General features: G+C 42.6%; 1 protein-coding gene across 2 annotated transcripts; it reads right to left on the bottom strand.

The window, feature by feature from the left end:
• Window positions 1-85,407: 85,407 nt before the first annotated feature.
• On the bottom strand, window positions 85,408-137,760 carry f3a (coagulation factor IIIa). 2 transcript variants are annotated; one of them, XM_061669835.1, is made up of 7 exons: window positions 137,563-137,760; window positions 135,971-136,027; window positions 135,755-135,863; window positions 135,420-135,613; window positions 112,132-112,313; window positions 111,865-112,033; window positions 85,408-90,707 (listed from the first exon to the last, which is right to left on the bottom strand). In XM_061669835.1, the coding sequence occupies exons 1-7, from the start codon at window positions 137,636-137,638 to the stop codon at window positions 90,562-90,564; spliced, it is 933 nt and encodes a 310-aa protein (XP_061525819.1). In that variant the 5' UTR covers window positions 137,639-137,760; the 3' UTR covers window positions 85,408-90,561. The 2 variants fall into 2 exon arrangements, with proteins under 2 accessions (XP_061525819.1, XP_061525820.1); XM_061669836.1 differs by lacking the exon at window positions 135,971-136,027.
• Between the last annotated feature and the right edge of the window lie 6,419 nt (window positions 137,761-144,179).

Below are 144,179 nucleotides of genomic sequence, written 5' to 3'. Positions count from 1 at the left end.
ACCAACAAAGATTTCTCTTTCCTGCTGTGTGCACTAATTAAGGCAGGAGTGCCCGGAGAAAACCCACGCAGGCACGGTGTTGGATTTATCTTACCCAATATTATAAAAAATAGACACAAAAAGGAATGAAGACGCTGGTTTATTTTTCTCATGAGGAGGGCGTATGGGAGATTGTTCAGATTACAGCCTCTCAACACGCTCTAAACAATCTCTCCCGTCGCTCCTGCATTTATTTGAAAATATGGAGGTTTCTAAGTTTACAAGACGTAACGTACTAAGCTACAAGACACAACACACTAAGGGTAGGGTTTCAAGGTGAAAACATGGGACCAACACCTGCCACGTCCCGGCCACGTCCTTCTCTCTGATGATTCCTGCTGAGCAATCATCTTGAAGGCGAGACATCTTCCTTGATCAAAATCGTCCATAATACTAATGCAAGCTAAGCAAATAAATGATAACTTCTACAATATATTGAACATTTCCCTCCTGTTTATCATGTATTTGCACAAATTCTCATATCATTTTACAGTCACTTCATTTCGATTTTTTAACTGTAGAATAATTTTTATGAAACAAATACATTTACACTCAGAGTAAACTTGTCATACATGAATGTTGTAGTTTAAACATCGTAATCACATCTGCTCCATACGGTTCCATGTGGGTAATTGCTGTGGTGATTAATCTACTGATTAAAGCCCAAATGCATGGGATACAACAACATCCACGCAATGTCAGAATGACTGCAAAAATAGCAATTTATATCAATATTGGTGAGATTAGGGTTTTGTATTTACCAAAAAACGTCCATCCAGATGTCCCACAAGGATTGTTGATTGAGGGTCCGTCGACCATCGATGGCTCTGGTCAAGCTGCCATCTGAAGCAGTATTGTTTGTTCTCCAAACATACCGCAAACACCTCCCTCTCTTGCGAGGAGCATGTCGACAGCTATGCGGTTTTGGAACGTCCTTGAACTGCTGATGCGCAGCTTCCAACCCACTCTGAATCCAATTTCCTTATCTCTGTAAATTGAAGTGGATATAGTTTATCCCATCAACATTTTTATTCATCGTACACCACCAGCATATGAAGTATTCAAATCCTCCTGCAACTTGGTCAGCTAATTTGCATTGATTAGGAACCCCACGAGGAACACCTATGGCGTCGATGTATGTTTTATGTTGGATAATTTTGCCTCTGCCAGGATAAATCTCTTTTTTGTCTATGTTCTAGATTGGACAAAAACATTGGTGCCCTTTCCATTAAATCTTGAACAGGCATAGGGTATACTAACGCATGCAATATCAAAGTGATAATAGCGCACAATCCAGATATATCTTTAGGTAATCTATCAAACAGTCTATCATCTCCGCACCACCACCAGATGTCGCTCCGTGATACTGGCATAAAATTTGGTCTGACTTTTAAGGTTACTGTTAGATATATTTTAGTAGTTATCATTTATTTGCTTAGCTTGCATTAGTATTTTGCATTAGTAGCTTGCATTAGTATTTTGCATTAGTAGCTTGCATTAGTATTATGGACAATATTTAGATAAAAAGATGTCTCGCCTTCAAGAAGATGACTCAGCAACATTTGATGGAAGGGCGCCTTGACCAAGGATGTGATCGGATGTGGTCGGGGACGGGACAGGTGTCGTCTGGTCCTATGTTTTGTGTTGTGTCTTAATGCTTTGAACATTATGTCTTGTAGAACCCTCCTATTTTCAAATAAATGTAGGAGCGACGGGGGAGATTGTTTAGAGCGTGTTGAGAGGCTGTAACCTGAACAATCTCCCATGCGCCCTCCTCATGAGTAAAATGACCAACGTCTTCATTCCTTTTGTGTTTATTCATTATAATGTTTGGTAAGATAAATCCAACATTAAATTGGTCCTTCGAGCCGGATGTCAACATACCCGAGGATTCCAGTTGTGGAGCCGACACCCAGTTAAGAGACCGTGGCCACGGCAATTGAGACCCTTTCCGGGACTGGTCTTCGTTCTTCTCAACTGGGATCTGAAGGTTGACGACAATCCACAGGATTGAAGACGACTTTGGTGAGTTAAATTTAAAAAAATGTTTTAGGGAATTTTTTTAAAGAATGAATGTATTGCGCGACAAAGAAGTCTGCGGCGAAATAAACCTTGTGTAATACTAGTCACTGGCAAGTAACTGATGGACGGCGGAGTCCGACAAATTCCGCATGGACGGCGGAGTCCTATACGTGCTAAAATTCCGTGTTAAAATAAAAAAAAAACTAAATAAAAAAAAATAAAGGACGGCGGAGTCCTAGACGTACTTAAAATTCCGTGCCTTTGTGTTTCCGTGTTTCCATGTTTTCGTGTGTTTGTTAAAACGTTACTAATATCGTGTGTGTGTGTGTAAAGGTATGGATGTAAGAGACTGGATTGTAAGTGACAACTGAGTTTGGAAGCAGAGGCAAGAATCCTCCGCCCCATTTGGGGTAGAAGGTTGAGGGTTACCATAACTCAGACATTCATTGTCACCCAGTCATTTTTTGAATAAAGTCAGTATTAGGTCACTCTAGGTGCAAATAAACTGACTTCCAAATTCACAAAAATGGGAAACAATAACAATAAAACGAATCCAACAGAAAGCCTGACGTGTAAAGATTGGAAATATGTACAACTTCAAAACCCTTCCAAAATAAAACATTTAAACACGTGGATAACCAAATACAGTTTCGCTGGCCAGCTGAATTCGAAAAAATTTGTTCAACTGCGAAACAAAATAAAGGAACGGCACAATAATAATATATCACAAATGGGAAAAGATGGATTTGACGACTTACTTTTTTGGCTAAATATGGCGTCTAAAAGAGAAAAAGGAGAGGAGAAAAAGAAAAACTTAACAGATGAACTAAAAGAGCAAACAGACAAGGATAAAAATATATTGTTCCAAAGACAGGAAGATGATGAGACAGGACCAATGATAAGAAATGTTAAAACAAAGATAGTTGAAAAACGAAGTGAGAAAAAGGATGAGACACAAGCATCAGCGCCCTTGTACCCGGTTTTGCCACCTCATGAGCATCCTCCAACTTGTGAATCAGAAACTCATCGAGTTTTACGATCAGGAGGAGTACAAATGCATTGGTCTAAAAATATGGGGGAAACATTTTCTCCCGTTCCCAAAATGGCAAATACAACCTCAAACGAGGGGGACATGGATTTATATCCGATGATTGAGGTGGCAAATCCAAATGTACAAGAGGATCGCAAAGAAACTATTTTGGTCTATAGAACTTGGACTAATGAGGATGTGAAAAAGGCCGTAGCCGGCCTCATTCCCTACAAAGTAGACATTGTCCAGTTTGTTGAGGACATGGAAAATCTTAGACATTCCTACCATTTAAACGGTGCAGAAACACAACAAATTTGGATGACTGCAATGGGGCCTGATTGGCATCTTTGCCGGGGAGATTGGGATCCAAAACACCACGGTGTTATAATGCCACATGATGACAGAGAATTACACCATCGAGTTAGAGCCTTGATAGAAAGAACCACAACCAGGTTCCGCAAAAGGGCGAATTACACGGAAATTGCAAGGATAAAACAAAAAGACGATGAACTATTTAAAGAATACAGGGTTAGAATGACCGCTTGTTTTAAAGCAAACAACGGATTGTCTGAGGATGCAAATCCTCAGGGCCCTTATCAACAACAGTTGAAAAATGCTTTACATGCGAATTCGAGAGAGCACATTAACAAATGGGTCGATAAACATTGGATAAACCTAGCAACTGGCTCTCTGGAGGAATATGTTAATCATGCCCTCCATGCAGAAAGACTGTTAAGACAGAAGAAAAATAATAATAATAATGTAGATGTCTTCCTCAACGGAGGAGCAGAAATTTACTATCAAGGCAAAAAGAGAGATAATTTTAGAGGACGCGGCAGAGGCCGTGGGATGGTAAGATATGGTCGAAAATATTATGATAATAACATATGTTGGTGCTGTGGAGATAAAGGCCACATCGCACGTAACTGCCCGAAGAAAGATAACAAAGAAGACGGTCAAACAACCGCATGACTAAGCCAGCCTGCTTCCCAACACAACAAATCCTCTTCTGTAAACATTACGGAAAATGACGAAGTGGATTTCAATTTACAGGACATTCTAAGTTTGGACACTGAGAAACCTGAAATAACCTTATCAGTAAATGGGAAAGAAATGAACTTTCTTTGCGACACAGGAGCATGTAGAACTGCATGTCAAGAAAAGATTCCAGGTTCCAAACTATCGGGACATAAAGCAATAGTTAGATCAGCAAATGGACAAATTAATTTTGCCATGGAACTTGAGCCTGTGTGGATTAGAGACCCACAGGGGAAAACATGTAGAATGCCAATTTTCGAAGTCCCGGAATGCCCTGTGAATTTGTTGGGAAGAGATGGCTTATTCCAACTAGGACTTGTACTCATTCCATCATCAAATGGAAATATTTTAGTGAAACGAAAACATGAATTAAAAAGGGAAGATCTCTATATGACACTGGAAAGCAGACAGAATACATTCTATTACACAATCGATATCCCTGACAAACCACCGTTAAACATGGGAGAGGCCCTGTTGTCTGCAGCCTTGCAGCTTATCACACAAATAGAAGATAAAAAAAACAGTGATGAGCTGCATATAACGCTGTGGTACAAAAACACACCGGGTCCAGACTCAGTATATGAAAACAAGTTACGACATGCGACACATGATAACATTACTGTGGAGTATCTGTACTCAGACAATAAAGCAAAAGTCGCGGCAGGAATTATTTTATCAGACAAATTAAAGGAACTGTATAAAAATACAAGTGTCCCACATATTTCATTGTGCAAAGATTATGAGTCACAGTGGAAATGTGTGGGAACATTAGTAAAACAAGGACAGGAGGCAGATGATTGGCAGTAAATAGAAAACAACCTAGAATACAGTGCATCAACTGGTCTAATCAGGAAGGCAATATTTTGGACAATGCAGGGTGATGAAGGGAGACACATGCATCCTGTATGATTTAGACTAGATGATCCTCACTGAAATTGATGAAGAGATGTTGACAACAGTTCCACAAAAGTTATGGTCCGCAGGACCATTCGATGTAGGCCTTATTAAAGGGGCTTTACCAGTACAAATTAGACCAAAAACGGAATATAGGCCAGGGATTCGTCAATATCCATTAAAACCGGATGCACATGAAGAAATCAAACCGGTAATTGAAGCACTAATTAAAGCAGGAGTTATAGTGGCGTGTCCAGATTCACCATGTAACACACCAATTTTTCCCGTGAAAAAGGCCCCACCTTCAGTCGGTTGGAGGATGGTACAAGATTTGCAAGCTGTAAATTCTGCAGTGATACAGAGAGCAGCATGCGTACCAGATCCACACACATTGTTAAATTCATTAAGAGCAGACGCTACTGTGTTTACAGTAGTGGACATAAGCAATGCTTTCTTTTCTATACCAATAGAAGAGAACAGTCCATTTTGGTTTGCATTCACATTTGAGGGAAAGAAATATACATTTACTAGATTACCACAAGGTTACTGTGAAAGTCCAACCATTTATTCACAAATAATGACAATAAGCATGTCTACATTCACTCCCCCAGGAGGGAGCCAAATCTTATTATATGTCGATGATGTGCTTTTGGCATCTCCAGATGGAAAGACATGCATCAAAGATTCATTAGCCTTACTGCGTCATCTAGCAGAGGAGGGACATAAAGTTAACAAAAATAAATTGCAATGGTGTAAAAAGCAAGTCAAATATCTAGGACATAATCTGAGTGTAGGAGGAAGGACTATATTAGAAGACAGAAAAACTATAGTTTTAAAAGACCCTAAACCGCAAACAAAGAAACATATGATGTCATTTTTAGGCCTGACAAATTATTGTAGAGCATGGATTCCAAACTATGCAGAAATTATTGCACCATTGTCAAAATTGATGTATGAAGCAGACCTTAAAATGACATCACCTGTTCAATGGAATACAGAGGCAGAAAAGGCCTTCTGTGACATTAAACAACATTTGGTGTCCAGTACTGCGCTGGCCCTTCCGGATTATGATAAACCATTCATTCAGATGGTAGATTGTAAGCACTATTACATGACCTCCGTACTTACACAACAATATGGTGATAAGCTGAGACCAATAGCTTATTTTTCAACTAGACTAGACAACGTGACGTGTGCATTACCGCATTGTGTCAGAGCAGTTGTGGCAGCTTCAATGGCAATAGAGAGCAGTTCCACAATTGTGTTATTTCATCCATTAACTCTTAAAGTGCCACATACAGTGTCTGCTCTCCTATTGCAAACCAATATGGCGTTTTTATCACCTGCAAGACATTTATCTTGCATGGCCATCTTGCTGTCACAACCACATTTGACTGTTGAGCGATGCACAACCTTAAATCCAGCCACACTAACACCCTTACCTGATGAGGGCACGCAGCATGAGTGTCAGGAATTGGCTGAAAAAACTGCTAAATGTAGAAATGATTTGAAAGATCAACCTTTGAATAATGGACAGGTTCTGTATGTAGATGGTTCTTCGAAAATAAATGAACTAGGAAAGATAAAAACAGGTTACGCAGTAGTAACTGATACTGTTGTGCTAAAAGCTGAGTCGCTACCGTCACACTACTCTGCCCAAGCTGCTGAATTAGTAGAATTAACCGAAGCATGAAAAATTATGATAAACAAGGATGTTACAATCTATACTGATAGCCAATATGCGTATTCCACAGTTCATGTTTTTGCACAATATTGGGATAACAGAGGAATGATTACATCAACAGGGAAACCAGTAACGCATGCTGAATTACTTAAACAATTGTTGCAGGCAGTGCAGCATCCACGAAAAGTGGCGATTTGCAAATGTGTTGCAAATACATCTGGCACTGACAAAATTTCTCGAGGGAATGCATTTGCAGACAAAACCGCGAAAAAGGCAGCCTATAAACCATTTTTGGGTTTAATAAAAAATATTGAGCAACAGACCTTAGATGACCAAACACTAAAAGATATGCAACACCAGAGTCCACAACAAGAACGCAATTATTGGGAAAAACGAGGTTCAAGGCTACAAAATGATATTTATATTAGCACAGAAGGGAAACAAATACTTCCAAAGAACCTATTTAAATGGGCTGCTATATTGAGCCATGGTGTGTCACATGTCTCAACAGGAGGGATGGTGGCACAGATATATCGACACTTTACAACCTATGGTTTCAATTTATATTCAAAGAATTATTATAGAGCATGCATGATCTGTGCACGACATAATCCTCAAGGGCAATTGCGACCTACTAGAGGTCAATTTCCAGTGCCTACATACCCCTTCCAATGCATTCACATGGATTATATAGAATTAAATCAAAGTGAAGGAAAGAAATACTGTTTGGTTATCATAGATGCATTTTCTAAATGGATCGAATTATTCCCAACAAAATCACCTGATGCTCTGACGGTGGCAAAAGCACTATGTAAAGACATCATTCCAAGATATGGCATACCTGAAACCATTCACAGCGATAATGGGACTCATTTTGTAAATCAAATAATCAATAAAATAGGAACCATGTTCCACATTAATTTGAAAAACCATTGTGCTTACCACCCTCAGAGTGTAGGTCGAGTGGAAAGAATGAATGGGACAATAAAAAATAGCAGAAAGAAACACGTGGGTTCATTTAACACACTGTAAAAGAGTCATTTCAGCTGAGTACTCAAATAGGGAAGGTGAGCAAAAGTCTGATAACGGAGCGGGAGCAGATGTGTAGATTCTGAAAACGGTTGCTGGTCAGTGAAGAAAAAAGACACCAACCCGTTTAGTGAGAACTCAGCAGAATGGCACACCCACGTTGGTTACGAGAGTCGATGAGTTGTTACTTAGCAACTTTGGTTACTATAGTGTTGATTTTGTTTTTGTGGTACGTGGGACGTCCCACCCTAAACGATACAACGCATTTTTTAGATAGGAAATCACCTACCAACTGGACCAATATGACCAACCCAATAAAAAAAAATGTTGAATCATTAACTCGTACCAAAAGGAGTACAGTTGATGATCAGAACTGTGGGAATAGCTTCCAAATGCGGCAAAACAGGTTAATATTTTATGCCCCCCGAAATCAAGATACTTTAATCATAATTCCATATGCGGCTCTCACCAATGAAGCTCAAGAGAATGGGCAGAATTGGGGAGATAAATATGACTGGTATGCATCTATAGGCTTTGGATGGGAATACCTCATTGGTGAAACAGGTTATGATTGGTCCAGTTGGTCATTAAAAGCAGCAAAAGAACATAGAAAGAAGTGTAACCTAAGCAAAACGACCCATAATTTAATATTTACATACAAATCGAGTCACCCAATGTGTTTGATGGTGAGTTTGTGGGCATATACTGGCGGAAAAGATCCCCACTTCCAAGTAGCATTGTGTTATGGGAACCGTGTTAAACCAGAAATGCCATTAAAAACTTCAAAGAAAGGTGGACACATTTTAATGGTTAACAAAATAACTACTGATGATTGGTTCCTTGTAGTCACAGGAGTTTCAGGACAAAATAACAATTGGTTACTATTGGTGGAACAAGCAGCAAATGTAGCAAGAAAAGATTGTGTGGTTTGCATGGGTCCCAGGCCTTTGTTGCGAATAGTTCCGGCACAATTATCACAAAATTGTATTATTCCATTAATGAACGCTACTGTACCAACTAAGGGATGTAAATCATGGGATCCTATATATCCCGTAACAGAAGCAGATAAAAACAAACCGATGTTTTCTACTCTAGTAGCACCAAATAATTTCACTTGTATAAACATGATTGGTAAAGGCAAGAAATTAGGACCACTGAATGACACACAGTGTAAAGTAACCTTAAAAGTCGGACCAAATTTTATGCCAGTATCACGGAGCGACATCTGGTGGTGGTGCGGAGATGATAGACTGTTTGATAGATTACCTAAAGATATATCTGGATTGTGTGCTATTGTCACTTTGATATTGCATGTGTCAGTATACCCTATGCCTGTTCAAGATTTAATGAAAAGGGCACCAATGTTTTTGTCTAATCTAGAACATAGACAAAAAAGAGATTTGTCCTGGCAGGGGCAAAATAATCCGACGTACATCGACGCCATAGGTGTTCCTCGTGGGGTTCCAAATCAATACAAATTGGCTGACCAAGTTGCAGGAGGATTTGAGTCTTTCATATGCTGGTGGTGTACGATTAATAAAAATGTTGATAGGATAAACTATATCCACTTCAATGTACAGAGATTAGGAAATTGGACTCAGAGTGGGTTGGAAGCTGTGCATGAGCAGCTCAAAGCTACCTCTTCAAGGACGTTCCAAAACCGCATAGCTGTCGACACGCTCCTCGCAAGAGAGGGAGGTGTTTGTGGTATGTTAGGAGAACAATGTTGTACATACATTCCAAACAATACTGCTGCGGATGGCAGCTTGACCAGAGCCATCGATGGTCTACGGACCCTCAATCACAAGATGAAGAGCCACTCTGGGGTAGACACTTCTTTGTGGGACAGCTGGATGGACGTTTTTGGTAAATATAAAACCCTAATTTCACCAATATTGATATCAATTGCTGTTTTTGCAGCCATTCTGACATTTTGTGGATGTTGTTGTATCCCATGCATTCGGGCTTTAATCCGTAAATTAATCACCACAGCCATAACCCCCATGGAGAACCGTATGGAGCTGATGTATCCATTACTGTTTGATAATAAAGATAATGATGATGATAATGATGATGATGATGATTATGCTTTAACTGATTTGTTTCCTGATCCAGATGATTACGATGTTTAAACTATAACATTCATGTATGACAAATTTACTCTGGGTGTAAATGTATTTGTTTCATGAAAATGATTCTACAGTTAAAAATCGAAATGAAGTGACTGTAAGATGATATGAGAATTTGTGCAAATACATGATAAACAGGAGGGAAATGTTAGATATATTTTAGTAGTTATCATTTATTTGCTTAGCTTGCATTAGTATTTTGCATTAGTAGCTTGCATTAGTATTTTGCATTAGTAGCTTGCATTAGTATTATGGACAATATTTAGATAGAAAGATGTCTCGCCTTCAAGAAGATGACTCAGCAACATTTGATGGAAGGGCGCCTTGACCAAGGATGTGATCGGATGTGGTCGGGGACGGGACAGGTGTCGTCTGGTCCTATGTTTTGTGTTGTGTCTTAATGCTTTGAACATTATGTCTTGTAGAACCCTCCTATTTTCAAATAAATGTAGGAGCGACGGGGGAGATTGTTTAGAGCGTGTTGAGAGGCTGTAACCTGAACAATCTCCCATGCGCCCTCCTCATGAGTAAAATGACCAACGTCTTCATTCCTTTTGTGTTTATTCATTATGATGTTTGGTAAGATAAATCCAACAGTTACTTTACACTGTGTGTAGTTCAGTGGTCCTAATTTTTATTATTTTTTTTTTTCCTTTACTAATCATGTTTATAAAGTAAAAGTAAAATTATTCGGTGCTACTAAAATAGAAAACATTGGTTTGTGTTTATCTGCTTTTGTTACGGGATATATAGGATCCCATGATTTACACCTCTCAGTTGGTACAGTAGCGTTCATTAATGGAATAATACAATCTTGTGATAATTGTGCCGGAACTATGCGCAACAAAGGCCTGGGACCCATGCAAACCACACAATCTTTTCTCGTTACATTTGCTGCTTGTTCCACCTATAGTAACCAATTGTTATTTTGTCCTGAAACTCCTGTGACAACAAGGAACCAATCATCAGTAGTTATGTTGTTAACCATTAAAATTTGTCCACCTTTCTTTGAAGTTTTCAATGGCATTTCTGGTTTAACACGGTTCCCATAACACAATGCTACTCGGAAGTGGGGATCTTTTCCGCCAGAATATGCCCACAAGCTCATCATCAAACACACTGGGTGACTTGATTTGTATTTCAATATTAAACTATGGGCTGTTTTGCTTATGTTAAAGTTCTTTCTATGTTCTTTTGCTGTTTTTTGTGACCAACTGGACCAATCATAATCTGTTTCACCAATGAGGTGTTCCCATCCAAAGCCTATAGTTGTATACCAGTCATATCCAAATCCCCAATTCTGCCCATTCTCTTGAGCATCATTGGTGAGAGCCGCATATGGAATTATGAGGAAAGCAGTTTGATTTTGGGGGGCACAAAATATTAAACCATTTTGCCGAGTTTGGAGGCCATGCCCACAGTTCTGATCATCAGCTGTACTCCTTTTGATACGAGTTAATGATTCAAAATGTTTTATTATTGGGTTCGTCATATTGGTCCAGTTGGTAGGTGATTTTCTATCTAAAAAATGGGTTGTATCATTTAGGGTGGGACGTCCCATGTTCCACAAAAACAAAACCAACACCATAGTAACCAAAGTTGCTACGTAACAACCTATCGAATCTCGTAACCAACGTGGGTGTGCCATTCTGCTGAGTTCTCACTAAATGGGTTGGTGTCTTTTTTCTTCACTGACCAGCAAGCGTTTTCAGAATCTACACATCTGCTCCCGCTCCGTTATCAAACTTTTGCTCACCTTCCCTATTTGAGTACTCAGCTGAAATGACTCTTTTACAGTGTGTTAAATGAACCCACGTATTTCTTTCTGCTATTTTTAGGGCTGTTAAGTGTCGATCTACCTGTGCCACCATCCCTCCGGTTGAGACATGTGACACAGCATGGCTCAATATAGCAGCCCATTTGAATATGTTTTTTTTTTGTTTTGTTTTTTTCTGTGCTAATGTAAATTTCATTTTGTAGTTTTGCAATTTGTTTTTCATTTGCAATAGGAGAGCAGACACTGTATGTGGGACCTTAAGAGTTAATGGATTAAATAACACAATTGTGGAACTGCTCTTCTACTGCCATCAAGGCTGCCACAACTGCTCTGACACAATGCGGTAATGCACACGTCACGCTGTCCAATTTAGTCGAAAAATAAGCCCATGGTCTTAGCTTATCACCGTATTGTTGTGTAAGTACGGAGGTCATGTAATAGTTTTTAAAATCTACCATTTGAATGAATGTTTTATCATTAAATTTGGAAGGCCCAGCGCAGTACTGGACACCAAATGTTGTTTAATGTCACAGAAGGTCTTTTCTGCCTCTGTACTCCATTAAACAGGTGATGTCATTTTAAGGTTGTCTTCATACTTTAATTTTGACAATGGTGCAACAATTTCTGCATAGTTTGGAATCCATGCTCTACAATAATTTGTCAGACCTAAAAATTATTATATATTATTATATGTTTCAGCACGGTGGGCGACTGGTTAGAGCGTCAGCCTCACAGTTCTGAGGACCCGGTTTCAATCCCAGGCCCCGACTGTGTGGAGTTTGCATGTTCTCCCCGTGCCTGCGTGGGTTTTCTCCGGGCACTCCGGTTTCCTCCCACATCCCAAAAAACATGCATAAATTGGAGACTCTAAATTGCCCGTAGGTGTGCATGTGAGTGCGAATGGTTGTCTGTTTGTATGTGCCCTGCGATTGGCTGGCAACCAGTTCAGGGTGTACCCCGCCTCCTGCCCGATGACAGCTGGGATAGGCTCCAGCCCGCCCGCGACCCTAGTGAGGAGAAGCGGCTCAGAAAATGGATGGATGGATGGATTATATGTTTCTTCGTCTGTGGTTTAGGATTTTTCAAGACTATAGCTTTCCTGTCTTCTAATATATTCCTTCCTCCTACACTTAAATTATGGCCTAGATATTTGACTTGCCTTTTACATCATTGCAATTTATTTTGTTAACTTTATGTCCCTCTTCTGCTAAATGATGCAGTAAGGCCAATGAATCTTTGCATGTCTCTCCATCTGGAGATGCCAGAAGACATGCGTGTTGTCATAACTTGTGAATAAATGGTTGGATTTTCACAGTAACCTTGCGGTAATCTCGTAAATGTATATTTTTTGCCCTCAAATGTAAATGCAAACCAAAATTGACTGTTATTTTCTATTGGTACAGAAAATAATACATTACTTATGTCCACTACTGTAAACACAGTCGCGTCTGGTCTTAATGAATTTAACAATGTGTGTGGATCTGGTACGCATGCTGCTCTCTGTATTAATGCAGAATTTACTGCTTGTAAATCTCCAACCCACTGAAGGTGGGGCCTTTTTTACGGGAAAAATGGGTGTGTTACATGGTGATTCTGGACACTCCACTATAACTCCTGCCTTAATTAGTGCTTCAATTACCGGTTTGTTTCCTTCATGTGCATCTGGTTTTAATGGATATTGACGAATCCCTGGTCTATATTCTGTTTTGGGTCAAATTTGTACTGGTAAAGCCCATTTAATAAGGCCTACATCAAATCGTGATTGTATTTCTGCAAAATTGCAAAATTGAATGACTGATGTCAAATCTGTTTGTCAACTGAACTGGATGAAACGTTTCACCACCACAACACAAATGCCACATTGCAAATATTACAGTGTTCTCAACAACCACATACAATTGAAACATTCGTTACAGGGATTAAAGAGGATGTGCGCGTGGCAATGCAAAACTGGAAACTGGTCTCGATATCTTGAATCCAATAATTAATATTTTATTCCACTGGGTTTAAACCTCAAAATAAGCCTAAAATGGAAATGTAATGCTCAGAGGCAGTCCAGCTTCCCTTTTGGTCTCGGAGGTGGGGGGAAAAGGGCGGGGGGAGGAACCGCCCCCTTGGCGGCTGGCTATAAAGGCCCGAGCCCCTTTTGTTTGCGCTCTCGTTTGACCAACTTCCCGAAGACTGGCCCAGCCAGGACGCCCCACCTCGCACCACAATATGACGAGGACACATCGGACCCTTACCCACCGCAGGGCATCCTGGGCAAACTCCATGGGGACGGAATCGGGCAGCACACGTCCGCTCCGAACGTCTTGCGAGCAGCGACATACGGGCCATCCTGCCTGGGAACTTTTTGTTTTCCTGCTTCCTTTTTTTTCTTCTTCTTCCTTTCCGACAAATTGTTTATGTGTCCCCTGCGATTGGCTGGCAACCAGTTCAGGGTGTAGCCCGCCTCCTGCCCGGTGATAGCTGGGAGAGGCTCCAGCACGACCGTGTGAGGAGAAGCGGCTCAGAAAATGGATGGATGGATAATGCGCTCTATTGACTTTTGACAGTTTTCTTTGTGTGTGGAGGGGGGGGGGAGGGTGAGCATGAGTCGCTGATACGAAATGTCTTGTTCTCTGCTATCAGTCAATAATCTCTCCATCTCCGTAGTTAAAAACACAAGCACGCACACATGCACACACACACACACAATATAAATAGTTATAGATCGATCGATTGCTCGATCAATAGATCATTTTACTTGAGTGAGTTTGGGATGCACATCTCATGGAAACACAGTCCAGACCTGCGAACAATGAGTCCTTGCGACTTAGCATCGCGGAGAAAACCCACCCAGGCACGGGGAGAACATGCAATCTCAACAGGCGGGGCCGGGATTTGAACCCCAGTCCCCAGAACTGTGAGACAGATGTGCTAACCAGTTTAACACCGTGCCGGCTAAATAAAAGATCTTAGATAATTTAAAAAATCAATAAAACAGACTCAGGCTCTCTTCACAAAAATTGCACATCTACAAATATTAAAATTTGTCACAGAGGTATAAAATGTCATTAATTCCTTAACAGGCCATATTCTGCTAAACTAGTTTCCATTTGGTTAAGAAAAAGTGCCAAGTTATTAAAATTAATGACAACACAAGTAGATCAAAGCAACCTGTTTTGATTCAAGATGTGTACTACTTTTTAAAAGTTCTTTAAACGCTGTCAACATATTCAATGGCTACATCGCTTACAAAAGTGAGTACGCCATAATGTGAGCAAACATGCGCCATATTCACATTTGTATTTGTATTGCTTGGCAAAGGGTTTCATAATTGCAAGCTGATGGGAAACAGGAAATGTCCGATCGTGTTTTTTGTTCCCAGCTAAAGAAATTGGGTGGGATGGTTTTTGTTTAAAATGGGTTTTGTCACATTGAAGTTTTAAGTTGCGTTGTCTTTGTCGCGACTTCATACAAATACAACATACCTGCTTGTTGGTGTTAGCGTTCATCTGGCTTGAATCCAAAATGTTCCCACATCGTCGCTGTGGCGCTAGGCTTTGGAACTAATTCTATTAACTGTGCAGCTACCGGCTCGCCATCAGAAAACTTATCTTAGTGTATGCGAGCACCCGCATTTCTAACGCACAAGCGCGCGCCCACACGCACACAGACACGCTCATGGGCAATCAGATGGAGGGTCCACGCTTTTCATTGTCGCTGATTGGTTTAGAGACCACGATGAAACCCATCATGTGTCTCCTTTCAAATCATGGATATGTTTTTTTCTTCCTCAAATGACTGGGCACGGGTACACACCCTCTGTTTTTTTTTGGGGGGGGTTTCCGCACCATTCAGAAATTTGAGTATCAATCGTGCTGTATGTGGTCATTAGAAGAAACGGAAATGTAAACCTAAGTGTCATCAGCATAACTATGAAAACTTATTCCATTGTCTCCTGTCGACATCACCAAGTGGCAACATTACAGTGTTAATTAAAAAGTGTTGGAAAATTAGCACGCACCTTTACAGCCTATGCAGTATGCTCCCATCATGTAGATGCCGCATATGTGGAATCTGATTATGCCGGAGCTGCATAGACGAGGACAGAGAGTTTTCTCATGTCCATATAATTTCGAATATCATTTAAAACTTTGATCAGTGTTGTCTCGGTACAGTTATTTCCTTGAAACATTGATTGAAATGTTTTGTGCAAACCATTTGTATTCAGGAAATCATTAACTGGTTACAACAATCTCTGAAATTTTACTTACTACAGATTGGACACTGGTCTGTAAATGCAGTGTCTAAATTATTTTTCTCCAGAACAGGCATGACAATGGCCATCTTAAAAGCGAATGGAAAGACCTCTGTCTGTAGAGAACAATTAAAAATATCAGGACATCCTTAGGCAGAAAGTCAAAAAACGATTTTAAAAATAGTGTTGGGATTGGATCTAAAAGGAAGGTTATTGTCTTTAATTGGGACACCCACATTAACCAGGGCAAAATTATCCAGTGTTTCCTCACATAAAAAACTACTCGGTTGTGATCGTGGTCAATGGTAGATAATAATCTTTTTATTATTGTGGTTATTTTTATCAGGGTAGAAAAATGTTTTTTTTCATCCGTTTTGGAGTTTGAGGAATGTTTTTTGTTTATTTGCTTGTTTGTTTTAGTGGAGCTATTGTGTTGAGTGCTGATTTAAGTTTTCTGTTAAAACCATCCACATTAAAATTGTAAGAAGAGTGTAAAATATCTGTGGGTGTTTCTGTTAAAAGGGTGATAAAATTAGGAGTCATTTCAGCATTTAGATGGCCATGCTAAAGGTGCATTGCAGAATGTCCCTTTGTTTAAAACAATTTGTGGTGCAAAAAATAATAAATAATGAGAAAATATTAAAATGCTAAGTCAAGAACAGAGGAGTTTAAGTGGCAACTGATTGGGGGTCACCTCTAAAGAACGGAGGCGTTTTCAGGAGATGATAGTAGATTATGTAGATTACCAAATGTTTATTTGTAGTAAGGCAGTTATTTGAAACGAGGTCCCAGTTTGCTTTGCAGTGCAGTACAGTATACTACTGCAAACCACATTAATATTGATCCAAGGTGAGCAAAATCTGGCTGTCCTAGTCAGCAGAAACCCAAAATAGATAGTGCAGGGGTTACCAAAGTGAGGCAGGGAGCCCAAAATGTGTCCATTTTTACTGTGTTGCTAATCACCTGAGTAAAATTCTGTACTGACCCTCACGCAGGCACTTTGTGGGGCTTTATGATCAGGAGTGCACATAAAAAAATTGGGTCTAGTGTTTAACGGAGCACCAAAGGTGCTCATTTCCCCTCCCCCCCCCAACCCACTCACCTCACTGGCAGTGGTGAATGTGATTCGAGCAGAGGTGGGTAGAGTAGCCCAATAATGCAAAAACAAACATGAATATGGAAAATGTATGCTCACATTATACACAGTATAGCATTACTATTGTAAGAGATGTAGCAATTGAACATGTTAACAAAGCAGCATTTAAAGAAAGGCTGCACACTTAAAAAGTAGGACCAATCTTGAATTAAAACAGGTTTATTTGATCTACTTGTTGTCATTAATGTTGGTAATTGGCACTTTTTCTTAATCAACTGGAAACATTATTGGCAGTATATTGCTTGTTAAAGCATAAATGACTGTTTATACCCCTGTTCCAAATTTTAATATTTGAAGAAGTGCAATTTTTGGGAACAGAGCCTGAGTCTGTTTTATTTTTTATTCTTTTATCCAAGATATTTTATTTATTGTTCGACATTACAATGTCAATGTTCATTATTCTTAGAATTAGAATTAAAAATGAATTGTTCTTAAAAACATTGTACTTGAATTATTATGTTCTAATATCATTATATCACTGGCATAAAAATGATATGATAGTTTTTAGGAAAATATATCATCCAAAATCATTTGGTATAATAACATGCTAAACACATAATTTACTGAGAGAGAACAAGAGCAATGGACAATACAAAATTACTGTACAAACAGTATGAAAAATAGAGTATTGTAATTTCTCGTGTATAATGCACATTTTTTCCCCAAATAAATTATCAAAAGTCAATAGTGTGCATTATACATAGGTGTAGGGCAAAATAAGAAAACACCTTTCACATTTTATAAAGCTATACTGCCATCTACAGGTTATGAAAAAGATGTACACTTCCATTCCAATATGTATATAACACCTGTAAGAAAAATCTTTAATACAGCGGGACCGCAAAGCAAGAGCTGTGATATATTGTAGGATTACTGTATCTGTATTCCGTCATGATAAATTGCGGGGACTCATTGTTTCCATGACATGTGCATCCTGGGACTCACAGTCTCAAGTCTAAAATGATCTATGCTAATCTAGCAAAAATGTTCTTTTTTTAGATGTATAGATTAATGCAGTATTTTTTTCCATATATCTAACAAAACAAAGGTGCTATGGAAAAGATTTATGTTCGGAATGAACTTGCACATAATGGAAAGTACAATAATTGCTACTTAGAAAAGCTTTCCATCACACTGAAATTGATTCACAATCAAGGATTTATTGGCCACTGATGTTACCAAAGGCAGAGTTTTATGTACAGAAATAGAACACAGGTATTTTAAGGTTATGATACCTTTTCAATAAAAAAGGGGAACAGGCCTATCTAAAAGTGACACAGTTCTGGATATTATTGTTTATCTTTGTTCATATTTACACATCTTTACAATTTGCATCAATTACAATAGCCTAGTCTCTCATCCCCCTCTTGAGCTGTAATGGTGGAGGGGTTCGTGTGTCCCAATGATACTAGGAGCTAAGTTGTCTAGGGCTTTATGCCCCTGGTAGGGTCACCCATGCCAAACAGGTCCTAGGTGAGGGACCAGACAAAGCATGGCTCCAAAAACACCTATGATAAATACAATAAATGGAAATACATTTCCCTTGCCCGGAGGCGGGTCACCAGGGCCCACCTCTGGAGCCAGGCCTGGAGGTGGGACTCGGAGGTGAGCACCTGGTGGCCGGGCCTGCACCCACGGGGCCCGTCCAGGCACAGCCCGAAAGGGTAACGTGGGTCTCCCTTTCTATGGGCTCACCACCTGTGGGAGGGGCCATAGGGGACGAGTGCAGTGTGAGCTGTAGCCGGTGATCGGATCGCCGGCTACAGAAGCTGGCTCTAGGGACGTGGGACGAAGCTCTAAATTTACCTGTCAATCTACGTTCCTACCCTCACCTATGGTCACAAGCTGTGGGTCGTGACCGAAAGAACAAGATCCCGGATCCAAGCGGCCGAAATGAGTTTCCTCCGCAGGCTCTCCCTTAGAGTGAGAAGCTCAGTCATTCGGGAGGGGCTCAGAATAGAGCCGCTGTTCCTCCACATTGAGAGGAGCCAGATGAGGTGGCTTGAGCATCTGCTTAGGATGCCTCCTGGACGACCCAGGGCACGCTAGAGAGACTAGGTCTCTCGGCTGGTGGGGGAACACCTCAAGACGCGATTAGCAGCACAGCAGCACTATGTCGTCACTAGATGCAACAGTGTGGGGGCATGCTGGGTTTGCAATGAGGTACTGTTGAGCAGCCCAAAGTAGCTGAATAGTGGCTAGTGCTGGACATGTGCAGAGATGTAATTTTAAAAAATAATGTGCAAATGGATCTACAAATATTCAGAAGAATATAACATGCACATTTCTACTGGAGCAAGGCTTCGAAAATATGAAATGTGGTTCCTTGTTATCTGCTTTGTCTGAATCTTATGTAATGTCCTTGGGGATCTTCCGCATTACATATAGGTGACTGGCAGCGTTGGTGGAATTGTCTATTCTCTCCAGGGTCATGAAGGTCATCAGCGGATGTCATTCCACATTCGTTTGGCTCTGCGTAAAACTCCCTCATTCAAGATGATGTCCATGTTTGTCATGTGTCTACAGTTATGGCAGACACCAATCCATTGATCAGGGGCTGAAGAGTCAGAGGAGCTTCTCCAAATGTCCAATGGTGGACGCCAAAATATGGAACTGGGGTCACGTTGCCGAAATTTCTTTATCACAATATGTGAAATATAGTCTGTCAACTCTCTCCTGTGAAGCAAGACATTATGGTGATTAGATTTTTTTAGTTGTGCTATTGACTGTCCATTGTTACACATATTGCATCTTTTTATACATTCACACGCAGGGGTGTTAAACTAATTTTTGTCACAGGCCACATTGTTACGATTTCCCTCAGATGGCCATCATGACTGGAAATAAATGTTTAATTGGCTCATCATATCACCTATACATACACAAAAAATTTACAAGTCATTTTGAAATCAGAAGTCAAAGGATAACTCTTTGTTCAGCTAGTTTCTAGCAAGAATCATGGTCGTTGACACAATTTGCTTGACCTGTGATTTACAATTTCTAAAAACGTGTTCGTGTGTAAATGCGCGTGTACAAATCATGTGACTATTATACAGTGCATAGCATGGCTGCACAATTAATTGAATTTTAATCTTGATCGTGATTTTGGCTGCCACGATTAAATGAGCCTGAGTGTCGGTGATTTTTTTACATTTAAAATGTGGGCACTGCTGCATTTCAAAAGTGCTTCATTTGTAGCAGTGCCTGCAACCTAGTCAGCCAGCCACGAGGGGATGAACGTATGGGTAAGGCTTCATTAAGGGACGTCAACACGCTCCGTGGCCAACTTCAAAATAAAAGCTTAGAATGACATTTATGTCCAATGTAGTAATAGATGAAGATTTTACTTTGACGTTGTCCCTCCGTTGGCACGGTAAGACACTTAAAATTCATTGCAGTGGCTCCCTTGACTTAAACTTTTTGGGTTGCCTGACCGCAGTAAAAAAATGGCAGAAGTAAATAGACACAACTGTCAAGTTCTTTGGAGTTTGTGACCATGCATGACTGACCAATGGTCAAGCAGAACCGGGAGACATTCCCATTCTTGACAATTCACTGTATTGACGGGGCTTTTCAAATGAAAAGTCTGTGCTTACATCCATCCATCCATCATCCATCCATCCATTCCACTTATCCGAGGTCGGCTCGCGGGGGCAGTAGCTTTAGCAGGGAAGCCCAGACTTCCTCGCCCCAGACACTTCATCCAGCTCTTCCGAGGGGGATCCCAGGGCGTTCCCAGGCAAGCTGAGAGACATAGTCTCTCCAGCGTGTCCTGGGTCGTCCCCGGGGTCTCCTCCTGGTGGGACGTGCCTGGAACACCTCACCAGGGAGGTGTCCAGAAGGCATCCTAAGCAGATGTCCGAGCCACCTCATCTGGCTCCTCTCAATGCGTAGGAGCAGCGGCTCTACTCTGAGCCCCTCCCAGACGACCGAGCTTCTCACCCTATCTCTAAGGGAGAGCCCAGACACCCCGCGGAGGAAACTCATTTCGGCCGCTTGTATCCGGGGTCTTGTACTTTTGTGAGGGTAGGAACGTAGATCAACCGGTAAATTGAGAGCTTCGCCTTTCGGCTTAGCTTCTTCTTCACAACGGACCGATACAAAGTCTGCATCACTGCAGACGCTGCACCAATCCGCCTGTCGATCTTCCGTTCGATTCTTCCCTAACTCGTGAACAAGACCCCAAGATATTTGAACTCCTCCACTTGGGGCAGGATCCCATCCCCGACCTGGAGAGGGCAATCCATCCTTTTCCAACCGAGTACTTAGATTTGGAAGTGCTGATTCTCATCCCAGCCGCTTCACACTCGACTGCAAACCACTCCAGTGAGAGTTGAAGATCACGGCTTGATGAAGCCAAAAGAACCACATCTGCAAAAAGCAGATACACAATGCTGAGCCCACCAAACCAGACCCCTATACGCCTCAGCTGCACCTAGAAATTCTGTCCATAAAAGTTATGAACAGAATCGGCGACAAAGGGCAGCCGTGGCGGAGTCCAACCATCACCGGAAAACGAGTCCAACTTACTGCTGGCAATCCAGACCAAACTCTGACACTGGTCGTACAGGGACCGAGCAGTCCGTATCAAGGGGTTAAGTACCCCATACTCCCGAAGCACCCCCCACAGGACTCCCCGAGGGACACGGTCGAACACCTTCTCCAAGTCCACAAAACACATGTAGACTGCTTGGGCAAACTCCCATGCACCCTCGAGGACCCAGCTGAGGGTGTAGAGGTGGTCCACTGTTCCACGGCCAGGACGAAAACCACACTGCTCCTCCTGAATCAGAGATTCGACTTCCTGACGGATCCTCCTCTCCAGCACCCCTGAATAGAACCTTATCAGGGAGGCTGAGGACCCTACAGCCCTACAACATGCAGAGCCTTTAGGAACTCCGGATGAATCTCATCCACCCTTGGGGCCTTGTCACCTTTTTAACCACCTTGGTGACCTCAACCCCAGAGATAGGCGAGCCCGCCTCAGAGACCCCAGACTCTGCTTCCTCATGGGAAGGCGTGTCAGTGGAATTGAGGAGGTCTTCGAAGTATTCTCCCCACCGCCTCACAACGTTCCGAGTTGAGGTCAACAGTGCCCCATCCTCACTTTACACAGTGTTGATGGTGCACTGCTTCCCCCTCCTCATCACTAGATGGTGGACCAGAATTTCCTTGAAGCTGTTCGGAAAGCGTTCTCCATGGCCTCACCAAACTCCTCCCATGTCCAAGTTTTTGCCTCAGTGACCACCATAGCTGCATTCCGCTTGGCCAGCTCACTAGCCCCCCAATTTTTTTTAACTTACTGGTGAAGAAGACATGCTGAAAATGGTAGTTGCTTCTATAATGTGACCATGGTAAAGCCAGCTGATGACTTGCGATTTCACGCCTGCAAGGGGCGTGGATTTGGCCAGAGGGGAGGGGGAGGAGGAGAGAGTCGTGAAGTGAGGCTCCATTCAAATCTTGCTAGCAGATTCAGAACTTCACACTGCACCTTTAAGTGCACATCTAAACTTCTTTCACAGGAGGCACTACTAACGGTAGTAACTAATGCAATTTTTGTAAACCTACATACATATAATGGGTGAAAGTTAAAACATCATTAACTTGTGTTAAACCTACAGCACGTTTGAATTGCGTCCCAATCTTCGAGTCTTGTAGTGTTGTGTCGTTCAAGAATGACTCGTTCAAACAAACAATATTGAATGGAAACTCTTCATGAACATTTGTTGCTTTCATAGTTCAGTTGAGCTCAGCCGTGAGCTTGCCTCATCCCACACAGGAAGCTCCCTGGTGAACAGTTCCAGCCCACCTCGGAGAAATAATGTCTTGTCATTGGTCAGTAGCTAGGAGCAGTAGCTGGTTTTTACAGCGCAGCTCTATGAGCCGGGGTGAGGGGGGAACCGTACTGTGGTTGTGTTTAAATGGGAGAGGATGCAAAATACACACCTCTCACTTCCACTCAGGCAACAGTATATTGTCCACAGCTCTCCTAAAAAACAAAAACAAAAGCAAAAAAGCCATGGCAAAATGCTCGGTGCGCATATGCACAGTGATACAATGGAATTTAGTGTACATTTAATACTTTCAGTATGTTTGCGCACCTGCGCACTGCTTCTGTGGACCCCTGTTTATGATTCATGTTTGCTGGAGGAAATGATAATTGTCTTTACCCTATTACAGCAGTGTCTAAGATCAAGCCCATGGCCAACCAGTAAGTATTGCCCGGCAGCAGATTCTATAAACAGAATGAAATACTACTTGCGTGGGTCACTTCCTGGTTTTCCCCCATTCACCAGCCACTCTTTCATCCACAGGGTTAGTCATTAAAAGTTAGAGGTTAAGGTTAGGGGTTATGGATTTTTAGTAAAGTTTTAAGGATAGGGTTAGGATTTATGATCAGGGTTTATGGTTAGGGGTTATGGTTAGAGTTTAGGAATTATGGTTAAGAGCTAGGGTTTGGGGTGGAGTTGGTGTTTATGGTTTGGTTTTAAAATTGAGATTTAAGGTTCAAATAAGGATTTATGGTTCGGGTTTAGGGTTAAAATAAGGGTAAGGGGTTAGGGTTTGGGACTATGGTAAGGGCTAGGATTCATGATTAGTGTTTAGGATTAAGGTGAAACATTAGTATTAGATCTTCTCGTTATGGTTTAGGTTTAAGTGTAAGGGACTACACTTAGTGTTTAAGGTTAGGTCTTAGAGTTTAGGGATAGTTCAGGTTTTGACTTAGTTAACGTATGTTAATGTTAACCTTAGTCCTCGGAATTTTAGGATTAAGTGTTATAAGGGTTATCCCCTGTGCAGCTCTTGGCTTGTCTCATCACTGCTTAATTCACTTAATTAATAACAACATATAGGCACAATCTTAAATGTGCAAAGCCTAGGGTGAAAACAGTGAAGAAGTGGACCAATGAAGCAAAGATACAGTAGAACTTCAAAGCTGTTTTGACTGCACAGACTGAAGTGTCTTTGAAACTTCAACTGGCAGCCTGGATAAATATACAGACAGTGTCAGATCCTATATCAGTTTCTGTGAAGATGTGTGTGTACCAACAAAGACATTTCGCATGTTCAATAACAACAAGCCGTGGATCACTGACAATCTTCAGCAACTTCGCCGGGCTAACGAGGACGCCTATCGAAGTAGGGACAAAGCCCTGTATAATCGCACAAGAAACCAGCTGACAAAAGACATTAAAATTGCAAAGAGAAATTATGCAGAAATGCTGCAAAACAGTTTACTGCTCACGACTCTAAATCAGTCTGGAGGATTGAAATCGCTAACCAACTGCAAGCGACCATCCCTCCAAGCGGAGAACAATAAAGGACTAACTGACAAATTTAAAACCATCTGCAGATTTACATAGGACACTTTCACACCCCACACCCATTCAGCCGCACCATCGACCACCATCTACCTCTGACTTCTGCATTGACCATCCATCAACAGGATGTGAGACATATCTTCAAACTACAAAAGACCAACATAGCGGCAGGTCCAAACCTTGTGTCCCCGTCCTGCCTCAAAGTCTGCGTGGACCAGCTTGCTCCATTCTTCACACAGATCTTCAATAGTTTTCTGGAACTGTGTGAAGTACCATCCTGTTTCAAATGCTCCACCATCCCACCGGTCCCCAAGAAACCTCCAATCTCAGGTCTGAATGACTACAGGCCTCTCGCCTGACATATGTGGTCATGAAATCCTTTGAACACTTCGTGGTGGACAACCTCAAGAGTGTCACAGGACCCCTGCTGGATCCTCTGCAGTTTGCCTACCGAGCAAACAGGTCTTTGGATGAAGCAGTCAACATGGGACTGCACTTCATCCTAGAACAACTAAAACATTATATGGTGCAAGGTAATACACTTTCTTCTGGCCCCCATAGTAGAAAAGTCTCAAGACTCTCATGGTTATTTTGTGATGATGATGACCCAATTGAAGAATTTGATTTTCAGCCCACACAAGCAGAAGGTAGTGGAGCTAGTGAACTTTGAGAGTCACATGGACAACAATTATGTGTAAAACAGCATAGAGCAGTGGTTCTCAAAGTGTGGTATGGTGCGGGCTCCCTCTAGTGGTACCTGAAAGAATAAAAATTACAGGTTCAAACTGCATGTTGTTACAGCAGTTTCAACTTTTTAATTATTTTATTTTTTTAAATACAGTTGAGTACTTTTGTGAAGTACACCTCAGTTGTCTAACTTTGAAGTATAATACATTTTTATTTAATCATTTAGGATTTTTTTTTCAAACATTTAGGTAAATTGTTTGCTTAACTTTATGTGCAATACGTTTCATTTGAAAAAGTACAGTACAGTACAGTTTTTTAAATGATCTATATTTAAGCACCGTGTTAATGTTCCAATTGTGCATAATATTAAATACACTTTTTTTTTTACGACAACGCTACTGTACTTTAATGTTGATCCTTATGGTGGTACTTAGAAGTTACATACTTGTTTTTGAGGTGGTATCGGGGTAAAATGTTTGAAAAGCCTTGCCCTCGAGGCTTTTAAATACAAAGAGGTCATAACCAGTTATTTCAAAGAAACCTAATTTAATTTGTTGCTTTTCCGTGCACTGGTCCTTGTATCCTATCAACATTATCAACTCATCCATTTTTGGAGTCCTTGGAGGGGGTGCTGGAGAGTGCTCCCTCTGTGGACTCCATCGTTCTGCTGGGGGACTTCAATGCTCACGTGGGCAATGACAGTGAGACCTGGAAGGGCGTGATTGGGACGAACGGCCCCCCCGATCAGAACCCGAGCGGTGTTCTGTTATTGGACTTCTGTGCTCATCAAGGATTGTCCATAACAAACACCATGTTCAAGCATAAGGGTGTCCACACGTGCACTTGGCACCAGGACACCCGAGGTCGCAGTTCAATGATCGACTTTGTGGTCGTGTCATCTGACTTGGGGCCGCATGTCTTGGACACTTGGGTAAAGAGAGGGGCGGAGCTGTCAACTGATCACCACCTGGTGGTGAGTTGGCTCCGATGGTGGGGGAAGATGCCAGTCCGACGTGGCAGGCCCAAACGTATTGTGAGGGTCTGCTGGGAACGTCTGGTGGAATCCCCTGTCAGAAGGAGTTTCAACTCCAGAGAACAGAACTTTGCTCATGTTCCGTTATCCGGCAGTAAGTCGGACTCGTTTCCGGTGAGAGTTGGACTCCGCCAAGGCTGTCCTTTGTCACCGATTCTGTTCATATATTTTATGGACAGAATTTCAAGGCGCAGCCGAGGCATAGAGGGGGTCCGGTTTGGTGGCCTCAGTATTGCATCTCTGCTTTTTGCAGATGATGTGCCACAAACTGTGAATGCTGAGACAGTTGATGAAATGTTGGATAATTTCACCTGTAAAATCTCAAATGTCATGAATGTTGTCGCTCCTGTTAAAACTAAAACAATCTTGAGGCGACCTAGAACAGCGTGGAGGAGCACAATGATGATAAAGACCTCAAAATCAAAGTGTAGGAAAGCAGAAAGTAAGTGGAGGAAAACTAAACTCCAAATTGACTATGACCTCTACAGACAAAGTCTTCGTAATTTTAACCGAGTTAGTCGGGCTAGACAGCAACACTTTTTTGAAATCATCAGTAAGAACTTCAACAATACTCGCACTCTGTTTGCTGGGGTTGACAAGCTCACAGCTGCCCCCACCCCCGAATCAGATAGCTCCAGAACTCCATCTGACTTTTTCAAAGCTATTGCGAAGTCTGTGCTAGCTGATTTGCAGCAAATAATCAATTACTCACTTAAGTCAGGCGAGTTTACTAAAGCTCTTAAAGTAGCTGCCATTAAGCCTCTGCTAAAAAAAAATAGAACGCTGGATGCTTCCATGTTAGCAAGATATAGACCCATCTCAAATCTCCCTTTAATAGCCAAGATTGTTGAGAAAGTTATTTTTAATCAACTCAGCAATTTCTTGAAACTTAAATGGACTTGTTGACAAATTTCAATCAGGGATCCGAACTCATCACACTACAGAATCTTCTATTATCAAAGTGCTAAATGATATAAGGTTGAATACTGACTCGGGAAAGGTGTCAATTCTGGTCTTGTTGGACCTCAGTGCGGCTTTAGATACGATAGATCATAATATACTGCTGAACAGGTTGGAAATGTGGGTAGGACTAAATGGAACTGTCCTTAAATAGCTCAGGTCCGACCTGGAGGAAAGGAGTTATTTTATAATCATTGGAAGTGTTCAGTGGCATGGTGGACGACTGGTTAGAGCGTCTGCCTCACAGTTCTGAGGTCCAGGGTTCAATCCCCAGCCCCGCCTGTGTGGAGTTTGCATGTTCTCTCCGTGCCTGCGTGGGTTTTCTCCGGGCACTCCGGTTTCCTCCCACATCCCAAAAGCATGCATGGTAGGTTAATTGACAACTCTAAATTGCCCATAGGTGTGAATGTGAGTGCGAATGGTTGTTTGTTTGTATGTGCCCTGCGATTAGCTGGCAACCAGTTCAGTGTGTACCCCGCCTCCTGCCCGATGATAGCTGGGATAGGCTGCAGCACACCCGCGACCCGAGTGAGGAGAAGCGGCTCAGAAAATGGATGGATGGAAGTGTTCAATCTCATCGAATGGCAATGACCTATGGGGTCCCTCAAGGATTAGTTCTTGGACCCCTCCTGTTCAGCCTGTATATGCTACCCTTGGGTCAAATTCTGCAGAACTTTAATTTTGACTATCATAGCTATGCAGATGACACACAGTTATATCTAGCAGTGTCTCCAGATGACGACAGTTCAATTGAGGTTTTGTGTCACTGTCTAAAACAGATAAATATCTGGATGAGCCAAACCTTTCTTCAATTAAACCACAACAAAACTGAGATAATTGTTTTTGGAAATAAAGAAAAGAGAATTCGTGTTAGTAAATACCTGGAGTCACTCTCTTTTAAAACCAAAGACCAAGTTCGAAACCTTGGTGTTCTGATAGATTGAATAGATTGATAGATTGATAGATTTCTAGACTGACCTGACTTTCAACAGTCATATCAAATCAATTATTAAAACTGCCTTTTACCATCTGAAGAACATATCCATATTAAAGAATTGCATGTGTCAAGCAGACCAGGAGAAGCTTATCCATGCTTTTATCTCAATTAGACTTGACGATAGTAATGGTCTTCTGACTGGACTCCCTAAAAAGAGCATGAAACAGCTGCAGCTCATTCAGAATGCAACGGCTAGGGTTCTGACCAGAACAAAGAGGTCAGAGCATATTACTCCAATTCTAAAGTCTTTACATTGGCTTCCAGTCAGCTTTAGAATAGATTTTAAACTTCTGCTACTGCTCGATAAATCACTAAACAGTTTAGGTCCTGAATACATGAATGAAATGCTCATGGAATATAAACCCAGTAGGGCTCTGAGATCGACAGACTCAGGTCAAATAGTGGAGCACAGAGTCCATAGCAAACATGGTGAAGCAGCATTTAGCTAATATGCTGCACACAAACGGAATAAGTTGCCAGCAGAAGTGACATCAGCCCCAAGTGTGCATGTTTTTAAGTCCAGGTAAAAAACTTTTTTTTCCCCATGCTTTTTAGAGCATTTCCACTTATGAATGATATTTCTTGCACTGTATGCTGTTTTAATTGTATTTGTAATTTATTTTATTTTATTTCTATTTGTTTTAAATGTGTATAAGCTGTTTTGTTCTTTGTTTTTAAATGGTTTTAATCATGTAAAGCACATTGAGTTACCTTGTGTATGTAATGCGCGCTATAAATAAATTTGCTTTGCTTTGCTTTTGCTTATTAATGTTACGAAATCACTATAATCTTCAAACGTAGAATTAATATAATTACAAATTCAAAAACAAACAAAATGAAATAAATAAATTCGAAAAGAAATAATTAGTGTTGGTGGCACGGTGATCGACTGGTTAGAGAGTCTGCCTCACAGTTCTGAGGACCGGGGTTCAATGCCCGGCCCCGCCTGTGTGGAGTTTGCATGTTCTTCCCGTGCCTGCGTGGGTTTTCTCCGGGCACTCCGGTTTCCTCCCACATCCCAAAAAACATGCATGGTAGGTTAATTGACAACTATAAATTGCCCGTAGGTGTGAATGTGAGTGTGAATGGTTGTTTGTTTGTATGTGCCCTGCGATTGGCTGGCAACCAGTTCAGGGTGTACCCGCCTCCTGCCCGATGATAGCTGGGATAGGCTCCAGCATGCCCGCGACCCTAGTAAGGAGAAGCGGCACAGATAATGGATGGATGGCTGGATAATTAGTGTTGTTGTGACGCTGAAGCCACGTGGTTCCCAGCATAGCTAGCAGGTTAGGTATGCTCAATTCTGACTTTCTATGGGTCTCCTCTCACCTGAAGCAAACACGGCTTGTCTGTTTCTCCACAATCCCACTGATATTGAGGCACAACTAAAATCTAAAATTATGGTATTCCCAGACTAATTTCTGATCAAAAACTATCATAAAACTTTCATACTGAGTCAACAAAACGGGTTTGTGCTGACGTTGGTGCAAATTTTGTGCAACAACGTGTCCACCGGTGAGGAAAGTCACTGTTGCAGTGAAACAGTCATTACAGTGTAAGAAAAATAGTTCCACGGGATTCCAAGTGATTGATTTAGAAATCATTTATCGAAACATATCATGACCCGATGAGCATTTATCAAAAGTCACAAATATTTTTTGCATTAAGTTGATTTTCCTAAAAATGGGATTAAATGTATTTTTTCATTTGATCTATTTTGTAGTCATTTCTCCGAGAATTGGTTGATTGATTGAATATTAATACAATTAAATACATATACATTTAACAATTATTTATTTTTAATAATTGGTTATTGAAGTTAATTTATCTTAATTCTAAATAATTACATTTTAAAATAAGAATAAATTATTTTATTTGTTAAATAAACCATTTTACATTTTTTTTCATTATTTACAGTACTTTTTATTCATAGAACTAATTAACTCATTGGTTAATTGATTTATTGTCAATAAAATATTTAAAGTAGTAGTAGTAGTCGTATTTTATTTGTTGTATTTTATGAACATAAATAAAATAATTTAACATATTCATCCATCCATCCATTTTTTATCGCTTAGCCGAGGTCGGGTCGCGGGGGCAGTAGCTTTAGCTGCGACGCCCAGACTTCCCTAGGGTTAGGGTTAGGGTTAACCCAGCCACTTCATCCGGCTCTTCCGGGGGGATCCCGAGGCGTTCCTAGGCCAGCCGAAAGACGTAGCCGAGCTTCTCACCCTATCTCTAAGGGAGAGCCCGGAGACCCTGCGGAGGAAACTCATTTCGGCTGCTTGTATCCGGGATCTTGTTCTTTCGGTCAGCTCGTGACCATAGATGAGTGTAGGAACGTAGATCGACCGGTAAATTGAGAGCTTCGCCTTTTGGCTTACCACCTCTTTTACCACAACAGACCGATACAAAGTCCACATCACTGCAGACGCTGCACCGATCCGCCTGTCGATCTCCCGTTCCATTCTTCCCTCACTCGTGAACAAGACCCCAAGATGAACTCCTCCACTTGGGGCAGGATCTCATCCCCGACTTGGAGAGGGCACGCCACACTTCTCCGACTGAGGACCACGGTCTCAGATTTGGAGGTGCTATTCTCATCCCAGCCGCTTCACTGCTGCTGAAGCCTATCCCAGCTATCTTCGGGCAGGGAGGCGGGGTACACCCTGAACTGGTCGCCAGCCAATCGCAGGGCACATAGAAACAAATAACCATTCACACTCAGATTCACACCTACGGGCAATTTAGAGTCGTCAATCAACCTACACCTTTAATTATATATGTCATAATTATTAATCAATCATATTAATCGATCGAAGGCCGCTGTACATGATTATGATTTCTCACAATGATTATCAACAAGTGGTATGGTGGACGAGTACGACTGATTTTTTCTGTATATGTGCCTTACGATTGGCTGGGGACCAGTTCAGGGTGTACCCTGTCTCTCACCCAAAGATAGCTGGGATAGGCTCCAGCACGCCTGCAACCCTAATGAGGATAAGCAGTACGAAAAATGTAAGGATGGATAGATTATCAAAAATCACCACTTATACCACATTGTCCACAACGTCCCATCACTGGTGAGCTATCTTGAGGAAGGCACACAGACTACTCGTGTTTCATGCCCCAGGGCACTATGTTGGTGACCTCCCCTATAAAGATTGGGAAACACTAAGTCTCCGTTGATGGATGGATAGATATTCTTACCTTAGGTAGATATCCGTGGAGCATCAGTACAAGGAGCATCAGTAAACTGTCCATCCTGGTCCAAGATCAACAGTTGTCTTCTTAAAGGTCTTGGTCTTCTAAAGGTGTTTTTTTTTTTTTTTTTTTTTACTGCAGTGTGGTACATTTTCTGCCACACTGTCATTCAGAATTATACGCTTTTGGTGTGAGCGCTCCTCCAGCTGTGCAGTCACTCGGCTGACCTCCTCCTCCTCCCTCGCTTCTCTTCCTCTTCATCATTCACAAGTCTAGGCTGAGTGCAGACGCAGATCCCCTCTCGAGGAATGCTATTATGTTCAACAATGCATTGACATGATGAGGCGCTGTGTCTCGTCTGTAACAGAGCCTGCCACTCATCAACCGCGAACTGACACCACATGACTGTTTATTAATTTATTTATATTTGTACACTATCTGTATTTTATTTTCTGTATTTGTATATTCTCCCATTATAAGTCACACCTGCTAATAACTAACTTGAAAAAAAGATAGAAGAAGATAGACCAACAATAGATAAGGGTCACTGTGACAAGGAATTTATTTTTGTTTGATTTGATCAATTTGATGTAATGCAATTTTACAGCACTGAAAAAAATTAAATTATAAACCAAACCCGAATAATAATAAAAATAATAATAATAATAATAAATAATAATGGATGGAACAGTGGGCGACTGGTTAGCACATCTGCCTCACTGTTCTGAGGACCTGGGTTCAAATCCGGCCTTATCTGTGTGAAATTTGCATGTTCTTAAACATTAAGTACTGAAAGTATTCAGACCCCCTTAAATTTTTCACTCTTCTGATTTCATTATTTGTTTTGTATATGTAATACTATGATGAGGCGATAAAAATTTATGTTTTCACAATCATAATGTCCCTCAAAGGGAAACTGTCCCAACAATGAGGTCTGCTACAAAAATGAGTTTGACACCCTTGCTTTAGCTCTTGCTTTAGCTCTAGCCCCAAAAAGTTGCATTCATGGCAGTGCCACAACTGAAGCCGATAAACAGCCATTGCCGAGGTGGACAGTGAATTGGAAAAAGTTTATCCAACACAGCGTGGCAGACAGCCAGCCTGCTGCCAGGGCTAGCTAGCCCTGCTAGCCCTGGGTAGGTACCTAGCTGGCTAGCTAGGAAAGCACCTAGTCCAAGGCAGCGAAGAGTTACGACAACGGCAGGTGCAAAATCAATGTGGGCTTCTACCTTTGGCCAAGGTACGATGAGGGATCCTGGTTAAAGTAAGTCATTTTACACTTAGGAGGGAGATGCAGCATGTTGGATTTTTCATTTGTTGGACTATTATTTTGAAATAGTACAAGGAGTAACGATTCCTTTCTGATTCGGAAGTCTTTAGTTACTGTCAATACGAACAGCGAATGGAGATTTAAAGGCTGAGTCTGAGCCCGTAGCCATATTTCTCAATCTTGCACACACACCAAAAAAAGGTGGCGCCCACTTGTGAACACAAGTGGAGAGCGCTATCGCTTTTTTTTTCAATACTGCCTCAATGTTGGCATAGATGTATTTTATTGTTTCCCTCACCCAATTTGACTTCACTAAAGTTCCGCATGGTGTAGGCTAAGGCTCGGAGCGGAAGGGAGCACATCAGACTTCTCCACATTGTGAAAGTCTTGCTTGCACAATATAATCTTATTACAAGTGTTGCACTGAGACGAGTGGTCATTAATTAAAAAAAGGTTAAGACACACCTTTGTTCACTGCTGCACATCTTCGTTCTTCATTGGTTTTCGCCACTTTCTTCTTCGGGGTCGGAGGACTGTAGACATGGTAACTGGGAACCAACATTTTTTAATTTGACGATTCCGGGAGAACCGGAACGTTAGTCCCGGTTCCCATCGGTTTTAGATGCCCAACCCTAATTATGACTATGATGATGATGATTATTATTATTGAAGTTTTATTATTCTCTCCTTTGTTTGAACTGACATCTGTCGTGTTGGAGCCATGATTCATGTCAATCCACTTGCTGCAACATCTCTCCGAGGTGTGAAAACTCTTACCTTAACTGCTGACTTATTAGCACATTCAATCTGATGTACAGTAGGTGTTTGTTTAGAACTGAAAATTACAAGCCGATTCCATATTTTTATTTATTTATTAATTTATTTGCATTGACATGACGTTATCAAATCTAAGGAAGGTTGCAGGCTGATATGCCTGCGTTTTGGGTCGATGCAAAGACATGCCACATTGTGAACGTCTTTAATATGGCAACACAATGGGACATAATGAGCGGGCCACAAGGGCTGCAAAGAGAGTGGACTGCTTTTGAGCAGAATAGACTGTCTACTGACACTAAAATGGAATGTCACAAATTAAGTTAACAGCGTGATGAAATTAACCACAGCTGCATCTAAGGTGTTTTTGAGCTAAATCCCATCCTGCTTGCCAATGCGTCATGCCCTGCCACATCTTGAATATACTGTGACCACTTGCATCGCTATTTGTTCTCATGCCAATGTGGAAGATGAAAGCCAGAGGAGGAAAGCAGAGAGACAACAATCACTCCCCCGGAACTTAATCACATCGATCATCTCTCAGCTTTGTTGCATGCAGTTTTTTTCTCTTTTTTAAACAAAAAAGTGTGATCATTTTCAATGACTGCTTGCTGTTTATCAACAAAATATGTCGGTAGTTGTCACGCAATAAAAAAATAAAATAAAAATCTATTTCACGCAGACATAGCATCTGTAAAGCTGAAGTTTACGTAAGGGATTGATACCACTGTACGTCACAGAACCACAACACAAGCTGCCTTGGTAGTAGAAGTGGCATCTGTTCAGTGAAAGTTATTAAATAATTAACTGCTGAGTGCAGGGTGGCATGGTATAGGGACTAAAAAAGTACGATCTTGTCATTAAAAATGAAGCCATACCATGTGTTTTGAGTACAGTGTTTTTTTTTTTAACGTTTTACACATGAATACACACAAATGTTATCCTCTCACACTCATACGAAACAACAAATACAAGGCAGGGATTACATTTGATGTCCGTCCCGTGTCCTAGAAGCACAACATTGCTTACCTACATATGTGTGCAAGCTTACCTACATATGTGTGTTAAGCGGTCTCACAACGCAGTTTGCGGGTCAACATTTTAATGTTACGCATCAAAAAAACACATTGAAAAGCAAACCTGCAAGTCAGGTTTACCGCAGAGACGGTCGCGAAGACGGAAGCAGGCAGTGGCGTATACGACACAACGTGCTTACGTCACTGATGCACGGATGCAGAATGAAGCGTTAGATTGATGAGCGGGAAGACCGCAAAATGTGACGACAAATTGAGAAGAGATAGAGAGAGAAAAATACATGGTGAAGGTGTGGTAGCATTTCATAGTGAAATGCAAGGCAAGCATCCATTCGTTGTAACACGGACCTTTCTCTCCGCCGAGTATGACGCCACTTGGCGAGATAGAGGTGAAGTTGACATAGTGCTAATCGGTGATCTTAACGTTCGTCTGCTTTACTAACATAACGTTAGCGCTGCGAAGTCCATCCATCCATTTTCTACTGAGCTGCTTCTCCTCACTCGGGTCACGGGCGTGCTGGAGCCTATCCCAGCTATTATCGGGCAGGAGACAGTGTACACCCTGAACTGGTTGCCAGCCAATCACAGGGCACACCTAAGCAAACAATCATTCGGACTCACATTCACACCTACGGCAATTTAGAGTCTCCAATTCATGCATGTTTTTGGGATGTGGGATGAAACCGGAGTGCCCGGAGAAAACGCACGCATGCACGGGGAGATCATGCAAACGCCACACAGGTGGGGCCAGGGATTGAATCCCGGTCCTCAGAACTGTGAGGCTGATGCTCTAACCAGTCATCCACTGTGCCGCCGCGCTGCGAAGTGTCTCTTTTAATTATGAGTAACGTCGATTGTGTGACTTTTTTTGTTTTTTTTTTTAAGGACCGTATAATGCAACCATAACGGTACATACAGTGTGCTTTTTGCTCAATGTAATTACTGTGTGACATGGCCAATCTGATGATCTGTAAGTGGTAAAACTTTGAGTCAAGTAGGTGGAAAATATGGCAAATGTGGCCAGAGAGGAATAAGAGTAAAATGGATCATCATGTACGCAAACAGAGGAGAAGGGAGATGAAGGAAATATTTTTCTCTCTCGAGGTTTCTTCATTTTAGTTTGAACAAATTGAACACTTCCAATATCCATTTTCTGAGCCGCTTATCCTCACAAGGATCGCAGGAGTGCTGGAGCCTATCCCAGCTGTCATTAGAAGGTGGGGTATACTTCCAATATGTATTTATTATATTTATATTTGTCAGCTGGACTAAGCTCATAAATGCACAGCCATGAACCTAGTCTATTAATATGTCACAAAATGCTAAAATGCTAGCTGTTTAAGTGACGATGCACAAAGGCTGTTAATGCTTAAAAATAAAAAAAAAAAAAAAAAGCCTTATCTTTTAAGCACAATGTGAATTCAAGAACTCAAAACGGCTGGTTATATAAAAAAAGCCAACTAAATAGTTGAACGTTAGTGAAAGTTCTTATTTTCTGTTTTGTATTCAAAATTGCTATAACCCAAATAGTTTATCCAAATAATTGATTGATAGAATTTCCAGTAGAATACTCGACTACTAAAATATTCATCCGCTGCAGCCCTACATTCAACTCAACCATTATAGTCATACAAGTATTTTTGTTTCATAAAATCCTTGCTTTGCATCGCTGTGTGATTAAGTGGCAAAAAATTGCTCCTCAAAATTAGACAGTTGCTCCTCCAATGAAGAAATGATGAGCAAAACTGCTCCTCAAAGAAGAAAAATATTTTGAACCGCGCGTGCGTGTGTGTATGTGTGTTGCTGAAGGGCATCACCAAATCATTATTAACTAACAGTACGAGTCTCGTCTTCGTGCTAGCCAATTCGAAGAACAGTAGAGCGGGTTATCGTTTCTTAAATACAATGGACACAAGACTTTTTTTTCCGGACTCGATAAATTTTCATTGTTGTAGTAACAGCCAGCGTACCACTCACGACGCCGGGAGCTGCTAGCGGAACGGCTTTGGCTTCGTAGATGCAAACAACTGGGACATTTTAACTATTTATTGCGTTCGCCAGCTTGGGAGCTAACTAGCTAGTGTGCTCCGGAGGTAAACAGCTCACTCTGCCTCACTCGATTGTTGCGACATTGTTCAAAACAGAGGTCACTAACTCGCGGCCCGCTTCCGGACCCAGAAGCAGTCCCAAACTGACCCACACCATAATCAAAAAAAGAAAGGTTATGATTTAAGACATACGAAGTGCTTCTATTTGAAGTGGCACAACATATTTCAGGCTTTACGGTAGTGATGAATTCTACCGACCAATCTCATGCAAGTTCCGCCACCCATTCAGATAATCTAATCTGCATCATTGGCAGTAATTACTGAAATCGCTGACTGTGCACAGACCAGACAGAGACAAGGAAAGCGAGAAAGCGTGTAAGTTGAGTTAAAGACAGAAAAAAATTAGACAATGACCAACACAGGAAGAGAAAATTTCGAACAAATGGCGCTTAAAATGGAACAGGCAGAGTCATTTTGGTTTGTACTTCTAAGTGGGACGTTCCCACTGGGAGTTCTTATTAAAAGTGTATATATGTGAAACGCCTTTATGAACTAAAACAAAGATTTTGAACAAACATAACCTCTAAAACGGTTCAGTTACGATTTGTTTATTTAAAATATGTAAAATTGTTTGTGACTTGGCAGCACGGTGGACAACTGGTTAGAGCGTCTGCCTCACAGTTCTGAGGACCGGAGTTCCGGCCACGCCTGTGTGGAGTTTGCATGTTCTCCCCGTGCCTGCGTGGGATTTCTCCAGGCACGCCGGTTTCCTCCCAAAGACATGCATGGTAGGTTGATTGAAGACTCTAAATTGCCCCAAGGTGTGAATGTGAATGCGAATGGTTGTTTGTTTCTATGTGCCCTGCGATTGGCTGGCAACCAGTTCAGGGTGTACCCCGCCTCCTGCCTGATGACAGCTGGGATAGGCTCAAGCCCTCCTGCGACCCTTGTGAGGATAAGCGGCTTGGAAAAGGGATGGATGGATGTTTCAGACTTGAGAGAACATTACACAGTTGTGCTCGTATGTTTAATTACCAGGGCAGAATTTCTAAGATGTGTAGAATTCTATTTTATGCTCTAATATCATTATCAGTGGCATAAAAAAAAAACATTACCGATACTATCGTTTATCTTGAAGCCTTTTGGGAAAATATATTGTTTTAAAAAAATGCTATCGTGGCTGGCCTAAACGCATAAAATATTGATAGAGAGAAAGAGCAGTGGATAACATAAATATTGTACAAATAGTATAGATGATTAAAGATTAAAACGTAACAACTGAAATACTCTGCAATATAGCCCGACCGTGAAGCAAGAGCCGCAATGGAGCGGAGGATTCGTGTATCTGTATTCCGTGATAAATTGCTGGGACTCATTGTTTCCATGTCATGTGCATCCTGGGACTCACATGGTCTCAAGTGTAAAATGATGTATGCAAGGCAGGATCTATTAACATGTATCATACAGAACATTTGCTACATGGTCAGTGTGTTGCTTATTTTTTGCATGGTTTAATGTTTAAGATCATCAAACAAATGTAAATATCAGACGAATATAACCCAAGTCTGTCATGGTCTGTGTTTTAGTTTAGATTATATTTAGTTTTGTTTCATGATTTCCTGTGGTCTCATGTTGTTCATGTCTTGTATGCTCATTTAGTTATTGTGTCCACCTGTTCATTTCTACCCTCTACCTTGTTTTCCAATCAGCTCCCTCCAGCCACTCGTGTCTTGTCCAGGTGTTCCTCGTCTCGTGAATTTGTTTGTATTTAGTTCCCTGGTTTCTTTCAGTGCTTGTTGGTTCATTGTCGAACGTCATTTGTCGAATGTCATGAAGTGTATATCGTCTGTTTCTGTAAGCCATGTTTCCCAAGTTATGTTATGTTTTGAGTTTATCCCTTGTTTCTTTGTTACTTTGAACATTGCTTTTGGACTTTGCTAATTTATCATTTTCTGCCTCCATGACCCTTGTTTGCCTTTCATTTTAGAAATTAAACATAATTTTGAGATTCTTGCACTCCTGCCTTACCTCCCTGCTTCCCCGCTCTTGGGTCTTCCGCATTTACTGAGTGTGTTTAGTTACAGTCTCTATACCGCTCTGAGTTCACTCTGTCCGTCCCCTCTCTTTTTATTTCCTTTTGGGAAGTTCCTAGTTACACAGCTGTTGTTGCTATTAAGTTGGGGGAGCACATAGCATCATCGTAAACAATCACATATATGACTCTCTGTGGAGATATGTTCTTCCTCAAGGTTATTGCTCCAACCTTTGACTTCTGACCGCAAAATGCTCCAGCCGCCATCTTTGGAATGAGGGAACACATGTTTGTTGTAACTCATGTGTTCAGCACATAACACTCTTTGTTGTGGTCCAGATAGCAGAAGAGTTATAGCCTATTTATCAAGAAAGAGTAAACTCCTCAGCTCAAGTATGTCCTTGCACCAGCAAGCACATGTCCCATCCTGTAAGAAAAAACTAAACACACAGTAATAAAACATTTCTCTAACCAGACGTAAGCAGAAAGGCACAACACATGATAACTTATTTACATTTTTCCATAATTTCCCTCCTGTTTATCATGTTTTTGCTCATGTTTCACATCACTTATTTAGCAGCCGCTTCTTCTGATTTTTGGCTGTAAGGTCATTATCATGAACACAACACATGAAATGTTTTATTTAATCTCCTCAGATGAATCAAATAATCTCTTGATCTCTATTTCTCTATCCTCATCATCATCATCATCATCATCAGAACTATCCTGGTCCTTTTTTGTTAGAAGGGGGTACATTCGTTCTGTACGATTGCTCATAGGTTGGATTGCGGTGGTGATTAATCTATTCAGAAGTGCTCGTAAACACGGAATACAGCAACATCCACACAATGTAAGTATTGCAGCAAATACTGCTATTGATATTAAAATTGATGAGACCAACATCTTGTACTTGCCAAACACTATCATCCATTCGTCCCACATGGATGTGTCCACGCCAGAATGCTCTTTCATCTTGCGGTTGAGGGTGCGCAGGCCATCAATGGCCCTGGTCAGGCTGCCATCTGCTGCAGTATTATTTGGAATAAACGTACAGCACAGTTCTCCAAACATGGCACACACTCCTCCTTTCTCCGCAAGCAACATATCTAGTGCAATTCTGTTCTGGAATGACATTAAAGATGTGGCTGTCAATTGCTCATGTACGGCCTCAAAACCGTCCTGTGTCCAATTTCCTAACCGCTGTACATTGTAGTGGATGTAGTTTATTCGGTCTACGTTTTTATTGGTTGTACACCACCAACAGATTATAGATTTGAACCCTGCTGCTACTTGATCTACTAATTTGTATTCATCAGGTACCCCTCTTAGAATTCCAATTGCATCTATGTAAATTGGATCTGCCTGGGATTGTCAGGTGATTGATCTCTTATTTTTGTGCCAGGCCCGAGGTATCATTTTTTCTATTCGTATAGACATTTCTTCTGCTGCCATCTGATAGACTGATATAGGTATTATTAGGGTAACCAGTGCACACAATCCAGATACATTCTTGGGTAGTCTGTCAAATAATCTGTTATCACCTCACCACCACCATACGTCTGCTCTAATTACAGATACAAAGTCTTTTTTTTTACCTGTATTTGTTTAGAACAATGTTCAGCCGAAAGATTCCCTAATAATTTTCCCTGTCCAGTTATATTAATACACGTAAAGTTTCCTGTCGCCACCTTTTTTGAGAATATTGGTTTCTTCTTCTGTGGTTTAGTTACAGGAAACACTAAATCCCAGTGGCTACAATTTGGGTTTAAATTTGTTTGGTTCATAACTTCTATTACGCATTTGTCTTGGATTGATGCAGGTATTATTTGTAAAACTGGTTTGGGACCCATACACACCATACAGTCGTTTTTTGTTACATTAGCGGCTTGTTCTACCATCAGAAGCCAATTGTTAGTCTGTCCTGAAATTCCAGTAGTGACTTAGAACCATTTTATTGAGGAAGGTTTAGATATTGCGACTATTCCCCACTGCGTTTCAACGCTGGACATCTGTGGTGTGGCGTTATCCCTAGGTGTAAATTCACAAAGTTTTATTAAGTAACTAGGATCCTTCCCATTACTCCATGCCCAAAACATGAAGAGCCAACATGTTCCCTTTTCTCTCCCAGTGAAGAAGCTCTTTCCTTCTGTAAGATTTACTGTTAGGATAAACCCGTTTTTATCTGTTTCCAATCGTAGCAATGGTCTTTGTCGTCGCGCATCTTCTGTTTTGGTATAGCTTGACCAGTCTTTTCCCGGTGGGTCAGCCACTAGAGTGGCCCACACTGTGTTTTTCTGGTCATTTGTCATATACCATGAGTATCCTTTACCAATTTTTGATGCTGATTCACCCCGACGAGTTATGCTGGCCCATGGGATTTTTATTATTGTGGTTGTGTTAGTTGCCAAGCATATAGTCGGTATGGACTGGTGAGCCGTTGCATTATCACATTGTTTTCCGGTAACATCCATACTGATTTCTTTTTTAAGGTCGCGATTTGCTCTTTGTAGATATGTGACGTTTTGGTGTGCTTTTTAAAAATCCGATGGGTCCCATAGATACCATACAAACAGAAATATTACAATGGTAAAGAACGTACATCCCCAACATCCCACAGCAGTACTTAACCATTTTGGTGTTGTCATTTTTGCTGAACCTCCTCTATCAGGGTCAGTGTCCTTTTAAATTTCTTCACTGACCTTCAGGTATTTTCACATTCTATATATCTGCACCCACCTTATTGTCAGGCTTTGGCTCACCTTCCCTATCGGAGGTTTCAGCAGAAAGTACCTTTTTACAATGTGACAAATGAATCCAAGTTGACCTTTCTGCTATTTTCACTGCAGTGGGTGTTGTCAACAGCACCTGGTATGGCCCTTCCCACTTGGGAGAGTGCCAATGTTTCTTCTTGATGCTGCGTGTTAGTACCCAGTCTCCTGGTTCCACTAATTGTTGTGCCTGCCGGGAATCAAAGGGTACATCATCAGAATGCCCTTCCTTCTGTTTCTCCAACATCTTTCTCATGTAATCAGCTAGATTTATTTCTACATCTGTTTCCCATTGATTTTTAAATTGCGGTATTCTGTACATTCTTCCAAACAGTGTTTCGTACGGAGTCAAGCCTGTTGTGCTTGTAATATTTATGTACATTTTTACTAATTCTAAACATTTTATCCATGATCGTCCTGTTTCTTCCATACATTTCTTTAGTCTGTTCTTAATTGTTCCGTTTGTTCTTTCTACCAATCTACCACTTTGAGGATGGTATGAACAGTGGTTTTTTAAATCTATGTGGAACATGTCGCTTATTCTTTTTATTAATTGATTCACAAAATGTGCTCCATTATCACTGTATATTTTTTCTGGTATTCCATATCGCGGTATAATGTCTTTACATAACGCCTTCGCTACTGTTAATGCGTCAGGATGTTTTGTGGGGAACAGCTCTATCCATTTAGAGAATGCATCAACAATGACCAAACAATACAGATACGAAGTATACCTCTACTTTGGTTTAATTCAATAAAGTCCATGTGAATTATTTGAAAAGGGTATTGAGGTGCAGGAAATGTTCCTCTCCTGGGCCTCAAATTGCCTTGTGGATTATGCCTAGCACAAACCATACATGCTCTACAAATGTTTTTTGAATAAGAATTAAAGCCATAGGTTGTATAATATTGATTTATCTGTCTTACCATCCCTCCTGTTGAGACATGTGTTGAACCATGGCTCAATACTGCTGCCCATTTATATACGTTTTTTGGTAAGACAGGTTTACCTTCAGGTCCTATATAAATGTTGTTTTCAATTCTTACATTATTTTTAAGCCACTGTTCTTTTTCTTTCAGTGGGCTTTGTTCTTGCATATCTTTCAAAGTGTCCTTGTCTAGTTCCTTATTATTTTCCAGATTTAGTATTTGCTCTTCCCCTTGTGCTGCTGCTTTTGCAGTTTTGTCAGCTAATGCATTCCCCAAAGAGATACTGTCTGTTCCGGCTGTATGTGCAGCGCATTTGCATATTGCTAGTTTTTGCGGTAGTTGTACTGCTTTTATTAATTCTGTTAACAGCTCTGCATGTGTCACTGGTTTTCCCGTCGAGGTTATCATGCCTCTATTTTGCCAGTACTGTGCAAAGCTGTGAACAGTAGCATATGCATATTGGCTGTCGGTGTATATGGTAACAATCTCATTTTTCATTAATTTACATGCTTCAGTCAATGCAATTAATTCTGCTGCTTGTGCTGAATAGTGAGATGATATCCTTTTTGCTTTTAAAATAGTCGTTTGTGTTACTACTGCATATCCTGTCAATGTTTTCCCTTTTTCATTTTTACGCGATGACCCATCTACATATAGAATTTGTCCTTCTTTTAAAGGTTGATCTGATAAGTCACTTCTGCTTTTTGCTTTTTCCTCTGCCAACTCTTGACAATCATGTTCAGTGCCTTCATCTGGTAGTGGCAGCAGGGTGGCTGGATTTAAAACTGTGCATCTCTCTATTGTCAAATGTGGTTGTGAGAGAAATATGGACATGCATGATAAGTGTCTTGCTGGAGACAAAAATGTCATATTTGTCTGTAGCAAGAGTGCCGATACTGCATGTGGAACCCTAAGGGTTAATGAGTGAAATAGTACTATAACAGCGCTTGTTTCCACGGCCATTGATGCTGCTATTACTGCTCTGACACAGTGTGGCAATGGAGAGGCCATGCTGTCCAATTTGGCTAAGAAATATGCTATGGGCTTCATTTTTTCTCCATGTTGTTGTGCCAATACTGATGTCATAAACTGGCCCTTACAATCCACCATTTGTATAAAGGGTTTGTCGTAATTTGGTAATGCCAATGCTGTGCTTGATACTAGAATTTGTTTTATTTTTATAAACGCTTTTTCTGCTTCCTCATTCCACTGTAATGGTGATGTCATCTTTAGGTCTTCACTGTACATTGTTTAAAGGTGCAGTTATTTCTGCATAATTGGGCACCCATGTCCTACAGTAATTTGTTAGTCCCAAAAATGACATCATCTGTTTTTCTGTTAGTGGTTTGGGAGCTTGTAAGATAGCTTTCTTTCTATCTTCTATTATTGTTCGTCCTCCTTTACTCAAATTATGCCCTAAATATTTAACTTGTTCCTTGCAGAATTGGAGCTTATTTTTGCTCACTTTATGTCCCTCATCTGCCAAGTGTTTTAGGAGAGCCAAAGTATCACTTTCACAGGTACGTTTGTCTGGGGAGGCCAGTAATATGTCATCTACGTAGAGTAGGATTTGACTTTCCCTAGGGGTTTGGAATTTTGCCATACTGGCACTCATAACCTGTGAATAGATAGTTGGGCTTTCACAATATCCCTGTGGTAACCTTGTGTAAGTATATCTTTTTCCTTCAAATGTAAATGCAAACCAGAATTGGCTATCTTTGTGTATTGGTACCGAAAAGAAAGCGTTACTAAGGTCTATGACTGAAAATACCTTTGCGTCTGATCTTAACGAATTTAGCAGCGTATAAGGATCAGGCACACATGCTGCCCTTTGTATTACAGCATTGTTTATTGCCTGCAGGTCCTGCACCATACGCCATCCTGTTGACGGAGCCTGTTTTTTGACCGGGAATATTGGCGTATTACACGGCGAGTCTGCACATTCACTTATTACTCCTGCTTTTATTAAATCTTCAATCACTGGTTTAATACCTTCTTTAGCATCTGGTTTTAATGGATATTGTCTTACACAAGGTCTATATTCTGTTTTTGGTCGTATTTGTACAGGTAATGTTCCTTTCACTCGCCCTACATCAGTGGCGCCTTTTGACCACAATGTTATAGGCAAATCTTTAAGTATTATCTCTTCCTCCTCGGTCAGGAGAATATGTCATTCTGGGCTTTTATGTAGGTGTACTCCAATTTTGATTCTTACGCACCAGAAGAGTGCTTTTCTGGTGAGACCTGTGTTTGCACTGGTCCACGTATTTACTGATGTAGCTACCCAATCTGTAGCTCTTTCGCCCTCTTCCACAATTTTTGAAAGATCTTTCCACTCACTGTGGTAGTCTTTGTAAAGTGATACATGTGGTGGTGTCCATTCTTTATGTAATGCCTTTGCTTCCGGACTTAGCGTTACTCCGGCTACAGAGGTGCTTTCCGCGTCTGAATAGACATATGTAATTGTGATTTTCTGTGGTGTTTTCCTAAGTTTGTCTTCATACTTAGCGTCTGGTCCTGGTCTGGTCTTGTACCACATTGTCACATGTAAGTTGTCGGGTGTCATTCTATCTTGTGCGTCTGTGATGGCTTTTCGCCCCTCTGTTAGGAGGGCTGACCCTGTCTCACACGGAAGTGCATTCAACACATCCAGTGAGTAATAGTACAATGGCAACACTATTCCTTGTATCACATACGTCTCTTCATTATGTATTTTGAATTGTCTTTTTACTACTATACTTCCATCTTGAGTGGGTATCAAAGCTAATTTTAAAACCAATAGGGTGTCTCGTCCCAGCAGGTTTACTGGACATTCTGGAAACACTAGTATACTCAATTTGCATGATATGCCATCAGGGTCTCTTATCCATACTGGTAATGACTGTGGGACTGCTTTTACTTCCCCACTTGCTGCGCAGATCATTATTGATTTTGGTGACATTTGTATTCCAGGAATTTTATCTTTACATGTTGTTCTACACGCCCCTGTATCACACAGAAAGGTTATAGGTTTGCCATTTACTAATAACGTTACTTCTGGTCTGTCTGTCTGCATAGTCAGTATTTCTTGAAGATTTAAAATTTTTTCAGTACCGTCATATTCTAAAGTCAGTTCCATTTCTCCTCCGTCTTGGTCTAGTCATGCATCTATAGTTTTTCTGTCTGGACAGTCTCTTGATATGTGCCCTTCTTTTCCACAACACCAACACTCCATTCTGTTCTGTCTGAATCCTACTCTGTCCTTTCCTCTAAAACCCCCTCTCTGCATTCCTCTACCTCTTTGTTCTCTTCCTCTCCCTCTGTTGCTTTGATAAAACACTTCCTCATTACTGTCTATATGGAAAGCATCAATTCTTCCCCCTTTCAACTTTATTTTTTCCTTTATAACTTTTTCAGGATGGAGAGCATGGTTTACGTACTCTTCCATGGTTCCTGTAGACAAACCAATGTAATGTCTGTCAACCCACGTGCGAATTTCTTCTCTGCTCCCTGCATGGAGTGCATTTTTTAGTTGTTGTCTGAAAGGTCCTTGATCATCGTTATTGTCCAATAATCCACTATGTGTTTTGAATGTTGTAGTCATTCTTGTTCTATATATTTCAAAAGTTTCATCTTCTCCTTGTTTTACTCTGCCTATTTCAGTGTAATTTGCTCTTTTTCTAAATTTCAGTGTAGCTCTGTGCGCCATTTGACCTGTTCGAGTAGTCAATTCATGACTGTCATGTCCTAAGATCTGATTATTATCACCCACTGTTGGGCTCCAGTTTCCTTTTACATAATGCCAGTCTGAGCCCAGCGCTTGCATCCAAACTTGCTGGAATTCATATCCATTTAAGTGATATGATCGTGTTAAATTGTCAATTTCTTCAACAAATTTCGTCACATCCTCTTTGTGAGGAGTGATTCCTTCTATGACCTTTTTCACATCTCCTAGTGTCCAAGTACGGTACACTAGGATGTTTTGGCTCTGTCCTTCATCTATGTTTGGATTTGCGACTTCAATCATGGGGTATTGTTCCACCATGGAGTATTGTTCTGCTTCTTCTGGTTTAACAGATGAGAGGACCGGAGTCTTTAGACTGAACAGTCCTCCCATTTTGCTCGACCAATTTGGCATTCCAGCAGTGGTGGATCTGGTCTGTCTCAGTGGTGTTTTTGCCTGTTCCTCATATAACGGAGGTCGTTCAGCGAGGTCTGGATACAGACATGCTGTTTGATTCTGTCTCCTATGGTTTGCCACAGGTCCAGTTTCATCGTCTTCTTCTTCTTCTTTTCCTTTCGGCTTGTCCCGTTAGGGGTCGCCACAGCGCGTCATCCTTTTCCATGTAAGCCTATCTCCTGCATCCTCCTCTCGAATACCAACTGCCATCATGTCTTCCCTCACGACATCCATCAACCTTCTCTTTGGTCTTCCTCGAGCTCTCCTGCCTGGCAGCTCCATCTTCATCATCCTTCTTCCAATATACTCACTATTTCTCCTCTGGACGTGTCCAAACCATTGAAGTCTGCGCTCTCTAACTTTGTCTCCAAAACATCGAACCTTGGCTGTCCCTCTGATGAGCTCATTTCTAATTTTATCCAACCTGGTCACTCCAAGAGCGAACCTCAACATCTTCATTTCCGCCACCTCCAGCTCTGCTTCCTGTTGTCTCTTCAGTGCCACTGTCTCTAATCCAGACATCATGGCTGGCCTCACTACTGTTTTATAAACTTTGCCCTTCATCCTAGCAGAGACTCTTCTGTCACATAACACACCTGACACCTTCCTCCACCCGTTCCAACCTGCTTTGACCCGTTTCTTCACTTCCTGACCACACTCACCATTGCTCTGGACGGTTGACCCCAAGTATTTAAAGTCCTCCACCCTTGCTATCACTTCTCCCTGTAGCCTCATTCTTCCCCCACCAGCCCTCTCATTCATGCACATATATTCTGTTTTACTTCGGCTAATCTTCATTCCTCTTCTTTCCAGTACATGCCTCCATCTTTCTAACTGTTCCTTCAGCTGCTCCCTGCTTTCACTGCAGATCACAATGTCATCTGCAAACATCATGGTCCACGGGGATTCCAGTCTAACCTCATCTGTCAGCCTATCCATCACCACTGCAAAAAGGAAGGGGCTCAGGGCTGATCCCTGATGCAGTCCCACGTCCACCTTAAATTCTTCTGTCACACCTACAGCACACCTCACCGCTGTTCTGCTGCCCTCGTACATGTCCTGTATTATTCTAACATACTTCTCTGCCACTCCAGACGTCCGCATACAGTGCCACAGTTCCTCTCTGGGTACTCTGTCATAGGCTTTCTCTTGATCTACAAAGTTTCATCGTCTTCTTGACGGTGTACTATCATTTGTTCACTTTTAGGTTCTTCTTCATTTTTTATTTTCTCTGACTCGTTTTTAGATTGTTCTCGTACTTTTCGTTCTCCTTGTTCTCTTTTCCCGGCTACTTCTATCCAATATTGAACATCTTCGATACCTTCTTTAGTACATTTTTTTTTGTTGTTTTTATTTTTCGTTTTTATTGAGTCTTTTAACGCTGTGAGGTTTTGAGTATTTAACCTTCCGCTGTTTTTATGTTTTTTTTACCCATTTATCAAGGTGTTTTATTTTGTCAGGATTCTTTGTTTCAATTATTTTCCAATCTTTACACTGCAATGTCCATCCATCCATCCATTTTCTGAACCGCTTCTCCTCACAAGGGTCGCGGGCGTGCTGGAGCCTATCTCAGCTATCATCGGGCAGGAGGCGGGGTACACCCTGAACTGGTTGCCAGCCAATCGCAGGGCACATACAAACAAACAAACAACCATTCACACTCACATTCACACCTACGGGCAATTTAGAGTCCCCAATCAACGCATGTTTTTGGGATGTGGGAGGAAACCGGAGTGCCCGGAGAAAACCCACGCAGACACGGGGAGAACATGCAAACTCCACACAGGCGGGGCCGGGGATTGAATTTGGTCCAGTTTGTCAACACCTAGGATGTTCTAAAAACTGGTTTCTTATCAGTGGGACAGCAACTCAAATTTTCTGTTGTGGTAATTCTCACTTCAACCTTTTCAGGTGGAGAATTCTTGCCTTCGCATCCACAAAAGTCTGCTGTTTACAACCCCACTGTTTTGGTATAGAATGAAAAACCTAGTGGTTTTCCATTTCCCGTTTACACTCTCATTCAAACAGTTTTCATTCACACTGGCTCGTTAGAGGACTCCGCCATCCTATACGGAATTTAACTACGTCTGTCAGCAGCTCGTTAGAGGACTCCGCCGTCCTATACGGAATTTAACTACGACACCACGAAACTTTCCTAGTTTCTTTTCTGACCTGCCATTGACTAGTATTCACAGGGTTTTTCCCAGGTTTCGCAAACCTTTTCCTTTATTCATTCACCTTTTCCTTATTCATTCATACCTTTTTAAATGAAAACTCAACTCACCCCCGTATGTCTTCTCAGAGTACCGTCAACCTTTGGATTCCAGCTGGCGGGCCGATTTCAGTCCCGGAAAGGGTTTTTTGGACTCACTTTAAATGGAGTCCGCCATGGCCATGGTCTTTATACTGCAATCCACCCGCCCGCTGGATTCGTCGGGTATGTTGGCATCCGGCTCGAAGAACCATTTAAATGTCAGGTTCAAGACACCTAAAACACTTGTAAACAAAACAAGACAGACACCGAGGTAGTTCAGTTTTCAGACTTGCAAGGAGAAACGGACGAGAGTGTGTTTAAAAACTAAACACACAGTAATAAAACATTTCTCTAACCAGAAGTAAGCAGAAAGGCACAACACATAGCCTATTTACATTTTTCCATCAATACATATCTTTTGCATCAATGGGATCGATTTTCTGATCATTTGTGACAGACAATTTACCAGATTTCCCCCCAAAAAAGTCCCCTTCTGATGGCACCGTAACAAAAGTATCAGAAATATTCAGGGAATTTATGATTGTCCTTAACAGGTGTTATGTAAACTCGCATTAGCAATTTAAATCTTGCGTTAATTGTATGCTTCTCGGCTTTTAAACGTGTCATTTTCCAGTCTTCCTTACTTATATCTAGAGGTGGGTAGGAACGCGTTGCATTTACTCTGTTACATTTATTATATCAATTATTTAAGTAAAATTTTTTATAAATTGTACTTGTTAGAGGAGTTTTAATGCATCATATGTTTTACTTGAGTATTTATGTTGAGAATAAAACAATATTTTTAGACTTGTGTTTTCGGCTTCTGCATCGGGCGCCGTTACTTCAATCCAATGTTACCACAGTGACGTTTGACTAAAGTTCACTAATCAAAGGGCACAAGAAAGTCGCATGTATGCATACAAACTCTTCTATTGGGCTTCGCAGGACCAATCACAGTGACTCGTGGCAGCTCTCTCTCTTCTCTCGCTTGCTCGCTCGCACACACACGCACACAAACACACGCACACTTTATCAATAAGTCTTGTCAGCAAACAGCTTCTTCATTCAGTTACTGTGTTAGTGGATAAAGCAAATATTGTTACTGTAAGGCCCTATGCATGTGTTGTTGCTTTTGGGCACTTCAAAATTGAAATGGTAGCAGGTGTGTGTGGATTTCCATTGACCATGAGTTTGACTGTGATCTGTTATTTCTGAACACAGGCACATGTCAGTTACTGTATAAGAAGGAGTGCATCCTTGTGCAAACAGATTTATTTTTATTCATTTTATTTCAACTTTATTTAACCAGGTAAAAGACCAGTTAAAACAAAAAATGTCTTTTGCAATGGTGACCTGCCCAAGAAGTCCAAGTCAATCAGCTTTATTTCAGTTATTTATTTTCACCACCCCTCTCAAAAAGATATAACAATAAATCTGTTGAGTTATACAAATTGTAGGTCAAGTTAATGGCTTGAAAACTTATAAAACTATCTTGTTAAAAATTATTTTACATCACAAAAACCTGGCATTTGAACAGGGGTGTGTATACTTTTTATAACCACTGTAGCCTTGTTTGTAATTAACGTCTCAGAAAACAAATATTTTTTTTTTTTTACATTTCAAACTTGATACATTCGCTACCTTCAATCCTCCCGATGGTTCCAATTAGTGTCTGCGGCAAGCAACGCCATATCCTCCTGTTGCGCAGCAGGTATCCATAATCCACCACCTCCGGAGTGCTCTGGCACAAGAACTCCCAGGATTTTCTGACCTAGTTGTTTAAGGTGCTCAAAATTCCTTTTTGGGATTTCTTCCCAGTGCCACTATATTTGTTCTTCAAGAAGTACTGATGTCTGATAGATTTGATATGAACTTCCTGAGATATTTAACCATCCCTTTGAACCTCTGCACTTACTGTTTGTTCTGTGGCACTGGGATTTGTCACAGCTCTCACTTTTCCCTCATCAAATCTCAGTCCACTGGCACTGTTCTCCTGTTGATGCGTTTGTTTTTGTTAAGTTTAAAATTCTTCTTCTTTGCTACAACTTCAGTTTGTTTGTGCTCTTCCACAGAGTCTCCCCACAGAAAGAAGTCATATATGATATTTATGACACCTTCCAGACCTTCAAGCATCTACCAATAGCCCTCTAGAGTACCTCTGATGCTGATGTAATCCCAAAAGTAAAAAAAAAAAAAACGATAAACACAGTCTTACCCCTTCATCTAAGATAATGCCCCTAAGGAATTAGGACAACATTCCAATACTACCACATCATCATACTATGCTCCTGCTGGCTGTGTCGTAGGCAGATGCGACAATTGTTTACATTTTCAAGATGCCATCTTGTGTTAAATGAATGTTACTATCATAAATTGATTTTTTTTTTTTTAAATCTGTGTGGTAGTTTATGGGTATATGCAGTTTCTGGTATTTTGAGTTGTTTATAGTAAATGTTTCCTATCACATGGTAAGGTGCATACATTGCTATATTTTATTTTTATCGACTCTTGGAACACATTTTTATAGAAGGAACACATTTTGACAAATTGACTTTTATGGCCTAACATCGGCCAATAAATGGAACACACAAAAGCAATACATATACCCAAACATTTGTATAAATAAATAAATACATAATTAAATTTAAAAAAAGGAAAATCTCAGAATATAATAGAAAACAAATGTATTGTCACTGTCACAGGACAAATAAAAATCAGTTAGGCATATCACAATTTGCAGCCTTGTGGTAAAACATATAAGCAAGCAATTATATATATATATATATATATATATATATATATATATATATATATAAAGAGGACACTTATTTACAGAACATACAGTTATTATTATTATTATTATTAACATTTGGGAGAATTTCCATATGTTATGGCAGCAGTGTGATTATTTACATTCAGGTATCTTTTCTATCTGAAAAATTTAAAACATGTATTAACAAATAGGAAATGTATCAAACATATAAATGGAATAGAAATAATAAAATGTTAAGAACATAATAAATTAATAAATAAAATAATAATAATAATAATAATAGGCAGAACGGTGGACCACTTATTAGAACATCCACCTTACAGTTCTAAGGACACCGGTTCAAATCTGGCCTCGCTTGTGTGGAGTTTGCATGTTCTCCCCATGTGTGGGTTTTCTCCGGGTACTCCGGTTTCCTTCCACATACCAAAAACATGGATGTTAGGTTAGTTAAAGACTCCAAATTGCCCGTAGGTGTGAATGTGAGTGGAAACGACCAGTTCAGGGTGTACCCCACCTCTCGCACAAAAATAGCTGGGCTACGCTCCGGCACGCACTCAACGCTAGTGAGGATAAGTGATAAAGAAAATGGATGGATGGATTAATAAAAAGAATACAGCATCAATATCGGAGCTGGAAAACTATATGGAAATTGAGCTGGAAAACTAGAGAAAGTGAACGTCATAGTACTGTACTCAGAAGCGACATTATTGGCGATGCTATAATTCTGTCTAGTCATTCGGAAAATGCAGTACATTGTAGTGAAGTACGTTTCCTGTTAATGTGTTAGTGTAGTCTGACGCTAGACTAGCGATGCGCGAGCTCATTATAACAAGCCATTTACAACAATTTAAAAAATGTTTAGTATTTATGTTGATAAAAAACATGACTATCATTAGTATGAATATCAATAATTATGCTTACGTACATTTACAGTATATACAGTGGAACCTCGATTTAACTGGACAAATGGGGGGAGAGTGGTCATCCATTAAATCAGCTTGTCTGGTAAATTGAAGCACTATTTTTGTGGCAGTACAGTAAAAAAATATTGTTTTGTACTTTTTTTGTGGGCTAAAAACATCCAGTGCAGTACAAAATTATTGTAAATAAATATAAAAGTTTGAAATGTTTGAAAAGTTTTAAAGTTTATCCAAACTTACCTCACTGGTTCATGAAGGGGAAGAAATTTTCTGTCCGTGAAATTCGAAGTCCGATAATCAGTGTCTGTTAAATTGAGGTACTGCTGTACTTTCTTCTTTGTTCATTCTGTCGTGTTGTGAGCAACCTCTTTGTCAGTCAGTGGGGGTGGAGTCTCATCCCCCTCGCTTTCTTTTTCTTTTTTTTGTCCTGTTCGGCTGTTAGGTCAACCAGAATTGAAGATCTGTATCACTTTTATGCCGGAACAGTTTTACTGTGTCACAGTGGAGTTTTTAAGCTTCCGCTGTGGTTTCTTAGTGTTATAATTGAAGTTTATTGAGAATCAGAGTTGATCAGTCGAACAGAACAAAGTTTCTAGAGGGGAGAGAGAAACAAAGACAAAAGACAAAGCACTAATTGTAAACAGGATGAGAAAAGTAAGTCATTACGTTATCTACAACAATGAAACATTAAATATGAGTGTTGCATGGGGCTGTAGTGCTACACCCTGTGAGGGAAGGACAGGACAAGATACAACAGGACAGGGACAGGAGAAGAAGCATGCAGGAGAAGGGTTGTAAACCTGGCTGTACAATTGAAGTGTGGTGGGATTAACTATGTAAATTATAAAAGTGCACAAAGACTGACAGAGGTGTCCTGTAATTGCTGTGCCCGGATTGTCAAATTATCTTTGTCTCGTAAAGGGCACCACGTCTCTTTTCATATTCATAAAATTTAGGGAAAATGACGAAAAACCAAGCTCAATCTCAATAATTTAGAAGTCTGCTACATGAATGAAATATGAGTTCTCGATTACAATGGTTTCAATGTTTCACTCAAACACACAAAAACGACACAGGAAGTGGAATTTTATAGAAAATGTAATTATATCTAAGGGGGGAAACAACAGGGAAACAATGCAGAGGAACTGGACTAAAAAATTAACAAGCAAACGTGCATAAAGAACAAAATGTAAGGTGAATGACTGAACTCGTGGTGTGAGGGTGGAATGAGAATGTGCTGTGACAATGCGAGAGCTGAGAACTTCTGTGACTGTGAGTTAAGCCCAATTCTGCACCAATTTGTACCTAGGAACAGCACACTGTACTCATGTTGTGTAGAACAGAATTTAGGCAGGCGGGTCGCTCCTCCTGCTGGATGGGCAAGGGCGCCGACAGGTGGATTTGAAGAAAAAGGAAGCTTGGGGTAGCGTTGGTCCGCCACGGGCTCAGGGAAAACTTGCGACGCAATTCCTTCCTGTCAGATCTTTTATTCATAAACTGCCCCACACACACAAAAGTGTAGTTTCAGGGCGCATGCAAATTGCTTCTGCAGTCCGTGCTCCTCTGCGTGGCGAGGAAGGTGCAGTGAATCTCCGCCACCTCGTGGTGAATGGTGGGGCTCCCAGTGTCTTCGGCAGGCAGGAGAAACAAAGAGCATCCGAGGACAAAGTGCTCTGGCTTTTTGTACTAAGGAGCAAAGGGCTGCCCTTGAGGGTTTCTCGCAGAAGGAGCGACTGTGCCTGTGATTTTTAAAATTAATTCTCGAATTTTCCTGCGGTTTTAATACCACTGGAATAGGAAGTTAATTATTGTATCTAAGATAAAGAAATCGGTTCCCAGGTTTTGCATTGTCACGCACACACCCTGGTTAATCTATGCAATGAACGTTATGTAGGTGGCTAAGAGCACTTAATATTTGTAGTGTAACATTCGTTGTGTGAGGTAAACCATCTCATCTGATTCAGTTGACAAACAGATTTAAAGAGCAGACCTTTGGGGAGACAATTCTTGGTGGCATTGGCGTCATAATCTGCACTGGCAGGATTCATGCAAACTTTGTAAAATATAAAAATAGACATTTCAGTTTGGTTAAATCTCGGCACAGTTCGCGGCTTGCAGTAACTCTCCACTTCCAGCGGGTGTCGCCCGTGTTTCAGCAATTGTCCCAGAGCGCTTGGTCACTTTTGAAGAGAAAACATCAAATGGTCCATTGAACTTTATTTCGAGTTCCTTGTCACATTCGGAAAGAGGGTCTCCCAACCTGTTGGTCGGCATCTCAGTTCTGCTCAACAAAGGGTATTTGATCAATGGAAACCCAGATTTCTAGGGGAGCTGTTAATTAGTTTAAGGTCCGGGTGACATAAACCAGGCTTTCTGTGTCCGTCTGGCTCAGCGGGGCAGCAGGGAGGAAGGCAGAGTTGATCAGTTGTGGGAGTTGCTGTACCTAGCACCTTGTTCCGTCAGGGTGTACTCGCTACACCACCATCCACACACAGATTTAATTTCTTAATATTACTCCGCGGCAGACTAATATGCAAGCGCATCGGCCTGAGGTTCCACCTGTGGGCTCGGACCTGCTTTAGGATAAGTCACAGGAGTTGACGAGACCAGAAAAAGATGCTGCTTCTGCTGTTAAGAAGTAACAGTACTTTTACTCCGTGATCTAAATGTCACTCGCTACTTTTATTTGTCAATTATTGCTTATTTATCAACTATTTTGTGCGCGAGACTACGACTTTGACTTCTGTATTGGGCGCAGTTTGCTCCAATCCAATTTAAGCGCTAGTAACGTTTCACCAATCAAAGAACACAAGAAAGTCACATGACCTCAGACAACGTCTTCTATTGGGCTTCCCAGGCATAGGTATTAACACTAGATAAGCCAGCCCGGCTGATTGTCGTGCCTACGTGGCCACCATGTTGGGAAGGTCGTCGTTACCCTGAAGGCAACCGCGCGCTACTCGTGTTTACATTTAGACTGAACAAAAACAACAGCTTTCATATTTGTCCGGCACTTTCTGCCCAAACATGGACATTTCAGTCCACTTTTAACTTGAGAAAACACCTTTCAGTAAATTGCAGATGTTTTGTTGTAGTTTTGGCTGTGCATACACACATACACACACACGCACAGACACAACAATATCAGAATTTGCATATTCACGTTTTATTTTTGTTATTTTTATTTTATTGACGTTCATGCTGTGATTAAAAAAATCAAGTTACTCACTTTTTACTCAGTACTTGAGTAATGATTTAACTGTGTACTTTTTACTCTAGTAATTTTTTGGAGGACTACTTTTTACTTTTACTTAACTCACATTATTATCATGTAACAGTACTCTTACTTGAGTACAATATTTGACTACTCTACCCACCTCTGGAGCGGACATCCTCTATTGCTACTCTTACGTTTAAAGGTCAGAGGACAAAAATATTAAAAAATTGATTGATAACTCTAGAACCCCTTTACACACCACATCTGCCATTTCGAAGTGATTATATAACAGATATACAGCAGTTAAATTGATATGATTCAGAATGTGCCTTCTGTGTTTTTGTATCTAGGGCCTTCTAGTCTTCACGTCTATCTGGTGCTGTGACATCACACGAGCCAAACATCCTGTTCATTCGGCATTGTGTGCTATTGTTCCATGCTGTTGTTCCCGTCCTTGTATGTCGTTGTATGATTTAGCAATGTCACAATGGTTTATTGTGTTTGGTTGTACAAATGGTTCAGGCAGTGGTAAGAGTTTTTGTTGGCTTTCCAAGTGAAAAAGGAATATGTGACCAGTGGATAGGGAAAGGTAATCGACAGATGAAGAAATGTGGTCAGCTATGGGTGCCAAGCAACCATTCCAAACTTTGTGCTGATTATTACCGGCGTGTTTTGAGAAAGACTTAGCAGAAAGCATTGAATACACAGGTGTAAGTAGGCAGAGGCTGAAACCAGCTGCGGTGCGAACTATTTTTCCTACGGCCATCGGGACCTCAACCCCCAGCAAGAGAACTAAATCTCGCAGCCGCCGCGCTGCAGCGTCGAAGTGGCGCAGATAAGAAGTGAGATCTTTCCTTATATATACCTATGACCCTATTATGGTTATAATGCACTGGGCCAACAAGAGCCACGCAGTACTTTACATTACTGCCCCACAAGCCCGCAGGGGACCACCCGCCCGCCCCCCGCCCCCCCACCCCCTCCGTGAGAAGAGGAAAAGGCAACTGCAGCGGGACACAAGGAACGGAGAGAAGAGGAGAAAGCAGGCCTGAGGAGCGACAGGGGGGCCCCACTGCCCCCACCAGTTACCAGCGCAGGGGACCCAGGCGGGCACCCATGGAACATGGACGAGTCACCATCACACCATCAATGCTCTCCGGGAGGTCACTCAAGTGGTCCCCACCCGTGATCAGGAAGGAGTGAAGAAAGTCCCGCCCCCACAGACGCTGGAACCGCAAACACAGGGACAAGACTGTCTCCTCTCACCATGCAAATCGGTCTAAAATGTGAGAAATGCAAAAATAATAATAATAATAATAAATAAATAAAAATAATAACAAAAAACAAGTACATGAAGAGAATGACAAATATAATAATAATAAAACAACAACAACAACCTCTACAACAAAGAATACAGAAGTCAAAAGTTTACTTTTACACTTACAAAATAGTCATGTTATTGTCAGATGGCACACTACCCAGGCAAAGGAATCAAGAGTCTAGATTGAGCATGTTGAGGAAGGATGACCACCTATCTACGTATACATGCAATTGATTTTTTCGTTCTGGTGATATTTTTTCTAACGCAATATATTCTATGATGAGCCAGTGATTGATGCTAATAGCTTGTTAGTTTTTCCAGTTTAATAGAATTGTTTTCTTAGCGGTAGCTAATGCGACGAGTAATGATGGTGAATATTTATTTGGGAGGTACATTATGCTTAAGTCGCCAAGTATGCACAATCTTGGGGAAAGCTGAATCCTGAAATTCAAAATATAAGAGAGTTTTTGTGTAACCGAAGACCAAAAGCTTTGAATTGGTGTGCATTCCCATATAGCATGAAAATAGATGTATGGGGTATTTTTGGTGCATTGTGCGCATATATTAGATGGCGAGAAGCCCCTTTTATGCATAGTGTACTGAGTAAAGTGTGTTCTATGGAGGACTTTATATTGTATAAGATGTAAATTTGTGTTTTTTGTCATTCTAAACGTATTGTTACATATCTGTATCCAGTAGTTATGGTCAGCGGACATGGTAATGTCTTCTTCCCATTTAGTGATTGGTAAGTGCATTGATTTGGTGCATGAAATTAATTTGTAAACTTTTGAGAGATTTCTTTTACTTTGCGGGAGAAGCTTCACTATTTGCTTGACAAACTCTGGCAGTTCGACGGTGTTTTGGAGTGTTGGTATTCTTTTTTGTTGTTGCTGCTTTTAATTTATTGTATTGAAGAAAGTTTCCCCGTTATTTGGAATTCTTGGAACAATTCATCACGTCCTAAAAATATTATCGTTAAATAGTTGTTGTCGGTGGTCAATTTCATGTTGTTCCCATGTACTAAAATGAAGGGGTATATTATTCATTTCGAAATCTGGATTATACCAAATTGGGGAGAGTATACTGGAAGCTAATTGAAATCCTGTAGATTCTAAACTTTGCCACCAAACCGTGAAGGTGGATGCGATAATTGGGTTCTTGAAGCATTGATGGCGTTTAAGACTTGTGGAAATAAATGGGAGTTTTGGGAGTTTGATGTTGTTGAAGTCTATTTGTTCCAATTCTAGCCAAGAATAATACTCCTCATTGTGGTGCAACCATTTGATGAGGTATTGTAATTGGTTAGCTAAATAATGGTGTTTAATGTGGGGAGCATTTTGGCCTCCCTCCTGTTTACTCTTCTGAAGAGTGGATAGACTAATTCTATTTGTTTTATTTTTTGAATAAAAATGTATTACAGCAGAATAATTGATTTGAGGTAAGGTTTTCATTTTTATTGTGGCTAGGGTTAGGGTTATTCCAGCGTTTTAAATCATCTAGGATTTTTTCCAGAAGTGGTGTGTAATTTAGATTAGTTAGCGCTGTGAGTTTTGGCAAAATATTAATAAGTAAATAATTCATGTTTCCTATAGGAATGTGGTAATCTGGGATTTGATCTGCAAGAGTCAATGAGTTTGCTGTTATTGGGAGTATTGTTAATTTTGTCCAGTTAATAGAGTAATCTGATATTTGTGAAAATGTTTAAATGAGATTGAAGACTGCCTGAAGAGAATACTTGGGTTCCTGTAAATAAAGAAGAATATCATCAGTATACAGATTGATTTTGTGTTCTGTCACTAGCGAGCAGATACCTTTAATATTAGCATTTTGACGTATAGCGGCAGCAAGAGTTTCAATGAATATTGTAATTAGCTTTGGTGAGGGTGGACGTCCTTGTCAAGTTCCTCTTTGTAAAGTAAAACTTTGTGAAGTAATCCTATTTGTGGTGACTGTCGCTTTCGGCGAGTTGTATAATGCCATCCATCCATCCATTTTTTGAGCCGCTTCCCCTCACTAGGGTCGCAGGCATGCTGGAGCCTATCCCAGCTATCATCGGGCAGGAGGCGGGGTACACCCTGAACTGGTTGCCAGCCAATCGCAGGGCACATACAAACAAACAACCATTCACACCTACAGGCAATTTAGAGTTGTCAATTAACCTACCATGCATGTTTTTGGGATGTGGGAGGAAACCGGAGTGCCCGGAGAAAACACACGCAGGCACGGGGAGAACATGCAAAATACACACAGGCGGGGCCGGAGATTGAACTGTCCTCAGAACTCTGAGGCAGACGCTCTAACCAGGCACCGCCCGAGTTGTATAATGTTGCTATCTCATGTATAAATGAATCTCCAAAGCCAAATTTGTAAAGTACTGCAAACAGGAAAGCCCAGTTAACTTTATCAAAAGCTTTCTCTGCGTCAAGTGACATGATTGCGTTTAGATTTTTATGCTGTGACATGCTTATTCAATTTAACAGACAGTCTGACATTATTTGTGGAGCTCCTACCTTTAATAAAGCCTGTCTGGTCATAGTGGATTATTGACGGGAGTACCTTTTCAAGTCTCGCTGCGAGGGCTTTCGAGATGATCGTGATATCTACATTAATCAGTGATAAGGACTGATAATTAGCTGGGAGAGTGGGGTCTTTACCTGACTTTAGTAATAATTAAATTGAAGCTGTGTTCATATGGCTACTAATTTGACCTTTATCATTTATCTCCTTGACTGTTCTGAAAAATAGAGGTGCTAGTATTTACAGTACTCTCGTCTGTACTTTAGCCTATATGACAAGCCAACAGACACAGCAAAGACTTTCTGTGCGGCGTGTTATAAAGCTACTTGAGTGAGGGGTACACAATATATAGGAATACTGCATAGTATGTAAAAGCTTGTGTCATGGGTGTGTGTTCTGGTTGTTGTCTTCCCCCCGTCTCGTACACACCTGCTCCTGAGAGCATCTTCACCACCTGTGCCTCGTTCACCCTAATTACCCCTTGCATTTAACTTCGTGTCTCATTCTTTCTAGTCACCAGTTCATTGTACCTTGTCGCGTTCCAGCATTCCTTGTTTCCACATCACCGTCTCACAGTAAGACTAGACCCTGTTCCGATTATCGACCTTGCCTTTTTGCCTCACGTTTTTGGATACTGTTGCCTTTTCGGATTGCCTGCCTGTGTACCGACCTCTGCCCGTATATTCAAGATGGCGCCTACCAGTGTGGTCGCCTCGGTAACGCGCTCTCAAGTATTGTTTTTGTTTTTGTGTTTTTCGTCCGTCTTTGGAGAACTTACACGACTCACTTACACAAGGGGAGACCTGCTAACCATCAAGAAGGCTACTCCAGACTTTCTTTCACCAACTTTCGCAAATCCGCTCAGTGTTTTCCCCGAGTTACTCACCGGAGCGGCGTCCGCAGTTTTCGGCGCATGGAGACGGAAACGGCGCCACAGAGGGAAGCTCCGCAAGAGAGGATACAGATTGGTGTTCCCGTCGATTCACTTCTCAGTTTTTGCAGAAAAAAAGAAAGAAATTAGGGTCACATTAATGATTAGAAAGTGCGTAAAAGCCACTGATTGGGTCCAGACCGTCATCCCCGATGTCGAGTTTTCATTATCTATCTTTGAGTATGGCAATTTGGTACATGTTACAAATTCCTTATTCTACCTCATGGTAGATAGCGGACAGATCACCCTCAGGTTCTGGCGCAGTTGCCTGACACACTCTGGACTCAGGGTCCAACTGATGTTGGCATCTGCTCCACGGTACCTCCCATTATTTTTTTCTGACTTTTTTCCCCAAACCCCAACTGGCAGAACCAGTATTGATGCACTCCAGAGGCTGATTAGGGCATCCGGGACACCATTGTAAGTTTGAAGGAATCTGGGGTCTTGGAGCCCTTGTCATCTTCCTGGAACACTCTAACTTTGCCCGTGGAAAAGGTGGTGGGAAGTATTGCATGACATACGATCTCAGACGCATTAACTCTATTTTTACAACACCCACTATTCGGGTCCCAAATCCATTTACTGCTCTGAGTGCAATACAGTACAGTATTGATGACACATGGTGGAATGACATACGTGACTTCATCGGCTTTCATAATGTCATCTTTAAGGCAGACCCGCTTAGAGAACATCTTGAATGCACCACACATCGCATATATACATGAAGGCATTAATATGGCAGATACTATTCTGGAGCGCGAACCCCATGAATGTGCTTGTTGGATCTATCTCACCCAACACCTATAAAAAATAGACACAAAGGAATGAAGACACTGGTTTCTTTTTGCTCATGAGGAGAACATGTGGGAGATTGTTCAATTAGTCTCCTATCACGCTCTAAGCAATCTCCCCCGTTGCTCCTGTATTTATTTGAAATAGGGAGGTATCTAAGTTACAAGACATAACATACTAAGTTACAAGGCATAACACACTAAGGGGAAGGTTTCAAAGTGAAGACATGAGACCAACACCCGACCACGTGTCCTCGGTCAAGGCGGCCCTCTCTGACGATTCCCGCTGAGTCATCTTTCAGAAGGCGAGACATCTTCCTTTCCCCCAAGGTCAGCAAGCAACCATCAAAATTATCCATAATACTAATGCAAGCTAAGCAAATAAATTATAACTTCTTCAATTTATTTAACATTTCCCTCCTGTTTATCATGTATTTGCACAAATTCTCATATCATCTTACAGTCACTTCATTTCAATTTTTAACTGGAGAATCATTTTTTATGAAACAAATACATTTATACTCAGAGTAAACTTGTCATACATGAATGTTGTAGTTTAAACATTGTAATCACCTGGATCAGGAAACAAATCAGGTAAAGCGAAATCATCATCAACAACCAGTAAAGGATATCAACAACCAGTAAAGGACATCAACAACCAGTAAAGGATACATCTGCTCCATACAGTTCTCCATGGGGGTAATTGCTGTGGTGATTAATCTACTGATTAAAGCCCGAATGCATGGGATACAACAACATCCACACAATGTCAGAATGGCTGCAAAAACAGCAATTGATATCAATATTGATGAAATTAGGGTTTTGTATTTATCAAAAATGTCCATCCAGCTGTCCCACAAGGAGGTGTCTCCACCAGAGTGGTTCTTCATAGGGTCCGTAGACCATCGATGCCTCTGGGCAAGCTGTCATCTGAAGCAGTATTGTTTGGAATGTATGTACAACATTGTTCTCCAAACATACCGCAAACACCTCCCTCTCTTGCGAGGAGCAGGTCGACAGCTATGTGATTTTGGAACGTCATTAAAGAGGTAGCCTGGAGCTGATCTTGCACAGCTTCCAACCCACTCTGAGTCCAATTTCCTAATTTCTGTACATTGAAGTGGATATAGTTTATCCTATCAACATTATTAATAATCGTACACCACCAGCATGTGAGGGACTCAAATCCTCCTGCAACTTGGTCAGCTAATTTGTATTGACTAGGAACCCCACAAGGAACCCATGGCGTCGATGTATGTTTTATGTTGGATCATTTTGCCTCTGCCAGGATCAATCTATTTTTTTGTATATGTGCTAGATTTGACAACAACATTGGTGCTCTTTTTTTTTTGTCTTATGGGATATATAGGATCCCATGATTTACACCTCTCAGTTGTTATCATTCAGGGTGGGACGTCCCATACACCACATAAACAAAACCAACACCATAGTAGCCAAAGTTGCTACGTAACAACCTATCGAATCTCGTAACCAACGCGGGTGTGCCATTCTGCTGAGTTCTCACTAAACGGGTTGGTGTCTTTTTTCTTTACTGACCAGCAAGCGTTTTCAGAATCTACACATCTGCTCACGCTCCGTTATCAGACTTTTGCTCACCTTCCATATTTGAGTACTCAGCTGAAATGACTCTTTTACAGTGTGTTAAATGAACCCACGTGTTTCTTTCTGCTATTTTTTAAGGCTGTTAAGTGTCGATGTATCTGTGCCACCATCCCTCCGGTTGAGACATGTGACACACCATGGCTCAATATAGCAGCCCATTTGAATAGTTTTCTTTTTTTTTTTTTGAAGTGTTTATTTCCCTTCTGTGCTAATGTAAATTTTATTTTGTAGTTTTGCACCTTGTTTTTCCCAATAATTGCATTCTTGTTGTGGAATACGCATATTGGCTATCAGTATAGATTGTAACATCTTTACTTATCATTAGTTTGCATGCCTCGGTTAATGCTACTAATTCAGCAGCTTGTTCAGCCAATTCCTGACAATCATGCTACGTGCCTTCATCAGGTAAGGGTATTAGTGTGGCTGGCTGTGCACCGCTCAACAGTCAAATGTGGTTGTGACAGCAAGATGGCCATGCAAGACAAATGTCTTGCAGGTGATAAAAACGCCATATTCGTTTGCAATAGGAGAGCAGACACTGTATGTGAGACCTTTAGAGTTAATGGATGAAATAATACAATTGTGGAACTGTTCTCTGGCGGCACGGTGGCCGACTGGTTAGAGCGTCAGCCTCACAGTTCTGAGGACCCGGGTTCAATCCCCGGCCCCGACTGTGTGGAGTTTGCATGTTCTCCCCGTGCCTGCGTGGGTTTTCTCCGGGCACTCCGGTTTCCTCCCACATCCCAAAAACATGCATTAATTGGAGACTCTAAATTGCCTGTAGGCATGACTGTGAGTGCGAATGGTTGTCTGTTTGTATGTGCCCTGCGATTGGCTGGCAACCAGTTCAGGGTGTACCCCGCCTCCTGCCCGATGGTAGCTGGGATAGGCTCCAGCACGCCTGCGACCCTAGTGAGGATAAGCGGCTCAGAAAATGGATGGATGGATGGAACTGTTCTCCACTGCCATTGAGGCTGCCACAACTGCTCTGACACAATGCGGTAATGCACACCGCATTGACAATTATCATAATTTGGAAGGGCCAGCGCCGAACTGGACACCAAATGTTGTTTAATGTCACAGAAGGCCTTTTCTGCCTCTGTATTCCATTGAACAGGTGATGTCATTTTAAGGTTGTCATAAAATTGACAATGGTGCAACAACTTCTGCATAGTTTGGAATCCATGCTCGACAATAATTTGTCAGACCTAAAAATTACATCATCTGTTTCTTCGTCTGTGGTTTAGGGGCTTTTAAGACAATAGCTTTCCTGTATTCTAATATAGTCCTTCTTCCTAGACTTAAATTATGGCCGAGATATTTGACTTGCCTTTTACACAATTGTAATTTATTTTTGCTAACTTTATGTCCCTCTTCTGCTAGATGATGCAGTAAGGCCAATGAAACTTTGATGCATGTCTCTCCACCTGGAGATGCCAGGAGAACATCATCGACATACAGTAAAATTTGGCTCCCTCCTGGGGGAGTGACTTTAGACATGCTTGTTGTCGTTACTTGTGAATAAATGGTTGGACTTTCACAGTAACTTTGTTTTACTAATGTTCCCATATGTTTCCACTGTGACTCATAATCTTTGCACAATGAAATGTGTGGGACACTTGTATTTTTATACAGTTATTTTGTCTGGTAAAATGATTCCTGCCGCGACTTTTGCTTATTGTCTGAGTCCAGATAATCTACAGTAATTTAAGCAGGTGTCGCATGTCGTGACGTTTTCTCATATCAATGTCTACTGTGTAGGGTGTGATGCCGGCTACGGCCTTTTTCACATCCTCATTAGTCCAGGTCCCATAGACCAAAATAGTTTCTTTTTGGTCCTCTTGGACGTTTGGATTTGCCACCTCAATCATTGGATATAAATCCATGTCTCCCTCGTCTGTGGTTATATTTGTTATTTTGGGAATGGGAGACAATGTTCCTCCCATAGTTTTAGACCAATTCATTTTTGACCCTCCTGATCGTAAAACTCATTCAGGTTCTGACTCATGAGTTGGAGGAAGTTCATGAGGTGGCAAAAACGGGTACAAGGGTGCTGATGCCTTTGTTTCCTCATTCTTTTCACATTTTTTTTAACCATCTTTTTCTCGCTTACTCTTACTACTGGTCCTGTCTCCTCATCTTCCTTTCTTTGAAACAACATATGTTTGTCCCTATTTGTCTGCCTTTTCTGTTCACTTTCTAAGTCCTTCTTTTTCTTACTTCATTTTTCTCTTTTGGACGCCATGTTTAGCCAGAAGAATAAGTTGTCATATCCCTCTTTTTCTATTTTTGATATATTATTTTTGTGTCGACATTTTATTTCGTCTCGAAGTTGAACCGACTTTTGCAAATTTAGCTGGCCAGTGAAACCGTATTTGGTTATCCACGTGTTTAAATGTTTTATTTTGGAAGGGTTGTGGAGTTGAACATATTTCCAGTCTTTACACGTTAAGCGTTCTTTTGGATCCGTTTTACTGTTATTTTTTCCAATTTTGTGAATTTGGAAGTCAGTTTATTTGCACCTAGAGTGACCTAAATACTGACTTTATTCAAAATGACAGGGTGACAATGAACGTCTGGGTTTTGGTAATCCTCAAACTTCTACCCAACACGGGGCGGAGGATTCTTGCATCTGCTTCCAAACCCAGTTGTCACTTACAATCCTGTCTTATACATTCATACCTTTACACATTCACACGACACTAGTCATGTTTTTCCAAACACGGAATTTAAGTATGTACAGGACTCCGCCGTCCTCGCGGAATTTCTCGGACTCCGCCGTCCCTCGTTTACTGGCCAGTGACTAGTATTACACAAGGTTTATTCTGCCGCAGACTTCTTTGTCGCACAATTCACTCTTTAATCCTTTTAAAAAAATGTTAACTCACCAAAGTCGTCTTCAATCCTGTTGATTGTCGTCAACCTTCAGATCCCAGTTGAGGAGAACGAAGACCAGTCCCGTAAAGGGTCTTACTTGCCGTGGCCACGGTCTCTTAACTGGAAGTCGGCTCCACAACTGGAATCCTCAGGTGTTTTGACATCCGTCTTGAAGGACCAATTCAATGTTGGATCTATCACACCCAACGATCGATAAAAAATATACACAAAGGAATGAAGACTGTTTGCAGTGGTGATGGATAGGATGAGAGATGAGTTTAGACTCGAATCCCCATGGACCATGATGTTTGCAGATGACATTGTGATTAGAGTGAAAGCAGGGAGCAGGTGGAGGAACAGTTAGAAACATGGAGGCATGCATTGGAAAGCAGAGGAATGAAGATTAGCCAAAGTAAGACAGAATATATGTGCATGAATGAGAGGGGTGGTGGGGGAAGAGTGAGGCTACAGGGAGAAGAGATAGCAAGTGTGGAGAACTTGAAATACTTGGGGTCAACGGTCCAGAGCAATGGTGAGTGTGGTCAGGAAGGAAGAAACGGGTCCAAGCAGGTTGGTGTCAGGTGTGTTATGTGACAGAAGAGTCTCCACTAGGATGAAGGGCAAAGTTTATAAAACAGTGGTGAGGCCAGCCATGATGTACGGATTAGAGACAGTGGCACTGAAAAGACAACAGGAAGCAGAGCTGGAGGTGGCAGAAATGTAGATGTTGAGGTTGGCTCTCAGATTGACCAGGTTGGATAAAATTAGAAATGAGCTCATCAGAGGTACAGCCGAGGTTCGATGTTTTGGAGACAAAGTTAGAGAGAGCAGACTTGGATGGTTTGGACACGTCCAGAGGAGCAATAGTGAGTATTGGTAGAAGGATGATGAGGATGGAGCTGCCAGGCAAGAGAGCTACAGGAAGATGGGTTGATGGATGTCGTGAGGGAAGACACGAGGGCAGTTGGTGTTCGAGAAGAGGATGCAGGAGATAGGCTTACATGGGAAAGGATGACGCGCTGTGGCGACTCCTAAAGGGACAAGCCTAAGGAAAAGAAGAAGAACCAGCTTCTCTTGACCTTTTTTCCATTCACGAAATGTCTGTAAAAATGGTGGTGATGGCAACTTCTCCCATCTTCTCTTTTGCGAAACTGAAAGTCTGATGATACCTGGTATGGCCCTCTGGTGACGAACTCCACTCTTACATTGTCAGAAAGAGATGGCCAGTCAGCAAGGTCTAAAGGGGTTGTGTTTTGGCAAATCTTTTTCTGATAGAATAGGTAAGGAAGCAATCTTGTCTTTGTGGGTTTTTAATTACAAAAAAGAAAGAAAAGGCTTTACAAGAGAAGAAAAGGTACAGGTTTTACGAGTTGTCACCCCTTACCGAAGGCCAGACAAAAAACCCATTCGTTATATCGAAGTGAGAGAGACAGAGAAAGAAAACAAAACAATTATCTTTGTCCAGCTACACACAACTTATCTTTATCAAAAAACAGCAAGTAGTCATAGTTGTAGTAATCGTAGTCAACAGAGCTAGGAACAATTAGTACGCAGAACATGGCCAGAAAAGATCTTGTAGTCACAATGTAACAATAAAGCATGTGATGGTTGTATAAAACTAATAGAATTAATATTTGGTATATATAAAACATACATTTTCCAACTCAGTTGTCTTTGAAGTTCCTTGCTGTTCAGGAGGGCTGTCAGACAGGGGCTCTTCAGGCTGTGGAGACAGGATAATGCCCACTGTGCTTGGGCCTTTACCTGCAAGCAAATTAAACATACATGCAAATGCTCACAATGATTTACAAACTACCTCAGGCAGTAAACACGTTTGAAGCACAAAATATATATAATAGTAATATTGTTCTGTTACATGAGGAAGAGATTAAGAATGCAGTTGTATTGTTTTATTGTCATATATCATTTTGATGGGGAAATAATTATTCGACCTTTAATGTGTCTTGTAGACTAGTTGATTAAGCAGTCTAATCTGAATAGTATTTCAGTTAGCTACATTCCCTTGTATACTCAATTTATCATCAAATATATGCTTCCATGGTAGCAAGCTATCGACCCATCTCAAATCTCCCTTTCATAGCCAAGATTGTTGAGAAATGTATTTTTAATCAACTCAGCAATTTATTGAACTTAAATGGACTATTTGACAAATTTCAATCAGGGTTCTGAACTCATCACAGTACAGAATCTGCTCTTATCAAAGTGCAAAATGATATAAGGTTGAATACTCGGGAAAGGTGTCAATTCTGGTCTTCTTGGACCTCAGTGTGGCTTTTGATACGGTGGATCATAATATACTGCTGAATCAGAATCAGAATCATCTTTATTTGCCAAGTTATGTCCAAAAAACACACAAGGAATTTGTCTCCGGTAGTTGGAGCCGCTCTAGTGCGAAAACAGACAATCAATTGACAGAGAACACTTTTGAGACATAAAGACATTGACAAAAAATAAATAAAACAGTCACTGAGCAGTAAAGGGTTGATAGTTATCTGGTAATGACGGTACATTTTTTATTTTATTTTTTTTGACAACTGTGCAAAAAGATGCAGAGTCCTCTAGCACTTAGAGCAGTTCGAATGACTAATATTGCAATAGTCCGGTGCAATGACCATTGTGCAAAGGGCGCCAGGTCTTCAAGGAGTATATGCGGTTTAAAGTGACGAGTCGTGCGATAATCTGGGACAATGTTGGTTGTGCAAATGTTGCAGATACTCCTCAATCAGTGTGCAAATGGAGCAGATGCTACTTTGGCATGAGTGGCCAGTATTGGTCAACAACAGATATGCAAATAGTGCAGCGTGGCGAGACAACTACAGTGAGTGCACGAGTAATGTATAATTGGCCCCACAGAAATGTGACAATGAACTCAAGTCAAAAAATTACCAGCATGTTGTAATGGAATTGTAGGTTAGGTGTTTAAGAAGTTGATCGCAAGAGGGAAGAAGCTGTTGGAATGTCTGCTAGTTCTAGTTTGCATTGATCGGTAGCGCCTGCCTGAGGGAAGGAGCTGGAAGAGCTGGTGACCGGGATGCGGAGGGTCCGAGAGGATTTTGCACGCTCTTGTCTTAGTTCTGGCAGCGTGCATTTCCTCAAGGGTGGGTAGGGGGGTACCGACAATCCTTTCAGCAGTTTTGATTTTGTGTTCTAGGATGAAGTGCAGTCCCATGTAGACTGCATCATCCGCAGACATGTTCGCTTGTTAGGCAAACTGCAGGGGGTCCCGCAGGGGACCTGTGACACTCTTGAGGTGGTCCAGCACGAGACGTTCAAAGAACTTTATGACCACAGATGTCAAGGCGACAGGTCTGTAGTCATTTAGACCCGAGATTGCAGGTTTCTTGGGGACTGGAATGATGGTGGAGCATTTGAAACAGGATGGTACTTCACACAGTTCCAGAGATCTATTGTAAGATCTGTGTGAAGACTGGAGCGAGCTGGTCCGTGCAGACTTTGAGGCAGGATGGGGACACATGGTCTGGGCCTGCCGCTTTGTTAATCTTTTGTTGTTTGAAGATGCGTCTCACATCCTGTTCATGGATGGTTAACGCAGAAGTCAGAGGTGTGATTGTGGTCGGGGGTGCGGCCGGGTGGGTGTGGGGTGTGAAAGTGTCCTTTTCAAATCTGCAGTAGAATGTATTCAAGTCGTTGGCTAGTGTGCTAGTGTTCTCAGCTTGGGGTGATCGTCGCTTGTAATCAGTCAGCGATTGGAATGCATGCCAGACTAATTTAGAGTCTTTAGCGCTAAACTGTTTTTCCAATTTTGCTGCATAGATCCTCTTTGCAATGTTAATTTCTTTAGTAAACTGGTTTCTAGCTCGATTATACAGGGCCCTGTCCCCGCTCTGAGCTGCAGCTCATTCAGAATGCTGCGGTTCAGGTTCTGACGAGAACAAAGAGGTCAGAGCATATTATTCCAATTCTAAAGTCTTTACACTGGCTTCCAGTCAGCTTTAGAATATATTTTAAAGTTCTGCTACTGGTTTATAAATCACTAAACAGTTTAAAACCTGAAGACATGAATGAAATGCTAATGGGATATAAACCCAGTTGGGCTCTGAGATTGACAGACTCAGGTCAACTAGTGGAGCACAGAGTCCAAAGCAAACATGGTGAAGCAGCATTTACCTATTATGCTGCACACAAATGGAATAAGTTGCCAACAGAAGTGACGTCAGCCCCAAGTGTGAATGTTTTTAAGTTTTTTTTGTTTTTAAAACTCTTTTTTTCCCCCGTGCTTTTCCACTTTTCAATGATATTTCTTGCACTGTATGCTGTTTTAATTGTATTTTTATTTTATTTGTTTCCTCTTTGTTTTAAATGTTTATAAGATGTTTTTCTTTGTTTTTAAATGCTTTAATCGTGTAAAGCACATTGAGTTACCTTGCGTGTGAAATACATGATAAAAAATAAATTTGCTTTGCTTTGCTGAAACATTCCAGAATGAAAGGGCAGGATGGTTTGTACATATTCATATGTGATGTCAACATTGTGACAGAAAATGTGTTAATTATTGATAGGATTATACCAAACTGTGTCTCAATTTGGTCATATTGACATAAGTAATGTTACTGCAGCTATAGCATAAAATTACAGAACTCACCTGCTTCAGCCTGAGTTTCACAGGGGGCATGTGGTGTGTTCGATGTGGTGGAGGTGGTGCTGCTCCAAGATGCCTGAGGTTCACTCCGACCTGTAGCTGTATTCAAACATACAGTTCATCCACACTATAACATCACTGTGTTAACTCTGTGGTGTCATATACAGGAGGCAATACAAACAGTCCAGATAAACCTTATTTCATTTGATTCAGACCAACATTTCGTGTAATTACTAAATACCGCATTTTCACGACCATAGGGCGCATTGTATTAAAAGGCGCAGTCTCAGTTACGGGGTCTATTTCTGTATTCAACACATACATAAGGCGCACCGTATTATTGGGCGCAGGGATGGTAAAACATACAGTATCATGCATGCACGCTAAAACAATGTTTTTAAAAAGTCAGCAGGAGCAAAACTGAGTTCGGTTGTACTTTATTCAAGTATTTTACAATTTACTCACGTTATTTTTTGATCAAGCCTCATCCACAAATCCATCAAAGTCCTCATGTTATGGATCCGAAATGAACAGCTGGGCAAGTTCTCAATCAAACACGTGAGGTTCGAGTCAGTCTCGTTGCCATGCAGCTCCTCAGAAATGATGTCGGCTTTTATGAAAGCTCGAACAATAGTGCAAGCACACACGTTACGTTAGCATCCACAATCCATTCACAAATTCTGCCGTAACTCGCCCGGTGCTACCTCCTCATCTTCGTAAGGCTGTGTTTGCCATCTGTCATCCATCGCTCCCATGGCAACTTCACTTTGAACGCCCTGTTTCCACCGATGTCCAGCAGTTGGACTTCATTAATCTATTGCTCGAGCTGGTCTTCCAACTCGGGCCACCTCACCTTGTTTCCGCATTTTGTTTTACTTTTTTTTTTTCGCGGAAACTCAGCTTTGTCTTCTTGACTTGGCGAAGCTCGTTTTCCTGCTTCCTCCACTTGCGAACCATGGATTCGTGGATCTTGAATTCTCTCGCAGCTGCTCGATTCCCATATTCTTCCGCGTAACTGATAGCTTGCAGTTTAAACTGTGCTTCGTAAGGGTGTGTCTTCCTAGGTGCAGTTTTCGATTGCGGTCAAGCCAGCCTCCACTCGTAAAGTAGCAGTCAAGCCACCCGCCCCTAATTTTGTTCATACTCGGCATTACGGTAATACGTCGCCAACTCACGGCGAAAGCCATCTTCAAAATAAAAGCTTCCCAATAATACGGACGTCAGTGCTCTTCGGTTAAGGAATGCAACCAGCAAAGTTAATTTAAATCTTGAGATACATTAAAAAAATGTGTTTATTTGATATCTTAGGAAAAATAAATGGTAAATGGACTGCACTTATCTACGCTTCATCTACACCATCACAGTGCCCAAAGCGCTTTACAAAGCCTCACATTCACGCACACATTCATATACCAATGGGTGACTGCTGCCATGCGAGGCGCTGCCAGGCCCACTGGGAGCAAATTAGGGTTCAGTGTCTTGCCCAAGGACACTTCGACATGCAGACAGTCATAGCAGGGATTCGAACCTGTTCTACCTACTGAGCCGAAGCCACCCCAACATAATCCCATTGGTATAGCAAGATAAGTCCAGATCTGTGTGACAGACCACCAAGGACTCCACTAAAAGAGGTTTGATGATGATCTGATATTGTATTTTCAAAATAAACTACATTTTTTAATGCATCTCAAGATTCAAATTAACCTTGCTGGTTGCATACCTTAACCGAAGAGCATTGACGTCCGTATTATTGGGAAGCTTTTATTTTGAAGGTGGCTTTCATCGCGAGGTGGCGACTTATTACCGTAATGCCTAGTATGAACAGAATTAGGGGCGGCTGTCTTGATTGCTACTTTACGAGTGGAGGCTGGCTTGACCGGCGCTATATACCGACTGGGGCCGTGCCTTTAGCGTCCGCCTTCACGCGCACCCTTCCCCCTTTACGTCCGCATGCTGTCCTCAGCCACGTCCACTTTTCCTCTGTATAAGCAGCGTGTCGGCAGGAAATGTTCCCAGTCAGTCAAGCGGAGCGCTCATCACACAACAACATTTATAGATTTTGGAACTCGGTGCACACATAAGGCGCGCTGCATTTTTGTGGAGAAAATGTCAGACTTTTAAGTGCGCCTTATGGTCATGAAAATACGGTAGTTTATACAGTAACATTCAGTAACAATGATAACAGTATAATAATGATAACAACAAAAACATAGCAGTGTATTTGAACAAAGTTTGGACAATAAAGAATTGGCTAAATTTATATGCTTCACAGAGTGGTGTGGGTGGGTCAGAGGGTGGAGGCCCTCTCCATCAGCTGTTTGGGGCGTAAGGTATCTTTTTTAGTGCATCTGGAAAGCTATTGAGTAGATTTACTTATTTATGTACAAACAAAAAAGCTGTACATACATCCACTACAGACCCTACATACACTACATACAACATATCAGTGTGTTCTTCTTCTACATAAGATTATTATTGTCTAGCTGTGATTATGCATTGCTAATAAGATGAGAGTAATCGTTACACATGCCCAAGTAATTATTTTTTCAAATTGGTCCCTTCATTACAGCATAAGCAGCGGTAACAACTGCAGCGGGGCCTGGAGTGGTGGGGGGTTTGGATGGGGGGGGGGGGGGGGCGGTCAGATGCAGGGGTGTGTTGTACTTTGAGAATTCCTGACTAGTTTGAAATTTCGGCTGGACAAATTTTTAGGTCTCAAAAAAGAGGACATGTCCGCCTAAAAGAGGATGTCTGGTCATCCGACATCAGCGTGTTAAGCTAATGCTTACTTTATTTCAAGCATGCTAGCTCAAACATGTTCTTTACACAAAACGATATTTTAAAAATGTTGACATAACGTTACCTTTATATTTTGACTTATTTTCCTCCTCCGCTTTTCATCTTTTGCAGAACTGTGCGCCCGAGGGCTTGGCTGTCCTTTTCATGATGGAAAAAAATTGTAAATAAAGTCACCTGTCCTGTTCTGACTGATCGCTTGTTCGCTGACTTGAGATTATCGACCTCGCCTTTTTGCCTCATGTTTTTGGATACTGTTGCCTTTTTTGGATTGCCTGCCTGTGTACCGACCTATGACCGTATATTAAACCTCTCTTTTTTGTTCTGCATTCTTCCCGGCCATTGTGGAGAATGTAGCCTTGACTTAATAGGCATTACATGATCAGGATTTCTGGGGTGAATGAGCAAGTTTTAAAAACCGCTCACCGATCCGATCACAAGCTGGAGCAATGTGTCCATTTACATGACTTGTTCATTTATTGTCTATACCTGTGTACTGTATCCATCCATTATCTGCACCTAAGTAGGGTCGCGGTGTGTTGAGCCCATCCCAGCTCAAAATTATTCTCTAGCATTTTAGACAAAAGTTAAAACAATGACCTCTAGGGGGCATTCACGGATTGGCCACTGACATAAGTTAAGTCAGATCAACATTACATGACAGAAATAATGGGTGCTAATTTACTGTAATTAAATTAATATGGATGGGTGCTGTCCAGAGTTTGCGTCCTTTTGACTTTTCCGTTGTTTTGTTTCAGTTAAGGATATTAATCAACGCTGTAACGCTCCTGTGATGACCCCGTTCTTCCTTGGCCACAAATTTGGATGCTCTGACAGGAAGGTCACAGACCTCAAAAGTCTTTACCAGTCTGTGTTTCATGGTTCCACACGCAAACGATGCCATTGCGTCCACGGCTCGGTTGGGTGAAGGTCCACGCTCTTTACACGGTCAGACCTGGCTGTCAGCCTCTGCTTAATGTCAAGCCTTAGTGGCTGGGTCACCCCTCAGGGTCAGTCTGGTGGCCATCCAGACCACCCAGGGTGAGGTGCTTGGCTGGGCAGTTCAAGAGGTCGGCCAGGACGGCAAGCACCAGGGTCTTCATAGGGCCATTCAGGTAGACGTCCACGATGCCGAACCCAAAGGCAATGCAGGGGCCAGGCCAGAGAAAGTCATAGAAGCAGTCCTTGAGGTACGTTGGCGGGCAGTGGAGGAAGGGACGTGCGGCAGGCAGTGGCGAGGACAGGTGGGTGGCTTGGCGGCGGCAGGAATTACATAGACCAGGAGCACGGGGGAAACAATGAGGATGAGGAGAGACACGGGGGGCATACAAAGAGGAATCGTGTCGCTTGCGTGAGTCAGGTGAGCTGTGGTACTGCTTGGAGCAGCTGCAATACTTTGGCTACTGTCATGGGTGTGTGTTCCGTTGCGTTCCAGCATTCCTTTTTTCCACGTCACATACTCACAGTAAGACTAGACCTTGTTCCGATTATCGACCTCGCCTTTTTGCCTCATGTTTTTGGATACTGTTGCCTTTTGTGGATTGCCTGCCTGTGTACCGACCTATACCCGTTTATTAAACCTCTCTTTTTTTATACTGTCCATTTGTTTTGGAGTCGTGCATTTTTGGGTCCTATCCTCTGTTCCGCTCATGACACCAGTGGGCATCACAAATTATTTTATGATTTTATTTAAGTATATTTTCCGGGGAGGAGGGCGCTGGCAGTGGACCCATCCAGCAGATGGCGGCGTAGGACTATTTTGCCTATGCCCAGGGCTCCATCCATCCAACCATTTTCTGAGCCGCTTCTCCTCACTAGGGTCGCGGGCGTGCTGGAGCCTATCCCAGCTGTCATCTGGCAGGAGGCGGGGTACACCCTGAACTGGTTGCCAGCCAATCGCAGGGCACATACAAACAAAGACCCATTCGCACTCACAATCACACCTACGGGCAATTTAGAGTCTCCAATTAATGCATGTTTTGGGGATGTTGGAGGAAACCGGAGTGCCCGGAGAAAACCCACGCAGGCACGGGGAGAACATGCAAACTCCACACAGGCGGGGCCGGGGATTGAACCCGGGTCCTCAGAACTGTGAGGCTGACGCTCTAACCAGTCGTCCACCGTGCCGCCTGGCCAGGGCTCATGAATGATTATTTAACGGGTAATGTTGAGTCAGTCAAGCACATGAAAACAAGCACACAATTTAAAATAAATTTCAATTAATAATAAATGTATATATGTACACGTACATATCCTGCCCTCTGTGTCTGTAATGTGGTTATTCAAGCTTTTTGTATACATTAAACGTATATAGCACTTCTCAAGACACTCAAAGACGCAGCAAGCACGGGTGCTGGTGTCATCGACGCTGTCCACCACGGTGGAATGCAGACAATTCTTACTGGCCAGTGGGAGCCTGGGCGGATGGAGAGGGGACGTGGAAGGATACGTGCAACCGGACATGCTGAGCTCGCTGCACAGATTTCACGAGTCCCGACTGAAGCTGGGTGTTGGAGAGCTTGGTGAGATAGGTAGGTAATAACTGAGCTAAAGTTTTTTCTATTTTTTTAAATCTCCCCACCTTTTCTAGTTAAGTTTACATTACATAACAATAATACACATCATCCTTCAGTGAATCCATTGACCGACAGCCATGAAATACAATAGTAAACCTCACTCAAGCAGCAGCGTTGCGTAGCAATATAGTCTATAGTATACAGTATGCATATTTGTTTATAATGTATGTACAGTGGGTACAGAAAGTATTTAGACACCCTTACATTTTTCACTCTTTTTTATATTGCAGCCAGTTGCTGAAATACTTTGTTCATTTTTCCCACATTAATGTACACCCAGCGCTCCATATTGACAGAAAAAAAAACAGAATTGTTGATATTTTTGCATATTTATTAAAAAAGAAAAACTTAAATATTATACAGCCATAATTATTCAGACCCTTTGCTCCGTATTTAGTAGAAGCACCCTTTTGAGCTAATACAGCCTGGAGCCTTTTTGGGAATGATGCAACAAGTTTTTCACACCTGGATTTGGGGATCGTCTGCCATTCCTTCTTGTAGATCCTCTCCAGTTCTGTCAGGATGGATGGTGAACCAGCCATTTCCAGGTCTTTCCAGAGATGCTCAATTGGGTTTAAGTCAGGGCTCTGGCTGGGCCATTCAAGAACAGTCACGGAGTTGAAACTTCGGCCCGGTCTGAGGTTCTGAGCATTCTGGAGTAGGTTTCGTCCAGGATATCCCTGTACTTGGCCGCATTCATCTTTCCTTCGATTGCAACAAGACGTCCTGTCCCTTAGCTGAAACACACCCCCACAGCATGATGCTGCCACCACCATGCTTCACTGTTGGGACTGTATTGGACAAGTGATGAACAGTGCCTGGTTTTCTCCACACATGCCACTTAGAATCAACAATTTCTGTCTTGGTCTCATCAGACCAGAGAATCTTATTTCTCACCATCTTGGAGTCCTTCAGGTGTTTTTTTTTAGTAAACTCTCATGCAGGCTTTTATGTGTCTTGCACAGTGGAGAGGCTTCCGTCGAGCTACTCTGCCATAAAGCCGCGACTGGTGGAGGGCTCCAGAGATTGTTGACTTTCTAGAACTTTTTTTTTTCTCTGGAGCTCAGCCACAGCCTCTTTCTGTTCTTCTTTACCGCTCTCATCAAGGGCCTTCTCCACCAACTGCTCAGTTTGGCTGGATGGCCAGCTCTAGGAAGGGTTCTGGTCATCCCAAACGTCTTCCATTTAAGGATTATGGAGGCCACTGTGCTCTTAGGAACGTAAAGTGCAGCAGAAATGTTTTTGTAACCTTGGCCAGATCTATGCCTTGCCACAATACTGTTTCTGAGCTCTTCAGGCAGTTCCATTGACCTCATGATTCTCATTTGCTCTGACATGCACTGTGAGCTGTAAGGTCTTATATAGACAGGGGTGTGGCTTTCCTAATCAAGTTCAATCAGTATAATCAAACAAAGCTGGACTCCAATGAAGGTGTAGAACCATCTTAAGGATCAACCTACCACGCATGTTTTTGGAATGTGGGAGGAAACCGGAGTGCCCGGAGAAAAGCCACCCAGGCACGGGGAGAACATGAACTCCACACAGACGGGTGGGTAATATGGTTGCTTTTAATTTGTAAGTGCTGTAGGATATGATGTGTTGGTCGGCCAATCAGAAGCAATCAGAAGCCATGTCGTGTGTGACGCAGGCCAAGGCTCGTCTACCCAGCGCTTGACGCTATTGATCGAACGCGGATGCTGCAGAATAAATGTGTTTCAACACAGCTGCATTACAATATAAAATGTATACAGTATGTTGCAGACAGGATGGCTGGATAGTCGCATATAAGCTCCCCTACGCTCTAACTAATGAGGTGGTCATTGAGTTAATATTCCAAGGATTCAAGGAATTTTATTGTCATACCAACACACAAGGTTTCATGGTTTCAAGTAGGCGGCCAGGCCACATAAAGCGATGTAACAAAAGGTTGTAATTGGCTTATGTAGCTGGGTTCATGTGATTGAGCTTAGCCCCAGTTTCAATTCCTGGTTCAACCACCAGAGGTTGCCACACCAAATTTAGGTTTCAATTCCTGGTTCAACCACCAGAGGTCGACAAACCAAATTTAGATCATGACGTATGAGTCGCCAGGTCAAGCATAAGTCTTCTTAAATATCGTAATACTGTTAAAACCCCCTATCATAGTAAACAGACACATACTGAAGTCAACTGCTTATAATCATTTGTTTGATTTTATATCCTTGAGATAATTTTGATGTTCTCTGTGATGTTATAACTCAGATGTTCTTTTGGAAATCATTGATAAAAAGTACATCAAGCCTAGTAAGGCTGTTATATATTATTCTTACTTTTTTATTACTATTATGCAATGCTTTGGAACAGCTTGTATGCAAAAACTGTAACCTGTGTAAGGTTGTCTCTCTCAGGCAACGCAGCACAAGAATGTACCACAAAGGAAAGCATGGACCTGTTGAATGCATGAGAGAATTGTATTCACATGAATGTATATACATTTAATTGACATTTAACATATACACATGTATTCCAGAAGGCTTAGAGATTAACATGATGTGAGGAAATGTATTGGTTGTGTTAAAGACATATGAAATGTGCTTGTAATTGAATGAATTTACTGAAGAACCTACAAGACATATGAAATATGCTTGTAGTCGAATGTATTTACTGAGAACCTATTTGGGTGAGCAAAAAAGAAGTCAAGTCATGATGACGCTGACAGTGGAAACTGCTGATGTAGAAACAGGTGCTTCCCACTCAGGGCAAAGTCAGGATGCTGAATGAGTAATGGAAAAAATAATAGCGAGGAGCGTGTGTCATATGAAGTAAACAAAAGGATTATTTTTAGAAAAAGGGAGGTTCTGAAACCGAGGTTATAAAAGCCCCACACACTGACAAACGAGGCTCCTTATTCTCTCGAGATAGGGAGACACACGTTCTTTTTCCATCGCAATGATCAGGGACAGGCTGGCAGGAGGAATTCACGTTTTAATCTTCCTCTTTAATTCAGCAAGACTAAAAGAATATCATAATAAGGTAACTAATAGAATCGCTATTGACTTTGCGTGGACAGGAAAAAGAGCTAGTCAGCTGTCCAGGGATTCGTATGTTCCAAATCATCTTATTAGTAATTGGCATCACGGCTTCGTAGGACTTGATCACTCCTTAAGGCTCACTCAAATACTTGTTTTATGATTTATTACTTTTTAACTACTTCTACTTCTTTTCATTTTTGTTATTCTTATTATTGTTCATTTTATATTACAAACCCTTACTGTCATATTATCAATTTAACCTTAAGCAATCTTTGAAATAAATACCTTGCTTTAATTCTATTCTATCTTTGTCATTCTTATAATGAGAATTTGTCTCAATTTTAACCCTCAACCTCTTATAAGTGATTGAACTTCGACGATACCAATACCACCGGATCGTATCACTATCCCAAAAAAGTAACTCATCTATATCACTTCGGCTTAATACCAAAAACAAATCCGTACGGTCCTAACAAGGATTGTTAAATTTACTAGGCCGATAACAAGTGCAAACGATTTTTAAGAGATGAAGCTGCTGTAAAAATGGAGTACTCATTTTATTTACCCTTTCACTCGGTGTGGTTACTCATCAAGGGGTGATTAGTGAGGGCAGACCGGATTGGCTCCGTAAAACTAAAGGCAGTTAGCACACCTAGGCGAATTCATCTCGACACCGGCTTAACAGCTCCTCATCCCCTTGCGCGTACGTTGTTGGTGCCGGTAAGGGAAAAGGGGGGAGCTTGACCCTTTAAACGGAGAGTCGGTCAGGACATTTCTCCCGATTAGTCCTGCGGGTAAGCGGAATCTGACAATGGTATGGCACGAAATTCGATACCTGAGGTCCCAGATTAGTCCAATAAGTCCCAGGACTTGTCAAACTATACTAGTATTGTCTTTGTAATGTACGTGTTTTCTTTGTATTGTACGTGTTTTATGAGATCCACTTCAGGACAAAGGATGAAATTTAACCACTGTGTGAACTCTGCTATACTTTCATGAATGCCTTTTTGCTGATCTGTTGATAAATGTGAATTGTCCTAATCAAAGAAATACTTTTAATAGTGGTGCATCTCAATAAATTCGATTAGCTGCACGATTATGGCCAAAATAATAATCACAATTATTTTGATCAATATTGTAATCACGATTATTAATCATGATTATTCCTCATGTTAGGGAAAAATCTTTATTTTTATTGCACTACTTTTCAACAAACAATATGTAACAGTTTTCAGTTCAAAATGATTCCTTAAAAAAGAATTAGTGACAGATAATAATAAAAAATAAATGTACCCCAAACAATTCTACTTTACCAAGGTCTAACAGAAAAAAATATGCTATTCCGAAGTGCAATAACGAATTGCCACTTAATTGAAGCAAATACAGTTAATGCATAAAAAGCAATAACATTAGGTTTTAAGCATCGACTTTTAATTTTAAAATCCCCATCAATATAGTGAACTGTCAAAGATGGTACGTCTCCGTTGTTCTGCTTGACCATTGGTCAGTCGTGCACTGTCACAAACTGCAAAGAACAGTTGTTAATTGCCTTTTCTATTTACTCCCGGCATTTTTTTTCATTGCGGTGAAGTCAAGCTGTCTTCAACTTCAAACTAAAAGCTTGGCCATCAATGGCGCGGCACGGTGGGCGACTGGTTAGAGCGTCTGCCTCGCAGTTCTGAGGAGTGGGGTTCAATCTCCGGTCCCACCAGTGTGGAGTTTGTATGTTCTCCCTGTGCCTGCGTGGGTTTTCTCAGTCTGTTTGTTCCAATTCTAGCCAAGAATCACACTCCTCATTGTGGTGCAAACATTTGATGAGGTATTGTAATTGGTTAGCTAAATAATAGTGTTTAAAGTTGGGAGCATTTAGGGCTCCCTCCTGTTTACATTTCTGAAGAGTGGATAGACTGATTCTATTTTTCTTATTTTTTGAATAAAAATTTATTACAGCAGAATCTAAGGTTTGAAACCATTTAAATGTGGTCTTAAATTGAATCATTGCAAATAAATAATTTATTTGAGGTAAGGTTTTTATTTTTATTGTAGCTATTCTTCCCAGTAATGATATAGGCAAGTTGTTCCAGCGTCTTAAGTCAGCTGAGGTTTTTTCCAGAAGGGGTGTGTAATTTAGATTGGTTAGCTCTGAGAGTTTTGACGAAATATTGATACCTAAATACGTAATGTTGCCTATAGGACTAGGGATTTCTGGGATTTGATCTGCAGGAGTCCATGATTGGGAGTATTGTTGATTTTGTCCAGTTAATAGAGTAGTCTGATATTTGTGAACATATTTTAATGAGATTGAAGACTGCCTGAAGAGAATACTTGGGTTACTGTAAGTATAGAAGAATATCATCAGCATGAAGATTGATTTTCTGTCACTAGTGAGCAGATACCTTTAATATTAGCATTCTGACCTATAGCGGCAAGAGGTTTGATAAATATTGCAAATAGCATTGTTGAGAGTGGACATCCGTGTCTGGTTCCTCTTTGTTATGTAAAACATTGTGAAGTGATCCTATTTGTGGTCACTGTCGCTTTCGGCGAATTGTATAATGTTGCTATCCAATGTAAAAATGAATCTCCAAAGCCAAATTAGTGAAGTACTGCAAACAGGAAACTTTATCGAAAGCTTTCTCTGCGTCAAGTGACATGATGATTGCGTTAAGATTTTTACGCTGTGACATGCTTATTAAATTCAACAGACGTCTGACATGATTTGTGGAATTTATACCTTTAATGAAGCCTGTCTGGTCATAGTAGATTATCGACGGAAGTATCTTTTCAAGTCTCGCTGCGAGGGCTTTCGAGATAATCTTGATATCGACATTAATCAGTGATAAGAGCCGATAACATTCCGCGACTCTATTGCCGAGGCAGCTGATAGGAGCTGTGGCCGTAAGGTAGTCGGTGCCTGTCGTGGTGGCAATCCCCAAACCTGTTAGTGAACACCAGCGGTGAGGGAGGCCGTCAAGCTGAAGAAAGAGTCCTATCAGGCCTTTTTGGCCTGTGGGACTCCTGAGGCAGCTTGGTACCGGCAGGCCAAGCGGAATGCAGCTTTGGTGGTCTCTGAGGGCGTGGGAGGAGTTCGGGGAGGCCATGGAGAACGACTTCAGGACAGCTTCGAGGAAATTCTGGTCCACCATCCGGCGTCTCAGGAGAGGAAAGCAGTGCATCATCAACACTGTGTATCGAGGGGATTGGGCGCTGCTGACCTCGATTTGGGACGTTGTGAGTGGAGAGAATACTTTGAAAACCTCCTAAATTCCACCGACACGCTTCCATGAGAAAGCAGAGTCTATATCCGGGGTTGAGGTCACCGTGGTGGTTAAAAAGCTCCTTGGTGGCAAGGCCCCAGGGGTAGATGAGATTCGCCCGGAGTTCCTAAAGGCTCTGGATGTTGTAGGGCTGTCCTGGTTGACACCCCTCTGCAACATCACGTGGACATCGGGGAGAGAGCCTCTGGATTGTCAGATTTAAGAAGGGTGTGTGTTCCCAATACAGGGGGATCACACTCCTCAGCCTACCTGGTAAGGTCTATTCAGGGGTGCTGGAGAGGAGGGGTGCTTCGGGAGTATGGCGTACCAAACCCCATGATACGGACTGTTCGGTTCCCGTACGACCAATGTCAGAGTTTGGTCTGCATTGCCGGCAGTAAGTCGGAATCTTTTCTGGTGAGGGTTGGACTCCGCCAATGCTGCCCTTTGTCACCGATTCTGTTCATAACTTTTATGGACAGAATTTCTAGGCACAGCCGAGGCGTAGAGGGGGTCCGGTTTGGTGGCCTCAGTATTGCATCTCTGCTTTTTGCAGATGATGTGGTTCTGTTGGCTTCATCAGGCCATGATCTCCAACTCTCACTAGAGCGGTTCGCAGCCGAGTGTGAAGCGGCTGGGATGAGAATCAGTACCGCCAAATCTGAGACCATGGTCCTCAGTCGGAAAAGGGTGAAGTGCCCTCTCCAGGTCGGGGATGAGATCCTTCCCCAAGTAGAGGAGTTCAAACATCTTGGGGTCTTGTTCACGAGTGAAATAAAAATGGAATGGGAGATCGACAGGCGGATTGGTGCAGCGTCTGCAGTAATGGGGACTTTGTATCGGTAAGAAGGATAAGTATTGTAAGAAGGAGCTAAGCTAAAAGGCGAAGCTCTCTATTTACCGGTCGATCTACTTTCCTGCCCTCACATGTGGTCACAAGCTGTGGGTCGTGACTGAAAGAACGAGATACAAGCGGCCGAAATATGTTTCCTCCGCAGGGTGTCCGGGCTCTCCCTTAGAGATAGGATGAGAAGCTCAGTCATCCGGGAGGGGCTGAGAGTATAACCGATCCTCCTCCGCTTTAAGAGGAGCCAGATGAGGTCGCTCGGGCATCTGCTTAGGATTCCCCTCGGAAGAGCTGGAGGAAGTGGCTGGGGAGAGGGAAGTCTGGTCTTCCCTACTAAACCTACTGCCCCTGCGACCCGACCTCGGATAAGCGGAAGAAAATGGATGCATGGAGGAAACCAGAGCGCCCACAGAAAAACCCACACAGGCACTGGGAGAAGGTGCAAACTCCACACAGGCGAGGCCGGATTTTAACCCCGGTCCTCAGAACTGTGAGGCTGAAATTGCTTACCAGTCGTTCACCGTGCCGCTATGTGTGTGTTTGTGTGTGTATATATATATCCAAACCCAAATCCAATGAAGTTGGGACGTTGTGTTAAATATAAATAAAAAGAGAATACAATGATTTGCAAATCATGTTCAACCTATATTTAATTGAATACACTAAAAAGACAAGATATTTAATGTTCAAACTGATAACTTACTACCGTATGTTTTAAGCTAGCGTATGTTTTACCATGCCTGCGCCTAATAATATGTATGTGTTAAATACAGAAACAGACCCCATAACTGAGACTGCGCCTTTTACTATGGTGAGCCCTCTGGTCGAGAAAATGCGGTAAATAAAACCAGAATACCTGCGATTGGCTGGCAACCAGTTCAGGGTGTACCCCGCCTCCTGCCCGATGATAGCTGGGATAGTCTCCAGCATGCCCGTGACCCTAGTATCCTCACTAGCAGCTCAGAAAATGAATGGATGGATGGATAAACAGAATACAAAGATTTGCAAATCATGTTCAATCTATATTTAATTGAATACACTCCAAAGACAAGATATTTAATGTTCAAACTGCTAAACTTGATTGTTTTTAGCAAATAATCATTAACTTGGAATTTTATGGCTGCAACACGTTCCAAAAAAGATGGGACAGCGTCATGTTTACCACTGTGTAATATCACCTTTTCTTTTAACAGCATTCAATAAACGTTTGGGAACTGAGGACACTAATTGTTGAAGCTTTGTAGGTGGAATTCTTTCCCATTCTAGCTTGATGTACAGCTTCAGCTGTTCAACAGTCCGGGGTCTCCGTTGTCGTATTTTATGCTTCATAATGCACCACACATTTTCAATGGGAGACAGGTCTGGGCTGCAGGCACACCAGTCTAGTATCCGCACTCTTTTACTCCAAAGCCACACTGTTGTAACACGTGTAGAATGTGGTTTGGCATTGTCTTGCTGAAATAAGCAGGGGCGTCCATGAAAAATACGTTGCTTGGATGGCAGCATATGTTTCTCCAAAACCTGTATGTACCTTTCAGCATTAATGGTGCCTTCACAGATGTGTAAGTTACCCCTGCCATTGGCACTAACACAGCCCCATACCATCACAGATGCTGCCTTTTGAACTTGGCATCCATAACAGTCCGGATGTTTTTTTTCCTCTCTGGCCCGGAGGACACAACGTCCACAATTTCCAAAAATAATTTCAAATGTGGACTCGTCGGACCACAGAACACTTTTCCACTTTGCATAAGTCCATCTTAGATGAGCTCGGGCCGAGAGAAGCCGGCGGCGTTTCTGGGTGTTGTTGATAAATGGCTTTTGCTTTGCATAGTAGAGTTTCAAGTTGCACTTACGGATGTAGCGCCGAACTGTATTTACTGACATTGATTTTCTGAAGTGTTCCTGAGCCCATGTGGTGATATCCTTTACACATGGATGTCGGTTTTTGATGCAGTGCCGACTGAGGGATCGAAGGTCACGGGCATTCAATGTTGGTTTTCAGCCTTGTCGCTTACATGCAGTGATTTCTCCAGATTCTCTGAACCGTTTGATGATATTATGGACCGTAGATAATGAAATCCCTAAATTCGTGGCAATTGTACGTTGAGAAACATTGTCCTTAAACTGTTTGACTGTTTTCTCACGCACTTGCTCACAAAAAGGTGAACCTCGCCCCATCTTTGCTTGTCAATTCAGGGAAGCTCCTTTTCTACCCAATCATGGCACCCACTTGTTCCCAATTAGCTTGTTCACCTGTGGGATGTTCCAAACAGGTGTTTGATGAGCATTCCTCAACTTACCTCAGTCTTTTTTGCCACCTCTCCCAGCTTTTTTGGAACGTGTTGCAGCCATAAAATTCTAAGTTAATGATTATTTGCTAAAAACAATAAAGTATCAGTTTGAACATTAAATATCTTATCTTTGTAGTGTATGCAATTAAATATAGGTTGAACATGATTTGCAAATCATTGCATTCTGTTTTTATTTATGTTTAACACAACGTCCCAATTTAATTGGAATTGGGGATGTATTTATAGGGTTGGGGGGAAATTTCCTAAATTTCTTTTGTTTCTTGTAAATGTATCAGGTAAAATTAATTGTGGACATAATAAACAATAAGCTGCTATTATGGCAAATAATAACAACAACAACAATAATTTCATGCTTTATTTGAATTAAAGTGTCACTAACATCTCTCCAGGTTGGATTAATAGTTACCTGTAATTTACCTGTAACTTCTGATGTTGTTTTCCAACATAGAAATAATAAAAATGTTTTTGAAATTGAAAACAAAACACGTAATGCTCAAATGTTCTAATTATATTTATTATTACCCACATAATGGTCATGTGTAACATAGTGTTTACATAGCTCTGAGAAGCTCGTGATGTCCAAGTCATGAGTGAGACACAGTATGTCTGCTTAATGCTCTCTTTCACTACTTCGGTCTTTGTGTCTTAATAAAGCGTTGGTGTTAGCGTTTTGCTGAAGTCCGTGATGAAATATTGTACCGTGGCTCAAGCGTGTTTACCAACGTTTTCGCTCTCGAGCTTGCAATCATAAAGAAAACCTGGTTGAAATGTCTCAAGAATTGATGTTTGGCCTTGCTTGCTTCTTGGTTCCAGGTGATTGGGGCTTTACATTTTACTTATATTCCATGACTTGTTGATGGCAGCGGTGGTCAGCAAACAGTTTATCGCTTGCCCGTCATGCTTTCTCCTCAATAATTTTTTTACAACTGCAAAACCAAAATGCATCCATTCTTCTGATTTGAAGCTTCACAGGACATTCCCTCACGTCTTCAACAAAAAAGAACGGTCCAGTGTCCTTGATTCAACCTTTGCCACTTGTTCAGTTTAGCGCTCTGCTCACTGGCGCGGTGCGCTGTCATATTTCCTGCACTGCACGTTTCTCAGACCAGCCCACTCAATAGTGCCAGAAAAAAACTACACTGTTTGATACTTCCATGATCCACTGCGACATCACAGACAGGAATTCTTAATTGAGTAACGTTTAACGTCTTTATCATTAAAAGTGCTAAAAACCATGTGCATCCATATAGTCTCCTAGTATTGACACAATCGATTGATTACCTTTTAAAACGATTTAAATCGATATATTTTAGTCCGTAAGGCTAAGGACATATCGATCCAACTGGATCGTAGGAATATTAATCGTTAATTACATTAATTGTTACACCCCTCTACTGTAAATGGACACCATCTGAAGCCAAGCCTGGACGAGTTCGATGGCGAGTGCCTGGTGGGCAGGCCTGCACCCATGGGGCACAGCTCGAAGAGGCAACATGGGTACACGAGCTGCAGAAGCTGGCTCTCGGGACCTGGAATGTCAACTCTCTGGCAGGGAAAATAGCCTGAGCTGGTGCGTGATGTTGAGAAATTCCGGCTAGACATAGTCGTGCTCACCTCGACAAACAACTTGGTATCCAGTACCAGTCCTCTTGAGAGGGGTTGGACTCTCTTCCACTCAGGAGTTGCCCATGGTGAGAGGTACCAAGCAGGTGTGGGCATACTGATTGCACCCCTAGCTGGCCTTTACGTTGGGGTTCACCCCAGTATCCGAAAGGGTAGGCTCCCTCCACCTTTGGGTGGGGGAACGGGTCCTAACTGTTGTTTGTGTATATGCACCAAACAGCAGCTCAGAGTGCCCACCCTTGTTGGAGTCATTAGAGGGGGTGCTGGACAGTGCCCCTGCTGGGGAATCCCTTGTTCTTCTGGAGGACTTTAACGGTCACGTGTGCAATGACAGTGAGACCTTGGAAGGGCGTGATTGAGAAGTACGGCACCACCAATCAGAACCTGAGCGGTGTTTTGTAATTGGACTTCTGTGCTCATCAAGGACTGTCCATAAGAAACACCATGTTCAAACATAGGGGAAAACCTAGGGCGTGGGAGGAGTTTGGTGAGGCCAAGGAGAACGACTTCTGGACGGCTTTGAGGAAATTCTGGTCCACCATCTGGCGTCTCAGGAGTGGGAAGCAGTGCACCGTCAACACTGTGTATAGTGGCGCCAGGGTGCTGCTGACCTCAACTCGGGATGTTGTGAGTTGGTGGGCCGAATACTTCGAAGACCTCCTCAATTCCACTGACAGGCCTTCCTATGAGGAAGCAGAGTCTGAGGTGGGTTCTCCTATCTCTGGAGTTTAAGTCACTGAGGTTGTCAAAAAGCTCCTCTGTGGAAGGGCCCCAGGGGTGGATGAGATCCACCCAAAGTTCCTAAAGGCTTCTGGATGTTGTGGGGCTGTCTTGGCGAACACGCCTCTGCAACATCGCGTGGACATCAGGGACAGTGCCTCTGGATTGGCAGACTGGGGTGGTGGTCCCCCTTTTTAAGAAGGGAGACTGGAGGGTGTGTTCCAACTATAGGGGGATCACACTCCTCAACCTCCCTGGTAAGGTCAAGGCTGCCCTTTGTCACCTATTCTGTTCTTGATTTTTATGGACAGAATTTCTAGGTGCAGCCGAGGTGTTGAGGAGGTCCAGTTTGGTCGCCTCAATATTGGGTCTCTGGTTTTTGCAGATGATGTGGTTCTGATGGCTTCATCAAGCCGTGATCCTCAACTCTTGCTGGAGCGGTTCACAGCCGAGTGTGAACTGGCTGGTATGAAAATCAGCACCTCCAAATTTCAGGCCATGGTCCTTAGTCGTGGTCAGTATGTCGTGGTGAAGAACGAGCTGAGCCAAAAGGTTCCTACCCTCACCTATGGTCATGAGCTGTGGGTTGTGACCGAAAGGACAAGATCGCAGATACAAGCGACCTTCTCTCCCTTAGAGAGAGGGTGAGAAGATTGGTCCTCCGGGAGGGGCTCAGAGTCGAGCTGCTGCTCCTTTGCATTGAGAGGAGCCATCCTGCCTAGGGAACGCCTCAGGATCCCACGGGAAGGGTTGGACGAAGTGGCTGGGGAGAGGGAAGTTTAGACTTGCCAGCTTGGGCTGCGGAAGGAAATGGATGGATGGATGAAAATTATTAAGAAGTCACCACTCCACCTAAATTTAACACTACCACCCAACTTTGTCGGGGACGCTGTCTTTTTTTCTGCTTTTACAAATTGGCCTTCTTTGTCACTCAAGCTTTCTAGCTGAAGTGCCAGGATGAGGTACCTATTTAGAATTCACACAATAGCAGAAAGCAAAATAAATGGTCTTATTTCTATATACAGCGGCTGAAATAAATATTTAACACCACCATTCTTCTCACTAAATATATTTCCAAAGGTGCTATTGACATGAAAATTTCCCCAGATGTTGGGAACAACCCAAGTAATCCATACATACAAAGAAAGTAGAACAAATAAGATCAATTATTAAATTAAATTAAGTTGTGTGTAATAATGTGAAATGACACAGGGAAAAAGTATTGAACACGCCAATATTATTATTATCCATCCATCCATTTTCTGAGCCGCTTCTCCTCAGTAGGGTCGCGGGCGTGCTGGAGCCTATCCCAGCTATCATCGGGCAGGAGGCGGGGTACACCCTGAACTGGTTGCCAGCTAATTGCAGGGCACATACAAACAAACAACGATTCGCACTCACATTAACATCTACGGGCAATTTAGAGTCTCCAATTCATGCATGTTTTTGGGATGCTGGGAGGAAACCGGAGTGCCCGGAGAAAACCCACGCAGGCACAGGGGAGAACATGCAAACTCCACACAGGTGGGACCGGGGATTGAACCCTGGTCCTCAGAACTGTGAGGCTGACGCTCTAACCAGTCGTCCACCGTGCCGCCTATTATTATTATTATTATATTTATTTAATATACAAAATAAAAGTGAAAGGACTGCTCTTGTAACATTTTCTTGTGATAATCCGACGTTATTCACATGAAATGACAAAAGTATTCCTGTAAAATGTTTTTTTTCTTTTCCCAAAATGCAACCTTATTCTTATGAGATACGGCTTTATTCTCAAAATAAGTGTGACTTTTGTGATTTTTTTTAAAAGACTTCTTCATCTTTATGACTTTTTCTCAAATACATCAGACTTTATTTATTAGTTTAACCTTTATTTATCCAGGTAAAGTAATAGAGAATATTTTCATTGATTTAGATTTAAAACAAAGCAAAAATTAAAGCAAATACAAATACATATACTCACTCAACTCACTTTTATTTATATAGCACTTTAAGAAATAAAACCAACAAAATAAATTTACCTAGCATAATTTAGAAACAAAATGATATTGGGGTGAAAGATTTTAACAAACAAATTTTATTTGTTGCAGTGTTCCAGTAGTTTGGGGCAGAAAATTGAAAATATCGACTAAATTTAATGCGGACTTAAAGAACGAAGAGGTTAATAAAACTGTTGAAACGGAGAGGGTGTGTGGTGGTATGTATGGTGAGAAGAGAGCAAAGACAGGGTGGGGTCTTGCCAATGAGTGGACCAGTGAATTTGTCTGTATGAGTGAAGAGAGACCAATTAACCAGTGCAGTTTACAGTATCTTTATGTGGGTAAGAGTTTTTTTCAGTTTTTTATCATTAAAAAAAAAACAACTTTATTCTTGAAGAGTTACAGAGTTTTCACAGTCACACCTACGGGCAATTCAAAGTCTCCAATTAATGCATGTTTTTGGGATGTGGGAGGAAACCGGAGCGCCCGGAGAAAACCCACGCAGGCAAGGGGAGAACATGCAAACTCCACACAGGCAGGGCCGGGGATTGATCACGGGTCCTCAGAACTGTGAGGCATATGTGCTAACCAGTTGTACACCGTGCTGCTAGTACCGTAACGTGTAAAAATTAAAAATTAAAATAATAGGAAAACTTGAGCCTTAGTGGAATAAGCAGAGGTGGCAAAGAAGTCTGGAGCTTCCACTGAGGTGATGATAATACCGTTAGTAAAGATTCATGTGGCAGGAGTTTTCACTGTGATTTAGCGTGTTCTATATTCATCCATCCATTTTCTGTACCGCTTATCCTCACAAGGGTCATGGGATGCTGGAGCCTATCCCAGCTATCTTCGGGCGAGAGGCGGGGTACACCCTGAACTGGTCAACAGCCAATTGCAGGGTACATACAAACAAACAACCATTCGCACACACATTCACACCTATGGGCAATTAAGAGTTGTCAATTAAGCGACCATGCATGTTTTTGTGATGTGGGAGGAAACCGGAGTGCCCGGAGAAAACCCACGCAGGCACGGGGAAAACATGCAAACTCCAAACAGGTGGGGCCAGGATTGGAACCACGGTCCTCAGAACTGTGAGGCAGATGTGCTAACCAGTCGTTAACCCTGCCGCCATGTTCTACATTATTTTCTAAAATAGCCTACAGAATGGCTGATAAATTCAAAAGTGGGTTTCACAGAAACCAAAATGTGGATTGTCGTGTTAAAAAAAAAAAAAATCTTGGGAGTAGTTTTATGTTCATCCATTGAGCTATATCTGTAGCTACTGTATACCGTATTACTAATATGTTACTGTGATAAGAACCCTCTACACACTCTGGAGTGGAACTCCTTCCTTTTCAGTTTGGAGGGTGGTCTTCTTGCGCCTGCAGCATACTATTGTGACTACTGTTATGATGATGATCAGCACCAGGATGAGGAGGATGGCAGTTGCAATCACACCCACTGAATAGACTGTGGGGAAAAAAGAGATTTGAGATACATTATCAGATGAGTTAATGACAATGTTGATTAATTAAAATAAAAACACAGAGCGACACAAATGTATAATGCTTCAATGGCTTGGTGACACGTGGTCACGTTTGAAGCTTACCCCAAAGTGTTCCCATGAAAACAAGGCTCAAAATATTTGTTTTCTTTGAGGAGCAGTTTTTCTTAAACAATAAAAATACAACAATATAAGGGGGGAGTTGAATGTATTGGTGCAGCTAACGAATATTTTAGTACTCGAGTGTCCTACTGAAAGTTCTATCGAATAATCGAGTATTTGGATTAACTATATTTTTGCTTGGTGAAATGGAAATTATGAATACAAAATTGAAAATAATATTTGTTTTCTTTATATATAATCAACAGTTTTTATTTATTAAATTCACATTGGGCATAAAAGATAAGGCATTAATTTAAAAAAGGCATTAACAGCCTTTGTTCAACTTCACTTAAGCACATAACATTTAAGCATTTTGTGATATATTATTACATTAGGTTCATGGTTGTGCATTTATGAGCTTAGACCAGCCGACTATGAATAAGACATTCTTTGTCCTACTAGTAGTTTTGGAAGTGTTCAATTTGTTCAAACTAAAAAGAAGACACCTTGAGAGGAAACAAATATTTTCCTTCATCTGACTTCACCAAAACTCTTCTCTCTTTGGGTACATGACACATTTTACTCTTATTCATATCTGAACACCTTTCAACCTACATGACTCGTAGCCACTTACAGATCAAATGCTAGTATACTGGCCATATGGCACACACTGCGTAAACTGAGCAAAACTTTAAGCACCCGATATAAGTCACGTTCTGGTTGCTATGGTTGTGTTAATACTGTACTTGTCACCTTCATAACAAACAACAGAGACTATCCCAAGGGCTAACGTTATGTTAGTAACGTTAATCTAACTGATTTGCGCTATGCGTCATAATCGGTGTCTTCGGGGGAAAGAAAGGTCCGTGTTACAACAGTTACACGTCACGGTGCTCGCCTTACATTTCAGTATGCTCCCACACTTTTGCCATTTTGGTCTCACATTTTTATCATCAATTCAGCTTCTCAACTCCTGGGCCAACAACCGAGCTTTGCTTCACTACCGTCTTTTGATGACGTAATCGCGTTTTCATGTCTGTTCGTCCGTCGAGTACAGCGAAGCTTTTTGAGACACAACAATCTGTGATTTGCAGTTTTGCTTATCAATGTGTTTTATGAGGCACAAAATGTGAATTTTGACTTGCAAAGAGGGCTGCTTAATTTGAGCCTTAGGAAGATGAGAGCATGGAAAGTCCCAAAAGCTCTCCAGAAAAAACTTCAGACTGAGGGGTAGTAAGTAGATCGAGCCAAATTCCAGATCAATTAAATAATTTCTAAAGAGGTGTGTTCATAGAATGTTCCTTGAGTAGGTTGACAGACGTAGTTTGGCTTTTTCACCACCACATGGGATGTGTAATAGCCTAATACATTTAAGATGTGACTGGTGTGTAAACCTTCCATGGGCTCACCACCTGTGGGAGGGGCCAAGGGGGTCGGGTGCACAGTGAACTGGGTGGCGGCCGAAGGTAAGGACCTTGCCTGTCTGATCTCCGGCTACAGAAGCCAGCTCTAGAGACGTGGAATGTCACCTCTCTGGCAGGGAAGGAGCACAAGCTGGTGTGTGAGGGTAGAAGATAGATATAGTCGGGCTCACCTCAATACATAGCTTGGGCTCTGGCACCAGTCCTCTTAAGAGAAGGTGGACTCTTTTCCTCTGTGGAGTTGCAGAGCTGGTGTGGGCATACTTATTGCCCCTCGGCTGGGTGCCTGTACGTTGGGGTTTACCTCGGTGGACGAGAGGGTAGCCTCCCTTCGCCTTTTGGGTGGGGGAACGGGTCCTGACTATTGTTTGAGCCTATGCAACAAACAGCAGTTCAGAGTACCCACCGAGTACCCACCCCCAGTCCAGGAACAGTGGACCAGGTCTCAAACCTCGGCAGGGTCCTCGAGGGTTCATGGGAGTTTGCCCAACCAGTCTACATGTGTTTTATGGACTTGAAGAAGGCGTTCGACCGTGGAGTTCTGTGGGGGGTGGTTCGGGAGTATGGGGTACCGGACTGCTTGATAAAGGCTGTTTGGTCCCTGTACGACGGATGTGAGAGCTTGGTCCGCATTGCTAGCAGTGAGTCGGAATTGATTCCAGTGAGGGTTTGACTCCGCCAAGGCTGCCCTTTGTCATCAATTATGTTCATTACCTTTATGGACAGAATTTCTTGGCGCGGCCAAGATGTAGAGAGGGTCATTCTTGGTGACATCAGTACTACATCCCTGCTTTTGCAGATGATGTGGTTCTGATGGCTTCATCAAGCCATGATCTTCAACTCTAGCTGGAGCGGTTTGCAGCAAAGTGTAAAGCGCCTGGGATGAAAATCAGCACCTCCAAATCTGAGACCATGGTCCTCAGTCGAAAAATGGTGGACTGCCCACTCCGGGTCGGGGAAAAGATCCCGCCCCACGTGGAGAAGTTCAAGTATCAAATTGGAGTCTTGTTCACAAGTGAGGGAAAAATAGAGGAGGAAATCAACAGGCAGATTGGAGAGGTGTCTGCAGCAATGCGGGCTATGTATTGGTCTGTCGTGGTGAAGAAGGAGCTTTCCCAAAAGGCAAATTTCTTGATTTACCGGTCGATCTAAGTTCCTACCCTCACCTATGGTCTTCATGTGTTTTGTGGACTTGAAGAAGGCGTTCGACCGTGTCCCTCGGGGGGTACTGTGGGGTGTGCTTCGGGAGTATGGCGTACTGAACCCCCTGATACGGACTGTTCGGTCACTGTACGACGGGAGTCAAAGTTTGGTCCACATATCCCGCAGTAAGTCGGACTCATTACCGGTGAGGGTTGGACTCCGCCAAGGCTGCCCTTTGTCACCGATTCTGTTCATAACTTTTATGGACAGAATTGCAAGGCGCAGTTTCAAGTTAAATATAGTACAATTTTAACAATTTGAATGTCAAACAGATATTTAATCTTGTAAAGGATTGTTATATGCTGCAACCATGACTTGACGCAGCTGTTTTTTTTTCTCATGTTGTGTTGTCTGTGTGTTTATGCGCAGCTGTGTGTCTTATGTGCACATTTCTCTGGCGGAGCAAACTTCAACGCGATTCGAAGAATGTAAGCCTTTTGCTTACACGTTTTTTGTTTAAGTCTGTCAAAGAACACAGATTTTTCACAACATGCATACGTGCTTTGCATTGTGTCCTTACGAATTTAACTTCATGCGCAATATTCTTTTCCGCTTCCTGGACAAGTCCCAAGTCAAATCCCACCATTTGGGCTACCAGCAAATATATGGTTAATTCGGAACTATCCACTGATTCAATTGAAACTAAAATGCCCATCCATCAACACTGCTAGCATCCACTTCACAGGGACGCTGTTGACGGTATTTTTCCAGTATTTGAGTTGATACCCATTGGACCAAATTACAGCCAGTATTAACGGATTTTTGGTTGTTGAGAATGTTTTTTTGTTTTTGTATTTTGCTAAAGTGAGCATGGATGGGACCATGTGTCACCTTATCAAAAAAGGGGGTAGATTTGTCTGCAATTGTTTTTTTTTGTCTTTTGGTTTTGTCCTGTTTTGTGCTCTGGAATACAAAGGAAGTGGATTGTTTTATTTTTGTGCTTAGCAGCACAAGTCGGATCACAAGTTGCATTATTATGTTTGACACATAATTGATTGCCACAAAACCTGAATTTATAGATTCACTTAGAGGCAATTCAACAGGCTGCAAATACAGCACCGATGTTAGCATTATTACAGTGATACATATGATGATTGTTCTACAAACTCTTCTTCCTTTCCTTTCGGCTTGTCCCGTTAGGGGTCGCCACAGCGCGTCATCCTTTTCCATGTAAGCCTATCTCCTGCATCCTCCTCTCGAACACCAACTGCCATCATGTCTTCTCACGACATCCATCAACCTTCTCTTTGGTCTTCCTGTAGCTCTCTTGCCTGGCAGCTCCATCCTCACCATCCTTCTACCAATATACTCACTATTTCTCCTCTGGATGTGTCCAAACCATTGAAGTCTGCTCTCTCTCACTTTGTCTCCAAAACATCGAACCTTGGCTGTCCCTCTGATGAGCTCATTTCTAATTTTATCCAAACCGGTCACTCCGAGAGCGAACCTCAACATCTTCATTTCCGCCACCTCCAACTCTGCTTCCTGTTGTCTCTTCAGTGCCACTGTCTCTAATCCGTACATCACGGCTGGCCTCACCACTGTTTTATAAGCTTTGCCCTTCATCCGAGCAGAGACTCTTCTGTCACATAACAAACCTGACACCTTCCTCCACCCGTTCCAACCTGCTTGGACCCGTTTCTTCACTTCCTGACCAGACTCACCATTGCTCTGGACGGTTGACCCCAAGTATTTAAAGTCCTCCACCCTTGCTATTTCTTCTCCCCGTAGCCTCACTCTTCCCCCACCACCGCTCTCATTCATGCACATATATTCTGTTTTACTTCGGCTAATCTTCATTCCTCTTCTTTCCAGTGCATGCTTCCTTTCTAACTGTTCCTCCAGCTGCTCACTACCTTCACTGAAAGAAAAATATTTGCCAAAACAGTATATTTAACATTTCAAATTTCAATCAGGGTTCCGAACTCATCAGAGTACAGAATCTGCTCTTATAAAAGTGCTAAATGATATAAGGTTGAATACTGAAAAGTGTCAATTCTGGTCTTGTTGGACCTCAGTGCGCCTTTTCATACGGTAGATCGTAATATACTGAACAGGTTGGAAACGTGGGTAGGACTAAATGGAACAGTCCTTAAATGGTTCAGGTCCTACTTGGAGGAAATGAGTTATTTTGTAACCATTGGAAGTGTTCAGTCTCATCGAATGGCAATGGCCTATGAGGTCCCTCAAGGGTCAGTTCTTGGACCCCTCCTCTTCAGCCTGTATATGCTACCCTTGGGTCAAATTCTTCAGAACTTTAATTTTGACTATCACAGCTATGCAGATGACACACAGTTATATCTAGCAGTGTCTCCAGATGACGACAGTTCAATTGAGGTTTTGTGTCACTGTCTAAAACAGATAAATATCTGGATAAGCCAAAATTTTCTTCAGTTAAACCACAACAAAACTGAGATAATTGTTTTTGGCAACAAAGAAAAGTGAATTGCTGTTAGTAAATACATGGAGTCACTCTCTTTAAAAACCAAAGACCAATTTTCTGAGCTGCTTCTCCTCACTCGGGTCGCGGGCGTGCTGGAGCCTATCCCAGCTATCATCGGGGAGGAGGCGGGGTAATTCCTGAACTGGTTGCCAGCCAATTGCAGGGCACATACAAACAAACAACCATTCGAACTCACATTCACACCTACGGGCAATTTAGAGTTGTCGAATAACCTACCACGCATGTTTTTGGGATGTGGGAGGAAACCGAGGGCCCGGAGAAAACCCACGCAGGCACGGGGAGAACATGCAAACTCCAAAAAGGGGATTGAACCCCGGTCCTCAGAACTGTGAGGCAGACGCTCTAACCGGTCGTCCACCGTGCCGCCTTTACCGCTTTTTGGTTGTCGAAAATGTTTTTTTGTTTTGTATCTTACTGGGGTGAGCATGGGTGGGACCATGTGTCACTTTATCAAGGGGGGGGGTGATGTCTTGAGTGGTTGATTATTGATTACCACAAAACCTGAATTTATAGATTCACTCAGAAACAATTCAACAGGCTGCAAACACAGCAACAATATTAGGATTATCATAGTGACACATATGATTTTTCTACAAACATTTGTCCATAATTTTGAACTCAATGGAACATTCACCTATTTGGGTTGACATATAAAGCGACAGACAAAATTGTGCACATTTGTCATTACGTCAACATGCTATGATATGGTGGCTTCCCACATGCGGTACACATATTAAAAATTACAAGACTTGTATACAATAGAATGTCTGTGGTTAAAAAAGGGACGCAGTGGCAATGCTGAAGAAAAGGGACACAGGGGCCTAACTAAATTTCTTAGCTGATACTGGCATATAGTCGGCAAAGATACATTTTAACTGTGGTCAGAAAAACAAAATTTCTCAATTTCAAACCCCAAAACTTCAGAAGAAAAATCTAATAATGGTACAGATGTTATATTTGGCCATGACAAATTATCGCAGGTCCTGGATTAGTAATAATGCATAACTGACCATGTCACTGACATCCCATGGACAAAAAATGGTCAGATTTCATCCAACTGAGTCCTTCGATTGCTAGACTACTCAAAACACTTCACTCGTTATTGACATGACCTCGTGTTGACACAGACACAGGCTTTTGTGGGAAAGGAAAAATACTATATTGATAATGTATATAATGAAATAACGATCAATGTACTTACAAAATACTGTCTAGATTATGGTAGTTTAAGTAAGAACTGAAGTAAGTGGTAGTAGCACAATTGACCGAAATTATTGTCTGAATTTTATAAAAATTCTTTGAAAGCTTTCCTCTGAAAACGGCTTTCTGTTAGGTTACAATTTGACCTCAAAACCCATAACCGATGCGACTGGATATCCGTTCGTAAAGGCGACAGATACAACTGTATCGGTAGCAGTCTCCGTTATCGATAAAAAATCCGCCAGTAATCCTTAGATACGTCGGTTGTAGGGCTGCGGACCGGATATTGCGAGGTTAGGCTGAGGCATTATGGTTTTCATCTTGTAAAACAAGCGTGAGACGTCTCGTGCTGTGCTCCTCAGGTAATGTTATGCTTACAACCAAACACAGCAGTGCTGGATACTAGCGACACTACTAGCTTAATTACATTTATCCGTAGCATCACTAGTTTAACATCAAATATCATTTCAGTAGTTAAGCTACTTTCGGGGTCACGGCGATAGCAAAGTAGCCTTCCCCAAGGAGTTGTAAACATTGAATGCGACATCACAGTACCTTATCTCATGTCCGCCTTCGACACTGGGGCCGGCGGTAAAATGTGCGCCGCAGATTGTAAACATGCATGGCAAAGGTAGGTACATCTCGGCAATTTCCTTGGGCTGTAATTCAGAAAATTAATGCTTCTTCTCGAGTCCTCGCGGTCCACTTATACGTTCAAGTTGTTCAACCCTAAAAAGAAACTACTAAGAGGACACAAAGCCAGGAATGTCCCGAAACTGTCAATCGCCAGTTGAATTAAGCTTGTCATCACGACTTAAAAGTTCAAAAAGTCAGTCAGCACTCAGCAAGCAGAAAAAAAAAGAAAACAAAAACTGTGTGCAGTGGCGGTCCTAGCTTGAATGGTACGGTGTGTGAGGCCCCCCTTGTCTCTTTAAATTTTGTTTGTGTAGAGTTTGTGGAGAGAAAATCTCCAAAATTAATTGTTTTATTGTTGTGGTCTATTGAAATGATTTATTTAAGTAAAATATTATTTTTATTTTACTGTGCCATAAAGCAACACTGCTCAGGGTTAAGTGGTCTTTTACTGTACATGTTTGAAAATAAGGTTAGACAAATGTCATTTTATAGAATTGGGTTAAGTCAAGGTTCTTTATGATTAGCACATGTGCAAATGTTAACTATCACATTTTTTTCTGCATGAACTTGAAAATCGTATCGCTCCCGCACTGAATCAAATCGTATCGAATCGTTCCGCCCCTAAATATATAGTTTTTTAATCAAATCTCTACCTGTGTATCTAGATATGTATTGAATCGGCCTCGTGCCAGAGATTCCCAACCCTAGTAGCTACCACTTGCAAATAAATGCTGGGAAGTCAATTAAATTAGGTTACATATGACGTAACGTGTGCGCCCTATCCCTTTTTGAGATTGTCTTTGCAGGCACTCCATTGGACTGGATCCATTCGTGTCGACTGAAGCCAGGTCTGTCGATGGACAGACGAATCATTCAGGTATTGCACATTATCAACTAAATCAATTTCAGGAAAAAAGTCCAATCAGCACTGCCAAGGGCAGCCGACGGGCCCCTGCATGTCATCAAACCCGGCGACTTCGTGTTGATTAAGAACTTCCGGAACTTAGCATACACTTTTAGCGTGCTGGTAACTGATTGCACGTCGATAGGTCACAGAGGAGCAGAAGATAGGTCATAAAAGCCGTGCAACGGCCAATCATCTGTTGTCCGAATTGACACCCCACACACACGCGCTTGCGTAACTCGGCAGAAGAACAGAAGAAGATGGCGTCCCTAATACACTGGGGGGGTTTCAAACCCTTCCTCGGTGGTTCAGCGTCAATTTTAATATTATGCTGGCCATGCAAGAACTGGGATGTTTTCAGCTTCCAGGAATTGTGTACAGATCCTTGCAACATGGGGCCGTGCATTATCATGCTGCAACATGGGGTTATGGGCGTGGATGAATGGCACAACAATGGGCCTCAGGATCTCGTCACGGTATCTCTGTGCATTCAAAATTCCATCAATAAAATGCACCTGTGTTCGTTGCCCATAACATGCCTACCCATACCATAACCCCACCGCCACCATGGGCCACTCGATCCACAATGTTGACATCAGCAAACCGCTCATCCACACGACGCCACACACGCTGTCTACCATCTGCCCTGAACAGTGAAAACTGGGATTCATCCATGAAGACAATACCTCTCCAACGAGCCAGACGCCATTGAATGTTAGCATTCGCCCACTCAAGTCCATTACGATGACAAACTGGAGTCAGGTCGAGACCCCACAAGGAGGACAACGATCATGCAGATGAGCTTCCCTGAGACGGTTTCTGACAGTTTGTACAGAAATTATTTGGTTATGCAAACCGATTGTTGCAGCAGCTGTCCGGGAGGCTGGTCTCATTCGATCTTGGAGGTGAACATGCTGGATGTGGAGGTCCTGGGCTGGTGTGGTTACACGTGGTCTGTGGTTGTGAGGCCGGTTGGATGTAATGCCAAATTTTCTGAAACGCCTTTGGAGACGGCTTATGGTAGAGAAATGAACATTCAATACACGGGCAACAGCTCTGGTGGACATTCCTGCAGTCATCATGCCAATTGCACGCTCCCTCAGAACTTGCGACATCTGTGGCATTGTGCTGTGTGATAAAACTGCACGTCAGAGTGGCCTTTTATTGTGGCAACCCTATGGCACACCTGTGCAATAATCACGCTGTCTATTCAGCATCTTGATATGCCACAGCTGTGAGGCGGGAAGGATTATTATTATTATGGATAAATGCTCACTAAACAGATTTAGACAGATTTGTGAACAATATTTAAGGTAAATGGCCTTTTGTGTATGTAGAAAAAGTTTTAGATCTTGGAGTCCAGCTCACGAAAAATGAGAGCAAAGACAAAAGCGTAGATATTTATATATATAAAAAATCCAGCACCAACCAGCATGGATTTTTTTGCTGGTGTAAAATGGTTAATGCTAGTTTATGCTGGTCAGATGCTGGTGTTACCGCTGGACCAGCATGGCAATGCTGGTCAAGCTAGTGGACCAGCATAGGATTTTAGTAGACCAGCATGGGATGCTTGTGGACCAGCATGGCATGTTGGTGGACCAGCATAGGATATTTGTGCACCAGTATGGGATGTTGGTTGACCAGCATGGTATGGTGATGGACCAGCACAGGATGCTCGTGGACCACTACGGGATGGTGGTGGACCGGCATGGGATTCTGCTGGACCAGCATGGGATGATTAGTGGAACAGTATGGTATGCTGGTCAAGGAGATTTACCACTACAGTTTTTTCCATGTTACTGAATGGGTCGAGGTGGCACGGTGGCCGACTGGTTAGAGCGTCAGCCTCACAGTTCTGAGGACCCGGGTTCAATCCCTGGCCCCGCCTGTGTCGAGTTTGCATGTTCTCCCCGTGCCTGCGTGGGTTTTCTCCGGGCACTCCGGTTTCCTCCCACATCCCAAAAACATGCATTAATTGGAGACTCTAAATTGCCCGTAGGTGTGACTGTGAGTGCGAATGGTTGTTTGTTCCTATGTGCCCTGCGATTGGCTGGCAACCAGTTCAGGGTGTACCCCGCCTCCTGCCCGATGACAGCTGGGATTGGCTCCAGCACGCCCGCGACCCTAGTGAGGAGAAGCGGCTCAGAAAATGAATGAATGAATGGGTCGACATTGCCATAATAGTCAACCAATTGGGTCACCTTAATGGTTCGAGACTTTGATGTATCGAGGCAATCTTTACCATAAGAGCACACCTCACAGGAACGACTGCTCTCCGGGAAAGGAGCATAGCACCAAATCCTGGGCCCCGATACTCTTCAAGGGTTCCCCCACCTCACCTAAAACTCACCTCCACTGTGCCCTATACACACACTGTAGTCTATCCTTTACTTGTTTTATTATGTTTTGTGACTTATGTTTTAAGTTTGAGCTCACAATATTGTATAACAAAAGGCTGCCCCAGTGGTGTGCAAAGGGTGGGCCGAACGGTGCAGTGGCCACAGGCATCTACCTTGGGCATCCAAACGGGTTGGGATGGGCATCGATGTAACCCCCGCCCACCAACGCTGGCATTTGTTTTTCAAGGGGGAAAATCTTCGATCAGTGCTATTGAATATATCCGCTGTGAAACAATAATTAAAAAATGTTATATTGATCTAACTCACCAATCCCTCACTTAATTCGCTCGACCACAGCTAACACAGCACCATCCTGTATGCTAGATGCTTACTGATGGAGCAACTCATCTTCCATCGGTCTGGAACTTTTTACACATAGTGGTGACCAGGGGCGGTTTCTGATCTGAGCGACACGGGCCGCCGCCCAGGGCGGCATTCCGTGGGGGGTGGCCAATTTGCCAGAAAAATGCAGCCAAATTAATCGGGAGATGCTTCATCATGCAACAAGACAATGACCCAAAACACACTGCCAACACAACAAATGACTTCATCAGGGGGAAAAAGTGGAAGGTCTTAGACTGACCAAGTCAATCACCGGACCTTAACCCAATAGAGCATGGATTTTACCTCCTGAAGAGGAGACTGAAGGGTGAAACCCCCAGAAACAAACAAGAACTGAAAGAGGCTACATTAAAGACCTAGAAAAGCATTTCAAATGAAGAATGCAACAGTTTGGTGAAGTCAATGGGTTATAGCCTTGATACAGTTATTGCAAGTAAGGGTTATGCCACCAAATATTAAATATTATTCACTTTAAGTTAATTTAATCATGTCTGTTCCAATACTCACTCGAAAAGTGGGTGGGTTTTCATTCCGGGAGGCTTGATGAAGGAACTCCAACCGCTGGACATTGGTGTAAACAAGGCGTGAAAAGTGAAGTTGCGAGCGGCATGGGAGCGATGGATGACAGATGGCGAACACAGCTTTACTAAGACTAGGAGGCAGTTACGTGAGCTATGCCACAATTTGTGAATGGATTGTGGCTGCTTGTGCTCACGTGTCTGCTTGCACTGTTGTTCGTGCTTTCATAAAAGCCGGCATCATTTCTGAGGAGCCGCACAGCAACGAGACTGACTGACAATGACGAGAGAGTTTGATGGAGAACTTGCAAAGCTGTTCATTTCGGATACAGAAGATCAGGACTTTGATGGATTTGTGGATGAGGATTGATAAAAGAATAACGTGAGTACATTGTTAAATACTTCAATAAAGCACAACCGAACTGACTGTTTACATTGTTAAATACTTCAATAAAGTACAACCGAACTCAGTTTTGCTCCAGCTGCCTTTTTAAAAACATACGCTCGCATGCATGCGAGCGTATGTTTTAGCGTGCTTGCATGCTACCACTGCAGCCAAGGTGATCAGAGAGGCAGGCAGGAGAGTACTTGGTGTATCTTCTGGCAGGAAAGGACAGAAGGAGACTTGGTGGTGGAACCTCACAGTACAGGAAATCATACAAGGTAAAAGGTTAGCTAAGAAGAAGTTGGACACTGAGATGACTGAGGAGAGGCAAAAGGAATACATTGAGATGCGACATAGGGCAAAGGTAGAGGTGGCAAAGGCCAAACAAGAGGCATATGATGACATGTATGGCAGGTTTGACACTAAAGAATGAGAAAAGGATCTATACAGGCTGGCCAGACAGAGGGATAGAGATGGGAAGGATGTGCAGCAGGTTAGGGTGATTAAGGATAGAGATGGAAATATGTTGACTGGTGCCAGCAGTGTGCCAGCTAGATGGAAATAATACTTCGAGGAGTTGATGAATGAGGAAAATGAGAGAGAAGGGAGAGTAGAAGAGGCAAGTGTGGTGGACCAGGAAGTGGCAATTATTAGTAAGGGGGAAGTTAGAAAGGCATTAAAGAGGATGAAAATGGAAAGGCAGTTGGTCCTGATTACATTCCTGTGGATGTATGGAAACATCTCTGTGGAGATTTTGACCAGCTTTTTCAATAGAATTCTAGTGCGTGAGAAGATGCCTGAGGATATGTATCATGAGTATTGATAAATGTATTGACTGAATAGTATTTTTTTTTTTTTTTAAATGTTCAGGAAGATCTCTATTTAACGAGTTAAATTTTTTTATGTTTATCTTACTATCAACATAGGATGTTGGTCAATGCTGGTTGACAGGCAGCTATGCCAGTCAGATCTGGTTTTACAGGTGACACCAACTACCAGCATGCTGCTGTTGCCCCACTGGTAGCTAGTGACACCAGCAAAACCAGCATGCTGGTGCCGTGCTGGTTGCTGGTAACAGCAAAACCAGCATGCTGGTGCCATGCTGGTTGCTGGTGACACCAAGCAAGACCATCATCAGATGATCTGTGTTGCGTTTCTTGTACGATATATCATGTCCTGTTGTCTGGTCCCTTTGGTGAAATCTTTAGTCTCTCGCATAGTTGGCACTGCATTTATTCAATATTCACAGGTGACCTCTGATGACCGACTGGCAACATGCCCCGCTACTGATGCTGATACTGCTACGGATACATTTTCCTGAGCTTTCCTATCAATGACTCATATTCCCAGTCTAACTTCATTGCATGACTGGCTTACAAACCCGCTTATGTAAGATTTTCTTAGACCTCAGATGTGAATTTCTAGACAATTATGAGGTTGTTTTGTAAATACATGTTATACTCTGATATCGTTTTGATTCCTCCATGCTATTTTTGGAATTTTTGGTTACTCAGTGATTAGTAATGTTTAGTAATTTTCCTTTCTTGTGTGATTAATAGTTGATTATGTTATATGATCAAAAGGGGGTAGCTGAGTTGGAAAATTGTTTTATATATGGGTCATTCCACGGATGTGGTGAAATGTTACGAGCAATAATTAACGGAAAAATAAATTAAAAGGCATCAAATATTAACACAACAGTATTGTCAGTAATCAGGTATCAACATGTAGATATAAAATAATATTGTATCAAGAATTTTCCACCTTCAATTATTTTGCAATAAACCATGTTTAACGCATTTTTGTGGTTTTTGACCATTTTAGCAGTCATCAACGGAAATAGGCACAGTGTGAAAAATATCTGCAAAATCATGGAACCACTTCGCCATTATCTGCTAAAAGGGTGCGTCTCCCACTCAACAGAAGTTAATGATATTCCATTGCGAGATTTCTGAGAGGCACTTATCAGAAATAGGGATCATCTCAAAGGATCGGCTTGAAATGTTTTATCTCTTTTATGAGTGAGTCACATAGAGTTCCTTTTTCTGAATGTAATATTTATTTATGACATGATGCTTTTGCCCTTGCTAAATTCTATTCATTAATTCTATTGATTAAAATGCCTTTTTTGATTGTAGAAAAATGTCCTTTATTTTGAGAATGATAGCCACTGTGTTAACCATGATGACAGACATAACACTTTACCAACATGGCCTAAAATCATTTTACTCCTTTTCTTGAAAGGTTATTTCGGCTATAACATACATTCATAACAGGTCCTGACTGTCATATGAAGACCGTCCTAGGTCAGTAACAAGTGCAAAAGATCATTAAGCGAGGAACAGCTTCAAAGAAGTGTGGTCAGCACTACGCCCGAAATCTACTAAGATTACTCTGTCGAGGCGTAAGCTAACTTCAACGGGGCCGACGCTTAACAGGCGGCTGTTAGAACCGAGGCGAATCTTTCTCGACCCCGGCTTAAGCAAGCTCCCGTCGCCATTTATGGTCCATTGTGTAATACGCAAGGACAAGGGGGGGCTTTAACCCTTTAAATGGAGAGCTAGTCAGGTTGGTAAATACTATTGTTATTATTTACTATTGGAAATAATTTGTTTGGAGCAATTAAGTACACAGGTATATACAGTAACTGAACAAGGAATTTCAATACACACATTGCTCCATCTTGTAATCGGATTGGTGACACAATACCGTCTCTCAGAATACAGCCGGGACAATTTGACGTATGACGTCACATACACACACACGCACACACACAGACATTATATATATATATATATATATATATATATATATATATATATATATATATATATATATATATATATATATATATATATATATATATATATATGTGTCTCTGTGTGTGTGTGTGTGTGTGTGTATGTGTATATATATATATATATATACACACACACACACACACACACACATACACACAGTTCTGTGGACCCGGGTTCAATCCCCAGCCCCGCCTGTGTGGGGTTTGCATGTTCTCCCCGTGCCTGCGTGGCTTTTCTCCGGGCACTCCGGTTTCCTCCCACATCCCAAAAACATGCATGAATTGGTGACCCTAAATTGCCCGTAGGTGTGACTGTGAGTGCGAATGGTTGTTTGTTTGTATGTGCCATGTGATTGGCTGGCAACCAGTTCAGGGTGTACTGCGCCTCCTGCCCGATGACAGCTGGGATAGGCTCCAGCACGCCCGCGACCCTAGTGAGGAGAAGCGGCTCAGAAAATGGATGGATGGATATATATATAACAAAATGGAGGACATATATTATTATCATCATCTGCCATTATCTATCCACTGCAGGATGAAGGCTTCTTCTTCACGTTTCCAACTACTACGACATTTTTCAATTTGTTGCCAGTGTATTCCAGTGTGTTTAATGATTTCATTTGTGTCCAGTGGTCTCCAATTGATAGTGTCTGTGGTCCACCTTTTGTCAGCTCTTCGGGCAACGTGGCCAGCCCATTTCCATTTAGGACTTTATTTTTTGAATGACGTCGGTAACTCACATCTGCGGTCTTATCCAAATGCATCTTTTCTTGTCGCGAATGCTTATTTTCAACATTTGCCGTTCTTTGAATAACTTTGGCATTCGTAGCCCAAGTTTCACTACCGTAAGTGAGGACTGGTAAATTACATTGATCGAAAACTTTTCTTTTCAAGCAAACGGGAAGATTGTTCTTGAATGTAACACTAAGCCTTCCATAAGCCTGCCAGGCAAGCTTTATGCGGCGTTCAACTTCAGTGCTTGTATTTCCATCCATTGTTACAAGTTGGCCTAAATAGATCAGAATCAGAATCAGAATCATCTTTATTTGCCAAGTATGTCCAAAACACACAAGGAATTTGTCTCCGGTAGTTGGAGCCGCTCTATTACAACAGACAGTCAATTTACAGAACACTTTGGAGACATAAAGACTTTGACAAAAAACAATTGTGCAAAAAGATGCAGAGTCCTCTAGCCCTTAGAGCAGTTCGAATGACTAATATTACAATAGTCCGGTGCAATGACCATTGTGCAAAGGGCGCTGAGACTTCAAGGAGTGTATGCGGTTTAAAGTGACGAGTAGTGCGATCATCTGGGACAATGATGGTTGTGCAAATGTTACAGATACTCCTCAATCAGTGTGCAAATGGAGCAGATGCTACTCTGGCATGAGTGGCCAGTATATGCAAATAGTGCACCATGGCGAGACAACTACAGTGAGTGCACGAGTAATACATAATTGGCTCCACAGAAATGTGACAACGAACTCAAGTCAAAAAATTTTCAGCTTGTTGTAATGGAATTATAGGTTAGGTGTTTAAGAAGTTGATCACAAGAGGGAAGAAGCTGTTGGAATGTCCACTAGTTCTAGTTTGCGTTGATCGTTTGACCTACCTGAGGGGAAGGAGCTGGAAGAGCTGGTGGTGCAGACGGTCCGAGAGGATTTTGCACGCCCTTGTCTTAGTTCTGGCAGCGTGCAAGTCCTCAATGGTGGGTAGGGGGGTACCGACAATCCTTTCAGCAGTTTTGATTGTCCGTTGCAGTCGGAGTTTGTCCTTTTTTGTAGCAGCACCAAACCAGACTGTGATGGAAGAACACAGGACTGATTCGATGACCGCTGTGTAGAACTGTCTCAGCAGCTCCGGTGGCAGGCCATGCTTTCTCAGAAGCCGCAGGAAGCACATCCTCTGCTGGGCCTTTTTGAGGACGGAGTTGATGTTGGTCGCCCACTTCAGGTCCTGAGAGACTGAAATTCCCAGGAACTTGAAGGTCTCGACGATTGAAACAAGGCAGCTGGACAACGTGAGGGGCAGCTGTGGCGAAGGATGCCTCCTGAAGTCTACGATCATCTCTACAGTCTTGAGCGTGTTCAGCTCCAGGTTGTGTCGGCCGCACCACAGCTCCAGCTGCTCCGCTTCCTGTCGATATGCAGACTCGTCACCGTCCTTGATGAGGCCGATGACAGTGGTGTCATCTGCAAACTTCAGGAGCTTGACAGTCGGGTTCGCTGAGGTGCAGTCGTTCGTGAAGAGAGAGAAGAGCAGCGGAGAGAGGACACAACCTTGGGGCGCCCCAGTGCTGATGCTGCGTGTGGATGAGGTGGCCTCCCCCAGCCTGACCTGCTGTGTCCTGCCCATCAGAAAGCTGTTAATCCACTGGCAGATGGCAGGTGAGACGCTGAGCTGGAGAAGCTTGGTTGAAAGGAGTTCAGGGATGATGGTGTTGAACGCTGAGCTGAAGTCCACGAACATGATCCTCGCGTAGGTCCCTGCACTGTCGGGGTGTTCTAGGATGAAGTGCAGTCCCATGTTGACTGCATCATCCGCAGACCTGTTCGCTTGGTAGGCAAACTGCAGGGGGTCCAGCAGCGGACCTGTGACACTCTTGAGGTGGTCCAGCACGAGACGTTCGAAGGACTTCATGACCACAGATGTCAAAGCGACAGGCCTGTAGTCATTCAGACCAGAGATTGCAGGTTTCTTGGGGACTGGAATGATGGTGGAGCGTTTGAAACAGGATGGAACTTCGCACATTTCCAAAGATCTGAGTGAAGACTGGAGCGAGCTGGTCCGCGCAGACTTTGAGGCAGGATGGGGACACATGGTCCGGTCCTGCCGCTTTGTTAATCTTCTGTTGTTTGAAGATGCGTCTCACATCCTGTTCATGGATGGTTAACGCAGAAGTCAGAGGTGTGGTTGTGGTCGCGGGTGCGGCCGGGTGGGTGTGTGGTGTGAAACTGTCCTTTTCAAATCTGCAGTAGAAGGTATTCAAGTCGTTGGCTAGTGTGCTATTGTTCTCAGCTTGGGGGGGATCGTCGCTTGTAATTAGTCAGCGATTGGAATGCATGCCAGACTGATTTAGAGTCGTTCGTGCTAAACTGTTTTTCCAACTTTGCTGCATAGATCCTCTTTGCAATGTTAATTTCTTTAGTAAGCTGGTTTCTAGCTCGATTATACAGGGCCCTGTCCCACCTCTGATATGCATCTTCCTTAGCTCGACTGTCCTACACAGTCGATGTGCTGCTTGTATTTAGATGTAGTTGTCGATGGCGTCTAAGACATAGTCCTCCATTTTGATATCTTTTTTTGGACAGTAACGATTGAACATGACCTTCGTTATGCTTTTGTTCATTTTCAGACCTGAGCGACGGCTTTCTAACTCTAATTCCTGAATACGACGCTGCAGTTGTGCAGCATCGTAGGAGAATAAAATGATGTCGTCTGCAAAACAAAGATCGCTCAAATAAGCGCCGTTAATTTTTAGTCCTTCTTTTTCCCAATTGAGCTTTTTAAATATTTCTTCAAGGCAAGCTGTAAATAGTTTTGGAGACAGTGGGTCGCCTTGCCTGAACCCTTTTCCTCGACTTATTCGCACTCTTCCATAATCAATTCGTATTGAACCTGAAGAATCGTATATTGATTGTAGAATGTTGATATAGGTCGGCTCTATCCCTTGATTTACTCGCGCCTGCAGTATCGAAGTGGTGGTGACTGAGTCAAATGCTTTTTCATAGTCGATGAAGGCTACACGCAGAGGCATTTCGTACTTGTGTCGTTCGATTATATGTGAACTGTCTATATGTGGTCCATAGTATTAAAACCGCTACAAAAACCCGTGTGTTCTATCGGCTGTGCTTCACTGAGTTTGATTCCAATTCATTTGTCCAATATCTTTGCAAAGACATTATAAATCGTTGAGAGCAGGCTTATTGGGCGCTAATTTCTTAGGTCCATTTTATCGCTTGATTTATGTAGCAAAATGATTTCTGCGTCTTTCCATGTCGCCGATACTTCTTGCAAGCCCAAGCAGCAGTTTTACAAGGATTTATTAAGTTCGTTCCCTCCTGCTTGAAGCATTTCAACATAAATTTCACCCAGATCACAAGCTTTTCCGGCCTTAAGTGAGCTAATAGCATTTTCAACCGCTTCAGTCAGGATACATGGAACTGGGTCTGCTTCTAGCTTTCCAAGTAATTATTCGGTGAGGGTCACTGTATAGGTTTGTATAAAATTCTTTAACTCGTTGTACGATTTCTCGGCGGCTATGACATATCGTTCCATCTTCCATTTTCAAACCAAAAATTATTTTCTTTTGGCGAATTAAAGCACGTTTTACGTTTTTTATTTCATGTCCCGCTTCAAGCATTTTCTGAACAAGCTAAACGTTGTAAGTTCTCAATTCTTCTCATATATTTTTCCGAATCGTCTTGCACAATTCAACATATTACATTTTGTTGATAATGCTGCCCCTTTTCTTCATTTCTCATCGCTTTTTCATTAAGTCGAGAGTAGCATTCGATATTCTGGATGTTGTCGTCTTTCTCATTGATGGCGCTAATTTGTGTGGAGTTTGAACAATCCCGTTTACAATTTTGTCATCATGTGTTGACAGATCTGTGTCTTCCAGCGTTAGAAGAGCTTTAAAGTGATTAACCAAACATATTTGAAACTCGTCGGGAGATCGACAGGTGGATCAGTACAGCGTCTGCAGTGATGCGGACTTTGTATTGGTCTGTTGTGGTAAAGAAGGGCCTAAGCCGAAAGGCGAAGCTCTTAATTTACCGGTCGATCGACATTCCTACCCTCACCTATGGACACGAGCTGTGGGTCGTGACCGAAAGAACAAGATCCTGGATACAAGCGGCCGAAATGAGTTTCCTCCACAGGGTGTCGTGCTCTCCCTTAGAGATAGGGTGAGAAGCTCGGTCATCCGGGAGGAGCTCAGAGTAGAGCCGCTGCTCCTCCACATTGAGAGCTGCCAGATGAGCTGGCTGGGGTATCTGATTAGGTTGCCTCCCGGACGCCTCCCTGGTGAGGTGTCCTGGGCACGTCCCACCGGGAGGAGACACTGGGGACAACCCAGGACACGCTGGAGAGACTACATCTCTCGGCTGGCCTGGGAACGCCTCAGGATCCCCCCGGAAGAGATGGATGTAGTGGCTGGGGAGAGAGAAGTCTGGGCATCCCTGCTAAAGCTACTGCCCCCGCAACCCGACCTCGAATAAGCGGTAGAAAATGGATGGATGGATGGCCTGATCTGTGCCTAGCCACAATTCTGTCTCTGAGCTCTTCAGGCAGTTCCTTTGACCTCATGATTCTCATTTGCTCTGACATGCACTGTGAGCTGTAAGGTCTTGTATAGACTTTGATGTGGCTTTCCTAATTAAATCCAATCAGTATAATAAAACACAGCTGGACTCCAATGAAGGTGTAGAACCATCTTAAGGATGATCAGAAGAAATGGACCCGAGTTAAATATGAGTGTCACAGCAAAGGGTCTGAATACTTATGGCTCTGTGATATTTCCGTTTTTCTTTTTTAATAAATTTGCAAAAATGTCAACAATTCCTTTTTTTTCTGTCAATATGGGTTGCTGTGTGTACATTAATGAACTTAAATGATTTTAACAAATGGCTGCAATATAACAAAGAGTGAAACATTTTAAAGGGTCTGAAAACTTTCCTTACCCACTGTATGTCGATTTTCCTATTACCGTTATTGGGATTTTCTTTTCGTAGTCAAACCCCTATGCATTGTTTTGTCTGTAGTTTCCCTTTTAGATTTAATTAAATTTTCGATAAAATTTCACTTCCTGTTGTCGTTTTTGTGTATATGAGTGAAACTGTTGTAATCAAGAACTCTTATTTCATCCATGTAGCAAACCTTCCAGATGAGAGAGATTGATTAGAGGTGTTTAGTCACTTTTCCGAAAATTTACACATAAAAAGAGACGTGGTGCCCCTTTACGAGACAAAGAGTTTGATTCTAATGTTAAAACGTAAATCGAACTAAACCGGAAGTAACGCAGGCCTTCACTTCCAGTGTATTCTTTGTCCAAAATGAATTACGCTTTTATCCAAAACCAATATACGCTATAGTACATATATGTATATATATTACCAAAACAACTACAAGCTTATTAGCATTTTAGATATACCCTTTCTGGCCACTAGGAAGAACAAAAATGTTCATTAAGGATGCTATCGTGCTCTATGTTTGCTGTTGGGGCAACTGTCGCTTTAAATTGGACCATTGTAACCATTTTGTTGAGGCAAAAGTTTAAATGGTTCCACAAGACAACCACAAAGTGCAGTAAATCACTATCTTTCACAAATGTAGGTTACAGACTTGCAACAGGTAGCAACTATCTCCAGGAGTATTTCTTGAGTATTTCCCCCAAAGATTTCAGTTTTTTTTAATTAATTATTCAGTTCAACAGAATGTAGTTCACATTAAAATAGGAAACATTTTTGAAATTACTCATTCTTCATTCATCCATCCATCTTCTGTACCACTTTATCCTCACAAGGGTCACAGGGGTGCTGGAACCTATCCCAGCCATCTTCGGGCGAGAGGCGGTGTACACCCTGAACTGGTCGCCAGCCAATCGCAGAGAACTTCATTGATTCACTCTATCATCACAAAAACCTGGTATTTGCCCTGCCCTAAGGTATACTAAGTATACCTTATACTATACCTTATACTCAGTCTATTTTATTTTGTTTGGCACAACACATCAATCAAATGCTCACCTTCAAAGATGGAGTGTTTGTCATCATCAGAGCACTGAGTTTGGCTCAACTCTCCCAGCTGTTTATTGATATTGCGGCTTGGAATAAAGGCCTGAACGTTAAAACAGTAGCTTTCTCCTTGATCCAGATCAGTCAGCTCTATTATGCTGGTCTTTGAGATGAACACTTTCTGAAAACATAGGGTTAAGAGAGAAATAACAGTTATTTGATGATGAACTCATCATTCATTTGCAATTGATGGTGATTTTGATGACTGCTGAAATTCACCTTGCCAGAGCTCTTATTTCTACGATATGTAACCTTATAGTGTAGCTTCTCTAAGAAAATGTCTCTGATGTTCAGCTGATGATCATCTTTAAACAATGCAGTGAGTGGGTCAGTCACATGCAGTGTAGTCTTCTTTTTGTTGTTGCTCACCTCCAGCTTGAAATCAGGTCTGCCTATATCAGCTGTAAAGAAGAGACTGATCAGATGTGGTTTGCTGGCAAATACAGTAGTCATAGCATGATGTTTGAACTCCCATAAATTGTACATTTTAAAGTTGACCACAATTTTATTAAACACATGATCAAAAATGTGCACTTTGAACTGTGATCATAAGTGAGGTCAGTACTGGATGTGTAATTACACAGCCATCAAAGCAGTGTGGGTTGTTATTTCTCCTTTTGAGAGCTTCCCCTTTTGTCCTCTTCAATAAAAATGACAAAAATGAACCTCAGTCTCCTTAATTTTAGCCAGGATATAGCCAACAATATACTGTGTTTGGGACAATTTTTCTTAGAAAAACGGAGAAAAGATAAGAACATGACAATACACATTTTGAATAGTTCAATGTTTATCATTAAATTTAGGGCAATGAAAAGGTTATTTTGAGAGAGTTGTAAGAAGTACACACACACACACACACTAGAATCAGAATCAGCTTTATTTGCCAAATATGTCAAAAACACACAAGGAATGTTTTCTCCAGTCGTTGGAGCTGCTCAAGTACGACAACAGACATAGTGAATAAATTTGAGATACAAAAACATAAAAACACAATGAGCAATAAAAGGTTACCAGTAATTATTATACATTATTATTATTATTTGTAAATTTTTTTTACAACTGTGCAAATGATGCAGAGTCCTCTGGCAATCTTAGGCAGTTTGAAATGACAAATAGAACAATAGTCTGGTGCAGTGACCATTGTGCAAATGGTGCAGAGACTTGAAGAAATGTATGCAGTTCAAAGTGACTCGTAGTGCGATAATCTGGAACAATGTTTATTGTGCAAATGGTCCAGATACTTCTCAGGCACACGAGTGGCCAGTATTGGTCAACAACAGATATGCAAGTAGTGCAGAGTGGCGAGACTACTACAGTGAGTGCACGAATAATGTATAATTGGACCGACAGAGATGTGACTACAATCGCAAGACAAAATTGGCAGTATATTACTACAATAGAATATTAAGTTAACTGTTGAAGAAGTTAATGGCAAGAGGGAAGAAGCTGTTGGAATGTCTGCGACTTCTAGTTTGCATTGTTTGATAGCGCCTACCTGAGGGAAGGAGCTGGAAGAGGTGGTGACCAGGATGTGGAGAGTCCAAGAGGATGTTGCATGCGCTTGTCTTCGTTCTGGCAGCGTGCAAGTCCTCAAGGGTGGGTTGGGGGGTACCGACAATCCTTTCAGCAGTTTTAATTGTCCGTTGCAATCGGAGTTTGTCCATTTTGTGGCAGCACCAAACCAGACTGTGATGGATGAACACTGATTCGATGACTGCTGTGTAAAACTGCCTCAACAGCTCCGGTAGCAGGCCATGCTTCCTCAGAAGCCCCAGGAAGTAGATCTTCTGCTGGGCCTTTTTGAGGATGGAGTTGATGTTGGTCTCCTACTTCAGGTCCTGAGAGACTGTGATTTCCAGGAACTTGAATGTCTCAACGGTTGACACAAGGCAGCTGGACAACGTGAGGGGCAGCTGTGGCAAAGGATGCCTCCTGAAGGCCATGATAATCTCTACAGTCTTGAGCGTGTTCAGCTCCAGGTTGTGTTGGGCGGACCACAGCTCCAGCCGCTCCAATTTCTGTCGATACGTAGACTCATCACCATCTTTGATGAGGCCGATGACTGTGGTGTCATCTGCAAACTTCAGGAGCTTGACAGTCGGGTTCGCTGAGGTGCAGTCGTTCGTGTAGAGAGAGAAGAGCAGCGGAGAGAGGACACAACCTTGGGGCGCCCCAGTGCTGATGCTGCGTGTGGATGAGGTGGCCTCCCCCAGCCTGACCTGCTGTGTCCTGCCCGTCAGAAAGCTGTTAATCCACTGGCAGATGGCAGGTGAGACGCTGAGCTAGAGAAGCTTGGTTGAAAGGAGTTCAGGTATGATGGTGTTGAACGCTGAGCTGAAGTAAAATGCAAAATTCAGGAGTAAAATGCAAAATTCAGGAGTTTCAGGAGTGTGTTGAGGTGCAGTCGTTCGTGTAGAGATAGTAGAGATAGTAGAGCAGCAGAGAGAGGACACATCCTTGGGGCGCCTCGGTGCTGGTGGTGCGTGTAGATGAGGTGGTGTCTCCCAGCCTCACCTGCTGTGTCCTGCCCATCAAGAAGCTGTAAATCCACTGGCAGATGGCAGGCGAGACGCTGAGGGATGATGGTGTTGAACGCTGAGCTGTCCATGAACAGGATCCTCGCGTAGGTCCCAGCGCCGTCGAAGTGTTCTAGGATGAAGTGCAGTCCCATGTTGACTGCGTCATCTGCAGACCTGTTTGCTTGGTAGGGAAACTGCATGCGGTCCAGCCGGGGATCTGTGATGCTCTTGAGGTGGTCCAGCATGAGGCGTTCAAAGGACTTCATGACCACAGGTGTCAGGGCGACAGGCCTGTAGTCATTCAGACCCGAGATTGCAGGTTTCTTGGGGACTGGGATGATGGAGCGTTTGAAACAGGATGGTACCTCGCACAGTTCCAGAGATCTATTGAAGATCTGTGTGAAGACTGGATGGAGCTGGTCCGTGCAGACTTTGAGGCAGGATGGGGACACAAGGTCTGGGCCTGCCACTTTGTTGATCTTTTGTTGTTTGACGCTACGTCCCACATCCTGTTTGTGGATGGTCAACGAAGGAGGGGGAGTCAAGAGGTGTGATCGTGGTCGGTGGTGCGGCTGGGTGGGTGAGGGGTGTGAAAGTGTCCTTTTCAAGTCTGCAGTAGAAGCTGTTGCAATCGTCAGCTAGCCCTTTATTGTTCTCAGCTTGGGGGGAAGGTCACTTATAATTGGTAAGCGATTTTAATCCACACCAGACTGATTTAGAATCGCTAGCGGTAAACTGTATTTCTAGTTTTACTGGATAATTTCTTTTTGGAATGTTAATTTCTTTAGTCAGATGGTTTCTAGCACAATTAAACAGGGCTCTGTCACCACTTCGATAGGTGTCTTCTTTAGTCTGGCGAAGTTGCTTAAGTTTGGCAGTGAACCACGGCTTGTTGTTATCGAAATGACTTTGTTGGTACACACACCTCTTCAGAGAAACTGATATAGGATGTAACTGTGTCTGTATATTCATCCAGGCTTCCAGTTTAAGTTTCAAACACACTCCATTCTGTGCAGTCTAAACAGCTTTAAAGTTCTATTTTTGCTTCCTTGGTCCGCTTCTTCATTGTTTTCACCATAGACTTCGCGCATTTAAGTTCTTGCCTGTACGTCGGTATTAAGTGAATTAAGCAGTGATCAGACGAGGCCAGGGCTGCACGAGGTATAGCACGGTATGCGTTTTTTACCGTAGTGTAGCAGTGGTCTAAAGTATTATTTTCCCTGGTAGGACAGTCAATGTGCTGCTAGTATTTAGTGAGTTTGTGGTTGAGTTTAGCTTTGTTAAAGTCCACAAGAATAATGAGGGTTGAATCTGGGTGCTTTTTTCAAGTTCGTTTAGTTGTTCAGCGAGAGTTAGCATTGTGGTATTCTTGGCGTTCACGTCAGCCTGAGGACGAATGTAAAGACTCCACACAGGCGGGGCTGGGTATGGAACCCCTGATCTCAGAACTGTGAGGCAGACGCTCTAACCAGTCGTCCACCGTGCACACACACTATCTGGCCCCTTCACAAATTATTATTATTTTTATTTCTGTAGTTTCCTCACATTGCTTAAGATCATCAAATAAATGTCAATATCAGACAAGTAAACAAAAATTTCTGTTTTTAAACTGACATGCAAACACCATAGACGTGAAAAAGGTGACCAAAAAAAGGTTATTTTAACATAAATTAAGCAATCTGGAATAATTACTCAAGCTCTGAGTAAATAGTGAGTAACTTCTGATTTTTGTAACCACAGCATGAACATCAATAAAATAAAAATAACAGCATAAAATGTGAATGTGCAAATTCTGATATTGCTGTGTGTTTGCGTGCTCGTGTGTGTGTATGCACAGCCAAAACTACAACAAGACATCGGCAATTTACTGCAAGGTGTTTTTTCAAGTTATAAGTGGGCTGAAATGAGACTTTTCACCGATTTTATCGGGCTGATCGGTATCGGCCGATACTTAGCATTTTATGCTGATCGGCTGATCGGCTTTGATGTCATGTCATTTGCCGATCCGATCAATGACGTCATTGATCGGCTCCGCAAAAGACATTTTCTCCACATCGCCGCGTGCACAGTTTATTTGAATCCAAAAGCTAGTTTATTTTTAGCCTTTTCGCGTGTCTTTTGACTTTTTTTATTTTTAGCCTTTTCGCGTGTCTTTTGACTTTTTTTATTTTTAGCCTTTTCGCGTGTCTTTTGACATCGTACGAAAGTTATTTAAAACAAATAAAATAAAAACATGTCGGCGGAGTGGGACAGACAACACGTCTGAGACAGGCAACACGTAATGCCCGGATCAAACTACAAGACAAATTTGCTCTTTCACGCTTGCAATGGCAGACGACTGCAATGAAAAAAACAAGAGTGGAGCGCGCCGACGGTATTATAAGTACAAAATGGGGGAAAACGTGTGTTGGTGGTCACCGGTGCTCAGGACAGGAGAGGACGTTTGTTTAAGGCTTTCTTGAGGTATATCCACATACTTTTAATACGATACAGCTCACAAGCAGGCAATACAATGTTATGTAGTCTAGCAAGCTACTGCTAGCACGAACGGTTGGACGTAAACATGCCGCCGTTCTGTCGAATCATGCTCTAAAGTCTCGGTGTGGGTGAAGTAATTTAATTAAAAATAAAGTAATTTAATTACAGTAAATTAGCTGGTTTGTTGGTTTGACCTGACTGATTAGAATACACGATCTGACTAGAGCAGTGATTTCCAACCATTATGGAATCAAGTAACATATTTTACAACTGAAAAATCTCACGGCACACCAACAAACAAATGTCACAAAAACTGGGTACATTAATTCCTGTATTTACTTCCTGCCATCTAATAGAAGGCCATTCATTTGTTCTGTCTGTCACTATGCCTCACTGGCATAAATAGATATACATTTATTGTAAATATAATTTTTTGAGCAATTCAGTACACAAGTATATACAGTAAATGAACAGGTCATTTAAATAGACACATTCCTCCATCTTGTGATCGGATCGGTGATCGGTTATAGTTTTTTTAAACTCGCTGATCGGGGATCGGCCCCAAAAATCCTGATCGTGTAAAGGCTAGCTGAAATATCCACATTTGGGAAGACAGTGCGAGACAAATACGACAATACATGAAAGCTGTTGTTTATGTTCGTCTAAATGTGAACATGAGTCGGGCACCGTTGCCTTCATGGTTACGACAACCTTTCCAACATGGTGGCCACGTGAGCACGGCTTATCTAGTTTTAATACCTACGCCCGGGAAGCCCAATAGAAGACGTTGTGTAAGGTCATGTGATTTTCTTGTGTCCTTTGATTGGTGAACTAGACTTAAACGTCACTAGCGCTTAAATTGGATTGGAGCAAACAGCGCCCAATGCCGAAGTTGACTTCATAATCTCGCACACAAAATAGTAATTATTATTAATTGTAAGCAATAATTGATAAATAAAAGTAGCGAGCGACATTTCGATAATTGTAGCGGAGTAAAAGTACCATTGCTTCTTAACAGCTGAAGCGGCGTAAGTTTTTTTTCTGGTCTCGTCACCTCCTGTAATTTATCCAAAGCAAGTCCCAACCGCACAAGCGGAACCTCAGATCGATGCGCTCGCATAATCAGTCCGCCGCGATGTAATATTTACAATTACAATCTGTGTGTGGATGGTGGATGTGTGGAATGGATCTAGCTGTTGATGATGACGGCGATGGCAACAGCGAGGGCGACCCCCCACCCCACCCCCCACAGGAAAAACTTAGCGGACCTATATGATTCACAGAAATGGGCTATTTAGAGTTCAAAATGGCGAATTTCGCCAAAAAGCGACCGATTTGCATATGTTTAAATTGGGATTTTATTTGTTAAGGGGAAAAACTAATCAAAGCTAACTGGCCCTGTGTGAAAAAGTAATTTCCCCCTTGTTAAATCTGAATTTGAAATTTACTGTGGATGGGCGGTGACCGAAGGCGGGGACCTTGGCGAGCCAACCCCCGGCTACAGAAACTGGCTCACGGCACGTGGAATGTCACCTCTCTGGCAGGGAAGGAGCCCGAGCTGGTGTGTTAGGTTGAGAAGTTCCGACTATATATAGTCGGGCTTGCCTCCACACACGACTTGGGCTCTGGTACTTGTCCTTTTGAGAGGGGTTGGACTCTTTCCCACTCTGGAGTTGCCCATGGTCAGAGGCGCCGAGCAGGTGTGGGTATACTTATTGCCCCCCGGCTCGGCGCCTGTATGGTTGGGACGAGAAGTACGATACTTCTGTACGATAATCTGGGACATAAAAACTACAGTGAGTGCACGAATAATGTATAATTGGACCGACAGAGATGTGACTACAATCTCGAGACAAAATTGGCAGTATATTACTACAATAGAATATTAAGTTAACTGTTGAAGAAGTTAATGGCAAGAGGGAAGAAGCTGTTGGAATGTCTGCTAGTTCGAGTTTGCATTGATCAGTAGCGCCTACCTGAGGGAAGGAGATCGAAGAGCTGGTGACCGGGATGTGGAGGGTCCGAGAGGATTTTGCACGCTCTTGTCTTAGTTCTGGCAGCGTGCAAGTCCTCAAGGGTGGGTAGGGGGATACTGACAATCCTTTCAGCAGTTTTGATTGTCAGTTGCAGTCGGAATTTGTCCTTTTTTGTAGCAGCACCAAACCAGACTGTGATGGAAGAACACAGGACTGATTCGATGACCGCTGTGTAGCGGTCATCCTCAGCAGCTCCTGTGGCAGGCCGTGCTTTCTCAGAAGCCACAGGAAGTACATCCTCTGCTGGGCCTTTTTAAGGACAGAGTTGATGTTGTTTGCCCACTTCAGGTCCTGAGAGACTGTAATTCCCAGGAACCTGAAGGTCTCGACAGTTGACACAAGGACAGCCTGATGGGCAGCTGTGGCGAACGATGCCTCCATAAGTCCATGATCATCTCTTCCGTCTTGAGCGTGTTCAGCTCCAGGTTGTGTCGGCCGCACCACAGCTTCAGTCGCTCCGCTTCCTGTCGATATGCAGACTCGTCACCGTCCTTGATGAGGCCGATGACAGTGGTGTCATCTGCAAACTTCAGGAGTTTGACAGCCGGGGGCGTTGAGGTGCAGTCGTTCGTGTAGAGAGAGAAGAGCAGTGGAGAGAGGACACAACCTTGGGGCGCCCCAGTGCTGATGCTGCGTGTGGATGAGGTGGCCTCCCCCAGCCTCACCTGCTGTGTCCTGCCCGTCAGGAACCTGTAAATCCACTGGCAGATGGCAGGTGAGAAGCTGAGCTGGAGAAGCTTGGAGGAAAGGAGTTCAAGAATGATGGTGTTAAACGCTGAGCTGAAGTCCACAAACAGGATCCTCGCGTCGCTCCCTGCACTGTCGAGGTGTTCTAGGATGAAGTGCAGTCCCATGTTGACTGCATCATCCGCAGACCTGTTCCCTCGGTAGGCAAACTGCAGGGGGTCCAGCTGGGGATCTGTGACGCTCTTGAGGTTGTCCAGCACGAGACGTTCAAAGGACGTCATGACCACAAATGTCAAGGCATCAGGCCTGTAGTCATTTAGACCTGAGATTGTAGGTTTCTTGGGGACTGGAATGATGGTGGAGCGTTTGAAACAGGATGGTACTTCGCACAGTTCCAGATATCTATTGAAGATCTGGGTGTAGACTGGAGTGAGCTGGTCCGCGCAGACTTTGAGGCAGGATGGGGACACATAGTCTGGGCCTGACACTTTGTTAATCTTTTGTTGTTTGAAGATGCGTCTCACATTCTGTTCGCGGATGGTTAACGCAGAAGTCGGTGGTGTGATAGTGGTCAGTGGTGCGCCTGGGTGGGTGTGGGGTCCGTTGTAAGCAAAAAAACGAGTATCGGATCAGATTGGACTCTTATAGAAGTAGTCCTTTCCGTGCACCGCTCCAGCACTTTTATCCAGCACCACTAGGACGGTATGCAGATCCTCTGTGATCACAACAACAGGTTGCTAAGGTGCTAACATGGTAGCAAGGACTAAAGGCTTCTTTATACTCACGCGGGTGGCAAACGCTGACATCACTGCGGCTATCCTGCACGCAGTTTCCCTTTATACTCGAGCGCAACCCACGTACGCCGTTTTGAAAATGTACTGCAGTTCTCCTCCAAGTCGGGGTGTCGCTACGGCTGCTATTGGCTAGGACACCACAGGGTGGAGTTTCCTCTGCATTTTTTGGCCATTTCCGGTAGCCGTTTCTTACTTTCCTTTCCGTAACAAGGAACAAAGCAATAACAATGGCGACTATGGAATAGTATCTGCGAGAACGAATGGATCGAGATGACCAGATGATACTTTTAATTATGCAGTTCAATGCGTCGATCATGTGCTGGAATGCAGGCACTGTCGAGCGCGGGAGTATAAAAAGTGAATGTTGCTTGCTTAAAGTTGTTTATTGACACTGCAGTTCACTGTGAAACTAAACTCGCATAATTAAATATTTACACCTAATGAATGTTCAAATACATCACAGCCTTCATTTTTTCCTTTGTTTTTGTTCACAGCCCTCGCTAGCGCAACGCTAACACAATGACTAAAACATGGCGTACACTCTAAAACATGGCGTACGCTCGAACGTACAAAAATATTCAGATGTATGAAACTCTGCGTACTCATGAACCCAAGCACATTTCCTTTGTACATTCCAATCAACGTGGAAATGAGCGCACATGTTGGAGTAGCCGACTCCTCCCTGTCCATGCCAACATTTGAATATACAAATCATATTTAAATGAAGCCTGCACCTGAGATGCCGATCTCTGCATGATCAGAAAAAAAGGAAAATGAGCAAGGTAATGAAGAAAAATATTTTTTCTGAATGTGAAGTTGCTCAATGAAGTGGAGGCGTGCAAGAAAATAATCTTTGGCACGCTGTCCTCCGGCGTTAACAACAAGCGAAAGAGGAGAAAATGGGACAGCGCGTGTGCGGGTGTCAATGCTGTGGGGTCGGAACAGCACACTGAACTAAAAAAGAAGTGGTCAGACATTAAGGTGGATGTGACGCGGAGGACAGCTGCCCACCGCCAAAGTGTGGACAAAAAAAGGCGGAAGACCCGGTGGACGGCAATAAGTATACCCACACCTGCTCGGCGCCTCTCACCGTGGGCAACTCCAGAGTGGAAGAGAGTCCAACCCCTCTCGAGAGGACTGGTACCAGAGGCCAAGCTGTGTGTGGAGGCGAGTCCGACGATATCTAGTCGTAACTTCTCAACCTCACACACCAGCTCTGCCAGAGAGGTGACATTCCACGTCCCTAGAGTCAGCTTCTGTAGCCGGGGATTGGATCGCCAAGGTCCCTGCGTTTGGCCACCGCCCAGCTCGCACTGCACCCAACCCCTATTGCCCCTCCCACAGGTGGTGAGCCCATGGGAAAGGGGACCCACATTACCCTTTCGTGCTGGGCCCCATGGGTGCAGGCCTGGCTACCAGGCGCTTGCCTTCGAGCCCCACCTCCAGGCCTGGCTCCGGAGGGGGGCCCAGGGGGTTTTCCCTTGCCCGCGTCCGGGCAAGGGAAAACCAAATCCATTGTTTGTCGTCATCATAAGGGGTCTTTGAGCCGTGTTTTGTCTGGTCCCTCACCTAGGACCTGTTTGTCATGGGTGACCCTGCCAGGGGCATAAAGCCCCAGACAACATTTATTTGCTTGCTCAATGCATAATTGCAAACTTGTATAATCTGTAACATCTTATTACTTATATTTTTGGTAACTACTATTGTGGGTTTCTAACTAATGTTAGAAACCCACAATCATTGGTATGTGAGATAGTTGAAGTGTTTAGGACCTTTCATTGTAAAAGTGGGAGTTATATTGGAATGTTCGATACTTAATGAAATACTTAATTGTCATGATGTTTGATGATGTGTTAAGGAATGATTTGTGAATACATGTACTGTTTCACGGTTGATCGGGTATGAATAATCCCTTGATAAAAACGGAGAGTAAAGATGTTTAGATGATTCTTGGAAATTTTTTGAGAAGAAGTGGGTTTAGCATCCGCTGACGGGGGAGGCTGCTGGCAGGAAAGGTTTGGAGAAAGGAGGAGTCATACACGAGAAGTTTAAAATAAGATTTGTCTCTAGGCTTGCTAAACATTAAGGAATCTACTCCGGATTTTCTTTCACCAAGTTTTACACATTTTTTCTCCGTTACTAACCGGTGGAGTGGCTGTGATCTACGGTGCATGGAGTCGACACCACAGCGGTAAGCGAGCCGGAGAGCAGGTCAAGTGCCGGAAGGGAGGGTTCCGAATGCTCCTCTCATCGATTCCCCTCGTTTTTATGTCGCGAATGTATTTTCTGTCAAATGTTGTCGTACTAGAGCGGCTCCAACTACCGGAGAAAGATTCCTTGAGTGTTTTTGACATACTTGGCAAATAAAGATGATTCTGATTCTTATTCTGAAATCTATGCTCTCTACTCAACAAAATAAACGAGCTTCGTCTTTTCACAAAGCAATAAAGAGTGTGGACATTCCGCCATACTGTGCTTCACGGAGACATGGCTATGGGAACGTGTCCCCAACCACGTTGTAATGCTTCCCGGCTTCCAACTACACAGAGCGAACCGCATCAAGGAGCTATCAGAGAAAACAAAAGGCGGTGGAATATGCGTTTATATCAACGAAAAATGGTGTACCGACGTCTCGGAGGTAAACACACAGTGTAGCCCGGACTTGGAGTCGCTGTTTTTAAACTGTAAGCCATTCTACTCGCCCCACGAGTTTGCTTCTTTCATCCTCGCGGGTGTCTACATTCCTCCCCAAGCTGACGTGAACGGCGCATTGCTAACGCTCTCTGATTAAGTAAACGAACTTGAAAAAAATGCACCCACATTCACCCCTCATTATTCTAGGGGACTTTAACAAAGCTAAACTCAACCACGAACTCCCTAAATACAAGCAGCACATCGACTGTCCTACCAGGGAAAACAACATTCTAGACCACTCCTATACCACACTAAATGACGCATACCGTGCTATCCCCCGTGTAGCTCTGGGCTCATCTGATCACTGCTGATCACAGGACACACCAGGTGAAACTCGGGGACATCACCTCATCGACACGCACCATCAACACTGGGGCGCCCCAAGGATGTGTCCTCTCTCCACTGCTCTTCTCTCTTTACAAGAACGCCTGCACCTCAACGCACCCGGCTGTCAAACTCCTGAAGTTTGCACACGACACCACAGTCATCGGCCTAATCAAAGACGGTGACGAGTATCGACAGGAAGTGGAGAGGCTGAAGGTTTGGCGCAGCCGACATAACCTGGAGCTGATCACAATCAAGACTGTAGAGATGATGGACTTCAGGAAACATCCTTCACCACAGCTGCCCCTCAGGCTGTGGTCGATGACACCACTGTCATCCGCCTCATCAAGGACGTTGACGAGTCTGCATATCGACAAGAAGTGGAGCGGCCAACACAACCTGGAGCTGAACACGCTCAAGACTGTAGAGATGATCGTGGACTTATGGAGGCATCGTTCGCCACAGCTGCCCCTCACGCTGTCCAGCTGCCTTGTGTCAACCGTCAAGACCTTCAAGTTCCTAGGAATTACAGTCTCTCAGGACTTCAGCACCGGGGTGCACCAAGGATGTGTCCTCTCTCAGCTGTTCTTCTCCCTCTTTTTTTTTTGTCAAACTCGTTAAGTTTGCAGATGACACCATAGTCATCGGTCTCATCAAAGACGGTGATGAGACTGCATTTCAACAGGAAGTGGAGTGGCTGGAGCTTTGGCGCGGCCAACACAACCGCTATTTGAACACACTCAAGACTGTAGAGATGATCGTGGACTTCAGGAAACATCTTTCACGCCTCTCACGCTGTCCAACTTCCCTGTGTCAACCGTCGTGACTTTCAAGTTCCTGGGAATTACAGTCTCTCAGGACCTGAAGTGGTAGACAAACATCAGCTCCATCCTCAAAAAGGCCCAGCAGAGGATGTACTTCCTGTGGCTTTTGAGGAAGCATGGCCTGCCACAAGAGCTGTAGAGGCAGTTCTACACAGCAGTCATTGTATCAGTCCTGTGTTCATCCATCACAGTCTGGTTTGGCGCTGCCACAAAAAAGGACAAACTCTGACTGCAACGGACAATCAGGACTGCTGGAAAAATCCTCGGTATCCCACTTCCCACCCTTGAGTTCTTGCACGCTGCCAGAACTAAGACAAAAGCCTGCAAATCCTCTTGGACCCTCCACATCCTGGTCACCACATCTTCCAGCTCCTTCCCTCAGGTAGGCGCCATCGTACAATGCAAACTAAAACGAGCAGAAATTCCAACAGCTTCTTCCCTCTTGCCATTAAATTGCTACAGGGTAAGTGACTCACCGTAGTGTGTTGTTATGTTTTTATGTCGCAAAAGTATTTACTGTCAAAATGGCTGTCTATTGTCATACTACAGTGGCTCCAACTACCGGAGACAAATTCCTCATATTTTTTTGACATACTTGGCAAATAAAGAGGATTCTGATTCTGTTGGCACAATTATTAAAAGATGGAGGGAATACAGGATGACTGACAATCTCCCTCGACCTTGGGGCCCATGCAAGATCTCACGTCGTGGGTATCAATGATCTTGAGAACGGTGAGGGATCAAAACTATATGGGGGATCTGGTCAATCAGATGAAGAGAGCTGAGACCACAGTCACAAAGGTTACCAATTAGTAACACCCTACGTTGTCATGGATTGAAATCCTGCAGTGCCCAAATGGTCCCCCTGTTCAAGCCAGCACATATCCAGGCTTGTCTAAAATTTGCCAGTGACCGTTTGGATGATCGAGAGGAGGATTGGGACTATGTCATGTGGTCACAAAATGTGAATTGTTGAAGTGGTATGAATCCACTGTACATACAGGAATAATTTTGAGCAGTTTAGATGTGTGCCAAATTTGCCAGCAGGTGGCACTATGATTACTATTTGTAGATGTCTTCTGGCTGGGACTCTAATCAAGAGTGTGAAATTTTGAAAGAAACAATATGGGCATTCGTGGTGTAGTGGCAACAGCTTTTGTTGTCACAGCGAAACATAAAAGTTTGTCACAGGTTTGAAAAGATATGACCATCTGGAGTCAAGTTCCAACAGCATTTGATGTCACGGTGAATCATCAAAACGCCAGGGCCACCTTCTGCTGAAACGTCACTTTTTATTTTTTATTTTATTTTTTTTCAAAGCATGATCAATGTCTTGAGGCTTGACTGACAAAATTTCAGGTGGATGTGGTCAACGTGCTTGGAGCAGTACATTGAAAGGTAGAAGATGACATTTGTTGTCGGCACTAGGTGGTGCTATATTTAGAACAAAATATTGGCATACAGATTTCTTTAGTTTGTAACTCCTATCAAACATGAGGTTTGGGATTTGTTTGGAGCATGTACAGAGAAAAAGCATTTCCAGTTTTGTAGCTAAGGAAATTTGATGTGCAACATTTGATGCCCTGCCCCATCATATAGTCTGGCAAAACAATAAACTTTGAACATATTTTAATGTCCCTGATGTTGAGATAGTACTGACCAAGTTTGTAGTCAATCAGATGTAACCTCCAGGACAAGTTCGCGAAAGTATGACCCAAGCGAATGTGCAAAAATACGCCTAATTTACAATTTTTAAAAATCTCAACTCAGTTCCTGTTCATTTTAGAATATGGCTTCCATTGACTTTTTTGTACATGCCAGAGAGCTACACGGGCCCTACAATTTTTGTAGACCTTTCTGGAGACGGTGCATTATAGGGGTTGCTACAGAGTCTTCGAGTACGACAACTTTAAAATATAAAATTTTTCACACTAAACTGGATATCATTTTCATTCCACTTCACAACACAAAAGCCCGACGAACAGCATGTCACCGTGGCAACAGCGTTAGACAATATGAGAAGCTTTTAATAACTTTGCATCTCCAGTATCATCCGACCGACTTACTTACGTCCACTTAGATACTGATGAAGTTTGAAGTTGCGAAAATCTCTTAGAGGAATTAGTAAAAATATGATGGCTGTAAAAGGGGCAAATCGGTCTGACTTTGAAAGGGAATTATAAACGGTGGCCTTCCTGTTGGTTTTAGGGTATGGCTCCAAGAGACGTTTTTGTAGGTCTTGGGCTGTTACATATGAATGCGGCCCTATAGGGGGCACAAGCCAGTGCAAACTGTAGGCCGGTCCCAAGCCCGGATAAATACAGAGGGTTGCGTCAGGAAGGGCATCCGGCTTAAAACTTTGCAAAAAACAAATATGATTGTCCATCCAAAGAATTTCATACCGACTCGGTCGTGGCCTGGGTTAACATTGTCCCCCACCGGAGCTGTGATCCTACAGATGCGTCAGTGGAGATTCAACTACTGTGGGTCGAAGACGACGGACAGGTGAAAAGCAGGTTCTTCGGCAGAAAGAGAAGAGGTAAGCATGCCAGGCTGGAAACTAAAGAAGGAAAAAAAGATCTTTACAGGTTGGCCAGAGAGAGGGCTAGAGATGGGAAGGATGTGCAGCAGATTAGGGTGATTAAGAATAGAGATGGAAATGTGTTGACTGTTGCCAGTAGTGTGCTGAAAAGATGGAAAGAATAAGTATTACATTACATACATTACATACATACATCTTTGACGCTCTTGAGGATTTGATGAATGAGGAAAATCAGAGAGAAAGAAGAGTAGAAGAGGCGAGTGTGGTGGAACACAAAGTCGCAATGATTAGTCAGGGGTAAGTTCTGAGGATGAAAAATTGCAATGCAGTTGGTCCTGATGACATTCCTATGGAGGTCTGGAAGCATCAAGGAAAGGTGGCTGTGTAGTTTTTGACCAGCTTGTTCAACAGAATTCTACCGGGTGAGAAGATGCCTGAGGAATGGAGGAAAAGTGTGCTGGTGCCAATTTTTAAGAACAAGGGTGATGTGGAGAGCTGTGGAAACTATAGAGGAATAAAGTTGATGCGCCACACAATGAAGTTATGAGTAAGAGCAGTGGAGGCTAGACTTAGGACATAAGTGAGTATTTGCGAGCAACGGTATGGTTTCATGCCTAGAAAGTACCACAGATGCACTATTTGCCTTGTGAGTGTTGATGGAGAAGTACACAGAAGGTCAGAAGGAGCTGCATTGCGTCTTTGTAGATATGAAGAAAGCCTAAGACAGAGTACCCAGAGAGGAACTGTGGTACTGCATGCAGAAGTCAAGAGTGGCAGAAAAGTATGTTCGAATAGTACATGACATGTATGAGGGCAGCAGAACAGTGGTGAGGTGTGCTGTAGGTGTGACAGAGGAGTTTAAGGTGGAGGTGGGACTGCATCAGGGATGAGCCCTGAGCCCATTCCTGTTTGCAGTGGTGATGGATAGGCTGACAGATGAGGTTAGACTGGAGTCCCCGTGGACCATGATGTTCGCAGATGACATTGTGAATTGCAGTGAAAGCAGGGAGCAGGTGGAAGAACAGTTAGGTGGAGCCATGCACTGGAAAGGAGACGAATGAAGATTAGCCAGCAGTAAGACAATCAATGCGCATAAAGGAGAGGGGTGGAGGGGGAAGAGTGAAGCTACAAGGAGAAGACATAACGAGGGTTGAGCACTTTAAAAAATTGGGGTCAACAGTCCAGAGCAACGGTGAGTGTGGTAAGGAAGTGAGGAAACGAGTACAAGCAGGTTGGAACGGGTGGAGGAAGGTGTCAAGTTTGTTATGTGACAGAAGAGTCTCTGCTCGGATGAAGGGCAAAGCTTATAAAACAGTGGTGAGGCCAGCCATGATGTACGGATTAGAGACAGTGGCACTGACAAGACAACAGGAAGCAGAGCTGGAGGTGGTGGAAATGAAGCTGTTGATGTTCTCTCTAGGAGTGACCAGGTTGGATAAAATTAGAAATGAGGTCATTAGAGGGACAGCCAAGATTAGATGTTTTGGAGACAAAGTTAGAGAGAACAGACTTCGATGGTTTGGAAACATCCAGAGAAAAGATAGTGAGTATACTGATAGTGATGATGAGGACGGAGCTGCCACGCTGGGGCGACCCCTAATGGGACAAGCCGAAAGGAACAGAAGAAGAAGAAGATAGCTTGTTATCCGATACAATCCTCTTTAAAGGAGTCAGGGCTTTTTCACTTTGCACATATCTTTATGTCTATGGTATAAACAGGGTTGGGAGGGTTGGTAGCTCAATAGATAGCTCGATTGATAGCTAGATAGATAGTGTAGTGACGCTGATCCAGTTGCCAGAACCTCCCCCCACGTGATGGGCTGCATTCTTCCAGGCTGGCAGAAATTAAGGTGTTGAGGTTCGCTCGAGGCGTGACCAGGTTGGATAAAATTAGAAATGAGCTCATCAGAGGGACAGCCAATGTTAGATGTTTTGGAGACAAAGTTAGAGAGAGCAGACTTCGATGGTTTGGACACGTCCAGAGGAGAGAGAGACTGAGTGTATTGGTAGAAGGGTGATGAGGATGGAGCTGCCAGGCAAGAGAGCTGGAGGAAGATAAAAGAGAAGGTTGATAGATGTAGCGAGGGAAGATTTTTAGGCAGTTGGTGTTAGAGGGGAAGAAGCAGGAGAAAGACACGCTGTGGCGACCCCTAACGGGACAAGCCGATAGGAAAAGATGTGAAGGGCTGTTACATGTGCCTCACAATTTTGGTAGACCTAGGATCAGAATCATCTTTATTTGCCAAGTATGTCAAGGAATTTGTCTCTGGTAGTAGGAGCTGCTCTCTTATGACAGCAGACAGCCATTTCGACAAAAAAAAATACTTTTGAGACATAAAAACCTAAAAACACACTACAAAGAGACGCTGAGCAAAGGAAGGTTACCGGTAATTAGGTGATCCTGATCCAATAACAGTTGTACAAATGATGCACTCCTCTAGAAATTTAGAGTAGTTTGAAATGACTACGAGAGTAATAATCTGGAACAGTGACAATTGTGCAAATGATCCACATAGTTCTCAAGATCATGAGTGGTCAGTATTGGCCAACAATAGATATGCAAATAGTGTAGAATGACGAGACTACCCGAGTGAGTGTACGAATAATGTAGAAGTGTCCCGACAGAGAAGTGACAACAATCTCACGACAAAATTGGCAGCATGTTACAATGGAATTGTAAGTTAACTGTTTAGGAAGTTAATGGCAAGAGGGAAGAAAGTGTTGGGAGCGTCTGCTTGTTTTAGTTTGCATTGATCGACAGCGCCTACCTGAGGGAAAGAGTTGGAATAGGTGGTGACCAGGATGTAGAGGCTCCAAGAAGATTTTGCATGGTCTTGTCTTAGTTCTGGCAGCATGCAAGTCCTCAAGGGAGGTAGGGGTGTACTGAAAATGTTTTCAGCAGTCCTGATTGTCCGTTGCTGTCGGAGTTTGTCCTGTTTTGTGGTTGCACCAAACCAGACTGTGATGGATGAACACAGGACTGATTCGATGACTTCTGTGTAGAACTGCTTCAACAGCTCCTGTGGCAGGCCGTGCTTCCTCAGAAGCTGCAGGAAGTACATCCTCTGCTGGGCCTTTTTGAGGATGGAGTTTATCTTGGTCTCCCACTTCAGGTCCTGAGAGACTGTAATTCCCAGGAACTTGAAGGTCACGACGGTTGACACAGGGAAGTTGCACAGCGTGAGAGGCGTGAAAGATGTTTCCTGAAGTCCACGATCATCTCTACAGTCTTGAGTGTGTTCAAATAGCAATTGTGTTGGCCGCGCCAAAGCTCCAGCCACTCCACTTCCTGTTGATATGCAGTCTCATCACCGTCTTTGATGAGACCGATGACTGTGGTGTCATCTGCAAACTTAACGAGTTTGACAAAAAAAAAGAGGGAGAAGAACAGCTGAGAGAGGACACATCCTTGGTGCTGATGGTGCGTGTGGATCAGGTACTGTCCCCCAGCCTCACCTGCTGCGTCCTGCCTGACAGGAAGTTGTAAATCCACTGGCAGATGGCAGGCAAAACGCTGAGCTGGAGAAACTTGGAGGAGAAGAGTTCAGGGATGATGCTGATGAACGCACAGCTGAAGTCCACGAACAGGATCCTTGCGTATGTCCCCGTGTCATTGAGAAGTTCCAGGATGAAGTAAAGTCCAATGTTGACTGCATTATCCACAGACCTGTTTCCTCGGTAGGCAAACTGCAGGGGTCTAACAGGGGTCCTGTGACGCTCTTGAGATGGACCAGCACGAGGAGTTCAAAGGTCTTCATGACCACAGGATGGTACGCACAGTTCCACAGAACTATTGAAGATGTGTGTGAAGACAGGAGCGAGCTGGTCCGCGCAGACTTTGAGGCAGGATGGGAACACAAGGTCTGAGCTCGCCGCTTTGTTGTCTTTTGTTGTTTGAAGATATGTCTCACATTCTGTTCATGGATGGTCAACACAGAAAAGGGAGTCAGAGGTGTGATGGTGGTCGGTGATTTGAATGGGTGGGTATCTGGTGTGCAAGTGTCCTTGTCAAATCTGCAGTAGAAGGTGTTCAAGTCGTCAGCCAATCCTTTATTGTTCTCCGCTTGGGGGGATGGTCGCTTGGAGTTATTTAGGGATTTTAATCCTCGCCAGATTGATTTAAAGTCAATAGCAGGAAACTGTTTTTCGAGCTTTTCTGTAATATTTTATTCCACTGGTTTTAAACCGGCGGCACGGTGGACGACTGGTTAGAGCGTCTTCCTCACAGTTCTGAGGACCAGGTTTCAATGCCCGGCCCCGCCTGTGTGGAGTTTGCATGCTCTCCCCGTGCCTGCATGGGATTTCTCCGGGCACTCCGGTTTCCTTCCTCATCGTAAAAATAGGCATGGTAGGTTCATTTAAGTCTCTAAATTGCCCCTAGGTGTGAATGTTAGTGCGAATGGTTGTTTGTTTTTGTGTGCCCTGCGATTGGCTGGCAACCAGTTCAGGGTGTACCCCGTCTCCTGCCCAAATGATAACTGGGATAGGCTCCAGCACGACCGTGACCCTTGTGAGGATAAGCGGCTTGGAAAATGGATGAATGGTTTTAAACCGTGAAATAATACCAAATTGGGAAATTAACACTCAGAGGCGGTCCAACTCCCCTTTTGGTCCAGAAGGTGGTGGGAAAGGAAGGCGGGAGGGGGTAAACCACCCCCTTCTGGCTCGCTTCGGCCATAAAAATGCCGGAGCTATGCTCTCTGGGCAGCTTTAGTCTCACCCGACCAACTTGCCGACGATTGGCCCAGGCAGGACGCCCACCTCACCACGAGGTGATGAGGACACATCGGACCATCCTTGGCTGCAGACAATTCTACAACCTACCCTGTTTGGGGGCCTGAGCTCACCCCGAGGGAACGGAAGCGGACACAACGCGCCCGTTCCGAACGTCTTACGAGCCAAGACACCCGGGCTTCTGCTGTCCTGCTTGGGAAATTTTTTTTTTGTCCTTTTTTCCTTTTGTTCTTCCTTTCCGCCAAATCCACCTGTTCCCGGTGCGGACCGGGCCGGCCGAAAACTCGGAAGCTTGACCCGCCTGCCTCAAACGCGTTCAAGACATGTAACTCCAACATTGCGGTCTACTAAAAGTACAGATTCTAGTAAATTTGGGTTTAAATTAGGCTTTGCACGATCATGATTTTTGGGGCCGATCACCGACCAGCGAGTTTAAAAAAACAATAACCGATCACCAATCCGATCACAAGATGGCGGAATGTGTCTATTTAAATGACCTGTTCATTGACTGTATATACTTGTGTACTTAATTGCTCAAAAAATATATTTACAATAAATAATATTTGTTCCTCTTTTTATGCCAGTGAGGCATAGTGACTGACAGAACAAATGAATGGTCTTCTATTAGATGGCAGGAAGTAAATACAGTAATTAATCTATCCACTTTTTGTGACATTTTTGTTTGTTGGTGTGCCGTGAGATTTTTCAATTGTAAAAAATGTTCCGTAGCTCCATAAAGGTTGGAAATCACTGCTCTAATCAGATCGTGTATTCTAATCAGTCAGGTGAAACCAACATTGAGTGACAGAAATAATGGGTGCTAACTTACTGTAATTAAATTACTTTACATTTTTATGCCCCTGGTAGGGTCACCCATGGCAAACAGGTCCTAGGTGAGGAACCAGACAAAGCACGGCTCAAAGACCACCCCTTATAATGACGACAAAAAATGGACTTGGGTTTCCCTTGCCCGGACGCGGGTCACCGGGGCCCCCCTCTGGAGCCAGACCTGGAGGTGGGGCTCGAACGAGAGCGCCTGGTGGCCGGGCCTGCACCCATGGCCGACAACAGCCCGAAAGGGTAACGTGGGTCCCCCTTCCCATGGGCTCACCACCTGAGGAAGGAGCCATAGGGGTTGGGTGCAGTGCGTGCTGGGTGGTGGCCGAAGGCGTGGACCTTGGCGATCCGATCCCTGGTTCCAGAAGCTGGCTCTAGGGATGCCGTAAAGCTGAAGAAGGAGTCCTATCGGGCCTTTTTGGCCTGTGGGACTTCTGAGGCAGCTGATGGCTACCGGCTGGCCAAGCGAAATGCAGCTTTGGTGGTCAGTGAGGCCATGGAGAAAAAAGTCCGGACGGTTTCGAGGAAATTCTGGTCCACCATCCGGTGTCTCAGGAGGGGGAAGCAGTGCACCATCAACCTTGTGTATAGTGGGGATGGGGCGCTGCTGACCTCGACTCTGGACGTTGTGAGCCAGTGGGGAGAATACTTCGAAGACCTCCTCAATTCCACCAACACGCCTTCCCATGAGGGAGCAGAGTCTGGGTTCTCTGAAGTAGGCTCTCCTATCTCTGGGGTTGAGGTCACCGAGGTGGTTAAAAAGCTCGTCGGTGGCAAGGCCCCGGGGGTGGATGAAATTCGCCCGGAGTTCCTCAGGCACTAGATGTTGTAGGGCTGTCCTGGTCAATACGCCTCTGCAACATCGCATGGACATCGGGGACAGTGCCTCTGGATTGGCAGACTGGGGTGGTGGTCCCCATTTTTAAGAAGGGGGATCGGAGGGTGTTTTCCAACTACAGGGGGATCACACCCCTCAGCCTCCTTGGTAAGGTCTATTCAGGGGTGCTGGAGAGGAGAATCCTTCGGGAAGTTGAATCTCAGATTCAGGATGAGCAGTGTGGTTCTCGTCCTGGCTGTGGAACAGTGGACCAGCTCTACACCCTTGGCAGGGTCCTCATGGGTGCATGGGAGTTCGCCTAACCAATCTACAGGTGTTTTGTGGACTGGGAGAAGATGTTCGACCGTGTCCCTCAGGGGGTCCTGTGTGGGGTGCTTCGGGAGTATGGGGTACCGAACCCCCTGATACAGGCTGTTCGGTCCCTGTACGACCGGAGTCAGATTTTGGTTCGCATATCCGGCAGTAAGTCGGACTCGTTTCCGGTGAGGGTTGGACTCCGCCAAGGCTTCCCTTTGTTACCAGTATTCTGTTCATAACTTTTATGGACAGAATTCTCTCGGCGCAGCCGAGGCGTAGAGGGAGTCCTGTTTGGTGCCCTCAGTATTGCATCTGTGTTTTTTGCAGATGATGTGGTTCTGTTGGCTTCGTCAAGCCGTGACCTCTAACTCTCTCTGGAGCAGTTCGCAGCTGAGTGTGAATCGGCTGGGATGAGAATTAGCAAAATTCAAATCTGAGACCATGGTCCTCAGTCGGAAAAGGGTGCGTGCCCTCTCCAGGTCGGGGAAGAGATCCTGCCCCAAGTGGAGGAGTACAAGTATCTTGGGGTCTTGTTCATGAGTGAGGGTAGAATGGAATGGGAGATCGACAGGCGGATCAGTGCAGCGTCTGCAGTGATGCAGACTTTGTATCGATCCGTAAAGAAGGAGCTAAGCCGAAAGCTCTACGTTCCTACCCTCACCTATGGTCACGAGCCGTGGGTCATGACCGAAAGAACAAGATCCCGGATGCAAGCGGCCAAAATGAGACGGGCTCTCCCTTAGAGATAGGGTGAGAAGCTCGGTCATCCGGGAGGATCTCAGAGTAGAGCCGCTGCTCCTCCACATCGAAAGGAACCAGATGAGGTGGCTGGGGCATCTGATTCGGATGCCTCCCGGACGCCTCCCTGGTGAGGTGTTCCGGGCACGTCCCACCGGGAGGAGACCGTGGGGACGACTCAGGACACGCTGGAGAGACTACATCCTTCGGCTGGCCTGGGAACGCCTCGGGAACCCCTGGAAGAGCTGGATGAAGTGGCTGGGGAGAGGGAGGTCTGGGCGTCCCTGCTAAAGCTACTGCCCCCGTGACCCGACCTCGGATAAGCGGTAGAAAATGGATGGATGGAATACCCTGGATGTTTTTGGGATGTGGGAGGAAACCGGAGTACCCAGAGAAAACCCACGCAGGCACAGGGAGAACATGCAAACTCCACACAGGCAGGGCCGGGATTTGAACCCCGGTCCTCAGAACTGTGAGGCGGACGTGCTAACCAGTCATCCCACCGTGCTGCCTGTAGGATAAAGATTAAGAAAATTCTTAAAGTTTTGGATCAGCCATCCGTTGTGACTTCAAACTCCTGCAATTGGCTGAGATGCATCAGAAGGACGTCCTTTTATAGGGAAATAGGGGTGCGGTTAATGCAGGTTACAGGTCACGGTACAAGCGCTTGATGTCGAATAAATTCTGATTCATTAACATACGCACAGTGTTGCGAAGAAAAGTGGCCAATTTGAACATGTAATAAATCTTATGGTGACTTTGCGTATATGCCTAATTTGTGTGCAGAGTGAGAATATTTCTACGCATTTATTAGTAAATGAGGCCCAATGTTATTAAGTGCCCGATGAGGGTCCCATTCACAGTCATAGTGAACCTCTCGATACCTGTGCAATGAAGGACTCTTGCCACTGGATGGCAATGTCTCAATACAAGCACTACATTGAGGAAAAACCTGTTCACCTTTGCAACTATGTACTGGCAGTACCGAAGTTATACAATGTGTTGTACACTTCAGCACTAAACACAGAGGTAAGTATATTAACCTCAGCCCCCAAGTAAGGTCCAAACATTTATGGGCAGCCTTTATTCTTAGCCTCGCTAAACTTGGTAATGTGTGCGTTTTTGGCTCCTATTATTTTCTTACGCTGATTTAAAATAAACTTACTGTCATTGGAGGGGCAGAATCGTGATGAGCTTGTATAGGGAAACTCGGTGAGGTCAGAGGTTGCTCCCAGTGGAGGTTCAGAGAGGACATCGGCTACATAGCAGGCATTTAAGTCAGTCAGTGAACTGGTCAGATCACACATAGTTGTCGAGATACGTATGCAATTAGAGTTCCTCTGTTTGTCCCTTGACACCCTGCAGCAAGTTTCACACACAAAACATTAGACGTATGTAAATACTGCTCATACAAAAAAAACAAGCATGAAATGTCAGAAGATCAGAAAGTCGCTATTGGAAGAACTGTACTACTGCACAATTTCTATGAAAAGGTCTTACACAGAGAACTCCACAGTGTATGAGTAATCTGTTGGTAATGGCTCCCAAGTCAGAATGGTTTTAAAGTTGGTAGATTTCCAGCTGACGGTCTGTGCACTGGGATAAGACCCTGCAAAATAATGAAAACACATCATATGGAAATACTTTTCTATATTGCTATTTGTCAAATAAATAATTCAATAAATACAATTTTGAAAATAAGAAATTTGTAATCACATTGTATCAAAGTTGCAACATCACCAATGACCATGACTATGACCAAAATCTCTGCAGCTGAAAAGCAGACAAAATAGCTTTACACACCTGAGCAAATGTAAACTTTAAACATACTGCATGAAGACTGATTAAGCCTTTTTTCTGAAACTATTATCTAAATTCTTTGAACTCAAAATAATGAGATAGACAGAAAACATTTTCAAGAGCCAACAGAAACCATGCAACAAGTTTGCCGTCTAAAGAACAATATGACAATCATCTATGTGAAGCTGAAATATATCCACGTTTACCTCACCAATAGCTCCATTAATCCACTCCTATCACACTGTTAGTTTTCTCCATATTCATTAACAGAATCTCACCACAGAATGCAGAAAGTAAATCCCTACTTTGAACTGTATGGACTGTGACTTATGGGTAAAAAACGTTTAAGTCATATGGGTAAAAAGCTTTTAAGTCATAAACCACAGTAAGTCAGTCTTGGCATTGTTGTTGTGTGGTCTATGACTGGTTATGGGTTCGGTTGACATGGTGAGTGACATTGTGGAAGTCACAAAACATAAATTATTTCATTCAAAAAAGCACATTGACAAAGTATAGTAGAGTATTTCCTCCTCTTGATTTCATCAGTCTTAAAGAATATCTATTTATTTTACCTTTTTTTTTTATCCATTCAAGGAGCAGGATAGGGAGTCACTGATGGTGGAGTGGTACACTCGCCTGACTTTGGTGCAGGGCGGCGTGGGTTCAGTTCCCACTCAGTGACGGTGTGAATGTGAGTGCGAATGGTTGTCCGTGTCTATATGTGCCCTGCGACTGACTGGCGACCAGTTCAGGGTGTAGTCCGCCTTTCGCCCGAAGTCAGCTGGGATAGGCTAGGATAAGGATAACCAGGATAAGCGGTGTTGACAATGGATGGATGGATGGATGGATGGATGGAATAGGATAGGAATAGATTCTCTTTTGCAATGTTGACCTGACAGCAGAATACCTCAAGCAAAATAAGGGCAAATAAATGCACAGACAACAAACTGTACAGTGTAAACATGTACGCTTATTGTATTTATATATGGTACAGTATGTTAATCAATACTATAACGTAACTATCCAAATTTGAAATAGCTAAATGAAGGGGAAATTAATTCAAGAAAATGTAACTTTTACGTGCAGGTTTAAACAAATGTTCTTTTTATGGCCGACATTTGTGTCTTTTTATTTTATTTATTTACCCACCTTTGGGTTTATGTGCACCATGTCGATGGTGGTATGTATTTATCGCTATGTACAGCACTGTGCTTGTTTTTAAAGTGCTGAACAAAAGAAAATGGATTGAATTCCATTACAAGCAAATTTACAGTATTCAGTCAGGTAACTTTTGTGAATTAAAATGGTTTCGATTGCAGGTATTTTTATTTTACAGCTTTTTAGATGTTGACGCGATGTGGCATGGTTCCAGGGATGCTTTATGATGAATACCATCGACCAAAACAAAAATAGCACATGGTTATTGTGCGCGTGTGGTTAAATACAATTAGTTTTTAAATTTACGTCAGTGACATATACTTGGAAGTAAGCGGACTGGGTGAACTCACCTGTGACGGCGTTTGAGTAGAGAAAGGCGAGTATGAGCAGCGCCAGAGCTGCTTGTGTCCATTTTGTCGCCAGCATTCTGTGGTAAATAAATTCCACAGTTTGTATAATCCACCTGAAAATGTGTCTGCTGTAGTTTGTTCTTAGAGGCTGTGTTAGTATACAGCGCTCAACCGACCTCTTCAACTGACGCTTGCATGGCTACTGTGATTTGAATGTACAGTACCATCGACATCTAATAGAAATAGACCCCGCCCTGGGTGGGTTGGCACGTTGCTGGAATACGTAAACGCGACCGCCATATTTCATTTGCTTGCTCTGCCCCATAACCTCAAAATATCTATCATTTTGACTCGTCAAAATTCCAGTTCAAGATATCTTCAATTCCCCTCAATACAGGAAAACAACACATAACATTTCAGATATCCGCATATGAAGTTTTAACCAGGTAAAATGACGTATCTATAAGTGGAATTTTGACTCGTCCAAATTAAATTACTCAAAACAACGCTGCACATTATGGATGGATGGATGGATGGACTGCACATTATTCAATTTCAACATTATTCCATATCAGATGGGATAGGCTCCAGCACGCCCACGACCCTTGTGAGGATAAATCGGTATAGAAAATGGATTGATGGATGGATGTATTCCATATCAAAATTACAGACACACTTTGAGAATCAATGCCCTAGTGGATATCTGAAATTACATTGTAGATATTCTGTAATAAGAAACCCCATGCACATTAATGACATAATGACAAAAGGTGACATAATTTGTCCTAAGCGAAATTATGTTGCAGTTATCTGTAATGCAGGTTTGACTTGGAAAAAGTGATTTACAGCCATCTCTGATCTGTCGTTTCGTCTCGTCACAAATGCGACACAGATATCTTGAATTCAAATTCCAAGTATTCAAAATGAAATTACAACACGTTAGAAAGACATTGTTGAGATTTAAAATGTTCATACCGAGTAGAAAAACTTAGATTATAAATGTTTAAAAAATTATATATATATATATATATATATATATATATATATACATATTTTATATTTAACCACCAATAATAGCAATTAATGACCGACACCCAGAAAACCATTCCCTGATAGCTGTGTCCCACTGCTTTCTCAGGGATAGGCTCCAGCACGCCCGCGACCCTTGTGAGGATAAAGCGGTACAGAAAATGGATGGATGGATGGACGGATGTATTCCATATCAAAATTATATAAAAATTGTTCCCAAATATTTTTTGTAAAACAAAGCGTTGTTTAAGATTAAATGAAAATGTGTTGACCTTAAAAGTTAAATACAACTGAATTGTACTGAGCCAGTGATTCTTTCAGATACCACTAGTGGTACTTGTACCACACTTTGAGAATCAATGCACTAGGATATCTGAACACGATTGCTACACCTCCAAGCTGCAACTGAGGCATTCAATACGGCGACAACGTTCCTGTGAAGCACTGGTGTCAAACTCAAGGCCCAGGAGCCACATGATTTTATGTGGCCCTCGAAGGCAAATCATGTGTGTCAACTTCCATGATTCTTGTTAAAATCTGTAACACAGATTTCAAATTGTTACATTTCGTAAATATCATTGAGATATTGCAAGCATTTTTGTGTTACCAAATATGAACAATAGTTGAAAAACCCATTACCCTTGATTTCTGATTGCAAAACCAGTTTATAAATTTCGGGTGTAATAATATGATGAGGTGATTCGGCTGTGAGGCTGTTACAGCCGAACAGGACAAAAAATAAATAAATGAGTAAATGATTAAACATTTGTATGGTTTCACAGTCATAACGGCCCTCTGAGGGAAACCTTAACTATAATGTGGCCTCCGACAAAAATGTGTTTGACACCTCTGCCGTAAAGTAATGCGACAATGTGGAATCTATTTATACATCAATGACTTCACTCCACCCATACCTGACACACGCAGCGCAACTCAGGCATGCCAAAATAAGACTTATCCTGTTCAGACGTCACTCGATAACTGCAGCAGCAGAGAGGTCTTCCGGTGTCCCAACTTTAATATTTCCTTAAAGGTTTAAAAAGATTACATAACAGTAGGTCAAATTGTTGACCTCACAAGGATTTACAATGATCTGACTGGTGTCTGCCAAGTCACAAATAGAAATATGCTAACAAATCACAAAACTCAGTGGGATTATGTTCTCACAGTGCAAATGTAATCAAGTGAAGTAAAAAGAATATAAGAATAATTTAGTCGACAAATTTAAAATGGAAACAAAGTAGTTGCACTTTTAATTCATACATGCAAAAGTTATAGCTTGTTCAATAAAATGTTATCTGAAGGTGTCACCAATATTCTGTGAAATAATCTACAGTCTGTAAAGAATGAATAATTGAAAGAACAAATAAAAAAGTTCCCTCCCAATGTTTGAAAATGTTTACTGCATTTTGTTAAAAGCCTTGACTGACATTGTTTCGATGTCAATATATAAAGCATTATAATATATATTTATTATAATTATTATTATTTGTGCTACCATTGTATACTTGAATAAAATTTATAATTTCATACAATAACTTATTAACTATCAATTTTGATTCAATTAATACGCTTCAATCACAATTTCACTGTAAACTGTCACTGCAAAAATTTGCTTCGGTTTGATTCTATTCTGCAGTCTTTATTGACAGTGTCAAACAATATTGCATAATCTATGCAACAAAGCAGTCCATTTATACATCAACTTTGTTCCGCTTATCTGGAGTTGCAGAGGCAGCAGCCGAAGCAGGCGGACTTCCTCTTCCCCAGCCACTTCATCCAGCTCTTCCATGGGATCTTGAGGTATTCCCTGGACAGATATCGTCTCTCCAGTGTGTCCTGGCTCTATGCTGAGCCCAACCTGGACGATTGAGCTTCTCCAAGGAAGACACAGGCTGCTCTCTCCCTATATGACCGGTGTCCAAGTTTGGGCTGCATTGCATTGTTTCCTGTGAGGGTGTGACTCTGCCAAAAGCTGCCCTGTGTAACAAATTCCTAATCTTTATTGACAGAATTTCTAGGCACGGACAAGGCTTTGAGGGCGTTCGGTTTGGTTGCCTATGCCTGCTTTTTGCTGATTGATACATGGTTATTTTGGTTTCATCAACCCATGAGCTTCAACTCTTGCTGTAGCAGTTTGTGGCAGAATTTGAAGCGGTTGGGATGATGATCAGCACTTCCACATCTGCAGCCATGGTCCTCAGTATCAAAAGGGTGGGGTGTCCTCTCTTGGTCATTGACATCATCCTGTTCCAAGTGGAGAAGTTGAAGTATCTTGGGGTCTTATTCATGAGTGAGGTGAGAATGGAAGCAGAAGATTAACAGGCGGATTTGTGCAGCAACTCTGTATCGTGCTAAAGAAGGAGCTGAACTGAAAGACTAAGCTCTTGATTTATTGGTTGATCTATAGTACGTTCCCACCCTTACCTAGGGTCACAAGCTGTGAGTTGAGACTCAAAAGAACAAGATCATGGATACAGGCGGCCACAACTCTGATGACACGAACACAAAGTTGCTCATCGAACTGCGGCCTAAGGTGTCCTGGTGCCAAGTGCACGTATAGCCGTTCTTCCCAATCATGCCCTTCACACCACCGCCACCTCATGCTGACCTTGGGCGTACGTCAGGCCTGGCTCTGGAGGGCAACCCAGGTGGTTTGCGCCTGGGTGAGGGAAATCAAGGTTCAATCATTCTATTCATCATAGGGGTTTCTGAGCCATGTTTGTCTGGCCCCTCACTGAGGATCTGTTTGCCCTGGGTGACCCTGCTAAGGGCATAAAGCCCCAGAAAACTAAGCTCCAAGGATCAATGGGCCATGGAAACCCCTCCAACACGATAAGGTGACGGCTCAAGAAGGAGGCAACCAAACAGTAAGAATCAAATTCTTTTTGTGAAGATTATCATCTTCAATTTTAAATACAATAAATTAAGACAATTCACCTATTCGCAGGTCTATTTTCAAAATTTTTTCCCAATGTTTTTTTCAAATTATAATTTTTTTTCTTTTAGCTTGTTTTTTTTTTCTTTTTTGGGGAGGAACCAACCCCAAAACGCTAATTTGCAGTTTATCCCTGCTTCAAAACCCCAAGAATTATGGGGTTTTGAAAAAAATAAATATATATATATATATATATATATATTTTTTCAATGAGATTATCATGGCTGTCAACTCTCTGCTGATTTTCGCTATTCATGGTCCCTAGCCCCCCGTGAAGAGTGGCAGTCCAATGTACAACCCCAATTCCAATGAATTTGCGACGCTGTGTTAAACATAAATAAAACCAGAATACAATGATTTGCAAATCATGTTCAACCTCTATTTAATTGAACACAGTACAAAGACAATATATTTAATGTTCAAACTGATAAACTTGATTGTTTTTAGCAAATAATCATTAACTTAGAATTTTATGGCTGCAACACGTTCCAAAAAAGCTGGGACAGGGTCATGTTTACCACTCTGTTTTTTCACACCTTTTCTTTGAACAACATTCAATAAACATTTGGGAGCTGAGGACACTAATTGTTGAAGATTTGTAGGTGGAATTCTTTCCCATTCTTGCTTGATGTACAGCTTCAGCTGTTGAACAGTCCGGGGTCCCCGTTGTCGTATTTTATGCTTCATAATGCGCCACACGTTTTCAATGGGAGACAGGTCTGGACTGCAGGCAGGCCAGTCTAGTACACGCACTCTCTTACTACTCTTACTACTGTTGTAACACATGCAGAATGTGGTTTGGCATTGTCTTGCTGAAATAAGCAGGGGCGTCCATGAAAAAGACGTGGCTTGGATGGCAGCATATGTTTCTCCAAAACCTGTATGTACATTCCAGCATTAATGCTGCCTTCACAAATGTGTAAGTAATCCATGCCATTGGCACTAACACAGCCCCATACCATCACAGATGCTGGCTTTTGAAATTTACGTCCATAAACATCCGGATGGTTCTTTTCATCTTTGGCCCGGGGGACACGACGTCCAGAATTTCCAAAACAAATTGAAATGTGTACTTGTCGGACCACGGAACACTTTTCCACTTTACATCAGCCCATCTTAGATGAGCTCGGGCCCAGAGAAGCCGTCAGCGTTTCTGGGTGTTATTGATATATGGCTTTTGCTTTGCATAGTAAAATTTCAAGTTGCACTTGCCGATGTAGCGCCGAACTGTATTGACTGACATTGGTTTTTTTAAGTGTTCCTGAACCCATGTGGTGATATCCTTTACACAATGATGTTGGTTTTTGATGGAGTGCCGCCTGAGGGATCGAAGGTCACAGGCTTTCAATGTTGGTTTTCAGCCTTGTCGCTTACATGCAGTGATTTCTCCAGATTCTCTGAACCTTTTGATGATATTATGGACCGTACATGATGAAATCCCTAAATTCCTTGCAATTGTACCTTGAGGAACATTGTCCTTTAAACTGTTCGACTATTTTCTCACGCACTTGTTCACAAAGAGTTGAACCTCGCCCCATCTTTGCTTGTGAATGACTGAGCAATTCAGGGAAGCTCCTTTTATACCCAATCATGGCAACCAGCTGTTCCCAATTAGCCTGTTCACCTGTGGGATGTTCCTAACAGGTGTTTGATGAGTATTCCTCAACTTTCTCAGTCTTTTTTGCCACCTGTCCCAGCTTTTTTGGAACGTGTTGCAGCCATAAAATTCTAAATTAATGATTATTAGCTAAAAACAACAAAGTTTATCAGTTTGAACATTAAATATCTTGTCTTTGTAGTGTATTCAATTAAATATAGGTTGAACATGATTTGCAGATCATCGTATTCTGTTTTTATTCATGTTTAACACAAAGTCCCAACTTCATTGGAATTGGGGTTGTATACAGAAACCGAAAGCCAATCCTACTCATATTTACTGAGCAGGATCTGAACCCATGCTGCCTACACCGAACTCAGGCAAGTTATCCACTCACTATCAGTGACTCAAAATTTATTTGAAATGGAAATTAATTAATAACAATTAATTACATGTCAGTTCACTGAGAAATTCAGTGTGAATGCTAGGAGTTCATTATTGTTGAGAGATTGTTCAGCAATTATGTTTAGTTAGAATGCGCAGAAATGGGGTCCAAAAAGATACAGTATATACAAGAAAATCTGACACAACAGCAAAGTACTCTAATTCTAAATAAAGATGGGGAGTAGCAATGCAGCAGTTTCTCAGGTCCTAACATTCATGTCTCTTAAATTAACATGGCAAACTGTGTTGTGAAATACTAGTCATCGCAATTCCCACATCTGAGTGATCCAACAATAGGTTGGGAACAAAAAGAGACTTACTGTGCACACAAAAACAATGGATCCTTGCACATAGGAATGTGGAGGTTGGACTAGACTAGAAAGTGTACCCCAACAAGTCTAGCCCCATCTCTCTTACATTAACTAAATGCATTCAATATACAGTGTGCATTTAGTAAATATATCAAGAATGTCAAAGAAATGTGGACCAGCTTGCTAACCAGGCAATAGGCTTACGGAGTATCTTTCGCATGTCATGCCTGGTTAATGTTCAACAACTTGACAATGGAATTACTCTCATTCTACTTCAAGCACAAAAGCCTCTGTGGAA

The sequence above is a fragment of the Phycodurus eques genome, unplaced genomic scaffold, assembly GCF_024500275.1.
Source record: "Phycodurus eques isolate BA_2022a unplaced genomic scaffold, UOR_Pequ_1.1 contig_26, whole genome shotgun sequence".
In the NCBI taxonomy this organism is placed as follows: Eukaryota; Metazoa; Chordata; class Actinopteri; order Syngnathiformes; family Syngnathidae; genus Phycodurus; species Phycodurus eques.
The sequence above is the reverse complement of the archived record's forward strand: the minus strand, read 5'-3'. Positions and strand labels throughout refer to the sequence as shown.

Excerpts from the sequence above, each read along its gene's own strand:
- f3a (XM_061669835.1), bottom strand. The coding sequence starts at position 137,638 with ATGCTGGCGACAAAATGGACACAAGCAGCTCTGGCGCTGCTCATACTC. Across the intron at positions 135,614-135,754 it reads TACACTGTGGAGTTCTCTGT|GGTGTCAAGGGACAAACAGA; the intron begins GTAAGACCTTTT and ends AACTTGCTGCAG. Across the intron at positions 112,034-112,131 it reads GAAATAAGAGCTCTGGCAAG|AAAGTGTTCATCTCAAAGAC; the intron begins GTGAATTTCAGC and ends CTATGTTTTCAG.